The following is a 101,544-nucleotide window of genomic DNA, read 5'->3' on the forward strand; positions in this document are numbered from 1 at the left end:
AGAGACAATGTTTGACCAGCCCCATATAAAAGGGATTTAAAAACGGTGTTTTTTTTGTTTTTTTTTTGCTGATTATTGAGATAGCAAAGAAATAGAAATACCATTAAAATAAGAACTTCGTTCTGAATCCATATAACATTTATTCCCGTCAGAAATTTACTAACCTCCATCCCCCAATGTTCAAACATACACTGCAATAAATTCAAATACATGCAATGAATTTAACACCGTTTAGATAAACCATTAAATCAATCATAGGCACCGCTGACTATGAGTAAAGAGCGAAGTAAGGTCTATGTATTTTTTTTCACCAGGGCACCTGGTGTCAAAGGAATTGTAGGTACTTCGGAGGGGGAGCCTTAGATTGTAATTCAAAAGTTCCAGTGCTCTTTTTAAGTTAAAAGTGATTGGAGGGCTAACAGCCCCCCCCCCCCATGCACCTTATTCCTCCAAAGACATCCAACAAAACATTGAGATAGCCTTTTTACTCAACATAGTTGAAAGGTCCAATCACTACACCTCTGGGGATGACATCCCCCAAACAGAACTTGTAGGAAGGACTGTAAGGTATGCACTTCACCATTATTTACACATAGTATTTGTTGGGAAACAGGGTCATGTTTGACCCTTGGTGTCCAGAAAGGCTAAGGGTATCAAGGCAAAGCCTTCAGGGAATGTTGGTCTAAATCAAAACACACTATGTGCATGCAGGTTGCCAAAAGAGCTTATCTCAGGAACAGCGCCGGGTATAAGTCGGAACTTTCAGAGAATGATGAGGGGGAACATCAATTGATCGAAAGGTAATGTGTGCATGCTGCTGCCACTACTACTGCAACTGCTACGTCTACTACGCCAAATCCTAAGGCTAAGGGTACTAAGGTGAAAATATCGGGAATTGATGAGGGAGACATTAAACTAAATCAATACACACTATATGCATACAGGTTGTCAAAACGACGTATCAGCAATACCTTAAGAACGGCTTAGAGCATTAAGTTTAAACTTTTAGGGCATGATGAGGGGAATGTTCAACTAACCAAAAGGCGACATATGTATACTACTACCACTGTTACTGTTTTCAAGTAATCCTGGTTATGGTGGTGTATTTTTTTAGACACATTTATCTTAATAAAGATTGTTTTCAGTAATGTAAAAATTAACTTCTAGTCTTCAGTACAGAAGGCCTTATTTCTACTCCTCTTTGTAGTAGTTTCTGCTCATTTTAAATTTAACTTGGTTATTTTTTGTAATTTCCGTTCGTTTTTTTTTCATTTATTTAATGATACTGATTAATGGTAGTTATACACCTGAAAAACTATTTGATTTTATTTCATCTCATCTTTGGTTTAGTGTAGCTCTTTAATTTTCTTTGATCTTTTATAGAACAGGTTTTTAAAATTAATTTGAAGAAAAGATTGATGGATGGAAAATTCAGTTCCTATATAATTCAAGGTATATATTTGACGTCTCTCCTTTCTCCTTTTCCTCTTCTCACTTTCAATAGTTGTCGATAAGCTTTTGGTAGAAGCAGTGCTATGAATATCGGAAATAGTACCATCTTTGTCTGAATGTTTTGCAAGGATTTTGCATCAACAACCTTCTATTATACTAACTGAACTTCTTTTCTTTTTACCAAAGAGTTGAGACTGGATTGACAAGTTCCTGACTCCAAGTTCCAGGGTACTTGGATAATTTCCGTTCGTTTTATGTTTCAATTATTTAATGATACTGATTAATGGTAGTTATACGCTTGAAAAACCATTTTATTTCATCTCATCTTTGGTTTAGTGTACTTTAATTTTCCTTGATCTTCTATAGAACAGGTTCTTAAATTAATTTGAAGAAAAGGGTGGTATATATTTGACCATTATGAGAGAGGGAAGGTGAAGTAAATTCTTGACGGAAGTAAATGTCATATTTGACCATTGTGACCATTTGTATATTTGACCACTATAAGAGAGGGAAGGTGAAGTAAATCTGTGACGGAAATAAATGTCATATTTGACTGTTGTGACCATTATTCATATTTGACAATGTATATTTGACCATTATAAGAGAGGGAAGGTGAAGTAATTTGTGAAGGAAATAAATGTCATATTTGACCATTATGACCATTATCCATATTTGACAAAGTATATTTGACCATTATGACCGTGATCCATATCTGACAATATATAGTTGACCATTATGAGAGAGGGAAGGTGAAGTAAATTTGTGACGGAAATAAATGCCATATTTGACCACTATGAGCATTATTCATATTTGATAATGTATATTTGACCAACATGAGACAGGGAAGGTGAAGTTAATTTGTGAGGGAAATAAATGTTATATGGATTCAGGATGAAATTCTCATTCAAAAAATATTTCTATTTATCAGTTACCTCAATAATCAGTGAATAAACAAAAAAAAAAAATACCCTAAAAACCCTATTTCCTCTATAATCATAATTAAAGATTTCCTCTGTAATCGAAAAATATGTTTTAAAAATATATTTGCTCAACTTTAACTTCAGCCGAATTTGATTTGGTTCTAGAGTCACATAACTTTTTGCGTTCTATTATGCTTGTTGCGTTCTTTTACTTATCTATTTATTATTATTATTATTATTAATTTGATGGGGTTTTTTTCTCGGTATTTGTTTTCCTCTTGTTGTCCCATTACTGGTAGAAAAAAATAATAATAATAATTTCTTTTATTGTCGAGTGGGATGTCTGCTGTAGCGTGGTGAGTAATAAATATAATGTCATTTTTTTCTCTTTCTTCTTACCTTGATTGATTATCCATATATTTCGTTATTTACTACTTAAGTTGTTTTATCTGTGCAAAACGAGCTTGCCTCTCTACCAGATAACGGTATACTTAATATGTATATATGACTGAAAAATAGATGAACATAAGCCTTAATATTAATTTTTTTTTTTTTTTAGTTAAGCAGATTTTCAGAGCCTGGTTTCAGGCAGAACACTGTTTGCAGCCATCATACCTCCAAAGAGTAAGGAACGAAAAACCTCCCCTATTATTTGTCCAAAAGACCAACCACACAAAAACTTTAATTTAGGTTGAAATATTTCTGTATTCGAATTCAGACCAACCCCTTCCCTGTAGAAATCATCTGAACCCACCTTTCATCATTTTTTTAAAGCCAAAATAAACAACAGCTGTATAAATTACTCTTAGATGGAGTTTCAACCGTTTGATACAAACCAAATGCCAAAAAGTGGGTATATAACTAGTTGATGATGACAGGTAAGCAGTTATTTAATCTGAATTCAGAAATTCCTCTGAATATAGATGAGCATATTGTATGCTTGTCTGGAACATTAAAACCTATTGGCCTTGCTGTTTCTTTTTCTTTTTTTTTTTGGCCAATTAGCGAAAATTATATATAGTAGCCAAAAGTTACTTAAAGAGATCTCCCAATGGTCTCGTGACTGGTTCCATCCTTGCGCTTCCCTGCTGTTTGTTGGTGTGGGAGATTCGCTGTTTGCTGAGGAAACTGACGGGCTACGTTTGCCCTGACTGCTACTATCGTCTGCCTAAAACAAAAGCAATATTAATATTAACACAAGCAATACCTAAAAAAGGAAGGAGAGAAGGGATTCAACCAGAAAAATTTTGAAAAATACATACATTTTGAAAAATATAAAAATATACTTTTTTTACCTTTTGAAAAAAATTGAAAAATACATTTTTTATGTATCTAAAAAAAAAAATCAAAAAATAATAATAATAAAAAAAAACTAATTACGTTTGCCTGTATAGCTATAATCTTACATTGATGAACGCAGACCCGTGAAAAAAACAACCAAAGCTGAGAAAACATTCTTAAAACTTTAGCTAAAACGTCGACGGTAGGAATACTGCTTTTTCTTTTTCTCAAGCTTAATGAAAAATGTTCAACAACATATGAATGCTTCACAGCTGCATATATGTTATCTTCTTTTCATCAATATGGAGAGATATGCAGCACCGGAAGATATTCGAAAAGTCAAAACAAATGCAAAAAAAAACACAAACTCCGCGAGAACTTGAAAAATGCAATCTATGGAGTGACTCCAATTGCATAATAGAGTAATACTCGCTTCAGCTATTCATTGTAAAGCGTCAAGCAATTATTTCCAGATTATGATTGGCTGGGAGTTACTAATGTTTTCAATTATATAGGTAGATATACAAATATTGTAATATTTATGTGACAGAAATAAGTACCTTTTAAATGAATATACATATGGGTTTTCCAGAGGTAGAATTTAGAAAAATTAAGGATTTTCCAGAGGAAATTCTTAAACCAGGAGAGGAGGGGGGATTTTCTGGCATGATTTGAAAAACAGTCAGAAACTAAATTAAAAAAACAAACATTTTTTCCAACTGAAAGTAGGAAGCAATATTAAAACTTAAAAAGGAACAAGATTATTCTATGTATGAAGGGGACTGTCCCTTCCTCGTCCCTCGCTTTGTATGCTGAAGTCTGACTTTTTGCCACAATTTTATAAGAAATACTGCTCAATACAATGTCCATAAAATTTGAATAGGAATTATTCTTAAAGAATTGTGACAAAAAGTCAAACTTTAGCTTAAAGAGTGGGGGGTTGAGGAAGGGGAAGCTCTCCTCTTATACAGAATAATTTCTGTTTGTTCTAAGCTTTAATTTTCCTCCTTACTTTCTGTTGAGAAAAAATAACTGTTTTGTCTTTTAATTTCTATACTAAAGGCTGCAAGTTAGACAGTTCTAATATTTGACTGGTATCATTAGATAGCATTGATTGTTTTTTGATGTCTCAAAATCAACTTGAGTTTTCACGAGCTTCCCATACTCTTCACAAGAGACACTTCTTTGAAGAAGGGGCAGAAGGGTTTCCAATAGCAATAAGCTACGAAACTTTACACAGTAAAAATGCGCCCGTTTCTGGTCTACACCCGTAATAGAAAAGAAATAACTTAACAAAAAGCAAAAAAAAAAAAAAAAATGTAACATGAGTTAGAACTTTTGTTACACTTTCGAGGCAACGGAAAAAAATTAGCAAAAGTGAATTTTTGACTGTAACATGGACAGAATTAACAATAATGATAAAATAATATAATAATAAAATTAAAATAAAATAAAAAATAATATACTAAAAAAAAATACTAGCAGCATCTATCTATCATAAAGTGTAGTGTTTCCCATCAGATTAGAAAAAATCGGATTTTCATAGTAAAGGCTGCAGCTTAGACAGTTTTAATATTTTGCTAGCATCATTGCATGGGATAAACAGTTTTTTTTTTTTCAATTTAAGTGTTCACTCTATATAGTTTCCTAATATTTCGAAAGGGACTAAAGAATCAAGCACCTGCAGTGTTCACTGTTTCCTAACACTTTGGAAGGGATTATCAAGTCAAACTAAATTTTCCATACACATCTATGGAAGCATGAATCCACCAATATGAGGAAATAGCAAGAGCCCCCTAGTTCTAAAGACCCCTTGCCCTAAGAAGATTTTTGAAGAACATAAGAAAAATACATGACAATCAATGAAAATCTGGGCACTAGAGTTTAAATATACAATATATTTTGAAATATCATGTGGTTTGAAAAGCCTTGAGTTTATCTCCCCCATTTTGAGATGCGTGCAGCTATGCTGGGTTTTATTGTAATAGAAGACAAAAGCTTATTGACAATATAGGTCTAGAAAAAAGAACAAGAGCAGAAAAGGAAATAGAAAGAACAGAACAATCTAGACACTGGACAAACTTAAAAAAAAGAAGGGAAAAAACAAGAGCAGAAAAGAAAATAGAAAGAATAGAACAATCTAGACACTTGACAAACTTAAGAAACAAAAAAAAAACAAGAAGGAAGGGAAAAAACAAGAGCAGAAAAGAAAATAGAAAGAACAGAACAAACTAGACAGTTGACAAACTTAACAAAAAAAGAAAAAACAAAGAAAAAAACAAGAGAGGAAAAGGGATCTCGAAGCTAGAAAAATGCAGATTAAAACCACAGTTACATGAGACTCTTCTCCTACTTCATTGGTGTCAGATAACTGGATCAAATCTGTGGTTGCTTTCAGTGCATTTTCTTCATCAAACCATGTTTCATCCTCTGAAACAAAAGAAAGAAGCCTTTATACAAAAAAAATTAATCATCAACTTTTAAAAGATGCTAAAACTATATTTAGGAATACATTCACAAAAGATTGTCATAAGCCAAGATATGCCATACAAGTCTAACTAACTACAGGTGTGATTTCTTAAAATAATTTAAGATAGACTGTTTAGAATAGTATATCTTGTGATAGACTAATTCCCTATTTTGTGAGGTTGATAGTGAGAATGTATATTTCCGTGAGTGTAATTATACAAGTTGCTAAGAGGGTTTCTAGGCTCTTTAATGTTAAGCTGAGAGTAAAACAGGGCAGCAGTCTTTCTCCTAAATTGTCTATTAATTTTTATAAATGACATTGTTGATTTTTTAAAAGAATAGACCGGCTATTCAAGAGTTATTCGAGAGGCCCAAAAACTATCCATTTTATTATTTGCAGATGAAAAAAAAATTAAGGCTGAATGTTGAAAAGTGAAGTCGTTATTTTTAAAAAAGGAAAGTAAGTGGGGAAGAAAATTACAGATTTTAATTTAGTAAGAAGGAACTAAGTGTAAGAAAAAGAAGAAGATATTTGGGATCTGTTTTATCAAGAAATAGAACTTTAAAAAGTCATACTGATGTAATAATTAAACTGTAAAGTGACCATGTCTGAAATTTTTAAAAACCCAACATTAATGGGAATTAAAAGCCTAAAAATGTATAAAAGAATATTTAATACAAAAGTTTTACTAGTGATAGAAGATAGAGCAGAGATTTCGGGTGAAGAGGCAGCTCAGCAGTTTGAGTCCCTCAGCAGCTGAGCAGTATTATCAAAAAGCATTTGGACTACACCAGATGACACATTCACAGATTCTGAAAGTAGATATGGGCCTCTTTTCTTTAAAGCTACAAAAGTTTATTTTGATGATAAGATTTTGGTGGAGGTTAATGAAGACAAATGAAGATAGACTAGCAAGAGCAGTATATGATCAGATGTTGAATAATGATTTTAAAACTTTGCAACCATCCCAAATTAAGACATTACTAGAAAGAGTGGGAATGCCTAGCTTATAACATTTATGTGGTTTATGTGTCTTGTAGTTTATCTGGATCATATGTCTTTGTGTGGTTGCTTTGAAGATTTTTCAAAATGTTAATTATGGAGCCAGAAAGCAAGAGGCTTGCCAATTTAACGCTCAAAATAACCCATTCGGCAGCTACTTTTTGCTGTGAAGGTAAATTATAAAGTTTTCTATTCTGTTGTTGATACCAAAATAGATTGTAATGAACGTTGTGGTGTTGATTTCGAAACTGTATTTTTATGGCCTTATTACCTTTTGGCATGATGTTTTTTAGCTTTTCTTGAGCTTTCAAGATTTTTTGGTGCTCGAGTTTTATGAATTAGCTATATTTTAAGCTTTCAATTATTTCCCGGAATCCAACACCCTGAATTCAAACATTGTGTCACCTTCTTTGTGTCTTCTCTAGTTATGGCCCATCTATCTTTTTATTGGTAGCAAATAGAAAAAAATTCTCCATCAAAATTAAAGAGTAAATCAAACAATTAAAACGGACATGAATTAGCTGACTTAAGATTTCAAACAAAGAGCAAGTAGAATATGCATAGAAAAAGATTTAGGCTGCTAGGACAATGCAAAGATACTGCAACTTCTGGTCAATATTTCCAACAAGAAGTGTTCCGGGGCGATACTTTGATTTTGTTTCTTTGCCATCGTTAAAATGCCGGAGTTTTCAACCCCCTCAAAATGTAAAAAAAATGCGAGTCCAATAATGGCTTTTAATACAAAAAAGTGTAGCATGATCACAAAAAAGTTTTGCGTCATCACGTCCATTGTAGCAGCCACGGCTTCTGTTGATCTTAGCACAGCTATTTTCTTTATTAGTCCTTAATAAAAGTTCAATCACTTTTATGCTGCAAAGCTAAAACTGATTTGCACAAATTCCAAGCCATCTGAGACCAAGAAGAAAATGTTTACGTCATAGCAAAACTATGACAATTTGGATTGTATGCACCTAGATAGCACCTAGATATGTACCTAAATCAAACAACACATATTCACATTTAACACCATTTAGAAACTAACCCATTCCTTAGATTGTAACTTATTAACACTCTCTGCTAGACTGACTAATTACCTTAAATCGCAACTTGGAGTGAATCTAAGGATTTTCCGTCCTTGTAATGCTCTGTTATGACTTCTGTAGGTTGTTTGATGCAGTTGCTTGCTACATTTGGGTTGAGGCCTCAACAGCTTCCCAGTTGTACAGGAGTTGATTCCAAGTTTGTTACTAGCTGGCTCAAGAAATGGCTACTTTCTCGGATAAAGGAGCGTTTCTTGAAGATTTCCTTGAAATGCCTTCAAGTCATAGAACATTCTGGGGGGGGGGGGGAGAAGATCAGGGACAAGATTTTTGGAAATAATTTTGTGGGTCATAATCATGTTGCCACGTTTCCTCCAGTATGCGAGAGCACAAAGCTTCAAGTGGCATAAACGCTCTTCATATGGCATTTGTTTGACCCCTTCGACCATTTTGGCTGATCTTTGTTGTACCCTTTCTTGTATTTCTTTATCCTTCTTGAAAAAGGGTGACGCCAGGGACATTACAATCTCTAGGCGCGGGCGAACTAGTGCCTTTTAGAGCTTCATAAACACACTTGAGCGTCTGCTAAAGATAGTTCTTTTGATCATTCCGAGAGATTGGAGGAGAGACGACGATACAGATTTTGCATGGGTGCTGAACTTAAGTTGACACTCAACAATGGCTCCAAGATCTCTTTCTTCAGAGACTACAAAAAGGGGGCTACCTTGGAGATGGTACTTCAGATGTGTATTTTGATTGCCAAAGTGGATTGCATGGCATTTTGTCAGTATTGAAAGACAGGAGCCATATATCAGCCCAAGTCCCAAGAATGTCAAGGTCCTTTTGGATAGATTGCAGGTCATAGGGTGTGGCTGCTTAAGCAACATGTTTTGAATCGTCGACATAAAGAGTGAGGAGGTTAGAGAGAAGATTTGGTGCATCATTTATATATAAGCTGAAGAGACTTGGCCCAAGAATGGTGTCCTGTGGAACACTGCTTAAAACAGTTGTAGATAAGGAGAAATGAGAGACAACTTGAGAGTCGTGAACTCTTACAACTTGTTTTCTTTCTGAAAGGAAACTCTGCATACACTGGACAATAACATCATTAATAGCTGCAGCTATTAGTCTGGTGATAAGAAATTCATGACAAAACCTTTTGCCTGTATTAGATTAATCAATGGATATTATAAATCTGAAGCCATGTTGAGTGGATGTGAGAATGCAGTGAATTTCCAAGTGCTGAATTAGGGCTCTGTTGACAAATATCTCAAGCACCTTCACAACTGCAGATGAGATGCTGATAGGATGGTAGTTTTCTAATAAGAAGTTTTTTATTAGCGTATTCAAGATAAAAACGTACGAAAGCTAAGATAAGTGGAAGATATGCACAGCATAAAGCAAGATTAACACACACTGGAAATATATGAAGATAGCACCCCTACATATGTAACTCCATGGCAAACGGATACATTCCAGAAAATCAGACCTCTTGATTTCAATCTTAATTAAGAATATTTTAAATCATTTTCTCAGAAAAAGCTTTTTCAGACAGCAGCAAATATCAGATTAAGACATTACTAGAAAGAGGAGGAATGCCTTGCTTATGCAATGATGGTCTTGGTCCTCACAGTTACTAACACATGTACAAATCCAGGTATGATTTATTTTAGAGGGCTAAGAAATTCAGTATTAGGAAAGACTACTTCTAAATTATACAACACTGAAACATCATAATCTGGCTAAACCTAGTTTTGGAGAGGAAGATCATTTTAAATTTAATTTACCAGCTATAGTTTCATGTCAATGGATTCAGCTTAGGGCAGCTTGCATTCCAATCCAGAGCAGACAAAGGGTGTTTGATAAAAAGAGTAGTTCCTGAAGGGCAGTATACTTGTCCCCTTTGTAAAGATGACAATGAAGATTAAGACGATTTTCTCTGGAAGTGCCCAGTGCTGTTTGATTTAAGGGAGAAATATTTACATAGGATTGATTTGCTGCTTCCTGGTATTCTACAAGGTAGCAATCCAACCACAATAACTCAAGTTAGTGTGTTTATAGATAAATGTTTAGAAAGAAAAAAACAAGTTTTAATGATTGAATTATCTGGTTTGCAGATTAGGTATTTATCGTTTTGTAGTTTGTTTTGTTAGTGATCTTGTTTTGTATGATTTTTTTTTTTTATTGTATATATAACCCTTTCTGGTTTTGCCTTTCTGGCAAGGCTATATTACTGTACAAACTAGAGTAGGTTGTAGCTTAGAGGCACTCAAGATCAAGGAGGCTAATGAATTCTTTTTTTTTATTGCATGCATGTTTAAAAAAATAAGGAACATTTGAAAATGTTGCTCTATTGAATGCTTTCTTACTGACAACTGAGACCAGTAGATGCATCAGCTTAGAGGTGCTCAAGATGGAGAGGCTTAATGATATATACTTTTTTACTGCAACAATTGAGAGGTATTCCATAATAAGATTTTTTTTTAAATTATACAATACTGAACAACCCACTTTTTTTGTAATAGAAATTGTACTTTAAGCAAGGAAACCCAGTAATACAAAAATCAAACGAAAAATAGCTTTAAATGTGATCCCAAATTTGAGATCTGTGGTTAAAGATAATGATCACCAATATTAACCAATATTCAGCATGGCTTATTTCAATTAATTATTATAGCTTAATGAATACTGTGTAATTACTTCACTCTGTTGAACATTAAAACAAATTTCTCACAGAAAAACAACAACAAAAATGTCAACCTCTAAACTCTTTGAAATTAACCAAAAATGTTGTAAGCTTTTATTAATATCATTACTATATTCCAATTCTATTATTCAGAGAATTTTCCATCTGCGAAAGGACAAATTGAGCTCTGAAGCATGATAAGCAAATATTTCATCATAAAAGGTTTCAATAAGTGCATTTGAAAGCAATTAAATAATTACAATTGCCTATTGAATGCCAAAAAATTAACTGCAGTAAGCTTATTGAATGTGGGGTAAATTTTAGGTCAGGGGTCTTAATTCAGAATTCCGCCAATATCATTCGCCTAGAGCCTCTGGTTGGTAAGGCCTGAAGCCCAACCCTTACTGCTGGTCATGTCTTAATCAAGCTAAAACCAGATGGAATTGACTTAAGTCAATTCCATTGACTTAAAGTATCAAACATTTTGATATTTTGAGATAACAAACTGAATACAGATATATCAAAAAATTTAACTTTTATTTTGATTCCAAATGTATGATTCATTTTGTGCATTCTTACCCATCAAAAACTAAAAAAACCTGAGAAAATTTGCCTGATTTGTAAAAGAAAAAGGGGGAGGGGGGTCTCTCAAAAGTCCATCAATCTTAATGAAAAATTACACCAGCAGATTCAGCCTATCAGAGAGCCCTACTGCAGAGGTTTAAACTTTATATCTTTAAAAATGTGGAATTTTGTATTTATTGGCAGAATTTTGGATGCATGATCTTTGTTTGTTTTTGTTTTTTCTGGTTTTTCCCAGGGGTGGTTATTTCAAATCAATGGTTCTGGAAGATTGGAAAAGGGGTCATTTAAATAGAAATCAAAAGTCCTAGTGCCCTTTTTAGATGACCGAAAAGATTGGAGGGCAACCAGTCCTCTCCCCTACCCAATCTTTCCCCAAAGACCACCAATAAAAATTTTAAGATAGCCATTTGATTTAGTATAGTGAAAAGGTCAAATAACTATGTATGAAACCAAGAAAGTAAAGGATATAATAAATGAAAAATAAAATCAAATAGGTGAGAAAACGTAGATTTTCTCAGCCAGTAGCAAAATATGAAGACAAAAACAAGCAAATATTTCGACAAGGAGCTCTGCCAAGTCGTCCTCAGTGCTAAAAAAAAATCTAACCTTTTGAAGTGAATTTGACAAGAGCCACTCGGGTATAATAGGTAACCATAAGGCAGATGAAGTAACAAAAATGCTTTAAATATTGACCAGCCAAGTGGGAGACTAATCCCCAATCGAGATACTTGCTGCTGGGGACTTACAGAGGTACTGATAAATAATAAGAATCTAACCCTATCACCTTTCCAAGATTTATCACATAATTCGGTCAGGTTTAATTGTGCAAAATTTTCAGGTGTTTTCATATCAGCTTCCTAATTCAAGTGGTGAAGTTCCCTCTTCCCCCCTTTGCAGGTCACGTAATCTTAAAAATGAAACAATAGATCATTGCCTATTTGAATGTAATATGCTGACGTCTGCACAGTATTCCCTGCAATTTAAAATGTTAGAATGCTTCAAACACCACAAAATTCCACTAACAGCCAAGAGTCTTGCTGACCATACTTGCACACAGAGCACAGAACTCAATATATATTCTCTTATAACTCAACTGCTAGTATCAAAAGATATACTGCAAAAAATCTGAGCAGATACAAGATAAGTAAGACAAACCAGCTTCATAGCCCTGTCCATCTCACAGAGCGAGTCAAAAGGAAAAGGGCTGAATAGTCTCGACTGAAAAGACCCTGCCTGCTGAAAAAGAAGAAGAAGACAAGAGGAGAAAAGATATTGAATCAAAAAACCAGTTAGAAATCAATGAAAGAGAATTCACCAATTAGATAGAACAGTTATTCTTCGCCTTGCAATACATTTTGCTTGTCTACAATTTCAGGTTTCATTAGATATGCTGACTGGTTGTCTTAATAAATTATACTGGGCAAAAACATTGATAGAGTCTTCTAATATTAAGTTGTTATAAATTTGGCATAAGGAAATATCTCATGTGTCTCTATTTATAGCCAAATTTCTGTTTATGTATTTTATTTTATCTCAATTACAATCTTTAAAAGATTGCGATAGACCATTTACAGTAGATATTAAAGTTGTTTCTTCAAAAAGGACTAATGTTCAGGATTTTCGAAAATACGCGGGGCCAGAGCTGAATCAAAGTTGTCATTTTTATTTTCAAATCTTAGGAACTTATCCATTGATATTTTATATTTATACAATCATTGCCCTAGTTGTTGATGGGTCCTACCTATGTAAAATTTCCCACATGAACATGGGACTCGGTAGACACCACTACCCAGTACAGGGTCAGTTTTATCATTTCCCATGTTGAAAAAACATTCAACTTTTTGTTCAGTTTTGAAAGAAACAGAGAGATTATGTTTTTTTTTGTTATTTCCAGGTTTGTCGCTGAGTTTCGAGACATATGGTAAACTTCTAAAAACTCAAGTGTTTTCAGATGTTTACAAATTCACTTCAAAAGGTAAGATTTTGTAGTTATTTTTTTTTCTTCTTTTTGAGCACTGAGGACGACTTGGCAGAGGTCCTTGTCGAAATATTTGCTTGTTTTGTTGTCAATTCTTTTCCTAGTGGTCCTAATTGCCTTTGTCTTTATTGCAGAAAACTTTTAAGTCAGCTTCTTTGGACCATTTTTCTGAATTTTGCAATGACCTGGGTCATTAGGGTCTTCATTGGGTAGGTGCCACATGCCATGAATCCATACAACATTGTCATCTGCAGAAATAGCTCCTCCATCATCCTTCATGTTGATAGAAATATCATATGATCCTATGTTGTATATGTCAGGGCCTGATGCTGATCCTTGAGGGATTCCTCTTTCAGGAAACACTGTTATATTTGAAATTATTCCATCAACTTGCACTTTAACTTTTCTTTTTTTTTTCAAATAATCATTTGAAAATGCTAACATTTGGCCTTTTATGTCAGCTGTTACTAGGCCTCCAACAATTTTTCTATGAAGCAGATTATCAAAAGCACCTTCAATGTCAATTAAAATTGCTGCTAAAATCCACCCATTTCGCAAAGCATATAATGCCTCCTGTTTGAGGCACATAAGACTGTCTTCTGAACTTCTACTTTTTTCTGAAAGTGCACTGAGTGTCTTTCAAAATTTTCTTCTGTTGTATCAAAGCTTCCAGTCTCTTCTTCACCATCCTTTCCATAACTTTCCCCATAACAGGGAGAAGGGTAGTGCATCTGTAGTTTTCAATCTTTGATAGGTCTTTTCCAGGCTTTGGTAGCATTACTGCTTCACCACACTTCAAAACATCAGGAAATTTTCCATCCCTCCATACACTATTAATTAATTCAAGCTGTTCTTTAATCCACAAGTTGGGGAGCCTGAAGCAAAATTTCAACTGGTCCAGGAGATGTATCAGGAAGCTTGCTAATTATATTCATTAAATGCAATTCATTAATGAATAGTCTATTGTATGCAGAAGATCAGTCTTCTTCTGCATATCCAGATCATCCTGGCCAATCACAGAGCTCATGAATTTGGCAGTTGCATCAGGTTTTTGATCATCAGTCACAGGAAGTTTTTTATCAGATGCAATAGGAGGGTTGCTTCTGCCTGAAGTTGCTCTGTTGTTGGCTTCAAGTACTGTTTTTCAAAATATAGCATAAGCTCTGTTCTTTTCAATAAGGCTATGAAAGTTTCTCACCGGATTATATATTCTCTTTTTTCTAAGGAATTCTCTTTTGGCTTTGAACAATCTTCATTCTGCCAATACAACCTTGGTGATGGCTGATTTCCCTATGTGATAGAAAAGTTTTGGCTATTTCTATACTTTTCTCTTGAAATATTTCAACTTTCCTAGATAATTCCACTTCTTCCTCTGTTAGTGATTTCACATCAAACTCATCTAGTGCTTCTCTGAACATAAACCAGTTAAAATTTTTAACTTTGAATCTCTTTCTCTTATTGCCCTTTGGCAGGATCTCTTCATTAACTGTTCATTAATATTTCTACACTTGCGCCAAGATTTACTATGTGCATTTATATCACCTAATATTATCATTTCCTTTGCAACTGGTATCATTTTAATGATTTGAACATCTATTCTTTCTCCCAACAGTCCATTACTTCCAGATGGGTTATATACACATATAACATTCATTTTCTTGTCATTTTTAAAAAATTATTTAGTTCTGACTACTTTCACTTCATTATCAATTGATTGCTGGGTTGTTAGGTCCATTTTCTCATAATGAGTATGACTTCTTATTCCAATCATAATCCCACCCTTTCTTCCTGTTATTCCATCATTTTTCTCAAATGTTGAAACCTTTGCATGCGCTCATGATGTTTGGTTTTAGCCAAGTTTCTTGGATAAGAAAAGTATCAATATCTTTTCTGTCACAATATTGAAGCAGTAATTCCCTTTTCTCTCTCATGATTACTTACTTACTTCAATTGTTTTAGGAAACAAGCTCTTCAGCTCTCCTTGGTGCTATGATCTGGCAGATGGTTGAGTGCCAAGTGGCTTGGTTGTGTGTGTATGGTGCACATATTTCAAGCCACTGCTTTTCCCATCTTGAACATGCATGACTGAAATCATGAATGAACATAATGTTGTGAGCTACATTAGGGGCTTGCTCTGTTTTCCAAGCTGCTACCTGTTTCACAAACCAATTTTACATCATTATAGTCAAGTTTTCTAAACTTCATTTGCTCAACCAATTCACACAGTTTATCTACCTTTTCATTCAAAGGCAACTCTTCAATATTCAGCATCCTGGGGTTATAAGCATTCTAATAACTAACTTCTTTGTAGTCATTTGTTGCAACTCTGTTGTAGTGTTACTTATTACTTGTTTTGTCATAGTTGATTGAATTCATGGGCACAGATGCTGAAACAAGAGACACGCTGGAACAATGTATAAAGAACATACAGTTTGGGCTATATAATAATACACTAACGGGAAGGGGGTGTATGCATAGTATAGATGTATAGAAGAGCTTGGGTCAAGATGTGTTAACTGCAATTATTCTGCATATTAGGAAGTAAGAATTGTTTTTTTTTAACATATTTTCCTTATCAATAGCACCTAATCTAGACCATTACCAATGTTGTATCTTTGCTGTTAATCTATTTGAAGAAACGTGTGCTGTATAGAAAAAATATAGGCCTAATTTGGGATATAGCCTGTACTTGCACATTAAAGGGGGAGGCTAAAGTGAAGTATTTTCAGGAATGACATACTGTAAGTAAGTATTTTAGAGTCTTTGAAGTTGTTTTCAGAATTTGTAGTGTTTCTTATTGAGGATTAGGCTGATTGTAAACTGAGAGCATATTTTTAATTTGCTTAAAATAGGCCAAGGCTAGTATTTTTTTAACCAACATTCAGCCCAACTGCTCAGGCTAATTGGATATCTCTGATCTATACACCATAACTGGCTTTTATAATGAATCAATCATTAGAAAAACCAACAAACAATTAAATAATCAAGGCTATATAGGATTATGTGTTCATCAGGACAGTGGGGCACAATTGTCTGGGCAGTGACTATTATGTTGAAAGGACCATTAATTAAGGATTCATTTTTATTTTATGCTAGCTTTGTATACAGGCTAACCTAGGGCTATTTAGGCAGATGGATGGGATAGGTAGCTATAGGCAGATGGATGGGATAGGTAGCTATAGGCAGATGGATGGGATAGGTAGCTATAGGCAGATGGATGTGATAGGTAGAACTACCACAAATGCAACTTTAATCATAAATAAAATCATGAAATTAGCTCTTGAAAAATGCCTATTTTTGTTCTAATAGCCTATGTCTCCATCTGGAGAGCTGCTACTCTACAAACTTGCCACAAAGTGACTGTCCTACTTTGCTCAAGGGATAATTTTAGCTAACAGGCATACAATATATTATTATTAGGTTAATCCTTCTAGGTTACTCATATATGTTAATCACTAATCACCTGGACTATTAGGGTAACAATTTGGAAAAGGCAATTGTCTCAACTGAGGTACAGCATTCTGCATAATTTGCTTCAATTCTTTTGATCTTGTTGGTTTGATTGTACGTCCTCTCTTGACGAAGAACCTAAAACGGTTCAATAATCTTTAAATAGATTCCCAATTTTTAAATTAATTGTTTCGATTACATACAGTTATTTCAAGCTATTCAAAACTATAGAATTTAATTTTACTATTTAAGAAATTTAATGAAAGATTTTGATACTAATAAATTTATTTTTCTAATATAAATGCATTAGAATGATATGTTCAACACTAAATTCGTACAATATACTCTGGCATTACTTAGGTGCCTCTGCATGCTCTTCTTTTTATCAAGCGTCTTCATTGATCTTGACATGAAGGAATACAGTTCTATACAATTCATACGTTTTCATAAAATCTAATGAAAGATACTTTCATTACTTCCATATTTGGGAAACTTTTTATCTGAAGGAGGGATTTCGTGCATATCTTTTTCAACTGAAAACGAGGAAAATTTTCAAGGCGGAATTATTCCCAGGAAATTATCGGGGGAAAATTTCCACCGAGGATTGAATTGTCCTGGGGAATTTTCTGGGGTAGGGGGAGGAACTTCTGTTTTGGAATTCTATAGAGAGGGAGAGAGAGAGAGAAAGAGAGAGAGAGAGAGAGAGCACAAACATAACAAACTCACACTTACGCATACATCTAGATGACATTCCCCTATCCGCCCACGATTTGGGTGGTTTGGATATTTCAGAAGGTATATGCAATAGAACATGCATGGTTGCTACTGAAATAATATAGCTGCTACTGTAATTAACCCAAAGCTTTAAGAGAGTCTTTTTTGTATCTCTGAGGTTCTGCGAGAATATTCAAGAGGATGAATGAATTTGAATGGCCAAAGCAAAAAGCATTGGAAAATGTTTGAGGTAATGACGGAAGAAAAAGAAACAGAAACTTAAAGTATCTCGGCTATAACAAGAAGGACAATTCCTATGCTTGAACAACAAGGGAAATCACTTGCATGGGAAGCACTTTAATAACTCATTCAAAAGGAAACTGGTAAATCTAGTTCCTTTTTGAAATTAACAAAACTTAATATATCAAATGGAATTTTGACGAACATTGTTGTTAACAGGATGTTAACAATATTGGCTGCTACAGTTCTATAGAAAAATGGAATTTTTGGTAAAAAATGATTTATTTTAAAAACTATTTTGTTTTTAATGACAAAAGGCACCAGATGCAGCTATTTCCTTTAAAACGAGCCATTAAACAACTCTCTACGATGGTCCAGTGCCAATCTAGCTGCGAAAAAAGATACCATATATGAAGAATATCGTGATTACAGCCATTTTTTTGATTTTCAAGCCAATAAATTTCCCTTATTGTTCAAGCCAAGGGACGGTAAGTTTCCTATATAGGGGTTTTGGACAAGACAGTTCTAATAGTGTACTTTTGATCTATCTGATTCTAATTTGATTCTCTGTCTGATTCTAATTTTGGGAGTTATGGACTATTTCATTTTTTTATTATGGGGCGTGATTGTCTCTTACTAGGTTGCTAGCTACCGGTGTAACCCGGATAAAACCCGATCGATCCTGTATGTTTTTCCCATTACGGAGTTTTTTCAAAATCATTTTTCACTTCTGATTACTATGGGCTACGGTTCACTTTTTACAAGGTTGTAGCTGCTACTGTAACAATAATTTAGAGTTTGTTTTTTACTTTTATGTCATTAAATCATATTTCAGTTACTATTGCCTTAATATCGTTCTTTATCATAATTTTGTAATTACCAAAGGCACTAGATGTAGAAATTTCTATTAAAATGAGCCATTAACCAGCTCTCTACGATGTTCCCGTGCCATACTAGCTACTGAAAAGAAAAAAATGAAAAAAAATGCCGCATATGATTAACATCGTGGTCACAGCCCCTTTTCTTGATTTTCAAGCCAATATATATTTCCATTGCTGTTCAAGCCAAGAGATGGTAAGTTTCCTACACAGGGGTTTCAGACAAGGTGGTTCTAATAGTGTACTTTGTTTTTTTTCATCTGATTCTAGTTTTTGGAGCTAAGGAATATTTTATTTTTTACTATGGGGTGTTGTCGTCTCTTACTAGGCTGCTAGCTATCGTTGCAGCGTGCATTACAAACAGGCGAAAGCCTACGGTTTTTTTTTCGTTTTTGGAGTAGTAAGAGACGAACCTCAAAAAATAAGGTAACTAACTATGTCCAATTTATGCAATAGTTTGTTCCTCTAATGTTCTTCTTCTAATATAATTCTAAATACCGTTTATCGTAAAAATATATTTCACAATAAAAATTATTTTTGTTAATTACAAAAGGTTTCTATATGCAACAATTTATTCTAAAATGAGCCATTAAACAGCTTTCTATTATAATGATTGAATAGCTACAATTATGACGTCATTCATCAATCTTGAACATGAAAAGGGAGTTTTTTCGTAAAAAAATGATATCATATTAGAAGTATTTTTTTTAAAATTAGGAATGGCTTTTAACCCCATCTATATCTTTTAAGATAAGCCATTAAACATGTCTCTACGAAATTCAAGTGTCCCGCTATCTGAGGAAAGGAAGAAGAAAAAAAGGTACCGTATATGCAGAATATCGTGGTTTCAGCTACTTCTGGTTTCAATCCAGTATCTTTCCCTTGTTGTTCAAACCAAGGGACTATAAGTTTTCTATACAGGGATTCCGGACAAAGCGGCTCTAATAGTGTGCTTCGTATTTTTCTGATTCTGGTTTTAGGATTTATGAACTATTTTGTTTTTTTACCATGGGACGCGATTGTCTCTTACTCGGTTGATAGCTACCACTGCAACCCGGATTAGTATATCAATTTAGACCGCAATACTCAGCCGATATATTAGCAGCGTGCAACTGATGAAAGATGTGCTGACGCGGAGAAAAAAATTGATGCCGTACCAACGGTCTATCTTTATTTAGCTTTTTGTTTTTGTAGTAGTTTGCTAATTTCGGTGCGCTAAGTATGTTGAGGTTCTAAGTAACTTTGAAAAAGGTCTATCGATATTAAGTTTTATCCCGGAAATTGGAATCAGACCTTACATGCAGAGTAGGCTGTGGTGTATTTAAGGGCCTCTGAGATATTACTTACAACACTTGTCCCCGGGTTTAGGGCAGGTTTTATTTACCCTTGAGTTTTTGCTATCCGACCTTTGAACTATTTTGAACAAAATGGCTGTCTCAAAACATTGATTGGATATATTTGGGGGAAAGAGGGTGCAAGGGGGGCTCTGGTTGTCCTCCGATCACTTTTGACTCTTATAAATGGAACTAGAACTTTCAAATTTCAATCAAAAGAGCCCCCTCAAAGTTTACACAGCCACTCCCTCCACAAAACCCTATGTACCCCCGGGTTATAATTTTAACATATGCCCTAAGGCTCTTGGGGCTCTTGTTGACCCCTTAGTTTTTATAATCTGATCTTTGGACTGTTTTGAGCGAATGACTATGAAATTTTGGTTGGATGCATGTTCTAAAAAAGGGCATGAGGGGGGTGGGGAGGCTAATTGCCCTTCGATCACATTTCACTCTTAGCCAGGGGCATTATAACTTTCAATATCCAATCAAATAAGCCTCCTCTAAAGTTTATACGACCACTCCTTCCATATCTTTCCTTAGAAAATACCTTGCTTACGATTCCACCAGAAAAATACTCCTTAGCATGCTCTTATTTGAAGAAAGACTTCTTTTATTTAATTTATTGTACCCCCATGTGTGAAAGGTGTTTCCTGGAGCCCTCCCCAAAAAGGAAAGTTCCTCCTGTAGAAAATTTCCCCATGGAAAATTTCTCCTAGCAATAATTCCCCCATTGAGAATTTCTCTCATATGAAATCCTCTCCCACGTAAAAATCCCCCCAGAGAATTCCAACTCCAATGACAAATTAGTCTCAGACAATTCACCCGAAGTATCTCCGCGTGTAAAATCGAATTGCAAAAGAAAGACAAACAATAGGAATTTCGCAGACTAATTCTGGCAAATTGCTCAACATTTTGATCAGACGACGTTTGGGGAAAAAGGGTGTGGAAGGGGGTCTAGTTGCCCTCAAATTGTTTGGTCACTTAATAAGCAGACTAGAACATTTAATTTCCTTTCGAATGAGCCTTCTTGTGATATTGTAGGACCATTGGCTCGACAATGTTATCCCTGAAAAAACAACTAATAAACATGCATCCGTGATCTTTCTTCTGGCAAAAAAACAACAAAACTTCACAATTTTGCAGATGGGAGCTTGGAACTTCTACAATATTTTTCTATCATACGTTTAATCCCATAGTTTGATTTTCTGTGACTTTTAGCCCCCCCCCCCTTTTCGAAAATTTGAAAAAAAATCAGACTCGCAGCCTTTGATTGGTAGTAATAGAATCTGATAGGTAACGATTATTACATACTTGGAATCAGCATAATTATACATTTTTTAATATATCTATTAATATAAAAATTCCGTTTTAGAGTTTTGGTTACTATTGATCCGCGTCACTCCTTACTTACAGTTCACCACCACCAACTGTCTGATGATAGTTAGAACAGGCTGGTAAAACTGGTAAAGTTACTTTACTTATTGTAAACAAATGTTATTAAAAATTAAAAAAAAACATATTTATTTATTCCTATAGTTATGTTTTATATTATTATAATTTAATGTGTTATCATTGCAAAATATTACTTAGTGTTTTCTATTATTAATAAAATAGTTTTTTATATAGTTTATTTTACTAGACCAACACCACCACCAACTGTCTGATGATAGTTAGAACAGGCTGGTAAAACTGGTAAAGTTACTTTACTTATTGTAAACAAAAGTTAATAAAATTAAAAAAAAAACTAATTTATTTATTCCTATAGTTACGTTTTATATAATTATAATTTAATGTGTTATCATTGCAAAATATTACTTAGTGTTTTCTATTATTAATAAAATAGTTTTTTTTATATATAGTTTATTTTACTAGAGACAGTAGCCTACTTACTGTATACTGATATAAACTTTATTGTTTTGAATTCAGAGGAAGTCGAGAAAGTTTTGCACCATGATTTAAGGACAAAAATAAGTTTTTATGGAAAATGAATATGCCAGAATATTAGAATATTAAGAGTCCAAGACTGAATTAAGGTTTACAGACTATTAAAGATGCTCTCATAGTTCAATGGTGCTGTTGGGCCCCCTTGGTCCTAAAGGAAATGTGCATTTCACCATGCTTTTAGCTATTAGTACTGCATTGAAAATAAGTTGTATTTAAGATCCTGCGCTCTAATATTATCACTAAGAAGGGAATTTGGTGGTGGGAAGGGGGCGTTGCCCAAGATTAATCACGGGGGAATATATCAGGGACCCTTAATGTGAGGGAAGACCCCAGGCAAATACCTGAAAAATAGTAACTAAAAATTATTTATTCTAGGTTGAAAATTTTCCGAAGAAGGGATTTGAGGGTCCTTATATTAATATCCTTTTTCAGCAAAATAAAGGGCGCCTGGCCTGTTAGGCTTTGAGGGTCCTTAGATTAGTATCCTTTTCACTGCTTAAAATCATAACTACTTAAAAGAGAATTACTTTTTTATTCTTTTCTTCTGTTCATGTGTTGATAAACTTCTTCAGACCAGCACCAATGGACACAACCTACCCCTCAGTAAGTATTTTAACACTCTTTAAAACATTATAATACCTGAAACGTAAAGGGGGAACGAGCTAATTTTTGGTCCTAAAGTTATAACTGGTACTGTGGCGGGCTAGGGTCCCGAAGGGTCCATCTATGGCTATTAAAGTCTTAACTGGTAGTGTGGTGGTCTATAAGCCCGAAGGATACAAGTATGGTCATTACACCTTTAGGTGGTAGTATGGTATAAATTCATCCAAAGGGTCACTCTTAACTATAATATAAATTATTTCACAGGATGAAGTGATTCAATGAGCTAATATGCTCTTATTATTTTTTTGTTTATTATTCAGAAGAAAACTTGTTAGTATTTGAAAAAATGCGTTAGCATTATGAAAACTATGTTACTATTCTGAAAAAAAACTTGTTACTATTAGAAAAAATTGTTAGTAGTAAGAAAAACATGATACTATTAAGAGACAAAATTGTTACTATTAAGAAAATAATTGTTACTATTATGAAATTTTTTTTAGTTTTACGAAAAAACTTTTTTGCTAATAATAAAAATGTTTTTATCAAGAACAAAATTTTATCATTACTCGTTACTATTAGAAAGAATTTTTTTTAGTATTTAGAAAAATTTGTTACTATTACTGGTTGCTATAGAAATATTTTGTTAGTATTGAGAAAAGCTTGTTATTATTCAGAAAAAGTTGATTCTTTTAAGAAAATTTTTTAGTATTAAGAAAAACCTGCTACCATTAAGAAAAAACTTGTTGCTAATAAGAAAAATGTTCTTATCAAGAAAAACAAATGTTATTATTACTCAAAAAATTTTTTAGTATTAAGAAAAACTTGTTACTGTTACTTGTTATTATTAGTAAAATTTTGTTAGTATTAAGAAAACTTGTACTATTAATAAACTTGATGCTATTACGTAAACTTTGTTAGTATTAGGATAAGTACGTTACTGTTCAGAAAAAACTTGTTGCTATTAAGAAAAATGCTCTTGTCAAGGACAAAATGTAATTATTACTCGTTACTATTTTAATTAAAATTGTTAGTATTATGAAAAACTTGTTACTATTTGAAGAAATTTGTTGGTATTATGAAAAACTTGTTACTATTAGAAAAAAATTGTTAGTATTAAGAAAAACATGGTATTATTAAGAGACAAAATTGTTACTATTAAGAAAAAAACTTATTACTATTACGAAAAATATTGTTAGTTTTAAGAAAGAACATGTTACTATCAAGAAAAATGTTCTTATCAAGAACAAAATGTTATTATTATTTGTTACTATTAGAAAGAATTGCTAGTATTAAGAGAAACATGTTACTATTAAGAAAAACATGTCGCTATAAAGAAAAAAAAATATTATTTTTATTATAAAAAATTTGTTAGTTTTAAGAAAAAGCTTGTTATTATTATGAAAAAATTTGGAAGTATTAAGAACAAAAATGTTAGTATGAAGAAAAACTTGTCACAATTTAGAAAAAACTTGTTACTGTTGGTTGTTTCTGTTAAGAAAAATGTTTTTATAAAGAACAAAATGTTATTATTACTCGTTAATATTTGAAGTAAATGTTAGTGTTAAGAAAAACATGTTAGTACTGAGAAAACGCTTGTTACTATTTAAAAAAAAACTGTAAGTATTATGAAAAACTCGTTACTATTCCGAAGAAAACTTGCTAATATTATAAAAAAAAATTTTAGTATTAAGAAAAACACAATATTATTACGAGAAAAAATTTTTACTATTAAAAAAAAACACTTATTGCTATTATGAAAAAATTATTAGTCTTTAGAAAAAACTTAAAACTATTTATAAAAATATTTGTATCAAGAACAAAATACTATTGTTGCTCGTTACTATTAGAAAAAATTTTGTTCGTATTAAGAAAAACTTTTTACTATTTAGAAAAAACTTGTTACAATTAGAAAAAATTTGTTAGCATTATCAAAATTTTGTTATTACTCGCTACAATTTCGGGGAAAATGTTAGTATTAAGAAAAACATGTTACTACTAAAAAAAACGTGTTGTTATAAAAAAAAATTTATAAAGAATAAAATGTTTTTATCAGGAACAAGAACAAAAGAAACTGACTGAGGAAGATGAAAATCTTCTAAGTGAAGGAGTGACGTCAAACATGATGTTTAGAAAGGATTGTTTGAGATATTTCGTGTTGCCTTGTAAATGGCCGTCTAGAGAGTGGTTAAAAGCAAATCCACAATATTACTTTCTTATGTTTTCAATTAAAATATCAGTAAATTGAGTAAATGCATCCGGAACACGATATAAAAGTTTCATGCAATAGTCCAACGATGGAGACTCATTTTATCGCTAAGCACTCTCTGAGAAAATATTTTCATTTGAAGAGGTACCTCTAGGAAATCATCATTTAAAAATAAACCATTTTTCCGAAGTCACTACGTTCCATATGTTTTCTGTTTCTCAAATCCACTCATTTTTCATCCTGGCACTCTCCCTATCGATTATAGGCTAACAATAGATCTCGCTAGTAACAAACTTTCTTCTTTTTTACAGGCTGATTTAGATTGTTGTCTTCACTATATTTCACTTATGCGTTTAATCCGTCTTGTAATCTTTGTATATGAATTGTATTCACTTTGGCTGCAAAGCATAACTGTTTTTCCGGTTTGAATTTACTTAATGATATAACATTTCTTGCAAACATCTCGTCCAATTCTAGGGTTAGCCACAATCCCCTTGCAACTTCTACTGCAGCATTAAGCACTATATGATTCTTTTCGCCATTAAATAACAAAACAAATTCTTAACTGCAAGCAAGGAGCGACATTAAAACTTAAAACGAACATAAACTACTCCGTATGTGAAAGGGGTTGTCCCCTCCTCAACGCCTCACTCTTTACGACAAAGTTTGACTCTTTCTTACAATTTTACTTTTTAAAACAATTAAAAACCTTAGCGTAAAGAGCGAGGCATTGAGGAGAGGACAACCCCCTTTCATATACGAAATAATTTCTGTTCATTTTAAGTTTTAATGTCGCTCCTTACTTGCAGTTAAAAAAACTTGTTTTTGATGTAGTTTCTGAACATTTTTTATTTTGGCTTACCTCAAATGAATGATTAAAACGAAATTTGCATATTAATTTTTTTTGCTAAATGGTTTTGATTGGACGAGTCTAAAAAATAGGGTGGGCGAGGAGGCCTAGTCGTCCTCCACTTCTTAGTTACTCAAAAGTGCAACTAGATTTTTTTTTACAAAAGTTTTTTTAGTAGTAAACATACGCACCTTACAGATTAAATTATATAACGAACTTCTATATTTGTGTATTTTTATTACGTATATGAGAGGTTTCGCCCCCTCGTCAACACCTCGCTCCTTATATTAAAGCTTGAATTTTGTCCCAAATCCTTAGAATGACCCCTGAATCACATAAGCCGTAGAATAAATAGCTGAAACTACTAAAAGTGCTTTAGTGTAAAGAGCAAGGTATTGTGGAGGAGACAAACCCCCTTATATACGTAATATTTTATGTTCGTTTTAAGTTTTGATACTGCTCATTACTTACAGTTGAAAAAAAATTATTTATTTTTTCATTGTTTTTTCTTAAATAATGCTAGAAAATCCTGCACCACTTTTATGAATATTCTCTTCCCTCATGATAAATTCCTCCATGGAAAGATGCTCCTACGTAACCCCTCCCCCTAACCCACACCCACCCCAATGCGAAAAAGCCTCCCTGAAAACGTCTTTACTCTTCACAATAACCATTACTATACGTCAAAGCTTGTAACTTGCAGCCCATCCCCCGGGGATTGTGGGGGATTAAGTCGCCTCTAAAGAAATGATTATTAAGTTTTCAACTTCGTTGAACAGAATGTCTATCTCAAAATTTTGAAAAAATGTGCTTGGGAGGGGGCCAAGGTGCCCTCCGATTTTTTGGTCACTTAATAAGTGCACTAGAAGTTTTAATTTTAGTTAGAATGAGCCCTCTCGCGAAATTCTAGGACCACTGGGTCGATACGATCACCCGTGGGAAAAACAAACAAACAAACAATCCGTGATCTATCTTCTGGCAAAAAATACTAAATTCCACATTTTATATGACTCTTATTGGGTGTTTCCCCCTGTTTTCTAAAATAAGGCAACGCTTAAAAACAAAAAAGAACAAATATAAAACTAAACTTGATGAAAATTATATATTGAAAATCAGCATTAAAATGCGATTCTTTTGATGTAAATATTGGTATCAAAATTCCGTACAGTTCGTTACTACGAACTGTTTGATTTTTAGCGCCTTCAGTATCCAATAGAGTAAAAGCATTCACTAAAGAATAATATCCTTGATGTTGACACACTGAATTCTTTTTCAATTTTACGCAAAGTCATGCACAATTGCATCACACTCGCCTGTAAATATTGAACCACGATATTTTTTTTACAACCTGGGCTTCCCCGCTTGACTAACAAGCTGTAACAAATCACATTACATAGCAACCAAGGAAATCCTTATGTATTTTTTTTCTTTTTTTTAAAGAAACTATTTGGAAAAATCCTTAGAAATCCTAGGATAAAGAAGCCCCCTGAGACTTTTAAACATAACACCCAAGGAAATCTTGGGGGTAAAGAAGTCCCTGATGGCTTTCCAAAGGACAATCTTAGAAATCCTGAAGTAAAGACGTCCTGAGAATTTCCCCTACACTCTTAGGATTTTTAAGCATAAGAACAATAGAAAAAACATTCCCTATGACGTAACAAGCTCCTACGTCTCTTATTTCTCTATGACGCGCACCTGCGTATTGAGAGGGTCGAAAGGGATACTTGGCCATTTGTACTGACGCCCTGGGGGTAGTGGCCATTTGTATTCCGGGGGTACTGGCCGTTTAGAACCATCTTGGCATTACTGCTCATTAACTCTATTTGAGTCTGCTCTGACACATTACAGCTGGTATGAATTCGCAAAATTTGTGCTTAATGTCCTTACGGAGCCCGACGTTTAGACTAGAAGCTTGTGAAATATTTCTCGGAATAAGAAGTTTCAGTTCCCTTTAGCTGTGTTTCTAGAAAATTGATTATTTCTTTTTTTGTCCTTTCCTTTTATTTTCTTTCTACTTGTAGTTTTCTTACGGGGGAACAAATGCTTTCTCTAATTCAATAAAAAAAAAATTCCGTTTGAAATTTTTATAACATAAGAAAAATATTAATAGCAAAGTTTATAATGCAAAAGAAATTCCTTAAATATCACTTTGTAAAAAGTCCATTCTTACATTTACACTTTTTCCAGTGCTAACTTCAATAGCCGAGGCTTTAACTTCTGTATCACCAAATTCCAGAGCCACCTGTAGTTCCCTTGTCCTCTTACCAGAGTGCTTCCCCTGTGTTAGCTCCATACGCATAGTGGCTAACCGCCTTACGTTAGGTTCTGTAATGTATTTTTGTTCGTCAGAGTCGGAACAATAAACGTTCAGTACCACAACTTGCTGATTAGCTGCAGCTGGAGTATAGCTTCTAACAACTCGGTCACCCAGAGCAACTGACTGATCGGCAATCACAAACTTATCGAAGACATCGGAGCACCATGACTGATTGTCTCGTTTAATTAGTTTTTCTGTAAAAGAAACTAGTTAATATATGGGTTGAAAATAAGTTATCTCAACTTTAGCTACTTTTGAGTCGAGAAATTAGCAGGCTGCTACCATGGGTTATATCTAAAAAATCCCCAGCCTGGGTACTAAATTTTAATAATTTGTCGTCGAAAGATTGTTTTTCTTTCAATTCTCAGTTTATATTTTCTGCTGAGGAAAATAAAACTACCGCTTCAAGTAACAGCTCATTCAATATCAAGCTACCTATATCAACTCCTGTACCCTAATCTATTTAAAGCTTCACTTGTTCAGTCCCTCTCATAATATTTCTATTTCTTTTAGACCCTTTCTTATGAACTCTTACTCCGTTCACAGACATCCTGCTTTTTATCGGACCTCAGGAGGGTTGGTAAAAGTTCTTTTTTGGTAACCAATCACGGTTCTTCCGCTAAACAAAAGCTAACCGTCTTAACATGTTTTCATTATAGCCCTAGAAAGTGCAATCAAATGATTTAACTTGAATAAATTCAATAAGCGTTTACTCGCTATTTCAATTCAATGCAGTTGTTGCTATAGTAGCGTTCATGTGCGTGTTTAGCTAAAATCCCGTGTCTATACACGTGTCTGGCCAGAAATCAAAGTCTTGGCAAATACCGCTCATAAATAAATTGAGTGCTTATCTTAAACTACAAATTTGGTTTCAAATGGATTATAGTCGTCATTTCTTACCAATGAAGAGAAATTATAAAGGCAAAACTTTCAAAACTGTAATTCCTGTTTTTAGTGTCACTAAGATATTGGATGAGACCAGCCAAACAATTGCTTTAGCGTGCTTCACTATTATGTCTGATGTTGCAAATTTGCTTATAAGGAAAAAGAAATATTAATTGAGAAACAAATAATGAATCTCAATCTAAAAATGTAAATAGTGGAACTTGACACATTCTGATTGGCTGTAGTCGAATCCTAGACTCGAAATTCTAGAGTCTAGAAGTGAATGCTTAGCTGTAGCTTGTCTAGCAAAGCAAGAAATTTTACTTGTGAACGGTAGTCGCCAAGACATTGATTTCTTGCCAGACACGTTTCTAGAAATGGGATTCTAGCTAGACACGCATGTGAACACTGCTTAAGGAACTTAGCCAGGAATGCTGTTCAATTAAGACCATAGAATAACATGTCACACTGGATGCTTATTAACAGAATGAATTCCCTGGATTATTTGATTTAAGATAATAGCTCCCATTGCTAGTTGGGACCTTCTTCTTTCTAATATTTGAGTAGTGGCGCTATAATACATCTGATGACACTGATAGAGGGTGCACTATTGGAGCTACTATCCCCTCAAGACGTTATTACGTACATCAAGGTCTTATGTAATACTATAGTTACACCTATATTTAATTATATAAATAAAATAAATTATGTTAGTTACCATAGGTTCTTAGAGGTCAGGACCCATGGGAAACACCCACTTGTAACTTAGGAAGGACAAGCATTTCGATGTTACGTAATAACGGCGCTCACGTGGGATGTTATGTAACGGCAGTGCAAACGTTGATGTTACATCATGGCAGCGCACACGTGACTGTTGTGCAATGACGATGCACACGTGGAATGATACGCAATGACGATGCACACATTGGATGTTATGTAATGACTATGTAAACGTGGGATGCTCCGTAATATTTTACTATTTCATTTTCTTTCGAGGTATTTTTTTCGCAGGGAACTTTTATAATCCCAAAACTTTTGTCCAAAATCGAAAGAGATATTCCCTCAACGGAATGGAGTGCTAGAAACATAGACCAAGCTAGACACATAGACCAAGAAGTCCTTCCTAATATTTTGATTTGGGGAAAACATTCTACGTGACCAGCTGTTTCCTCCACCCAGAGAATTCCCTGCATGCTTTCTTGAACGATTAAATGAATCGAGTGTTTCCAAGTACCCCATTACTATTGGTCTGTTAAGCACACCTGCATGTTATAATGTATTAATTTAAATCTTGGTATTAGCAAAACATATTTTGAATGGATCTTACGTATTACGCTTTATGCAGCAGAAGCCTTATTACTTACAATAGTAATAATAAAAAATGTCAACTTCGCAATAAGTTTTTTTGCTTGTAAATGGGTCACACAAAGGAAGAAAAAAGATACACTTTTTCGCATTCGGGTATTTCTGAGAGGTTTTAATGAAAATGCCTCGTTTCTTTTAGCCAACACTATGCATATTCACACCATCGTGACAATATGCGACTTGTCCGTAACATCCCTGTGATATATATTTTTATTCTTAAGGCATTTTCCGATATTTTTATGACAAAAATCATGTTTTACATCCATCGGTTTGTGTTTTCTGGATCTACCCAACTTGATACACCATGTCACTACTGGCTGATAAAATCCTCGTTTTTTCACCTATTTGTTTTTCCTCTTTTCATTTTTTGTTTCCTTTCTTTGTTTTCGTACGTCAAGCATAGCCAATTTGGTCTCAGAACGTATTCACTATCATGGCAATATATGGCTGGTCCCTGACATTCCTCTGATATATATCATAACATTTTCAGACATTTTTATAGATAGAATTGTGTATTAAATCCATAAGTTCGTTTTTCTCAAGCCACCCCCAACGTGATGCCTCCAAATCGCAATTCGCACCACCGTGGCAAGCCATGGATGGCAAACAGCACCCTCTGGCACCCTCATCATTCTTATGGCATTTTCAGATAAGAATATTGCTTTAAATCCGTCAGTTTGTGTTTTCTCAAGCCAGCTGTGTGTTCTCAAGTCACTGGACTGTGTGTTTGTCTGTCTTTGCTTGTGTCTGAGTGTGTTTTTGCCTGTCTCTGTATTTTTCTTTGTGTTTTTGAGTGTTCGCCTGTCTCTGTGTGTGTCTGAGTGTGTGTTTACCTCTTTCTGTATTTGTCTCTATGTTTATGTGTGTCTGCTTCTATGTGTGTTTTTTGTCTCTCTCACCGTGTCTGTGCGTCTGACTGTATGTTTGCCTCTCTCTGTGTGTTTGAGTGTTTGTTTGCCTTTCTCTGTGTTTGTCTTGTTTGTCAAGGCCAGGGGGTGTCATTGAAGGTAGGGGGTACATTGCGCCACTCCGGCGTCAGCTGCCACGAGCTATCAGAAAAAATACCATAGAGAATTTTTCTCTAAGTTTAAACGATCGTTTCCAGTATAAACGAATATTTTTGCATGAAAATGCCTGAAAAATGTCTTTTGTATGATAATCCACCTCAGAGGGAGCAGTGTGCCAGGCACTGAGTGTCAGAAAGTTGCCACTGATCAGCCATAGTTTGCCACAGTGGTTTGAATAGACATGGTGTATCACGATGGGGTGGCTTGATAAAACATGAATCGATGGATTTAAACCATGATTTTTATGACGAAATTATCCGTAAATGCCCTAGGAATGATGGGAGTGCCAGAGGGAGCCATGTGCCACCTATAGTTTGCCACTCTGGTGCCAACTGCCACGATTCATGAAAAATGACATTGGGTGTTTTCCTCTAAGTTTTAACGGTCAACCGTAGTGTAAACAGACATTTTTGCCCGAAAATGCCCGAAAATGCCTTAAGTGTGATAGTACATACCAGAAGGTGCCGTGTGCCAGACATTGAATGTCAAAGGGACACCAAGGGCCAGCCTCAGTGTGCCATGATGATGTGAATTGACATGGCGTATCACAAGGAGGTAGCTTGACAAAACACAAACCAATGGATTTAAAAAAATGATTTTTATCATGAAAATATCTGAAAATGCCATAGGAATGATGAGGGTGCCAGAGGTGCCGTTTGCCGTATATAGTTTACCTCAGTGGTGTGAATTTCTATGGAAGGCATCAAGTTTGGGGCGGCTAGAGAAAACACGAACCGATGGACTTAAAGCATTATTTTCATCATGAAAATATCTCAGAATATCATAGGAATGATAAATGTATCGTAGCAATGTCAGGGACCAGCGATATAATACCACGATGGCGTGAACTGACATGGTGTATCAGGGGGGGGCCTTGAGGAAACACGAACCGATGGATGCAAAGTATGATTTTTATCATGAAAATGTTTGAAAATGCATTAGGAATGATAATATGTGTCACGGGGATGTCACGGACCAGCCGCATATTGTCTCGGTAATTTGAATAGGCATAGTCTTGGCTCCAAGAAATGTTGAATTTTCATTAAAACCTTTCAGAAAAAATCGAAAGAAAAAAAGTGTCTCTTTATTCTCTGTTCGCGTGTTTCATTTACTTGCGAGAAAACGTACTGTGAAGTTGATATTGTTTCTTATTATTACTATTGTAAGTAATGAGGCTTCTGCTGCATAGAGCATAATACCTAAGACCCACTCAAAAAATATTTTTTGCTAATACCAGTATTTAAATTAATACATGGTAACTTGCAAATGTGCTTAACAGACCAATAGTCAATTGCATTGCGATGCTTCGAAACACGCAATCCATTTAATCGTTCTAGAAAGCATGCAGGGAATTCTCTTGGTGGAGAAAACAGCTTGTCACATAGAATTTATTCCCCGAATCAGAATATTAGGATGGCTTTCTTTGTCCAGCTGTCTAGCGCTCGATTCTGTTAGGGGGAATCAATTTCGATTCGTAAAATAGACAAAATTTCTGGATTACAAAGGTTTCCTGAGGAAATAAAACAACTTGAAGGAAAATGAAATATCTTAGAGTATTACGTAATATCTCACGTTTGCGTCGTCTTTACATAACAGTCATTTGGGCGCTGCCATTACGTAGCACCCACTTGTGTGCCGCCATTACGTAACATCCACATGTGTGCTGCCATTATGTAACACCCATATGTGCGGAGTCATTACGTAACACCGACGTGTTTGTCATGCTCAGTTACAAGCGGGGTTATTACACGTGTAATACAGTATTCCGTAAGACCCAGGTGTGCGTAATAACGTCTGGAGGGGTTAGTAGCTCCAAAAGCATACCCCCTATCTGTTGGTTTAAAAGTCTTATAGTGTCACTACTTATTTGTAATTAATTTATTTTTATCCTTATATAGATAGAAATTATGCTAACAATCCATTTTTCAATTGAAGTTCATTTCTATGAACTAAAAGTATCCGTTATATGCCATTATGAGTATTCGATGTACCAAGGACATCAAAATAAAAGCATTTTTGCCTACTTGATCTGTCTTTGCCAATTGGGTTTATTCATGCTTGAAAACCACATTTATTTTGGTTGATTCAAAATTACAAAGCTATTACACTAACAACACACTTTCAGCGGTGTTGCCAAGCTGAACCAAGAAAAAATAAGAAAAAATAATAATTTCAATTGAACAACGCTTTTCTTCCACGAAAACTCGAATATGAACGGTATGTTGATTCCTAATGACGGGCAAACCTTCAAAGAAAAGATACACCTTCTTAAGCTGTCTAATAACAAATGTTTTCAGGTTTTTTGTAGCTGGTTTTTCACTCACGTGTCTTCGTTGTGAAATTGGCACTTACTACAACCAACAAATTTATAACTGCATAAGGACGTATTTTTTATAAAAAATGTTCTGGATTTTTCAGCTATTTTTAAAGATCTATCTAGTCATTCAAGTTTTCTCTTAATCAATCCCAAGTAGGCTATCATAATTCATTTTCATTGTCCTTGGTTCTTTGTATATGTCTTTTTTTTGCACAAATGCTTCTTTGGATATATTTTATTTGACTTTCCTACAAAGAAAAATAATTCGGCTTAATTCAGTCAGCTATTTCCATTTATTTTCATTAATTCTAATGAGTGCTAATGGGCTTGTTGAACTAAGGACATGAAGCAAAATATAATTGTAGATTCTCACCAACGGGATGGATTCCTGGAATGTATTTGTTTAGGACACCAACTCCAATTGTTAATCGGGATCTTCTGATAGCAACAATACCAGGGTTTAATCCAAAGTACACAGCACCCCGAAGTGTTACCAAACTTGCATACTATAAAAAAACTTTTCTAAAAAAACTTCTAGAAAGAAAAGTTTTTTTCTAAAAAAAAACTTTTCTAACTAAATTTCTGCTGAAAAAAACAAGAAAAAAAAGTGACAACTGACCATGCTCGACTAACGGTATATGATATTTTGGGGAAAAAAAAGAAAAGAAAAGAATAAAAAATAAAGAGGATTAAAAAGCAAATAGGCGTGACAACAAAGACAGAAAAACTGGCTCACAGTTAAAGTTTAAAAGCACAAATGGCTAGGTAAAATATATGATTTTGTTTCCAAAAAAAAACATGAACGTCCAATGCAAAATCGTTGGTAGTGCAGTAGTGCTACGTAAGTAAAAAGCGAAGTAGCTCTTTGCATTTTTATAATTATTATAATATTTTTTTTCCCGTCCACTTTGTATGGAAGGAATTATCGTTCACATATTGAAAGCGGCTTATTTGAGTGGAAATGGAAAGCTCCAATGTGCTTTTTAAGAGTTTGAACTGATTGGAGGGCATCCAACTCCTCACCCTCCATGCCGTTTTAGCTGCTTTTCCCCTAAGGAATCTGATAAATGTTTTAAGATCGCCATTTTGTTGAAAGTCGTCGAAAGGCCAAACGAACACGAAACTGGTTATGAAACAACCCCTCGTAGCTCCTTGGGCAAGGGCTCTAAATTATGCAAGTTGTCAATGTTTATCCCAGGGGTTTTAAGCTGAAACTTTCAGTGCATATCGAGGGTGGTGTTGGACTAAATTAAAAGGCAATTTATGCTATGTCCATTCAGTCGGAACTTTCAGGGTATGTTGACGGTATATTGAACTAAATAAAAAGAAACTATATGCATGCAGTTTGTACATAAGAAGTATCTGCAATATGAGTGTAGCTGCTAAGCGCACAAAACTGAAACTTTTAGGACATGTTGAGCCGAACCGAAAAACACAGGGGCATTTATATTGTCATATTGCATTATCTATATATATATATATATCTATCTATCTATCTATATAAAAATAAGTTGTCTGTCTGTGGATGGATGGATGGATGTGTCAGGTGACGTCACCTGAAAAAACTGGATTAGGTGACGTCAAAACTGAAAAAACTAAAAAAAGGCAAAAACTACAAAAAAAACTAAAAACTAATAAAAAAATAAAAAAGCTAAAAAACTAAAAAAACTATAAAGGTAAAAACCAATAAAAAACTAAAAAAAAAACTGAAAAAACTAAAAAAAGGCAAAAACTACAAAAAAAAACTAAAAACTAATAAAAAAAGTAAAAAAGCTAAAAAACTAAAAAAACTAAAAAAAACTAAAAAAAGGTAAAAAACTAAAAAAAATAAAAAATAAAAAAAAAACTAAAAAAAAGGAAAAAACTGAAAAATAAGCTAAAATAAAGGTAAAAACCAATAAAAAACTAAAAAGAAAAAAAGGAAAAAACTAATAAATGACGACACTCAAAGAGAAAGCGACCAGGACAAAAGGAATGTTCGATTAGCAATCAACAAAGCACCGGGACACAGGGAGTATAAATGACGACCAGGACATAAGTAAAAAAAAAAAAACTATCTATATATATAAAAATAAGTTGTCAAACTAAAAAAAGGCAAAAACTACAAAAAAAACTAAAAACTAATAAAAAAGCTAAAAAACTAAAAAAACTAAAAAAAAGGCAAAAACTACAAAAAAAACTAAAAACTAATAAAAAAAATAAAAAAGCTAAAAAACTAAAAAAACTAAAAAAACTAAAAAAAGGTAAAAAACTAAAAAAACTAAAAACTAAAAAAAAATAAAAAAAAGGAAAAAACTGAAAAATAAGCTAAAATAAAGGTAAAAACCAATAAAAAACTAAAAAAAAACTGAAAAAACTAAAAAAAGGCAAAAACTACAAAAAAACTAAAAACTAATAAAAAAAGGAAAAAACTGAAAAATAAGCTAACATAAAGGTAAAAACCAATAAAAAACTAAAAAGAAAAAAAGGAAAAAACTAAAAAAAATTTTCATCTAAAAAACTAAAAAAAACTAAAAAAGGTAAAAACTAAAAGAACTAAAAAAGAAAAAAATAAATGACGACACTCAAAGAGAAAGCGACCAGGACAAAAGGAATGTTCGATTAGCAATCAACAAAGCACCGGGACATAGGGAGTATAAATGACGACCAGGACATAAGTAAAAAAAAAAATTAACAAAACTAAAAAGAAGGTAAAAACTACAAAAAAACTAAAAAGAAAAAAAAACTAAAAACTAATAAAAAAACTAAAAAATCTAAAAATCTAAATAAACTAAAAAAGAAAAAAAAAGGAAAAAAATAAAGGAGAAAAACAAAACTAAAAAACGAATGTATATACAGACCGGTACACCGGGATACAAATGACGACCGGGACAGAGGGAATATAAATGACGACCGGGACACAGGGACACAACTACAACGGGGACACCGGAGGAAACAGGGGGATGTAAATGACGACCGGGACACCGGGACAGGGAATGGTCGATTAGCAATCACCATCAACAAAGCTCAAGGGCAATCATTAGAATCATGAGGTATAGATCTGAATACAGATTGTTTTCCCATGGACCATTATATGTTGCATGTTCAAGAGTCGGTAAACCTGACAATCTATTTATATGCAAAGACAATGGGACAGCAAAGAATGTTGTATATTCGCAAGTTTTACGTAGTTAAAACCATATATATATATATCTATCTATATTCACAGGTGGGACATAGGGACACAACTACAATGGCGCGTAACTATTATGGCGCGTAACGACTTACGCGCGCGGGGGGGCTTGGGGGGGGCGCGAAGCGCCCCCACCAACTAGGTGTTGGGGTGGCGCGAAGCGCCACCCCAACAGCTAGTATATATATATATATATATATATATATATATATATATATATATATATATATATATATATATATATATATAACATTAATTCGATGTTGAACTACATCAATATGCGCTACGGGCAGGCAGGTTGACAAAATGGTGGATATGCAATGTCTCAAGAGCATATAAGGGTATTGAGATGAAACTTTCAGAGGTTTTTGAACTAAATCAAAATAAACAATATGCATCCAGGTTTTCAAAAGGGCGTATCTGCAATGTCTCATGAAAAACCAGTTTTATTAGGTCTAATTTTTCCTAGGTATGTATAGAACTAAGTAGAAAGACCCTGTACGCATCCAGGTTGTCAATGAGGCATATTTGGGAAATGGAGGCACTTAAAACTGCGTGTTTGGTCATTTACTACAATTTTTGGGACCTTTCTGATCTTGCAAAGCTAATATAATATTAAGTAAAAACTTGAAGATAGTGAGATATTCGCCCTCCCAATAAAACTGAGAGGGGTCTCATTTAATAGGCATAGCCCAGATTTCATATACCTGCACTAATCTCTTATCAACGCCACAAATATTCTATGATTAACAGGGCTGCGTTTTATCCCTCTGCTCTTTTATAGTTTCCTATTATCCCATACATTCTGTCATCATTTTGCTTTTGAATCATCCTATTAGAAAGAGATAAAAGAGCTCTCCATTCTTGTTATTATAAGCAGAGTAATAATATTCTTAGTTTCCGATCTTGGCCCCAAAATTGATAAATGTGAAACAACTGATCTTACCATTGCTGTTTTCCTCACGCGTATTCTGTCAGTTGTGACTCGTTTTGTTTCAGCTGTTGTGCTGGATGTGTTCTTTTCTTTCTTGTTCTTCGTGCACATTAGGCTAAATTCTACTCTGCTAATACTTTTTTTTGCCTTAGTTTATTATTAATCTCTTCGTTAGCTTTATGTTAAAAAATAGGATATCAATTTCATTCATTCATTCTTGAGGGGCTGTATCCAGCCCTGGGAAGCTAATGCTGTATCCAGGGGGCTTGAGTCTGAACCCTCCCCTCTAAATGTTTGCGTGACTCAAAGACGTAACAAAAATCAATATAGACCAATTTTTGAGGAAATTCCCCCTCCATAAAAAATCCTGTATACGTCCCTGTTTTAAGCACCAAAAATGCTGCAAGTATTTTATATGGTGTGTCACCTGGTTCTCAAGAAACTTAGAGTTTACAATTACTATGCAATTTTTATGCTGAATTGCCAAAAGGTCATCATCTCTGTGAAATTTCATTTCGCAATATTATTTCCTTGTGTAGTTTATTGAATGCTTCAGCCAGAGCTACAGTGAAATGAAAAAGAATACCTGAGGAATAACCACTCTTAATCTGTCGTTGAAAACTTCTCTCACTTTATGCTGTAGAAGAGCAGATTCAGCAAAACCTCCAACAAGGAAGAGGTTACTTATACCCTCACATGACGGATCCCTCAAAACGCTGTCGATGTGTTCTATGATGGAAGTTAAAGTAGGCTCAAATAAACGGCGCATTGCTTCTTGGTCAAGCCTGGGAAATAATTATTTTAAGATTGGTCTTCGATAGGTTGCAGTTATACACAACCGCAAAAAAAAAGTTGAAAAATATAACACAAACTCTTCAGGAAAGCCACTGACTTGAAAATTGACATAAAAGGGAACAAAAATGAAAAAAAAAAAACACAATCACATTTGAATTCTTTTGACATAAAAAAAAGTTACTTCACAGAAAGGTAAGACGAAGATATATTTAAATGGCCAACTTTTCTTATTTTTACATTTTAACACATTTTATTTATTTTCTTCGGTAGAGTTTTTCAGTTAATTTTTATTTGCCTTGAAATAGTAGCAGTATAGTAGCATATTAGACCCAAAAACTGCTGGGTCACGGCCACAACAAAAGATTGTATGTCGCCAGATTGTATATCAGGCAAACACTAAAATACCCTTGATACACCATTATGCCATTAACGTACCATACCTTTAATATACCACAATATACCCTTATGAATATCAAGCAATGACAAGCACAAACATGAACCGTCGATATTCCACGTACTTAAAAAATAGGAAAAAGGTGTAAAATCTAAATGCTAAAAGAGCCAAAATGGAATCAATGTGTTCCGATTCCATAAATTTAATAGATACTTGAACATTGATATAGAAGGCAAAGCAAAAAAGAACAAAAAACATAATCACAGTTCCAAGTATTTCGACAAAAAAAAAGTCAATTTCGAAAAAGGTAAGGCAAAGACATGTTTTAATTTTAGTTTTGTGTTTTTAGTAAGTTGATAAGGAAGGTTTAAGTGAAAGGTTTGAATTATCAGGTTGGAATAGGTTTCTATTCTGGCTAAAGGCAGTCACTCAAAGTCTGTGCTTTTCTAAAACGAAGTGATAGACATAATTACGCCCAATTCTTATTCTATTAAAGTGATTATTAGGCAGAAACAATTTTCGTTTCGGCTTCCGCACCTCTGTGGTCCTATTACTGTCTTAAGACTCTCTCAGAACTACATTCTTCTGCCTATCTTTATGGTACGCACTGTGAACTTCAAATAGGCACTTCGTGTATGACATTTTAGTCACAGTTTAGTTTACTTTTTATTTCATATTAAAATTTTCAAGCTGGGATAAACGGGACAGGTCAAAAAGATCTATTTACCGAACACAGTCTTGAATCTGTTGTTTAGTGAAACCTAGGAGATGTTATAAGATGTTGCGTCAAATTCCTTACAGATTGTTTGTTTATTTCCATTAGATTTTAAATTCGTCTTTCCATCGAAAAATACACTTTCCCAATATTTAACTTATATTCATGGTCAATACAAACGTTTCGAAATTGCTGTCTTCTTCCCGTGAAATTTGATATTTTTCTACATACGTGATGCATACCCGAGGACCTTGACATTAAAATCATCATTTGAACACCTTATGAGCAGAAAAAAAATCACCAACTTTCCAAAGCGAGAAAATAATTATTTGGCTCTTTTTTGTTGGACAGGAGAATTTAATTTATTGTTAGCCTGTTTCTAGACAGTTTGCGTTTTGCTGGATAGGACCATCAAATGGGCGAAAGAAGTCAAATCAGGCTGTAGAAGGAGGAAAAATAAATCAAAATCGTAGGGAATGTAATAGGAAAGTACAAAAGTTTGTTATCAAGGCAAACAAATGCTAAATATGCAACAAGTTTGGTCTTGCCATAAACTTTAGGGTCTGGGTTCAAGTCTTTTATTTTATATTTTAACATCCTTCAAATGTATGAATGATATTTAAATTAACTGCTGTATAGACCTATTTTTTAGCTTAATTCCAACTTGCTGGAAGAAAAAAATCTATTCTATAGAGTAGATATTGAATCTTTCATTGGCATTATCCATTTTATAAACGAAATAAGAACTAATTGAGCTTGTTCAATATTATTTCATTAGATGCTAAGAAACAAATTTTGAATCGTGTTCTAATAAGATTACGAATAAGATCTTTTCTTATTTTATGATCGGATCTTTCTCCCAATTTCTCCTGCTTTTTGTTTGAGCCTCTAGTTTATCATTATAATCCGTTTGGCACAGTAAATGAATAATAATAATAATAAACAACAACAACAAAAAATACGGATAGTCAGCAATTTGAAATCCACACATATTCCCTAACCAAGAGCATACTACCAGGGTAGAAGGTAGGCATCGAGAAGTCACCCACTTTACTCCATCTAGTCTACATATTGGAACGTACACGTGACAGAATTTCACCACGCGTGGTATATTCACTATAACCTTTGGTACAGCTCTGCACGATAAGAAGTCACCATTCGGTGTACATAATTCATGAATGTTGGTAACCCCTCAGTTTCTGAAATTTTTAGCAACGATGAAAGTTTTCTCCTTTTCAAAGCTTATAAATTTGATGCAATTACAACTTCACTCTAAAAAACAATTCATTTACACCAAATATCGTGGAGTACTATTAATCTTGGTGTAGTGACTTAGCAAAACACCACTCTCTTTCAAATGCAAATATATATATTATCGCCAACACAATCCTATGAAATGCGAATCGTCCTAATATATACATTAAACAAAATAAACTGAACACATTTCATCAAACTCAAGAGCAGGAGATAACTGCTTCTAAGAATTTTGAGCTTCTTCATTTAAAGACTGTCCAGACATAGCATTTGGAAACATCATGAAAAACGCCAGACATTTACACTGTTATAACAACGTACATGCACGAATAACAAGCTATTTTTTCTCAAAAAAGGCAGCACTTCTGGACAATTATTTTGAATTTGTCAAGCATGAACTCTCAAGGACAAAAATTAGCAAACCTGTTAAAACTTTAAAGTTCCCTTATTGCTAAAGAAATCAAAGTTTATCCTTTGCTCCTTTCTAAGTGAAGACGTTAGAAACTTGGCCTACGGCAAAAAAGTCAACTTTTGAGCTAACGCAGACAGATTTTTTTTCGACGTCGATATCTCTTGATGAGCTGATCAAAGTATATGTCATCCATTTTTTGGTAGGAAAATTCTTTCATGAGAAATATCAGTTTGAAAGCTTAAAGGGGCTGACAACTTCAGTAGTAAGATATACACTGAAACCAAAAATAGGCCGATACCAATTGTGAGACATACAGGGAAGTTTTAAGCAGCACTCAGCTGCTAATCATTTTCGGCAATGAGGGATTCGTAACTTTTGCTAATTGGTGTACCTGTTATTTGTTTCCGGTGTATTTGATGGTAAGACCAATGTGGTTCCAGTGGTAAGACATGCAGGCGAATTGTAAGTAGTAATCGACTGTTAGGTTACAATCACCTTCAGGGATGAGGGGTTTCCAACTTTTCGAGTTAGTGTACCTAGTATTTATTTTATGATCCTTACAGATTAACAACTTCAGCGTTTAATCGAAACGAGGAAACAAAACCAAAGTGTTGCTCTTGCATCACTTTACTCGGTGAAGCCAAACAAAGGTTGCCGGAACACCTAACGTTGTCAATGCAACGTAGATCTATTTTTTTAAAGAAGTAGTTAAGGAGCAATACAGCTAAATATTTCAAGGCACATCACTTACTCTGACAGTATCTTGTTTTCCAATTAATTTCAAATAAATATAACGCTCCTGAGCTCGAGTAGAATGATATAAAATAAAATAATTTTTAAGTATCGACAAAACGGATAACGTTTACCTTAACAGTTTTTGACATACTTGTTTGTATTGACGTTTGAAGTTTTATGTTTCTAATGGGCTAGCATCATCAATAGAGTTCTTACTGTTGATCGTAAGATGGTTATACATTTATCACCAACGTCTTACGCTTGATTTTATTGATATAATACTATCTCTGCCATCTTTGATACAGGTGAAAAGACTCAAAAGAATAAAGTTTGGTTCATAATAAGAATGTCAATATTTCAAACAATAAGCACGAATTATCTTTGTTTACAATGTGTCTTGAGGCACTGGTTGGGACCTAAGCCTCTTTCGTTAGTTCTATCCAAACTTTCTTGGTTCTGTAAAACTATAAATGTTGAAACATATAAATGCACTTTTAATAGACTCTAGGTTTTTATTAGAGTACCAAATCCCCCATCTTTATTGCAAATAAACTTGATGTGCCAGAAATAATACTAAAAAACCATTATTCCGTGAAAAATTTTGTTCAAAATTATTCCTTGTCGAGGTGTTTGGACTTCTGAATGATAGATTTGGTCTTAATTTTGGTTTGGATTTCGCTCTAGATTGGTTTAGATTGGACTCTGAAACGGCTCTGCTCTTTCTTTGCTTTTTCTTCTTCTTCTTGTTTTTTTTTACCTTTCAGTGCTTGTTTTCTTAATTTGTCATACTTTAGTCTGATGACATTGGTGCTACATTGTATTTCTCTTCAGTTTCACATTCATTAAGGTTCAAACAGCTTAATTACGCAACAGAGCTTTCAGTTACACGTTACAGATCGAGCTCTGCTCTCTGTTAGCAGAAGTTGAAATTTTGTTGTAACCATTTGTATGGATGTTATAAAATGTCGCAAAATAGTGGTGCACCTTAATAGTGGTGGTGTAATATTTAAGAGAGAGGAAACAAACTGAAAAGAGGAGTCTTCCACATACCTTAGCATGCCTTGTGACGACCATCTGATATGTGGATCGTTATGCTTCTGAATGGCAGCCTCTACTTCCTTACCACGATACTTTCTAAATGCATCAATGAATGAAAAAGGTAAGGAAATATTTAGTGGAGTGCATTTGAATGGGCTCGCACTTCGTTTTCTTGCTTCAAATGCAATTAAAAGATCAACATAAGAAGCTGGTCGTCGCATCTTAAAATGACCTAAAAAATCTTCACCAAATATCCTTCCAAGGAGCTTCTCAAAAGAGGTGTCAACTCCTAAAAAGAAAAAAAGGCAGATCAGACTGGAAAAAGAACAAAAGCTTCAAATATTCACACTGCAGAGTCTCTTTTGAAAGCACAGACAAAAACTTAGCGTTTCCAAGACCCTTATTATTTCAATAGTAAGATTAATGGCAGCATCAAAGATTTGATGACTTAGTATGAACTTAGTATGATATTAAATAAAAAAAAACTAATATTTTTAGCTGAAAATAAGGAGTGACATTAAAACTTAAAACGAACAGAAATTAATCCGTATATGAAATGGGTTGTCCTCTCCGCATTCCCTCGCTCTTTACGCTGAAGCTTTTAATTGTTTTAAAAATAGAATTGTGGCAAAGAGTCAAACTTTAGCGTAAAGAGCGAGGGATTGCGGAGGGGACAACCCCCGTTTACGTTAAGCCGTTTACGTTTTAAACAAGCCGTTTACGATAAGTTTCATGAAATGCATCGACTCTCCATAATTTTGAAGAATGAAGATACGAGGTGTTTAGAGTTAGATGATTGACAGCTACACTATTAGACTGTATCTGTTCAAGAAAATAATTCTGAAGAGAGATCGTTGTTGTACAGGATAGTGATCATCAAAGCACCTTGGGTGTATCCTGAGCAGAAATTGTAATAGACATGCATTGACCTTCTGACGGCTTGTTCACTCAAGCTCTGTCACCATTCCTTTTGTAGCTATTCAAATGCTTTTTATGAAAAATTTAATATATTCAACCTTATTGTTTTTATCAAATTGAGTAACCAGCTTATTGCCCTGTTCATTCAATTTTTTGTAACAGCTTTTTGGTAAAACATAATTACGACAGCCAATAAATTCAGACTTTGCTAAACTTTTAATCAAATCTAGTTGTTAACAAAACTGAGGCAAGTATGGTCCAAAAATTGGCTGAAATTGGACCTTGGCACTAGAAAGGAATCAGACTTTAAAATGAACAAAAACAAATACTTTGAAAGCCTTGTCTGATCTTTTTAATAAAGATGAGCATGACCCCCCTCCCACCCAGATGCGAAGGATCTTAGTGGAAAAATTCGCTTATTGGCAGTGAAAATATAGCATATAAATAATTTTTTTACATTTCATGCTCCTCTATTTTGGATTAAATTCCCTGATACCCCTCATAAGCTTTCGAACATATACTAATGTGTCTTATTGATGAAAAAAATGTTACTTTCGCTGCTCAGAAGCTGCATTTTCATTACAAGGGTGTATTTTCTTTAATTCTTCCGTTATGCTTTTACAAAACTTAATCAATGATTCAAAAGGACTACATATTTACTTAGGAAAGCATCACAGAAGCAAAAGTCGAGAGATTTTCCACTCTGGCTGATAAATATTCTTCGTCAATATATCAAAATAAGGGAGCAACGCCAAGTAAGGGTCTGTAATCTTCATGATTTTTCTGTCGTATCTAAGCCCAAGAAAAAAAAACTAATGCACAAAATGTCCAAAACGTAACTTTGGTATCCTAATCATCTGTAAGATTTTGAAAATGGAAGGTATACACCTTAGTTTTTGGGCAAAAACATATAAAGAAATAGCGACTGGCAACTTGAAAAGGAAACATGCCAATAAAATTCTAGACACATAGGTTTCCAGACATAGGTTCTTTGTTAAAACGGTGTTTTTTTTTTGTCTCGGCTCGATTTTCGTCAAAGAGTGATCGGAATATCGTAACTTGAAACGATTTCAAAATCTGGATAACGATGAAAGGAAACATGATAAACTGATTAATTGAAAAATAATGTATATCATTAAATAAGAATATCATTACTTTAATGCTTTCCTTTATTTTTCTAATTATTCCTAAATATATAGATATTTTATCTTGGACCACCAGGGAGGGTAATGCAGCCTGCATTGTCAAAAAAGTGATGGTAATATTTGGAAATAAGGAGTCAACGAGTGTTACTTTTATTTTATTCGTATATTTTCCTTAAAACATGCCAACCCGTAACTAATACTAGATGGATCTCTGAAATTTTAGAAGAAATGGCTAGTTTGAAAAGAGTATAATGTCAGAGATTTAAGATTATTCGAAATCAGTATTTCATATTTTTATCGTACCTACGGCACCATTTGGTCCCCCAGTTGCTCTATGAAGTTCTTTCAATAAACCACTTTCTGAAGCCAATTGATGAACTGTAATATCCACAGTTCCACCACCACAATCCACCACCATGTATCTTACTCCCACTTCATTCTCCATGGCAGGCAGTGAGCAGAGCGATATAACATCAGATTCTTTCTTAGCTTGCCAGGGCTTGAGTGCTTTACCGTTCTGAGGGGTTAAATGAAAAATCAAAGGTTTGTCGGGTACAAGTTCATTAAGCTTGAGCTGACGGCAGTAAATGGAAGCGGCCTCTGGTTCTAATGCAATCAAGATACGGTCTGGGTGGTTTGGTGAAGACAAACCGGCCTATAAAATAATTAAAATTAAAAATTTCAAAAGAATCATTAGAAACAGGCAAAATTTTTGCATTCATTCAACACATAATAATAAACAAATCATACTCAATATTTGACAAGATTTTAGAGATGTTCTTAGCAGAAAAAATGGCTATTCCTTACCTTTTTATGAAATAATATGAAAAAAACTTCGTTTTCTTAAAGAGTTAAAGAGGCTGCGTCCCAAAGTCGAACCTTAAAACGTACAGGAATTAGAAGAGGCAGTTGGGGGGCTGCCGCCCCCCAAACCCCCAGCTTTTAAAGACTCTTTTGTACAGGTTTTTTTTTGGGGGGGACTTCATTGTTACTAATTACTAGTTTCGGCGCAATGGTTCTCCTGTCCTCTTGTGTTTAATATTTTTCGAAGTTATTCCATTATTCATTCATTTCAATTTTTTGTTAATTAAAAGAGGGCCTTTCCGAAGCCAAGAGCTGGGGGTTAGCAAAAAAACAAAAAACCTGTACAAAAGAGTCTTTAAAAGCTGGGGGTTTGGGGGGCGGCAGCCCCCCAACTGCCTCTTCTAATTCCTGTACGTTTTAAGGTTCGACTTTGGGACGCAGCCTCTTTAACTCTTTAAGAAAACGAAGTTTTTTTCATATTATTTCTGTACGTTTTTCTACAATCCATGGTGGATGTAATTTAATAATTCCTGTACTCCTCGTACAGGAATTAGGAGAGGAACTTGGGTGGCTGCCGCCCCCCCCCCCCGCTTTTAAATCATTGTATAAAATAGAAAAAAAATAGATAGAATGACCGAAATGTTTCTTTTGCTCATAAGAAGCTAATATTCTGTTATCTCTCAAATGATAAGCTGTCCAGGTGTTATCAAAAATTTTTCTGGAATGGAGCTGGATTTTTATGATGCTTGCAGTCATTCTCGCCGTGCCGAGCTGATTATTTTGATGTACTTGAATGTTGATATTCGTAACTTTTAAGAATTTCAAAAATTAACATGGGACTATTAGACTATTAGGACTATAAGAAGACTATTAGGAGAGGCAAACCCCCCGCTTTTAAAGACTCTTTTGTACAGGTTTAATTTTTTTTCATATTAATTCTGTACGTTTTTCTACAATCCATGGTGGATGTAATTTAATAGTTCCTGTACTCCTCGTACAGGAATTAGGAGAGGAACCCACCCCCGCTTTTAAATCATTGTATAAAATAGAAAAAAAATAGATAGAATGACCGAAATGTTTCTTTTGCTCATAAGAAGCTAATATTCTGTTATCTCTCAAATGATAAGCTGTCCAGGTGTTATCAAAATTTTTTTGATGTTGTGAAAAAAAATCGCCCGTAAGGGACTTGAACCCTTGACCAGAGGATTAAAAGTCTCACGCTCTACCAACTGAGCTAATAACTTGCATGTGTGTTAATATAACTTCTCAATAGCTTTTAAAAATTTCAAATTAACATGGGCTCTTATGGAGAGAAATCCGTTAATTTAAATAGCTAATGGGTGGTTTCTGGAAAACAGGGAAGGAGTTATCGGATCAAGCTGAAATTTTGCGGATAAGCTCCTGGGTCGTAGGGGACCTTAACTTGTGAATTTCAGCCCGATCGGACAACGTTAAAAGGGGTGGGGGGTTGGAGGGTCGAAACTTTCGGGGGGTTAAGATTTTCCTACGAAACTTTCATGGGCACTTACTCGGAGAATTCCGTATCGAATGAGTCTTCGTACACCCAGATCCGATGTCGGATGTGACCTGTAGGCGTGGCGAAAAAGAAAGTAAATGAATTTTAAGTGGCTATGCGTGGTTTCTGGAAAACAGGGAAGGAGTTATCGGATCAAGCTGAAATTTCGCGGATAAGCTCCTGGGCCCTAGGGGACCTTAACTTGTGAATTTCAGCCCGATCGGACAACGTTAAAGGGGGGCTTGGGTTGACAGGTCGAAACTTTCGGCCAGATTTTCCCCATGAAGAAAAAGTTGGAGGGGGATGAAATTTTGCAGGTTTCTTAGTTGGAGCTCGGGCTACGAAATGCATCCCTCCCCATCCGTCTGCGACCACTGGAACCGAAGATCGCTTAACATTGTCGTGTGTCGCCTCTTTATAGAGGCACGAGTGTGCCTCCTTGACTGGCTAAAATCTACCGTAAAATCATCTGAAAGTCACTTGCCCTGCTGTTACTCTACCCGTTATTTTTATGATGCTTTATCCTGTTTCGATTGCTGAACTACCGCAGTTGGAGTAAATCCCCATGGTACCCCTATAGTTTAAATCCCCCAAACTTCTTATAATTAAATACTATAGTAGCATAGAATTAAATCTTGTTTCATTGAATTTAGGAAAAATTGGTGAAAGGGCAAAGAGACAGAGATCAGCACGGCCGGTGTGTATTGTCATGTCTGATAACACATAATGAATCAAATTGCCATGGTACCCGTGTAGTTTACTCCCTTTTCAGAATTAAATAATATAGTAACGAAATTTTTACTTCATTACATTCATAAGAATTTAACTGAAGGACCATTAGACAGAAATCAGCACTGCCGGTATACACTGTCAATTCTGATACCATATCCTTAATGAGATTACCGTGGTACCAGTATAGTCTATCCCCCTTCTCAAAATTAAAGAGCACAATAGCAAAATTTATTACTTCATTACACTAGAAATCACGGGTATCAGCTCTAAAATGTATTGCTGTACCCTTCCTCGTCCTTTTTTATTTATAAGATTTTCAACAATCGCTTCCAGTTTACTTTAAAAAAGTGAAAAAAAGGCCTTGACAATTTTACTAGGAGCAGTAATTGATTTCCAATGATTTGAATCTCTCCTTGCGGAGGGATTGTAAGGAAGAAGCATTTTGAAGTATCGGTTATGTTTCGATTGATCGATTATGAGGTTATGAAGGTTACTTTTCATTAACAATCCTGTAATCAGATGATTATATGGACTCCCATATCGTTACCACACAAAAGAACATTGTTTCAGTTAAGTACACTGTGCTTCATTCAGAACATTTTTTAATCGTCGAGTCCAAATTTGACAAATTCGTAATATTCTCGAACTCGTAGAAATTTAACAAAATTTTAAGCTTTCTATGGCTTACAATTTGGACTCAACATACTTTTTTTGATAAAATTTGGAAGTTTTGAAGTTTGAAGTTTTTTCATACCTGGAGGTTAAACAGCGGATGATGGCCAAGATAGGAACGGGTTCAGAAAAAGTAAGTGGCAGACGAAAAGGGTAATAGGGGACAGGAAACAGCCTTGGAGAACACCTACTGACGTCTGCAACTCTTCTGTCAATCCCCAAGGGGGCTGAAGCTGACTACTGAAATTCTAATACATATCGTTGAAAATGGTTACCATGCTTTTGATGACCCCATGATACAAAATGTATGTGCCAAAACCCGTTGTACCTATGTTAGGTTATGAATAAGTCCATGGTGTTGCCTACTCTTATCTGGGATTCATGCCAGAAACAACTTTATTCTACAGTAGTAAAGGAATATCCGGCCAAAATTAGTTTTTTCATAGTACAAAATAAACAGGGTATCTTATATTTGTCTATTTGCTGCTTTTCTATACCACTGTCTTAAGTACAAAGTTGTAAAATTCATTTTTCGTTTTATTTCACCGCTTGCATTCTTTGGAAAAGTGGACTGAACACTATTAAAGAATCCATAATGTGTGAATATCCCTTGAAAGCGATAAAGTCGAGAGTCATTACACTCACGTTACCAAGAAAGAAAATTATATATACTCCTAATACGGACTCCCAATAAAGTATCGTTAATAAATTATAGAAGATTAAAATAAGCAAAATATAGGAAATTTTGTTTTTATAAAATTATACAAATATAAAATATAAACTTTGTGAGGTTGGATTCTTGGCTAACAGCCAATAAGGCAAAGTTGCTAAATCTTAGAGGTAAAAAATAAGCAAAATCATTGGAAACTTTGTTTCTATAAAATTGTATAGATAGAAAATGAAAACTTTGTGTGATTGACTTCTTGGTTAATGACCAATAATGCAACGTTACTAAATTATAGAGGTATAAAATAAGCAAAACTATAGGAAATTTTGTTTTTGTAAAATTGCACATATATAAAATAAAAACTATGTTAGGTTGGCTTATTGGCTAACGGCCAATAATGCAACGTTAACATATTATAGGTGTGTAAAATAAGCAAAATTATAGGAAATTTGGTTTCTATAAAATTGCAAAAATATTAAATAAAACTTTGCGAGGCTAGCTTCGTGGCTAACGGGCAATAATGCAACGTTACTGAACCATAGAGGTATAAAATAAGCAAAATTGTAGGATATATTGTTTCTATAAAATTGTACAAATATTACATAAAAACTTCGTGAGGTTGGCTTCTTGGCTAACAGCCAATAATGTAACGTTAATAAATCATAGCGGTATAAAATGAGGAAAATTATAGGAGCTTTGTTTCTACAAAATTGCACAGATATAAAATAAAAACTTTACAGCAGTAATTACTAATACAGCAGTAATTAATCACATGAGCTGTTTTTGGTGTACTGGAATAAAACATAAAGACAAACTGTTGCCTTAGTGCCCCAAGAAGTGGCTACTCTCCCTAAAGTGGAATCCCGTCAGATTAAGACGATCGATGCATCGATAATTGATAAGATGACGAAATATGTCAATATTTAAGCCATGATATTTCAGTGGATCCTTTAATTTTTAGCAATCAGTGAATCAAAGTTTGACATAACCTAACTGAAACTCAGCGTGCATTTTCATGACAAATTAAAATAGCGAATAAATTAGGTTTATGAATGTTTTTCTTTTTGCTATCATCATGAAAATCATTTGTTGAATTTCTGAATCCATCTTAATCATTTTCTGTTGTAAAAATATGCCTTTAAATTTGTATTGAAAAAATTGGACCTTTTAAGAAGTTATTGATATTGCTATTCCACAGGGTATCAACACAGGGAAAATATTCAATATCAATTATTGTCCCTGACTAGTAATCCCCTTCTATCCATATTAATTCATTCAACTACCTGGTACGCAGCTTCCCTCATAAATTGTTTTGCTTGTGGACGCCATATTGCTGGCACGGTAACAACCCAACGAATATCCTCATCAAGAAGCTTAGTCCCAGAGTGATCAGATATTTCCCTAACAGCATGATCACGGAAATATCTTAAGGCATGGGCAAATACAGTAAGTGCAGGCATTGTGTGACCATTGGTAGCTACAACGGTGGTTTCTCTCGTTAAGACCTGGGAATAATTACGATAGAGTAAATGTACATAATGTCAATATGAACAACTATATATTTCCATTTATCAATGTTTGATTCATAATACGTTTTTAATACAAAAATTTACTTTTTTCATATGATGTGAATGTTAACATTTTTTTAATAGCTATACATTAGCATATTTAGTAGTTATTATCTGAACATATAACACAAGTGGGATTAATATATAATATTGGTAATAATGAGACTTTTAAGATGATTTTAGAAACAAATTTATATTTTGAAAGCAAAATAAAAGTTGAAAGCGAAATATGTTGAACGCAAAAAGGAATACATTCAGTATATTAATAACGGTTTATGACAGAAATTGTAGAAAAAAGGCGTTGCCTTAGATTTTTGAAATTTGGTTCGAAATTACATTGCTTAGGAAATTGATAAATAATATACAAAATCACCAAGAAAAGACTAATTCAAAACTATAATTATAACTTTTACGGCGCAGAATATTCAATAGAGGAAAAGAAGAAATATTAACGGTTACTGACTGCTGAAATTTTCTTCGTATACTTTTATTTAAGGTACAACAATTGGCTTTTATCCTGGGTTAATTTATCATAAAAAATATATAGATGGCTTTTAATGATGGTAATTTTTAAGAAAGACTACCATTTTTCAACTGATATATATATATATATATATATATATATATATATATATATATATATATATATATATATATATATATATATATATATATATATATATATATATATATATATATATATATGTTTTTAACTACGTAAAACTTGCGAATATACAACATTCTTTGCTGTCCCATTGTCTGTGCATATAAATAGATTTTCAGGTTTACCGACTCTTGAACATGCAACATATAATGGTCCATGGGAAAACAATCCGTATTCAGATCTATACCTCATGATTCTAATGATTGCCCTTGAGCTTTGTTGATGGTGATTGCTAATCGACCATTCCCTGAGTCGCCATCGTCATTTATATATCCCCCTGTGCACCCCGGCGTCATTGTATTAGATTTTATGAATTCTATATATATATATATATATATATATATATATATATATATATATATATATATATATATATATATATATGTTTTTAACTACGTAAAACTTGCGAATATACAACATTCTTTGCTGTCCCATTGTCTGTGCATATAAATAGATTGTCAGATTTACCGACTCTTGAACATGCAACATATAATGGTCCATGGGAAAACAATCCGTATTCAGATCTATACCTCATGATTCTAATGATTGCCCTTGGTCCCGGTGTCCCGGTCGTCATTTATATCCCGGTCGTCATTTATTACTCCTTATGTGAAAGGGGTTTTTTCTCCTCGACGCCCCGCTCTTTACGCTAAAGTTTTTTATTGTTTTAAAAAGTAGAGTTGCGAGAAAGAATCAAACTTTAGCGCAAGGAGCGGGGCGTCGAGGAGAAAAAACCCCTTTCACATAAGGAGTAATTTCTGTTCGTTTTAAGTTTTAATGTCGCTCCTTACTTTCATTTCAAAAAACTTGTTTTTTTTTATTTTTTGTAACAAATTCGACGTAGATAACTTCGAAGGCCACACTGCCTTTCATGACGCAAGTAAAGCAGTTCAAAATAGGGATGATACCTTTTTATTGATAGTGAATATATATAAAATTATTTAACAGGATATTTCGAACACATATACAGTGTTCATCATCAGTAGCAAAACTGAGTTTTACTACTGATGATGAACACTGTATATGTGTTCGAAATATCCAGTTAAATAATTTTATGTCTATTCACTGTCAATAAAAAGGTACCATCCTTATTTGTAACTGTTTTATTTTTGTGACAAATTCTGTTTTTTCGAAGTTTTGGTCACTGCTTTGCTACAACTAAGTGTTTGACTCTATTCATTTATTTGAGCGTATTTTGACCAAGTAATTTTCGCCTCGTTGGTTGTCCTTTTTTACTCAAATATTGTTTATTTTTCTGAATTTCCTTTTTCTGATATTTTTCTCTTTTTCCTTTTTGTATGTGATCGTTTCGTTGTTGCTAGGGTTTTTTACCAATAATAATAATAAAAAAAAAACAATGAAAAAGGAAAAGAGTATCTCTTAAGGCTTCCTCGGATTGATTTAGTCCACCATCCCGCTTCACCCTAAAAAAAATTAAAAGTCTATGAATTAATTTAAATTACTATGTTTGCTCTCTTCATTTGCAAAGTTATAAGTGTCTACCCCATTTAGAAAGATTAGAACTTTACACGTATTCTTCACATTAAACTACGGTAATTCAAATCGCACTATGTAGAATGCTTTCTGAACCTAATATTTATATTCATTCGCTTAAATGAAATCCTTCTCAATAACACACGGTACTTACTATCTGTACTGAAAACTAATCAATTTTTGCTTAATTGCAACTTTTTTGTTTAATTGTAATCCGCCCCCCCCACTCCCTATCCCCTGAAATATTTATCTTACTCACTAACAAAAATGGATACAAACAATTTTTTATGCGTTCTTTTTATTTTGTTTATAAAACTCCCCAAGAAAAAATCCCTTTGTAACCCCTCCTCCCCCCCTCAAAAAAGGTTGAGTATATAGCTATTGGTATATATTCCTCTAAAACCGACGGATGATAATTGTAGTGACTCCAAAGAAAAATAGATAGGATCCATGAACACATAGAAAAATAGGATATGGCTGCTTCATGAAAAATAGATAGGATCCCTAGGTAGAAACATAATTATTTTATAAGGTGATTTTAATGCTCGGATTCTTAGAAAGAAGAAATGACAATATCCTAGCGCAAAATATTCGATAGAGGAAAAAAAGAAATATTAACGGTTATTGACTGTTGCAATTTTCTTCGTATACTTTTATTTAAAGTACAACGATTGGCTTTTATTCTGGGTTAATTTATCAGAAAAAATGTATATATGGCTTTTAATGACTGTAATTTTTAAGAAAGACTACCATTTTTCAACTGAAAGTTTAAACTTTATCCTTTTATGAAACACATACGATGATTTGAGAAGTTAGCACATTATTTTACAACGTAATCAAAACATAAGTTTAGAAGTTCTTTATTTTGCATTCTATTTTATGAATTCTATATATATATATATATATATATATATATATATATATATATATATATATATATATATATATATATATATATATATATATATATATATATATATATATATATATATATATATATATATATATATATATATATATATATATATATATATATATATATATATATGTTTTTAACTACGTAAAACTTGCGAATATACAACATTCTTTGCTGTCCCATTGTCTGTGCATATAAATAGATTGTCAGATTTACCGACTCTTGAACATGCAACATATAATGGTCCATGGGAAAACAATCCGTATTCAGATCTATACCTCATGATTCTAATGATTGCCCTTGAGCTTTGTTGATGGTGATTGCTAATCGACCATTCCCTGAGTCCCCTTTGTAGTTATGTCCCTGTGTCCCGGTCGTCATTTATATTCCCTGTGTCCCGGTCGTGATTTGTGTCCGGGTGTCCCAGTCTGTAATTTCTCTTTCAGTGTCCCGGGCGTCTTCTATATTCCTTGTGTCCCGGTGTCCCGGTCGTCATTTATATCCCCCTGTGCCCCCCGGCGTCCTTTTCTCTTATTTTTCAGTTTTTTCCTTTTTTTTTAGTTTTTTCTTTTGTAGTTTTTAGTTTTTTTTGTTTTTTACCTTTTTTTAGTTTTTTTTTTTTTAGTTTTTTAGCTTTTTTCGTCATATGCGGACAAACATGACGTCACCTGATCCATCCACAGATCCACACACAGACAACTTATTTTTATATATATATATATATATACTAGCTGTTGGGGTGGCGCTTCGCGCCACCCCAACACCTAGTTGGTGGGGGCGCTTCGCGCCCCCCCCAAGCCCCCCCGCGCGCGTAAGTCGTTACGCGCCATAATAGTTACGCGCCATTGTAGTTGTGTCCCTATGTCCCACCTGTGAATATAGATAGATATATATATATGGTTTTAACTACGTAAAACTTGCGAATATACAACATTCTTTGCTGTCCCATTGTCTTTGCATATAAATAGATTGTCAGGTTTACCGACTCTTGAACATGCAACATATAATGGTCCATGGGAAAACAATCTGTATTCAGATCTATACCTCATGATTCTAATGATTGCCCTTGAGCTTTGTTGATGGTGATTGCTAATCGACCATTCCCTGTCCCGGTGTCCCGGTCGTCATTTACATCCCCCTGTTTCCCCCGGTGTCCCCGTTGTAGTTGTGTCCCTGTGTCCCGGTCGTCATTTATATTCCCTGTGTCCCGGGTCCCGGTCGTCATTTGTATCCCGGTGTCCCGGTCTGTATATACATTCGTTTTTTAGTTTATTTTTTCTCCTTTATTTTTTTCCTTTTTTTTTCTTTTTTAGCTTATTTAGATTTTTAGATTTTTTAGTTTTTTTATTAGTTTTTAGTTTTTTTTTCTTTTTAGTTTTTTTGTCCCGGTCGTCATTTATATCCCCCTGTTTCCCCCGGTGTCCCCGTTGTAGTTGTGTCCCTGTGTCCCGGTCGTCATTTATATTCCCTGTGTCCCGGTCGTCATTTGTATCCCGGTGTACCGGTCTGTATATACATTCGTTTTTTAGTTTTGTTTTTCTCCTTTATTTTTTTCCTTTTTTTTTCTTTTTTAGTTTATTTAGATTTTTTTTTTAGCTTTTTTATTAGTTTTTAGTTTTTTTTGTAGTTTTTGCCTTTTTTTAGTTTTTTTAGTTTTTTAGCTTTTTTATTTTTTTTATTAGTTTTTAGTTTTTTTGTAGTTTTTGCCTTTTTTTAGTTTTTTCAGTTTTGACGTCACCTGATCCAGTTTTTTCAGGTGACGTCACCTGATCCACGATCCACAGATCCACAGACAACTTATTTTTATATATATAGATAGTTTTTTTTTTTTTTACTTATGTCCTGGTCGTCATTTATACTCCCTGTGTCCCGGTGCTTTGTTGATTGCTAATCGAACATTCCTTTTGTCCTGGTCGCTTTCTCTTTGAGTGTCGTCATTTATTAGTTTTTTCCTTTTTTTTTTTAGTTTTTTATTGGTTTTTACCTTTATTTTAGCTTATTTTTCAGTTTTTTCCTTTTTTTTAGTTTTTTTTTTATTTTTTATTTTTTTTAGTTTTTTACCTTTTTTTAGTTTTTTTAGTTTTTTTAGTTTTTTAGCTTTTTTACTTTTTTTTATTAGTTTTTAGTTTTTTTTTGTAGTTTTTTGCCTTTTTTTAGTTTTTTCAGTTTTTTTTTTAGTTTTTTATTGGTTTTTACCTTTATAGTTTTTTTAGTTTTTTAGCTTTTTTATTTTTTTTATTAGTTTTTAGTTTTTTTTGTAGTTTTTGCCTTTTTTTAGTTTTTTCAGTTTTGACGTCACCTGATCCAGTTTTTTCAGGTGACGTCACCTGACACATCCATCCATCCATCCACAGACAGACAACTTATTTTTATATATATAGAAGAAGATAGATATAGATAGATAGATTTAAAGGTGATGCAATGTCTGAAAGTGACGTCATTAGTACTTTACACACCAGATGACGTCAGCATATCTATGTGTATCATTGCAGGTCATGCAATGTCTGAAAGTGACGTCATTAATACTTCACACTAAATGACGTCAGCATATCTATATAAGAATATGTAGTTGAAGTTTATCATTTAGTTGATTACAAGCATTACACCCAAGATGTATCCCGAAGGATTTAGACATTTGTATGCGCGGAAAAAAGTCCAAAAGGGCCGTGTATGGAGAATGATCCAGCAACTCCAAAACTCTCATGTGAAACAGAAATGCTTCAATGAAAGTGACCAAAAATGGGGATCAGTTGAAAAATTGAAACACATTTTTGACAAAAAAGAAGCAGCAAATCCATCAGTTGATGCAGCAGCACCGGATCAAAAGTTTGAGGGTAGAAAAAATAGAACAGGAGCGCCTGCTCAGAACAAAATGAGAAACTCCACCCAAATGACCAAGAATTGCAGCACCGACAACGTAATTGAAGCACTACCAGGTGGCAAAATATTGCAGACATTTGAGAAGAACGCACGAGGAAAAACAAATCCTGAAACAAAGCTAATAAACCGAGAAAAAATGAACCGTTCCATCAAAGCAGAAAAAAAAATTGGCTGTTATAATACTTACGAGGAGGAAGCAACAATTGACGAAATATCTAAAACGCTGACCCGAAAGTTTGAGGAAATAGAAGGAAGAAAAAGAAATGCTGAAACAAACGTGCCAGATCCAGAAAAAACTGATTGCACAATCAACGTGAAACATAAGATGATTCAGAAACTCCAAAACTCACGTATGAAACAGAAATGCTTCAATGAAAGTGACCGAAAATGGGCATCGGTTGAAAAATTGAAACACATTTTTGACAACAAAGAAGCAGCAAATCCATCAGTTGATGCAGCAGCACCGGATCAAAAGTTTGAGGGTAGAGAAAATGGAACAGGAGCACCTGTTCAAAACAAAATAAGAAACTCCACCCAAATGACCAAGAATTGCATCACCGGCAACGTAATTGAAGCACTACCAGGTGGCAAAATATTGCAGACATTTGAGAAGAACGCACGAGGAAAAACAAATCCTGAAACAAAGCTAATAAACCGAGAAAAAATGAACCGTTCCATCAAAGCAGAAAAAAAAATTGGCTGTTATAATACATACGAGGAGAAAGCAACAATTGACGAAATATCTGAAGGTAAATGCAGCAATGAAGAAAAAAATAAAGATAAAGACAGGAGTAAGATGTGCCAACAGAAATTAGAAACATTTGATATGCAAGATGATTGTTGTGAAATATACAAGATACAACAACAAATATGTCATTATCTATCAAAACATAATATTTCGAAACGAAATCAATTAGATATTGCTCAAATACTAGAAACTCTTTCCAGTGAGCTGGATGTAATTGATAGAGACAAAATTATCGCTATTGACAACATCCTTGAGACAATTCAGTTGCAGATATCCCGTTTGGCTGGCCTATATTTGTTGGAGAATGATCCAATCTGCTTAGAACGTTTGAAAATGCTATATCATTTAGACCAACAAATAAGACAAGAAAAATCAGAATTATCTGAGAAAAGTTCACTCAAAGATAGATTAAGGTCTCTAATACCTAAAAAGCGTATTAGCAATTTCCAATTGTGGTCACCTTTTAGTGTTGTTAAAGCTCAGACAGACAAGGATCTTGATATACAAAATATGCAAGAAGTGTGGAGTTACCGTTGGAGTCGTGAAAGTTTGAAAGAAAGCACATTTGAAAAAATTTGGAATCTCGAAAAAACACTGGAAAATATTTCAAATAAACTAGACAAGATCGAGAGTATAAAAGAAAATGCAATTGAGACGTTCCTCAAATCGATAATGATAAGAGAATTGCGTCTGGCTGCCATATATGTGATTAATCGAGACAAAAATTACTTGCAAGAAATACACCGGCTGTTAAACTTGGATAAGAAAATTTCCCAATTGAGGGAAAACACAAAATGCCAGAGAAAGTGGGACAACGGTGCTCTTGAGAAAGTGGTTACATCCTTGACAAATAGCTTGGCAATTTAGTTTTATTTTATCTGTGTTTATTTGTTTTATATAAAATTTATTTAGCAATAAAAATTTTCCAAAGCTTACCTTGTTAGTAGTCGAAGCTCCACCATGAAGACTCATTTTTACAGAATGAGATGTCATATGTCATTCTAGATTAGGTTTGTCTTTGAAGTGGTTAGATTTTATTTCCTGGCTATAAATGCGAAAATCTTATCAGTGCAAATAAATAGTTTCTTAGACCATGAGACCTCCCTGTATTCTGAAAAATACTTTCCCTCCCAGGGACTTACATGGTATTTTGTCAAAGGAGTCGGGGTTACAAATAACTTTTAAATTTGTTTAAAAAAAAATTAGCTGTTGGGGTGGCACTTCGCGCCCTCTAAGCCCCCCCCCCGCGCGCGTAAGTCGTTTCGCGCCATATTAGTTACGCACCATTGTAGTTGTGTCCCTGTGTCCCACCTGTGAATAGATATATATATATATATATATAATATATATATATATATATATATATATATATATATATATATATATATATATATATATATATATATATATATATATATATATATATATATATATATATATATATATATATATATGTTTTTAACTACGTAAAACATGCGAATATACAACATTCTTCGCTGTCCCATTGTCTGTGCATATAAATAGATTGTCAGGTTTACTGACTCTTGAACATGCAACATATAATTGTCCATGGGAAAAACAATCCGTATTCATATCTATACCTCATTATTCTAATGATGTGCCCCTGTGTCCCGGTCGTCATTTATATTCCCCGTGTCCCGGTCGTCATTTGTGTCCCGGTGTCCCAGTTTGTAATTTCTCTTTGAGTTCCCGGTCGTCATTTATATTCCCTGTGTCCCGGTTGTCATTTGTGTCCCGGTGTCCCGGTCTGTAATTTCTATTCGAACAATCCCTGAGTCCCGATCGTCATTTATATATCCCGCCTGTGCCCCTGGCGTCCCCGTTGTAGTTGTGTCCCTGTGTCCCGGTCGTCATTTATATTCCCTGTGTCCCGGTCGTGATTTGTGTCCGGGTGTCCCAGTCTGTAATTTCTCTTTGAGTGCCCGGTCATCATTTATATTCCTTGTGTCCCGGTCGTCATTTGTGTCCCGGTGTCCCGGTTTGTAATTTCTATTCGAACAATCCCTGTGTCCCGATCGTCATTTATATATCCCGCCTGTGCCCCCGGCGTCCCCGTTGCAGTTGTGTCCCTGTGTCCCGGTCGTCATTTATATTCCCTTTGTCCCGGTCGTCATTTGTGTCCCGGTATGTAATTTCATCAGTTGACAAACATGACGTCAGTCGACAAACAACTTCATGACGCATACAGCTCAATCCTTATAATGACGTCAGTCGACAAACATGACATCAGTCGACACACAAACATGACGTCACTCGACAGACACAAACAGACAACTTATCTATCTATACATATAAAATAAGTTGTCTGTGTGTGTGTGTGTGTGTTTGTGTGTGTGTGTGTGTGTGTGTGTGTGTGTGTGTGTGTGTGTGTGTGTGTATGTGTGTGTGTGTGTGTGTGTGTGTGTGTGTGTGTGTGTGTGTGTGTGTGTGTGTGTGTGTGTGTGTGTGTGTGTGTGTGTGTGTGTGTGTGTGTGTGTGTGTGTGTGTGTGTGTGTGTGTGTGTGTGTGTGTGTGTGTGTGTGTGTGTCTGTCGAGTGACGTCATGTTCGTGTGTCGACTGACGTCATGTTTTCGACTGACGAAATTACAGACCGGGACATCGGGACACAAATGACGACCGGGACACCGGGACATAGGGAATATAAATGACGACCGAGACACTCAAAGAGAAAGCGACCGGGACACAAGGAATGTTCGATTAGCAATCACCATCAACAAAGCACCGGGACACAAATGACGACCGGGACACAGGGAGTATAAATGACGACCAGGACATAAGTAAAACAAAAAACTAAAAAAATAAAAAAAAGGTAAAAACTACAAAAAATAAAAAGAAAAAAAAACTAAAAACTATTAAAAAAGCTAAAAAAATAAAAAAATAAAAAAGAAAAAAAAAGAAAAAAGGAAAAAAACTGAAAAATAAAGGAGAAAACCAAAACAAAAAAAATAAAATAAAAAAACTAAAATGGTAAAAACTACAAAAAAAAAAATAAAAAGAAGAAAGAAGAAAAACTAAAAAACTAAAAAAAGTAAAAACCAAAATAAAACTAAAAAAACTAAAAAAAAAGTAAAAACCAAAAAAAAACTAAAAAGAAAAAAAGGGGAAAAACACAAAAATTATTTTACCGACTATAAATAAATATTTTGGAAATTTCAAAAAAGATTAAAAGACTTGGTTCATTAATGTGAAGAGGTTGAATATACCTGTAGGTATATTTCAACAATTAGAGTTTCTCATTCGCAATTAAGACAATCCAATTTATGGCGATAGATTTTAGTAAAATGCTATATTTGTATAAATAATACTTACTTAACTTGGTAGTCCTTAAGTATGAAGGAGATAGTTCAAGGGCGCATAGAAAGGTACATAGAAAGCACTGTCTCCTTTGACTACCCCCAAGGAAGGTAACTCAACAGCATACTTTTTGTGACTGCGGAAAATCTTGGGGGACTGCGCTCGGGCAGACGCCTGTCCACACATTGGAAAGTATCTTCTTTCGGGCTCTTTCATGTATCATACATAAGGCAGTTTAAAGCAAAAACCATATTATTTTTGTTGTTTTGAAAATAATGCGACAAGTAAAATTGATCATCGGGCCCTATTGAATAGGATTATGTTTTTTATGAACACATATATTTGAAATATTATGGAAGAATTGTGCTTAAAATCCTAAGCATATGAGAGAGCTGAGTGTATAATCTATAGAAAATGGTTCTGGAATTTTAAATATATTTTTTTTCGTTTTCCTTCGTCTTGCGTTAAATAAAATGATAGTCTCAATGTTCAGTCACCATAATTAGAATACATTGCCTCAGCTGATTGAATTCCTGATGCATTTTGTACTTTCAATTATGTACAAATAAATTTACGTTTCTACAGAAATTATTTTTACTCAAAAATTCTTACATGTATGTCGTAAGTGTTTATACGCTTACGACAGCTAAAATTCAATGAAGAGAACAAAATCTTATAGGCGACATCTTTCCTATTGAGGTAAGAAAGAACGCAAAAAGGTTTCAAAGAGGGGAGGGGGTTCCGTTGGAACATACCGTTGTCTCCAAAAAGAGTAGTGACATCAATTGGGGGAAAGATATATATATCTAAAATCAGTACTTCCGTAATAATAATAGCTAAACGGTATATAATAAAAATCTAGTCAAACTTTTTCTTTTTATAGAACAATAACCAAGAGGAAAATAGGAAAGCAGAGAAAAAATTACTTTCTCATGATGTAGTGTCATCTTAAACTTGTCAAAGTAGAGCCATCTTTTTGCATCTCTGGGTTCCAAATCGTGATAGAAATCTCTGGCTGTATAACCAAAGGAGTGAAATTCTTCGTCTGGGGTAAGCAAAAGAACCGTTGGTGTTTTGTTATTAGATAATCCTGGATCTCCACCTGAAAGAAACTATCTTAATAGTACGTTTTCACTCAGAGATCATTTATTCAATAAAGAAAGAGTTCATTTTCACTTAGATATTATTTAATCAATAAAAAATTTTCAAACTTCATTCCCAAAAGAAGGCTCTATAGCCACCATATACCAGAAAGAGAGAGGGAAAGAAAACACTAAGAGAGAAAAGACATGTGAAATGTCATCCACTAATCCTCAACTGGTATAAATCAAACCAGTGCTTGGTACCGTATGCAATAAAATCACCAATAAATATTCCCAATATATCCCAGGGACATTTACCCCAGGGGTCATACAAAATGAACCAAAATAACAAGGAACAATAAAAAGAAACAGGAAGAAAAAGTAATTATTAATTTTTTTAAGGTAACAAACAGTGACACTCTTTAGCTGACTCAAATATTATAGGCAGCGTTACAGGTAATCAGGGATTGGCATAAAATATGACTGACGGGGTGAATTGAATAAAAATGCTGCCTAAATTACTCATTATGATAATATATGTCAGAGACAAAAGATGGACTAGTTCTGAGGGCTATGGGATCATTGCCGTAGAGCTGAAACAGTTAGTTAAAACTAAATGAAGATGTACTTGGAATATAACTTTTTAAGTTCTTACTTACTATTTGAGCTAATCTTTGTATGTTTTACCTGCAGCTAGATGGAGATCTTAAATTGAATTTTCTACTTTGCTGATATGTTGTCTAAGCATTTAAAAGATAAATATTTGAAAGAATGAAAAAAAAAATTGAATCAGTCTAAGAAACCAAAAGTGAATTTTACAAATATACTGATAATAAGTTCCAAGATGGTTTAGAAGCACTTGCTATAATATCTTATAATAAAAAAGCCTTCTTTCGTTAATTAAGTAGGGTTTTAATTCATTTAAACTTTATTAGCCACAGTTTACTAAATAAAATACCGTTAAAAGTATGTTGACCAAAAGTTCCTGAAATTTTCATATGCATTTAGTTTTTCACGGTTATGATATAAAAAAAAAAAAAAAAAAAAAAAAAAAAAATCCGTTGAGAACATATTTCATTATCAGCAAAGGGCGACCGACACTCTAGCTTATTGGAGAATTTTGTGGGGGAGTAGTTTGTCGTAATTTCCGTATGTTTCAGTTTAGGTTACGTTTTGCTGATTGGCATTTCTGTTCGTTGCTGGTTGATTCTCCATTCATAGTCATTTATATTTTATGAATGTTTTAATAGTAGTTTCGGCAAACCACACCAATTAATAATAGCCATTAATCTCAACATTTCATTGGTTTAGACTATTCTCCAGCCAATCCTAAGAAATTATCAGTTATATGAGGTAGGCTACAGCAGTTATATGTACAAAAAGAAGTTTTTTACGGGGACGATTCATGGGAGTCCAATGGACCCACTTGTCGCCTTCCAATTAAACAGACTGAAATTTCTTTGCTAAATTTCAACAAGATGTCTTTGGTCAAGATTTCAACCGCAATTGCCTATAAAACCACTGTTTTAATGGGCTATTTGTAAAATTTACGGCTCTTATTTCTGGGACTACACCGACTATGTCATACTTGCAGACACATTTTTTAAACTCTCAGTTGTTTTGATTAAAATAAATTTTTGAAATGTTTATCCAGTGACACATTGAACTAATGGGGCAAAAATAGCGTTGAAAGATCAGCCGATTTTCTTATGATCAGTTTTGGTCTTAAAAAGGGTGCTGTAGCCTTTAAATTGTAACCAGTGTTTTTTTTTAAGAAGAGTATTGTAAGGAACAGTAGTTAGGGCTCTGCACCACTGTGATATTTTTTTAGTCGCAAAATAGTTATTGAAAGAAAAAAACCCTAAAAAAAATGTAAAATTGGGACCTTCCGCAGTCCCTGTCCTATTTATTAATTAATTTATTACAAAGTGTGTAAGCCCACTTTCTATTATTTATCATACTTACCTTTCGTTAGATTATTGTCTATGTTTTTCTCTTCTTTTTGTCCATTTTAGTATTATACTTACTATGTATTTTGCAACACTGAACGTATTGCTTGACACCGTCCGTCTAGACAAATCATACAGTATAGAAGTAGCTTTCTTTTTGGTATATTTAACTTTATCTCTGTTGTCTGCATTTTTATGTGAGTTAGAGATTTTCATTAAAATTTATTACGAATTTTCCTTTTCTCGACTTACTTTGCGGGCAGAAGTAATTGCACAAGAATGACATTTTATGTGTCAATTTTTTAAGGCTATAAATAAAAGAACAAGTTTTTTTTTAACTGCAAGAAAGGAGCTTCATTAAAACTTGAAACAAACAGAAATTATTCGCATATGAAAGGGGTTGTCCCCTCCTCAACGCCTTGCTCTTTACGCTAAAGTTTGACTCTTTCTCACTACTCTACTTTTTAAAACAATAAAAACTTTAGCGTTTTAACTTTTAATGTCGCTCCTTACTTGCAGTCAAAAAAACTTTTTTTGTTTAATTTCTGAAAGTTTTTGAATTACTGCATGTTTTGATTTTGGTTTACCACACATGAATAATTAAAACGAAATTTGCATTTTTTTTTTTGCTAAATGGCTTTCGCCTAGTTTTGATTGGACGATTGTGAGACAAAAAGAGAGTGGTGGAGTAGGTCTAGTTACCCTCCAATTTTTTGGTTACTTACAAAGGCAACTAGAACTTTTTAATTCTACGAACGTTTTTATTAGTAAAAATATGCGTAACTTACGAATTAACTTACGTAATGAACTTCTAAATTCTTATGTTTTTATTACGTATATGAGGGGGGTCGCCCCCTCTTCAATACCCAGCTCTTTACACTAAAGCTTAAATTTGTCCCCATTCCTTAAATATGATCCTTGAATCACAAAGACCGTAGAATAAATAGTTGAAATTGATAAAATTACTTTAGCGTAAAGAGCGAGGTATTAGGAGTTGAACCCCTCATATGCGAAATAATTTCTGTTCGTTTTAAGTTTTAATGCTGCTCCTTACTTTCAGATGAAGAAAATTTTTCATATTTATTTTTTCATTGCTCTTTAAAAAAAATCCTAAAAAATCCTGCGCCCCCTTCATGGAAATTCTCTTCCCCATGACGAATTTCCTCCATGGAAAGTCCATGGAGAGTTCCTCCATGGAAAGTCCATGGAGAGTTCCTCCATGGAAATTCCCTCCGCATAAACCCCTCCCCTAACCCCCCCCAACCAAAAATATCCCTTTGAAAGTGTTTGTGCACTTCCCAATAACCATTTTGACATTGGTAAAAAATTAGCGTGGGAGGGGGCCTAGGTGCTCTCCAATTTTTTGGACTCTTAAAAAGGGCACTAGGACTTTTAATTTCCGTTAGAATGAGCCTTCTTGCGACATTCTAGAGCCACTGGGTCGATACGATCAGCCCTGGGAAAAAAACAAAAAAATAAATTAACACGCATCCGTGATCTGTCTTGTGGCAAGAAAAAAAAATCCACATTTTTATAGATAAGAGCTTGAAACTTCTAATGTAGGCTTCTCTGATGCGCCGAATCTGATGGTGTGATTTTCGTTAAGGTTATATGACTTTTAAGGAGTGTTTCCCCCTATTTTCTAAAAAAGACAAATTTTCTCAGGCTCGTAACTTTTGATGGGTAAGACTATACTTGATGAAACTTATATATTTCAAATCAGCATTAAAATGCAATTCTTTTGATGTAAATATTGATATCAAAATTTCGTTTTTAGAGTTTCGGTTACTATTGAGCCGGATCACTCCTTACTACAGTTCGTTACCAAGAACTGTTTGATATAGTTAGTATGACCGAAAGATGAGAAGTACAAAATAGTTATTTCTCAGTGAAAAAGTCAGTTTTGATCACTTTTTTCGCATATCTCTTTTTTAGGCGAATCATACTTTCCACTTTAATGGAAATTATATAGTAATTTCATACACAAGTATAAAAAGGTATAAAATATGCAACTTTAGAGGAAATGTGATAATAACAGGTTTTCTTAGCTGCTAATCAAAGGCAACACAAGCGCTGACTTTGTAAAGTGTCTTTCACGCATGCTTTTTCTTTTCACCCTCCCGTGGCCCTATTATGTAGAATAAATGATTGACAAAATCTGGCAGATGACTCACTCAATGAGAAATTCAGTTACATAGTTCGTCATTTAAGCAAAAAAACTGGTCGTATAGCACTAAAGCCACTTCTCATTACCCCCAGCACCCCCAAAAACGCAATACAGCATAAAATAAATATTTCAAGATGGCAATTTCAAACACAAAGATAATAAGGTATAAAATATGTAGCTTTAGTAGCAACATCATAATAGCTCACGCTACTAATGCCCCAAATTGTGTAAATGGTCCATTTTAAAGAGAAAGTCCAGAGATAAAGTGCAGTAGAACAGTAGAGATGTTTTACTCCATTTAAAACTCTCATTTGTAGCTCTTTGAGTTCGTTATGGTTCAGTGATCATTTAGGGAGTGATCTTAAATTATGGCAAATCAAAAGACGGCAACTAAAAGGTGGTAGGCCACGCATAATATTTCTCATCCTTCAAAGCCAATCTTTTGTCGTTTATGAAGTCAGTAATAGCTAATATGGGCTTAAAATTAGCGTCGTAGCCGAATGCTTATCCGCTGTTTTCAGGAAAAGGGCCCCAATTCAATCAAACCACCCATTTTCAAATTAATGTTTCCTAGAAAAGTTTAACAGGATGCTGTTGAACCAACTTGCTGAAATTAGGAGTAAACACACGTTTTGATCGAACACAAATCGAGCACCAATAAGGAACGAGTGCAGACTTATAATAGCAAGGCCTTGGATTCCTGGTCCATTGATCTCTTCCTGATTCGAAAGTATAGCTTACCTTATATCTTATAATTATATCTTATCTTATAACTCTGATATACATTTTTCGACCCTTTGTGATCCAAGGATCATTTTAGAATAGGTTTTAAAAGATCAAATGACTATCCTATCGCAAAACACTGTAAGTACAAATTTCACTTTCGGTACCATAACATGATTTTTTTTTTTTTTTTAAGCCTCAGCGGTAGCTGGATTGTATCAAAGGCAGAAGGTCCATTTGCGAATTCTCCCAAGGGACTACTTTTCATTGATACAGGGATATCAATATAGTGAGGAAGCAAGGGTTTCGTTCTATTCTCTGCAGGAAGATGCGAAAAGGTATTTTTCAAAATTTCAAGGGTAGTTTTCGCTTGAAAAAAAAAACAAAAAAACAAAACAAAACCATCACGCCAAACTTAGAGTATTTTTCTACATCTGGGGAGTATTTTCACCTCATTCCTGTAGGTGTACCTGCAAAGAACTTGGCAAAGAAACAAAATAGCTATTGATTACGTTGATAAAAAGTATTATAATTTTACTTCTTTTTTGTTGACTTAATGATTATCTAAAATAATCTAGCGATTTATGTGCTGATTTAGTGATTTTTTCATGACTCAAGTGATTCGTTTTACACCAGGCGGCAACCCTGTTTAGTACTGTAAGAGCCACAGCTTGTCTCAAAAGTCCAAGAAGACGTAGGCAAAGAGCATAAAAGAGCTGAACATAATGAAGATTTTGCCATCATAGGCAAATTGCATTTCAGCCTTAGCTAATTCTGTATGGCTCAATTATTTTTTTATTCTAAAGGTAATCTAAAATATATTATTATAATTACTAAAACTCATTCATTGGAAAAGGGGAAAATTATTTGAATATCTTACCTGTCCTCTTAAGCGACCATAAGGGGACAGTTTTACCTATTACATATTGAAGGACCAAAAAGGTTTAAATAGTGATTTTTTTTTGAAATTCTTGAGATTTCAAGCGTTGACGATGACTAAGACTAAAATTTAAAAAAAAGGAAAAAAACAGATCAAACTGTTCGTGATAACGAACGGCTGTAAGTTATGAACTGTGCCCATTGTTTACATAAAGAATTGGTTATTAGGAAGTATACAGACGTTTTAAGGGGGATTTTTTCTAGTGTGGGTCGGGAGGAGAAGGTTACACGAGAGGATCTTTCCACGGAGGAATTTTTAATGGAGGAAGAGAATTTTCCATGAAGGGGGTGCCGGATCTCCCAGCATTGCTTAAAAACGACAAAAAATTAAATTTAAAAAAACAAGTTTTTTTTGCTGAAAGTAAGGAGCATCATCAAAAATTAAAACGAACAGAAATTATTATGTATATGAGGAGATTCACCCCATCGTCATTACCTTGCTCTTTACGCTACGGTACTTCCGTGAGGGCTATTATTCTAATTAAACCCTTTGTTATTCAGGGGTCATTCTTGAAGAATTGGAAGAAAATTCAAACTTTAGGGTAAAGAGTGAGTATTGACAAGGGGGCGACCCCCGTCATTTGCGTAATAATTTCTGTTAGTTTTAGTTTTAATATGGCTCCTTACTTTCAGTTGAAAAAACTTGTTTTCTTTTTTTAATGAAAACGACGAATCGTGTACGAGTAATGAAAAGTTTCCAAAACCAAGTACCTTATTTTCATAGTATTCTTATTGTTTCTATCTTTGTTATTGTTATTGTTTCTATCTTGGTTCTTCTTTGCATTTTTAGATAGCTGTAAGTGATGATGCAAAAACTGAAAAAGCACGATTTAGGACTTTTTTGGGATCTAAAGTCTAGACATTATTTTTGCAACAAATAGTGTCAATGTCGTGTTTTACATTTATTGAGATACGAAATTGCCTGGCAGCGTAGATTCAAAGAAGAAAATTGAAGGAAAGTAATGAAATAAGGACACAAAAAAAAACACTGGCATCATTTCATAAGAATCTAGAGGAGGCACGAAATATATTTTTCAATACATAAGGGAGGAGACAAATTTGTCGTTTTTTCAATGAAAATACCAAAAACAGGCATATTTAAATGAAAATACCCTAAAAAGACGTTTTTTACAAATCAGAGGGGGGGCCATCGGCTCCCCTCTCCCAATTCACGTCGAAATACAAGACAATGAATCCTTAGAATATTTGGTGCCTCAGACTGTGTGAACATGGCTTGTTATTCTCTGAGATTTTTAAGTACTGGATTCTCCGTCGCCCACCAACAAATTTAACTTCCGGCGTTAATCTTGCATGCAATCTTGAATGTTATTAATTTAATAGGAACTTCTGTTTTTAGGTACAGGCATACTGGAGTTCATGGACATTATAAAACCGCAATATGTAATTTTATGTATTTCACACTTTTGCGACAGAAGTTTTACACCTTTTGTCTACATAATGAAACGCTAACCATTGAATCTAGTATTTGGATTAAATTACAATAGCCACAATAAAAACACTTCACAATCATTTTTTACCTAATTAAAGAAAAAAATTAGGTGACCATTAGAATAATCGAAGTTAAGACATTTTTGATGAGCTTTGACCACTAGTGTCTGGAGCATCGTGCATAAATTTAACTTAAAAGTAAATTAAATATTCCTTGGCTCCAGTTTTTGTAGGCCCGTCCTTGCAACTAAAATCATTTTTTTTTGTGCATAAGGGTTCCGTTGACCCAAAAAACCTAGGGGTGTAGATTTCAACGTTTTCCAAAAAACGGGTTTTTCACCCTTTCAGGGAATTCATGTTTTGTGTTTTTTTTCTCTTTTGAAGTGGTGCTCTCCTGACCATAAGACGTAATGGTACGGCCTAAGAAGCAATTCTTTAAAAAACTTGAGCCCATCAGGAAAAAGTTTGAACTAATTTCGGGCTGTAAATTTGGGGATTTTCGGCCATGTAAAAAAAATGACCCTTTGCTGTTCCCTGTTTCCGGGGGAAAATTCCTTTCAATTTTTTCTTTGACATTGGAGTACCCATGACCCAAGGACTTAGATAAGATTTTAATCCCGCCAAAAAGGGCTCCCATGAAAACATCCACTTTTTTAAGGATCTGTTTTCCGTTTTCACTAAAGCGCTAGTTTTTCTAATTGTATAGGTATTTGAAAATATCACCAGTTAGTTTATTTGAGCTACTTTTGCAAATATACTTTGCGTAATCCAGGATGCAGTAAGTTTTGTTTGTCTTAAATTTCAACTTCACTCTTTACATCTGTAAGAACAGCTTTGTTTTTCTCAGTTTTTTTTTATCAATGCTAAAATAAACATTATTACAACACATAAACTTCAGTTGGTTCTCCAAAACCCGGGTGAGGGTTCTTGTTTCTGAAGTTAAAATAGCATCAGAAATATTTAGGATATCAAATAACAGGGGTACTGATTGCTGGAGAAATTTGTTAAGTAGCCTAACATAGAGAATATTATACAACCTCCTCGTATAAAAGACACTAGTGGAATCATTACTTGCTAAAATGTTTACGTAGGAAAACAGAAATGAATACCATATAAAGAAAAATACAGGACATTTCTGGGTTTATATATTACCCTCAAACAACCAAAAGAATTGAGCTTTCTTTTATAGAAAGTATTGATAATTTTCTTACCTTACATACTTGAATGTACTATCATGTAATCTATTTTATTTATGGTTCTAGGGCATCAGGATTACCAAAATGCTATCAAACTTTTGATGGCTATGGGTCCTGATGCCAGCCATCTAATACACCTAATTTAGATCCAGAGGACCAACGCCCGACACTGGCGTAATTCCCTCATAATCCTGGGGGGAGGGTGTTGGAGCTGATTTTCCCAAGTCACGCAAAATTGACAGTGAATAATGAAAAATGAGTCAGATAGTACCACAAAGGCAAAGGTGTACTAAAGAAAACTGATCTGTTTCTGTGAATGCTTGAATCATGTATGTCTATCTTAGTTTGAAAAGATTTTTCAAGCCGCAAAATTTCAGCTATGGGGGACTGGAGTCTGGGTGGACAGTTGCTCCCCCTGTCCAATAACAAATCCCACCACTGATGCTGTGGTACTAAGATCAGGCTTTAGTGAGAACCACACTACAAATATTGCTCTCGATAAATATTTACAGAAATTTAATTCAGAGTAACTTACCCTCCCATTTTCTCATTAGATGAATGTTACTGGGATCTTTGACAAAAGCGAAAGCATAACCACTGAAAGTTGTACCAAAGTCAATCGCAACAATCACAAAATGTCGGGAACACCCTTCTGCTGGCATACTTATTGGCAAGTCTAAATCTTCCGGTTGCTGAACAACAGCCGTAGAAAAATCAAGTTGTGTATCCTCATCAGCACATGAAGATGCTCCCGTGAGTTCCTCGATTCTTGCAGTACTTGTCTGTGAATCCCTTCTGTAAATGGCGGTGTTGCCTTCAAACGCAATGGAAATTGGTCTTGGTCTTTCTATTTCTAAAGATTTAAGTTCGCTTGGGCTTATAGCACAAGTTTTTCTTCGCTCTGCATTTTTCTTCTTCCGATCACGTGGCTTTGTTGGATTACTTGGAAATGTAGAAAATCTAACTGATTTAGGTGTTCCGTTAATCTGCGGCTCATCGACTACAAAATATAAAAAACTGGTATTTTAAAAGGAATATTTTTTTTACAACAACTTTGTCATTGAATAGTAGGGTAGTCGTCTGTTGAGTTTTTCTTCCCAAGCCAATGAAATTGTTGCGGAACCCAAATTTTGTTGAAAATGACATGGAAACTCTGAACAACATGAAAATAAAATAATTGTTAAAGAACAAATAAATAGCATAAGAAAAGAAGGAATTCAAGAGGTTCAATCAAAGTGTTTATTTTTTATTAGTTAGTTGGAACAAATTATTTAAGTTTTATGTAGTTGCTCATGCAACTACATAATACACGTTCCTTTCCAAACACCTCGCTCTTTACGCTAAAGTTTTTTATTGTTTTAAAAAGTAGAACTATTACGAAGAGTCAAACTTAAGCACAAAGAGCGAGACGTTGAGGAGGGGACAACCCGTTTCATATATGGAATAATTTCTGTTCGTATTAAGTTTTAATGTCGCTCCTTACTTGCAGTTAAAAAAACATATTTTCCTTAAATTTAATTTCTGAACATTTTAAAATTAATGCATGCATTGATTTTGGCTCGCCGCACATGGATAGTTAAAACAAAATTTGCTTATTAATTTTTTTTACTAAATGGCTTTCTCATATTTTTGTTCAGACGATTTTGATAAATAAAAGGGGTGAGGGAGGAGGCCTAGTTGCCCTCCAATTTTTGGTTACTTATAAAGGCAACTAGAACTTTTTAGTTTTCTTTTTACGAACGTTTTTATTAGTGATAAATATAAGTAAATTACGAATTAACTTTCGTAACGAGCTTGTATATTTATATATTTATAGTACGTATATGAGGGCGTTCGTTCTCTCGTCAATACATCGCTCTTTGCCATAAAGCTTGAATTTTGTCCCAATTCTTTAAGAATGACCCCTTAATCACAAAGGCTGTAGAATAAATAGTTGATATTACTAAAAATACTTTAGAGTAAAGAGCGAGGTATTGTGAAGGAGACGAACCCCCTTATATACGTAATACTTTCTGTTCGTCTTAGGTTTTGATGCTGCTCCTCACTTCCAGCAGAAAAAAACTTTTTTTATATTTTATTTTCTCATTGTTTTTTTTTTAAATAATGCTAGAAAATCCTGCGCCCCCTTCATGGAATTTCTCTTCCCCCATGACAAGCTCCTCCATGGAAAGATCCTTCCATGTAGTTCCCTCCCCTCAACCCTCCCCCAAAACAAAAAAAATCCCCTGAAAACATCAGCACACTTCCCAATTGTAAACACTGGTCAAGGTTTGTAACTTGCAGCCCCTCCCCCGGAGACTATGGGGGAGTAAGTCATCCTTAAAGACATAGTTATCATGTTTTTCGACTATGCTGAACAAAATGGCCGTCTCAAAATTTTGATCCGTTGACTTTGCGAAAAAAGAGCGTGGGAGGGGGCCTAGGTGCACTCTGATATTTTTGGTCACTTAAAAAGGGCACTGGAACTTTTAATTTCTGTTAGAATGAGTCCTCTGGAGACATTCTAGAGCCACTTGGTCGATACAATAACCCCTGGGGAAAAGAAAAAAAGCAAATAAACACGCACCCGTGATCGGTCTTCTGGCAAAAAATACGAAGTTCCACATTTTGTAGACAGGAGCTTGAGACTTCTGTAGCAGGGTTTTCTGATACGCTGAATGTGATGGTGTGATTTTCGTTACGTTTTTTATGTCTTTTAGGGGGTTTTCCCCCTATTTTCCAAAATAAGGCACATTTTGTGCCTTATTTAACTTGTATATTTAAAATCAGCATAAAAATCCGATTCTTTTGATGTCTCTATTATTATCAAAATTCCGTTTTTTTTAGACTTTCGCTCACTATTGAGCCGGGTCGTTCCTTACTACAGTTGGTTACCACAAACTGTTTGGTTATATTAAACATCCTTCGTGTATAAGAAGCAACGTTATAGCGTTGCATATAGTAAAGGTCATAAGGCTTAATGTTTTATTATTATTTATGTATTATCTTTTTCCCAGAGATCCTTCATATGAAGAAAAGGCGGCTGTATAAGCCTCGGAGGGGCTCATTCGACTGGTAATGGGAAGTTCTAGTGCCATTTTTAAGAGTAAAAAACAACCGAAGGGCAACAATCCCCCCCGTCCTATTTTACCCAAATACATCCGATCAGAATTTCGAGATAGCCATTTTATGCGAAAGAGTCCAAAGGTCAAATAACTATGCCCCTGGGATTGACAGAACTCCCCACAGCCCCCAAGGCAAGGGCTGTAAGCTATACACGTTGCTAATTGTTGACATGTAAGGTTTTTATGGAAGGTGTGGTTGTATAAACTTCAGAGGAGGTTCATTCGATTTAAAATCGAAAGTTCTAGTTTCCTTTCACAAGTCAAAAGTGATCAGAGGGCAACCAGCCCCTCTTCCTCACCCATTCTTCCCCAAATGCTTCCAATCAAAATTTTGAGATAGCCATTTTTTTTCAGAATAGTCTGAAAGTCAAATAGCTATGGTTCCAAGTTTGATACCTCTCCCACCCAATCCTCGGGGAAACGAATATGAGCTATGCTCATTGCCCATAGTTAACATAGAATGTTTTTATGGAAGGTAGTGATTTTTGTTCATTTTAAATTTGATTTGATTATTCAATTTAAGTTTTACTCACTTTAAGATTTATATATTCATTTAAATTAGTATCTTTTGTATGTTTGTTGGCTATGATTGTTTTTTTTTTTAATTTCTGTTGGTTTTGGGTTTCATTTATTATTAAATAGTAATTTCTGGTCGTTTTGAGTTTGAATTATTAAAGGACTAATTTCTGCTAGTCTTAAGTTTAATATGGTTCTGTACATTTCTTTGAAAAACTTTTTTTTTCATAATTTTTTTTTGAATTAATATACAGAAAAAAATTGAACAATTCCATTCTATCCTTGTATTCGAAGGCAGTAAAAAAGTCGGAGAAGATATTTCTTTTTGACAACACAAGAACACAAATCATTGCACATTAAAATACAATCGTGGTTAAGAATAAATATTTGTCCGATATCCACATCTCAGTCAAAAATTCTGTCAAATTTTCAAATTTTCAATTTTCAACAATTTGATAGAAGAAAATCTTTCACACTTCAACATGGGAATACTCGGAATTAAGATTGCTAGCGCAAATTAAAAATGCAATGTCATTAAGGAAAGATAGAAATAAAGAGTTCGTAGCAACAAACTGTAAGTAAAAACCGACTCGGATCAATAATAACCGAAACCCTAAAAACAGAATTTGATATCGATTGATACGTCAAAAGAATCAGGTTCATTTCCAATTATATAAGATTCATCAAAATTGGTTTTACTCATCAAAAGCTACGAGCCTGGAGATGTTGCCTGATTTTCGAAATAGGAGGAACCCACCTCCCCTAAAATTCAAGAAATCTTGATGAAAATCACACCATCAGATGCAGCGTACCTGTGATTCCTACTGCGGAATTTTCAAGCTCCTATATACAAAAATGTTGAATTCGGCTTTTTTTGCTAGAAGAGGAATCATCTCAGGGATGACGGTTTTATTTCTCAGGGAAGATCGTATTGGAATAGTGGTCCTAGAAGATCGGGGGAGGGCGCATTCGAAGGGAAAATAAAAGTGGGGAAAATAAAAGATCTAGTGCCCTTTTTATGTGATGCAAATGGTTGGAGGGCAACTAGACCCTATGCCACGTCCATTTAATTTCCAAAGTTATCTGATCAAAATTTTGAGATAGCCATTTTGTTCAGTATAGTTGAAAGATCAAATAACTATGATGTTAGGGGTAAAATGACCCCCAACAGTCCATGGGAAGAGGCTTGTAAGTTACGAAATTTGCCCATTGTTTAAGTATAATGTTTGTTATCGGGAAGTATACAGACATTTTTTTTTGGGGGGGGGAGATTTTGTGCGTTGGGTGGATTTTCATTGGGAGAATCTTCGTTGAGGAGGAAAACTTTGGGGGGAGGGGAATTTTCCAGGGAAAATTTTAAACTGAGGGTGTTTGACAGAATTCCTGTACGAAATTATTTTTAGTCGCTTTACATTTTCTTTGCCAACTCAATTTTGCATTTGGAGATTTTCCGGAGGAAATATCCGGGGGCTATTTTCCACATGTTTTGATTTCAGGCTGAATCGTCCGGATGAAATTTTACAGGGAGGGGAAATTTTCAGAGAGGGTGGAAGAGAACTTCACGGGGGGGGGGGGTAACGAACAGAAACTAAATAAAAAGCAGGTTTTTTAACTGAAAGTAAGGAGCAAAATTAAAACTCAAAACGAACAGAGGTTATTCTGTACATGAAGGATTATACCCTCCTCAGTAGCTTGCTCTTTACGCTAAATTTTGACTGTCTGTCCCAATTTTTTAAAACGGCTACTGAAACACAGGGGTCGTTTAATTAGAATAGGAAGCTCTTTTAAAACAGGTAACAGCTTTAGCGTAAAGACCAAGGTATTGAGGAGGAAGCAACACTTCATGCACGGAATATTTGCTGATCGTTTTGAGTGTTAAAGTTGCTCCGTACTTTCAGTTAAAAATGAACTTGTTTTTTATTCAATTTTAAAATGAGGTGAAACATAAGGTGAAAAATTTAAATTGTGATTTCAGTGAAATTTAAAAAATAAAAGGAAAAGGCAGACAAACAAATTAAAGGAAGATCAAACCTAAAAAGTGAAAAGTAATAGTACAACAAAAAATAAAGAAAAAAGCAACATAAATAGCATTAAATTTAGTTCTTATAATTATAACTACTGGGTAACACAAGATGGAGCTGGCTGTTGGATGGAGTTAGCTAGATGATATTTTCACTGAGAAGATCTTGAATTTTGTCTCTTTTCAGTTTCTCATACGTTTCGGCAGAAGTTCCAATTACAAGGCTCAAATCTCTTTAACTTATTTGATTTTACCCAGAGACAGCGGTTTTTTTTTCAAAACCGTTTTGTTGTCATTGTTATACATTTTGACAGACTTAAAAAATAAATGGGTGATTTCCACCATGATGAGGAGCATATTAGACCATAAAAAATATAGAGAAGATCATCGGAAAGTCTTGAGGATTCAGAAGGACCGGGAAGGGGCTCACAGACTCCCCATACAAACGTGTCAGAAAAACGCTAATACTTTGTTCACAAGCAAGGTTTTTTTTTTTCGTAAAACAAACCTCTGCCTTATTGAAAACGCAACTCATGCAAGTGTTTCCTTCGCTAGGCATTTTCCCACTTTTAATACAACTGTAAAAATATGGTTTCGATGGGTTTTTCAAACCCAATTTTAAAATTTCATAACTTAGAAAAACAGTTCTTAAAATACGATATGAGTATAAAAGGTTCTAATAGATATCAAAACTAGAAAGACCTGTTCATCAAAGGTTGTCAAATGATATTTTTTTAGTAAAAATAAAATAATACATCTAATTCACAGAGGCAGTAATCATATCATATAGAAGGTCAATCCTCACCTTTTGTCATCAGTCCTGGCTATGGACTCAGTTTTTTAAATCTCCACCAATGATTTCTGGTGTATTTAGAAAATAAGAAAATAAATCCTTGAGGCTTGTAAAATGCAAAATAGAATACAATAAAACACTCCTCAAGCGGTCTCTATCTTGATTTGTTAATCATGCGGTCTGAACACAGTCTATAATATATCCTCTTTTGGGTGTGTAGCTGTAACTTGAAAACCAACATTTAATAAAAACATTCATAAGGAATTCAAGTTAAGACTGACATCCTATAGAGAGTTTAACTTTGAGTCATATCTCAACCACAAAAGTTTGAATGTAAGGGCAGATTGAGGACAAAGGTTAATTGTTACTAATTGGCAGAAATTGAAATTTTGGTTTAAACTGCTATTCCCTTAATATTCTGATTGCAAAAATGATTATGCGTTATTAAGGCAATACGGCCAGGGGCGAGGGGCCTATAAACCCACACAGTATTAAAATGCAAAAAAGTATGCGGAAACAGGAGCTTAAAAGACAAAAAAAATGTTGAGCTTTGATTTTTTAAAAGAAAAAGAAAAATAGTATATTACGAAATGTTTCTTGGATAAAAGTGCCTCTTGAATAATACTAGCCAAATGGTTAGTGTACTAGACACGTGATCCTGTTTTCATAAGGGCAGGAGTTCGAGCACTGGTGTCGCTAATTATTTGGTTCGAAAAGGGGGTAAGCGGTATGTTTCTGTAAGCTCAGGCAGAGTCTAGCCAGCTCAAAAAGGGTATACGAAAAAACGAAGGAAGCGCTGAATGTTTTGCCCTCCACCATGCATTGCACTCCCGGCAAAAGGTAGAGAATCAGGAGACCAGTACCTGCGCTGTGCGGATTATTGTCAACATGTGAAAAAGTTTTTTTTTTCTTCAATGTTAGTATGTGGGCAAAATTTTGGGGACTTGGGAACAAAGACTTTTCATAAGGGATACAACTACTGGTTGTAGGAGCGGTGCTCCATTGAAACAGAACTTTTTGATGTAGGTCCCTTTTTAAAAAGCAAAAGAGATCTTCGCAAAGCAAACAGTCCTTTTCCGCTCTTAGATGCCACAAGATATCCTTTTTTGTCCAGACAGGACCGAGTTGGCATCGAAAAAATAATTGCGAGACATCCCATCTATTCAAGTGTCAAAACGGAACACTTGTAATCTCAGAATTGTGTCATCTCTCAATGACTAAAAAGTCACATGCTGGGGATTTTGTCCTAAGCGTAAAACTGGAATTTCTTTGATAAATTAAATATTTTAAAGTATAATATTGGTTTCTGGACCCTTGGTAAAAACATTGTATGACCGTACTTATACAAAAGTAGCAAGAACAGGGAGTATTTAAGCACTCCCACCAAACAATATGTTCAAAAGTTTCTCTTGGAATACTTGAATGTTCTTGGCCAATATTTAAATATTTATGAAAATAATAATTTTTTTAGACCAGTCAGTAGCGGTACACAAGGCAATAAGACCACACAAACCAATTATAGATCAGGACAATATAGCCCGTTGAAATCTTCATGTGATAAATTTCAGGTTTTTAAAAGGAAAATTTAGAGATATAGAGTTAAACTAAAACATAATACCCTATTTTAGCAACAACTCACGATGACTTCTTTAGTTTATTTGTCTAAGTTGGACATTTTATTCACGAGTTTTGTTGTTGGTATTTGTAAGACCTAATAAATGCACAAAAATTAATTTTTAAAGAACAAATTTTTCTGATAAAAGCAAAGAGCAAAGTTATACCTTAAAAAGAAAAATTGCTTCTTTGCAGTTTAAATGATGTATTTTTGAAAAATCGTTTAAGATAAACCGGCTTGTGATATTTCTCCATATATATAGAACTCTGAAAAGCTAGCGCTTTACTAAAACCCATGAAACCAACGCAACACAGCAGGATTAGAAGCAGAAAAATCGTTAAGTGGCCTGCTGAAAATAAAAGAATAATTCGCAAAGCTCTCAGCATTCCTTTGCCGGTCATGAAATCAATCAATTCTAAAAAACTATTAACCCTCAAAATACTAGAGAGTTTTCAGCAAAGTGCTAGCTTTCCTGGGTTCTATAAATATTGGAAAATTCCAAGAGCCAGTTTATTTGAAACGGTTTCTGAAAAATACACCATATAAACTGCAAAGCAGTAATTTCTATTCGTTTTAAGTTTCAACTTTACTTTTTACTTTCGTCAGTAAAAATTTGCTTTAAAAAAGAAAATATTTATAGATTCTATCCGGAAAAAATAGTGTTAAGTGGATAAATCAGACAAAGGATACTAGGATGCACTATTTATGTCCCGAAATGAGAAATCTAGTATCCCAGGTATAGATCCAAAGGAACACCAGCCTGCTTACTGAAAACTCAATGTGAGTGAGCTCCGGTTTAAATAAGATATAATTAATTAGTAAATTATATCCTATCATATTTTGTGGGTAGAGAGTGTAAGGTGGATAAGAGCCTCCCTCTTTAACTTGTAATTTTAGTTATTATGTTTTAATCGCACTCGACTTGCATGATTTAATAAAACATAAGTAGTTTTTCCAGATACAAATAGCGATATTTAGACTTAAGACAAATGAATATTACCCAACATATGACGAAAAAGGAAATGAGCCCCTCGCCTGAGGTAACTCTCCGTCCTATAGGCTAAGGTTTGAATAGTGCTTTACATCAAACAGTTCGTGGTAACGAACTGTAGTAAGGAGCGACCCGGCTCAATAGTAACCAAAACTCTAAAAAAAATTGAATTTTGATACCAATATCTACATCAAAAGAATAGCATTTTAACGATGATTTTAAACATACAAGTTTCATCAAGTTTAGTCTTACCCATCAAAATTTACGAGCCTGAGAAAGTTTACCTTATTCTAGAAAATAGGGAGAAACACCCCTTAAAGGTCATACAATCTTAACGAAAATCATACCATCAGATTTAGCGTATCAGAGAACCCTATTGTAGAAGTTTCAAGCTCCTATCTACAAAAATGTGGAATTTTGTATTTTTTGCCAGAAGGCAGATCACGGATGCGTGTTTATTTGTTTTTGTTTTTTTTTCCCAGGAGTGATCGTATCGACCCAGTGGTCCTAGAATATTGCAAGAGGGCTCATTCTAACGGAAATGAAAAGTTCTAGTGCCCTTTCTAAGTCACCAAAAAAATTGGAGGGCACCTAGGCCCCCTCCCACACTATTTATTTTCCCAAAGTCAACGGATCAAAATTCTGAGATAGCCATTTTTTTCAGCGTAGTCGAAAAATCTTATATGTCTTTGGCGACGAATTACTCCCCCACAGTCCCCGTGGGAGGGGCTACAAGTTACAAACTTTGACCAGTGCATACATATAGTAATGGGTATTGGGAAGTGTACAGACGTTTTCAAGGGGATTTTTTGGGTGGGGGAGGGGTTGAGAAGAGGGGGATATGCTGGGGGAAATTTTTATCGAGGAATTCGTCATGGGGGAAGAAAATTTCCATGAAGGGAGCGCAGGATTTTCTATCATTATATAAAAAAAACAATGAAAAAATAAATATGAAAAAAACATTTTCAACTGGAAATAAGTAGCTGCATTAAAACGAACAGAAATTATTATGCTTATGAGGGGCTCGCCTCCTCCTAATACCTCGCTCTTTACGCTAAAGTATTTTTAGTAATTTCAACTATTTATTCTTCGGCTTTTGTAATTCAGGGGTCATTTTTAATGAGCTGGGACACAATTTAAGCTTTAGTGTAAAGAGCGAGGTACTGACGAGGGGGTGAACCCCCTCATGTATGTAATAAAAACATGAGAATACAAAAGTTCGTTGCGTAAGCTAATTTATAAGTTACGTATATCTTTTACTAATAAAAACATTCGTAAAAAATTAAAAGTTCTAGTTGCCTTTTTAAGTAACCAAAAAATCGGAGGGCAACTAGGCTCCCCCCCCCCCTCCCGCCCCTTTTTTTTAAAATCGTTCGATCAAAACTATGAGAAAGCTATTTAGCCAAAAAAATAAATATGCAAATTTCGTTTTAGTTAATCCTCTGCAGAGCTAAAATCAAAACATGCATTGATTCAAAAACGTTCAGAAATTAAATAAAAAAAAAACAAGTTTTTTTTTTAACTGAAAGTAAGGAGCGACATTAAAACTTAAAATGAACAGAAATTACTTCGAATATGAAAGAGGCTACTTCCTCATCAACGCCCCGCTCTTTACGCTAAAGTTTTTTACTGTTTTAAAAAGTAGAGTTAAGAGAAAGAGTCAAACTTTAGTGTAAAGAGCGGGGCGTTGATGAGGAAGCACACCCTTTCATATACGAAGTAATTTCTGTTCGTTTTAAGTTTTAATGTCGCTCCTTACTTTCAGTTAAAAAAACTTGTTTTTTTTTATTTAATAATATTAAGAATTCAAAATATAGCCAGATAGAAATTACAAGCTTTTAATTGCTGAATACCTTTGAAATATCTGAAGTAATAATTCTATTTATTATAACAAATAAAAATAAAAGACCACTTTCATTCTTGGAGCATTGTGATAAAAATTTCCATTTTTATCCTGTTGCTATTGTCAACAATTCATACTTGAAGCATTGACATGAAAAAAATTAATAATCATCCTTTAGCTTCAAAAACAATGAGTTCCGGGGAAATATATATTTCGTTTTAATTTATAAATATATTTCAGGAAATTATATTACTTAGAACTATAATTATATTACATTATAAAATTAATATACATTATAATATATAAAGTATATTATAAAATTATATTATACTATATGTTATAAAATTAATATACTATAAATAAATTTTTTTTTTAGAAATATATTAAGGAATACCAGGAAGTAAATTTCCCTCTCTATATTCATGTGAAGCACTGTTTAAGAAAAGTTCGGAAGCTATGGTATAACTAACGTTTCTTAAAGGTCCCTTCCCACAAAAGATCTACCAACATTCCTCGTAAAAGTTGATCCACCACTGTGAAATGCCGCATATACAGTCAATCAGTAACCGTTTTTTTCCTTGTTTAGTATGGACCACACAGTTATTCAGGAAGATATTTGCCACTCTACGGCGGTATGACCTCTATTAGCTTTTTGATAGTTACGAAATATGGGTTATCACAAAATTTTCCGTCTCAGTGCTAGAACTCAACGTTTTCAAACGAGCCCTCCTCAACTCGTCTATGATTACTGGTTGTACGCAATCACCCAGATGGACAAAAAAAAGGAAAAAGGTAAAATAAAGAGAAACATTCAAAACCATCGTTAGGAATCATATTAGGAATAAAGCGAAAATTTTATTGTTGTAGATGTATTTCACATATTCGCAGTAGGTTTCTCAGACAGTCATCAAACTTTTCATAAAAATTATCACATTTTGTTTCAGAAATTTTCTTAGAAAACAATTGAGTCAAATTTTTTTTAAATTAAAAAGTTACGGGTAATACTGCCTGGACTTAAAACCAAGAAATAAGAAACATTGTTAAACGTAGCCTACAATGAACTATAATTAGCTTTATCAATGGGTGTCACCTGCAATAAATGGAATTAAAATCCTGGTTTCTACGGAATTACAAAAGTTAATGCTCAGGAGAGGGATGCAAAATTTATTTTTTTATTATTTCGGGGAGGGGCAAATCCGTTTTTCTTCAATTTCTTCCAGCAAATATACCCAAAACGGATTCTTTCATGAAACAACCCCGACAATATTTTCGGATTCCAAGGAAAGAGGGAGGGGGGGGGGGAACATAGAGAGGTATAGACATCCTGATATCTAGCTCCCCCCGTAACCCAAATAATACTATTGATGACAGTTAAGTCCTGGGAAAATTTTCTTTAGGAACAAAAGAGAGAACTAGACGAAGAAAGACACAATTTTTTGAAAGCAAGTTTAAATAAAAATATTAAAGAATGGGGCAAATGCAGCCACTATTGAATGATGGAAAAAGGAAAGGGGGAAAAAGAAATGAGGGAAAAAGAAAAGAAGGAAAGCGAACCTTGTACAGATCCGGAGAGGAGTCTCGCTTCTTCATCTTTTGAGTAATCGAAGTACTTAAGAAGCCTCACTCCATTTTCTTCAATTGTTCCGCAATTGATCGTGACAACACTTTCAGTTCTTTTGACATGTGGCATGTCATTCGAATTTCTCGCAGGTTTTGGAGGGGGAGGAAGGCTATAAAACCTCTTCTTATCGTAGAGCTGGCAACTTTTCAAATATTCTTGCACGCTTCTTTGGGCTTCACAACTAATGCACTCACATTTCTTCCCTATTGACGGAATTTGAACTGAAAGCTCTTCAACAAGTTTATTCTCTTCATGGGCGTTATCGAAGTATTCAGTTACATTTTCATGACTGTGCCTTTCAATTAGCTTTGGCCGAGGTATTTGGTATCCATTTAAGTCAGTCAAAATATCACTGTACATTTTTAATTCAAACAAGTCACCAAGTGAGTGAGATAATGGAGGAGGTGGAGGCGGCTCAAACATTGGTGGACGGCTATATTTAAAACTGAAACTTTTTTCCTCTTTCATATCAGTTAGATTAGTGGTTGATTCTGTAATAGTTGCATCACTTGATTCACCTTGTTCGATATCATTCAGAGTTTTATCAAGCTGATAGACAGCTTCAGCTGATTCACTTTTTTTAATTGCTTTCTGATTTGGAGAAAAAGACCGACTTGGTGATGGGCTCGAATCACTAGCAGTTGACTCTGACCCAGTAATTCCTGAGTCAACAGAATAGTCATTGGAAGATGTTTTTCGAATAGACTTTCTTTCGCATGATTCTGGACTCGACTGACCAAATGTTCCAGTAGGTGAACTTGTCTCTAACATTGTCTCACAGAACCCTATAAAAGATGCACGAACAGATGTTGACGTGAAGCTGCTCAATCCTAAAAAAAGAGAATGTAATCAGCACTTCTTTAATACTTTTTTTCGAAATACAATATTTATACGCAGAACTAAAGAAAACATTGACGGAAGTGGAACAGAAGGACGAGTAACTAATACAAGAAACTGTTGAACTTTAATAATAATTATTTTTCACCCACTAACATGACCGTAAAGTGGAGTAACAAAAACAACAAAAAACACATTAAAATTAAACTTTCAAAGTGAAGTTTTCAACAATGGATAAATAGTCTATATTATAAATAGTGAAAGTTTTTTGGTGCATATCCTTCGATCCATAACAAGAAGTTTCCATAAATTACAAAAACCTGCCGTAAGGATAAACTAAGCTTTTTGAAATAAATGTAAACCAAAATGAGGGCCCGGGCTCTGAATTTTTATATGAATCACCTATATCCACTTTTACCCCTTTTATACTTTCTTCTTGCCTACTTGTACGGCTAATAACATTCTATAAAATAGACTAAGTCCTAACTTGCAAAATCAAAGAATTGAAATCATATTTTTGTCAAAATCCAGCTCAGATTCTGGGAAGTATAGGGTCAAAACCCACAGAAGGCAAACGCTAAAAGAAGCAAACTATAAGGCTCAACTAAATTATTCAAACAGTTCGTGGTAATGAACTTTAGTAAGGAGTGACCCGGCTCAATAGTAACCAAAACTCTAAAAAACGGAATTTGATACCAATAATTACATGAAAAGAATCCTATTTTTATGTTGATTTAACCACATAAGTTTCATCAAGTTTAGTCTTACCCATCAAAAGTTAAAAGCCTGAGAAAATTCTCCCTATTTTAGAAAATAGAGAGAAACACCCCATAAGAGCCATAGAATCATAACGAAAATCATACCATTAGATTTAGTGTATCAGAGAACACTGCTGTAATGATTTCAAGCTTCTATCTACAAAAATGTAGAATTTTGTATTTTTTGCCAGAAGACAAATCACGGGTGCGTGTTTGTTTGTTTTTGTTTTGTTTTTTTTTCCCAGGGGTCATCGTATCGACCAAGTGGTCCCAGAATGTCGCAAGAGGGCTCATTCTAACGGAAATTAAAAGTTCTAGTACCCTTTTTAAGTGAACAAGAAAATCGGAGGGTATCTAGGCCCCCTCCCTATAAAATGTAGCGTTTACACTACACTACAAAAATGTAGAATTTTGTATTTTTGCCAGAAGACAGATCCCGACTGCATGTTTATTCTTTTTTTTTGTTGTTTTTTTTTTTTCCCAGGGGTGATCGTATCAACCCAATGGTCCTAGAATGTCGCGATAGGGCTAATTCTTACGGAATTTAAAGTTGTAGTGCCATTTTTAAGTGACAAAACATTGGAGGGCACCTATGCATCCTCCCCCGCTACTTTTTTCGCAAAGTCACTGGATCAAAATTTTTAGATAGTCAATTTCAGCATAGTCGAAAAACCTTAGAACTATGTCTTTGGCGACAACTTAATCCCCCACAGTCCCGGGGGGAGGGGCTGCAAGTTACAAACTTTGACTTTTGTTAACATATAGTAATAGTTATTGAGAAGTGTACAGACGTTTTCCGGGGGACTTTTCACGTTGGGGGGGGGGTGGTTTGGGGGAGGGGGCTACATAAGGGGGGATCTTTCCATTGAAGAATTTATGATGGGGGAAGAGAATTTCCATGAAGGGGCTTAAGATTTTCTAGCATTACTTAAAAAAAAAACAATGAGAAAATAAATAAATAAAAAGCTTTTACAACTGGAAGGAAGGAGCTGCATTAAAACTTAAACCGAACAGAAATTATTACGTAAGTAAAGGAGTTCGTCTCCTCCTCAATACCTCGCTCTTTACGCTAATGTATTTTTAGTAATTTCAACTATCTTTTCTACGGTCTTTGCGATCCAAGGGTCATTCTTAAAGAATTGGGACGAAATATTGAAGAGGGGGCGAACCCGCTGATATACGCAATAAGAAAAAATACAAATATAGTAGTTCGTTACGTAAGTCAATTCATAAGCTACGTATATTTATAACCAATAAAAACATTCGTGAAAAATGAAAGGTTCTAGTTGCCTTTTTAAGTAAACAAAAATCGGAGGTCAGCTAGGCCTCCTCACCACCCCTTGTTTTTTTTTTTTATCAAAATTGTCCAATCAAAACTATGAGAAAGCCATTTAGCCAAAAAAAAATAATATGGAAATTTCGTTTTAACTATTTATATGCCGTAAGCCAAAATCAAAACATGCATTAATTCAAAAACGTTCAAAACTTGAATAAAAAAAATAAGTTTTTCAACTGAAAGTAAGGAGCGACATAAAAATTTAAAACGAACAGAAATGATTCCGTATATGAAAGAGATTGTCCCCTCCTCAACGCCCCACTCTTTATTCTAAAGTTTTTTATTGTTTTATAAAGCAGAATTAAGAAAAAGAGTCAAACTTTAGCGTAAAGAGCGGGTTGTTGAGGAGGGAACAACCCCTTTCATATAAGAAATAATGTCTCCTCATTTGAAGTTTTAATGTTGCTCCTTTCTTTCAGTTGAAAATACTTTTTTATTTATTCTATTCAGCATCCAGTCATGTCTCTTCGAATGGTTTTTCCGCAGTAATTCAGCTGCAGCCTGGTAAAGAACGAACCCAAATTCATGGTAACTAAAATTTTTAAAATGCGTTTAAAAATTTGTCTATCACAAAAAAATTGCCGTTTGTAGTTGATTCAGGAGTGATAACTATTCATTCTATTAATCTAAATGGTAAACAGCTGTTTTGAAAACGAATTCAGATGAATTTTGAAAAATAGCCTGAAAATCCCCAAAAATGTGATTTGATCGAAACCAAAAGCATACCATTGGAATTGCCTTTGTCAAAAAGGCCGTAGAAAAAACTCACAGGTCACCTTTCTTAACTCCTAACAGGGTTAGGAAACATCATAGCGAGTTGGTAAAGGGCTCATTTGAAAAGAAATAGCTATACCTGGCGGGATTTTTTTTACGAATATTAAATACATAATATTACAATAACGTGCAATTTTGTACAGAAACTGCATCTTCATATACAACATGATGATGTAACCCACGTATCTTTTGTCAAGATTGTATCCAAAGATGCAGTTTTTTTGTCAAAAGTGTGATTTTACATTAGATATCATGTTTTTTTAATTATAAAATTTACAAACCCCTTGGGAAGAGGCAATGATACAAATTAGGAAATGTTTTTTCGTGTGGCAGTTAAGGCTAGATGCATTCGTAAAACGTCCCATTTACCAAGCTCAATAAGTAAGAGAAAATTGAAGAAAGTAAGAGAAAAGTAAGAGAAAAGAGAAAAATCAGTAAGAGAAAAATTGATTTTCCAGATCGGCAGTTTCCTCCATTTTCAAAATAAAACGGCGGTAAAAAAAAATAATAAAGGGTTTTTCTCAATGATGGAGATCCAAATATGCATGTTAGTTTCATATATCAAATATCCTGAGTAATGGAACACAGTCAATAAAATATCCCAAGGAGTCTCAAATACCCTGAGTAATAGAACACAGTCAATAACATAATTTTTAAGACACTTTCAGTAGGACGACCGAGTTTAAAAGTACTTTTTTTTTTAATTATAAAAGTAAGCAGCTAGAGAGTTATAACCAGAAATTTTGAACCCTTAAAACAAAAATACTGATAATCTTCTTAATACTAAATCTGTATCTATATAATTATAAATTATAATTATAATTAATATAATTATATAATTATATATAATTATATAATTATATATAATATATAATTATATAATTATAATATAATTATATAAATTATTATATAATTATATAAATTATATAATTATAATTATATATAATTATATAATTAATATTGTATATGATTATAAATATAAATATATTATATATAAATCTATCTGTATCTATGTTCATATATTATCAACAGGTGCGAAGGCAAGAACTTATCTCAGGGAAGGAATAACATTTTGGGAAGGGAGGGGTTCATAAAAAAGTAAGATGTAAAATAAATTATAGGTATATGTATACTTTGGGATTAGATTTGCCGGGCTCGAAGGACCCCACCATCCATGTGAACTTGGCTGGTTCATATTTATTTGAGATTATTCGTATTTTACGGAACGGTTTACATTTGAATGAATGCAGGTATGTGTGTAAATCTTATTAAAAAGGCAAAAACCAGAAGTAACCACAAATTGCATGAACCTGGTTTATAAAGAACCCAATAATTATCTTATAATATAAAAGCTTTTTTTTTAATTAGCTAGCCTTTTCAGTAATTGTAATTATAGAATTTGGTCAGTGACCGCGTAGGGAATATCTCGGGGCATGTTAGTTTTTGGTGAATGACACTTATTAATTTGAAAAATTCGCATTGAAATTAGAAAATCTGAAAAGCGGATCGTCATGTTTTAGATGGTAAACTAACAAATTAGATAGGATTTTATTTAGTGTTCGGGGATTTTATATGAGTTAGTATATATAGGTTGATTGACAAAACGAGCAAACAAAACGCAGCTTTTTTTTGCCATTTTGTGGATAACGAGAATGCGAAGACTGATACCTTCCAGACGATACTCGCTTGCAAAATAATGAAATATACGAAATAGAAATTGGCTTCAAGTGGATTATTGCAGATTTTGTTCGGGGAGAATTTTTTCAACGGTAACAAAAAGCGCATCGAAAATTTGTACATATGCATTTTTATTGCGTTTGATCGAAGCGGACAAAAAGTTCAATCTGTGAGGGGGGGGGGGTTTGTCCCGTGCTCCCTGGATACGGTCATGGGTAGATGATAGTTGCAATGACTATAAGCCCGAGTCGTTTCTTAGCAGTGACTTGTTATAACCTAGTCTATCATCTTACATATAATCGACTTGTCTTGGTTTCGATCTTAGCAAAGTATATATATTTTAGACAGCTACGCAAGAGGGATATGGATGAGTTGTTCAGGTTGTTAAGCAATTTAGCATTAAATATCGGACCGAAAAAGAATTGTATTTGAGCCTCTGAAATCGTCAAAAGTGTGGCATCAAAATCTTGTCTATTTGGATATTGTTTGACCCTACGTTGTATAACAAACTCATCTGAATATTTTGTTTATTCATATTTTGAAGTTAGGGTGTATCCGTGGTTTTTGTTTGGGGGAGTGGTATTTTTTACACAAAAACTTAAAAAATTCATTAAAAATTTATGTGTATGCAATTTACTTTTTGCAAATCAGGAAAAGATTTGGGTGGGAGTTCAAAGCCGGTAACCCCCCTCCCTTGGACATGACCTTTTTCTAAAGAGTTTCTTTGCAGAAATTTCGTTATTGCACGAATAAAAACTAAATATTTAGTCCTAATAGCTAAAATAAAACTTTGATACACTTCCTTGCCATGTTAAGACACGTAAGTATTTTTTTTTAGGGAGAGGGGCTCTAGTTCGAGAAAACAAAATCGTAAACTTTTTCTGTAAAAGTTGTAAGGGAGCCTGTTTTTTAATTAGCAAAAAGTTTTGGGAAGTTCTAACAATGGGTAGGGACATGTAAGAAAACTCTACATTTCTATGCTTATGCCTAAATGCTTTGAGTTTTGATTTGTATTTTCTTCTAAAGAAAAAACGAGTTCAATTCTTCCTAAGCCGAGCCGTGTGTTTTCGCTCAGAAATACATTCTACTGCAAAAAAAAAAAAAAAAAAAAAAAAAAAAAAAAAAAAAAAAAAAAAAAAAAAAAAAAAATAACCTAACATGACAGGATTCTCTTTAGCTTATTATATATATCCGAAAACTATTTATGTGCCAGGGTGAAACTAAAATCAAATTATACTAATTATAACCTAATAAAACTAATTTTATCTAATAAGGAAGCGAAAAATGGAATTTGTGTATGTTTTTCTTTTATTCGCTCTCTACTTTAATTAAGCAAACTTTCGTGCAAACCATTTTCGATAACAGTCGTGCAAACCAGGTCCTACTCTTCTTATCTAAAAACTGGGAAAGTCACACGTGAATGTTCCTATTTTGTACAGACAATGACTTCTTCTAAATAAGTTATGTGCTTTTAAAATGAAATTATGACTTTTTACATTTTTTTCCATACCTAGAATTCAAAGAAGTGGGATAAAAATTAGCTAATTGCAGTTTATAATATATTTCTATTAAAATCTCCCAAAATCTAACAGAGAGACTTCAACTATCTACTGTAGCTTATATTCAGAGAACTTTTATGTGTGAAAACGAGCAAAGATTATGCATTTCACAATTGCGAAAGTCTTAGCAATAAAGTGAAAATCAATTACAGCTACTGTCGAGTTCTGACTAAGCTCGGGTGTTAAGAGAATTTGATAGCTTAAAAATAATTCTGAGAGACTCAACGTCAGCTGACCATCACAAAGACAAAGGGTCAATTTGCGAATTTTCATACGGACTAGTTATCATTAAAAGCTACGGAGAATTTGCGGCTTCAATATAAAATTTGATTAAAAAGATTGCGTAATGACATCAGCAAGGTTTTCAATTAAAGCGAGTCGCACCATGAAAAACTCCCGAAGCTGCCAAATGGATCAAATAGCGCTTTTCTTCAAGTGATTTTTGGCGCTTTTCTAACAGATATGCTAGAAAACTTTTAAGAACTGACCTTTCCTTCCCTTGAAAAAGGTTTTACTTAGTTTAATAAAAAAAAGTTATAAAACTGTATTTCTCCAGTAGAAAACTAGAGAATTAAGTGGTTTTTCTAAGATTTCCTTGGTTTTTCTAAGATTGGGTGAATCTTTAAGGTGTCAAATCCCCAGGTAGTTACCCAGGTAGATCTTTCTTTTTGTCTAAACTCATGGTAGCACCTTGATAATTTTGGGTACCAGAGTCTTCTTAAGTCGGGATAGCACATTGCTAGATTTGGCACCTTTTGTGAATTGAAAAATAAAAAAGATGATATCATAATACCTCCTCATGGATAAGACAACACAGATATCAACAATTCCTATCAAGAATAGATATTCAATGATTATGAATTTGTAATTGTATATTTATATAATTGTATATATATATATATATATATATATATATATATATATATATATATATATATATATATATATATATATATATATATATATATATATATATATATATGTTGCTGACTTCTATTTTCATTGCGTGACGGTTTGAGCAAAAAAAGATGCAATTGACTACGTGTATGCATTGAAGCACTACTCTTGTCATGTACATTACTTCTTCGATTTTCTTGACCACAGAAATTAGTATTTGGCGTCCCTGTTTGTAGATGCCTTTATATCATGGTACCAAAATACACGACCTGCTTCTCCGACTTCAGATCGAAAAACGCCTGACCCGAGATGCCCCGGCGTTAGATCTTAAGAGAACATGTCTCGGGAACTTCTACTTTTACCGAATTTATTGTGAATATTAACTTCTATGATAGTTATATTTTTGATATTATATAAAAATGAATTGTTAAATGTAAACTGCCAGTTTTCCATAATAAATCGCCTACGATTCCAGACTACTCCATCAACCTTCGCATTTATATTCCAAAAACTTCTTTTAGGAAATACAAACAAGTTTGTTTCTGATTAAAAGAAGAAATCAGCAATGAAATTTCTAATTTTGAGGTAACACTGATGTTTTTTTTTTATTTTATAATGATTTCTATACTTTTCTAATGCATTCTACTTTTTTATTGCTTACATAAATAAAAGGAGAAGAAAATACAACTAAGAAAGAAACAAGAATCTTACCTTTTTCAGAACTGAATTGTTTCCTGGCTCCACTACGACTGATCTTGAGCGGCGTTAAATTATCACAACCCTTCGTGGGCATAAAATATTCACTAGAAATTTCATTAGAACGTATTGTCTCAGATTTCTCCGTGGGAAAATCAGAATTGCTAATGAATTTACGCAGAGAACCGCCCTCAGAGCTGTCATAAAACCCATCGTCTGTTTCTGACCCTTCGTTAAATTTGAATGCTGTGTCCAAACTGTACTTTTTATAAAATTTACGCGCTTTAGAGTCGCTTTTGATGAACTTTGATGATCTTCTGAGTTTACTTTTTAACGAGGTCAGATTAAGGCTGGTATTGTCCTTATTTTCAGAGACTGACACAGAATCTGTGCCCTTATTTTTTGGCAGAACATATGTGTAATTCAATATCTCTTTGGTTTGTTTTTCCGGTTGAGCAGTCACAACATTTTCAGTTGATTTGTTACGGATTCTTGGTAATTTTATTGATTTCCCCACAACTGCAGCTGTTTCATCTTTTGAGTTATTTTTTTCTGTTAATCTGTTCTGGCAATTAAAGGAATTAATTTGCCGGATTTCTATGCAACTTTTGTATGGATAGGCTAAGCTTGAGTAAGCCCACGCTATATCCGAAGTTTCCTCTTCAGTGTTTGGCACATCTATTACAAAATCTGTACAGAATATTGGTTTTTTTCTAATCAAAGATTCGGATGAAACAGAATTATTAATGTCCAATGAAACATTCAAGCCAAGTCTGAAATCCAAATTCCTCTTGAGGAATTCCGAATCCTGACCGTGTGCTTGCATTTCTTCCTCGATAATTGCATCGTCAGTCTGCTCAGAGCGATAATTCATTCCTTTGACAGGGGCATAGCAATCAACTAAAGTAGAGTTTTCTCCATCTGACACATTTCTTCTGGTGTTAAATGGTTCGTAACGTATTTTACTCTTTTCAAAATCACCGCGTTTAAGGATGGATGGATTTGAGCTAGTTTTCTTTTGACCTTCATTGTTTTCATTAGTTTTGCCCTTTTTATCTTTTAGTAATTCATGTTTGAAATCTTTTTCATGCTTACTTGCCTGTATAACTACTTTGTCTATTAAATTGTTGCAGAAGTCTGAGTGTTCATGATTCGGTGGATCATCAATAAAAGACGTCCTGCATTCAGCTTCAATTATATGTTTATGATCCGAAAGAAATCCTTCTCTGCCGTCACAAATTTCTACATTTCTAGTACTTAAGACATTCTTTGATTCAACTATTGTAGGCACGTTTAAGTTGTCACATTGTTGGCAATTTTTAACAGTGGTTTGTTCTTTTGCATACATCATATTTTCTTGAGTGAAAAAACTTGTGGTGTTCTCGCAGCACTGATGTGTTATAAGATGATTTGGACCACCCACACACACCATTTCATCTGATTCCCTTTGTCCCACAGCTGGTAAATCTGTTACAGCGCATTCTGGACCCTCAACACGCTCCACAACCAATCCATCATACTTAGTGAGCTCCAGCGCCTCGATATGCTTCCGAATCGGTATGTCACATATAATGAGCTCTGATGTCTCACTAGGACTACCCCCAACTGCTTCAGGAGTATTCAATCCCTTAAATGAATCAAGAGAAGTTACTCCAGATGATACTGTCGTATCTGATTCATCTTTTTCACACCTAACAACTATGCCATTTTCTCCTACAGTAGAGGATGTGTCGGACAGATTTGTTGCTTGATCTTTTACTTTAGAACTACAAGTTATACCGGGAACAAAAATGAGTGACTTTTCAGAGAAATTCATTTCAGAATGTGAAATTTCATTTTCATTCCAATATGCTGCGTCAAAATCCTTAAATTCTTCTTTTTGAATCTCATTTAAATTAATTGTAGCTATGTCCAAAATAAAGGTGTCACTGGAGGAAGTTACGGTAGAACTAATATTTAAACATTCAATATCCCGTTGAATATTTGTAGATGGTGCACATATTTCTATATTACCTGATTCTAGCTCTTCTGAAATTTCGGGGTAACTACTAAAAAGAACATGTTCCTTCGCATGGGAAGCCAGCTTGCATCTTGTGGCAGGGTCATATGAGTTTTCACAAATATTTTCACTTTTCAAATCTAAAGTTGCATCATAACTATCGATAAGCCCCTGTTTAGATACCTTCTTGGCTCGTTTTTCTGTCACGTATGAAGTAGAAGAATAAGGATAGGTATACACAGCTGCACGAGGATTAATTGTCCCTTCAAGATCGTTTCTTTCACTGCTCTTTTTGAAATTTTCAAAAGGTGCTCCATGAGAGTTTTCAGCACATGCTTCTATAGGGACTCCCTCCAAAGCAAAACTTTGATTAGAACTCGACTCATGAATTTCACCACTTGGATTAGGTTCAACAGTCTCACAAACTGGAACAACTTCCGTTTCTGGATCAACTAACGATTCAGGTAAAAAATTCAATAAATTATTCAAATCATATGCACTCATTTTTGACAAAGTAACATTAATCTTGTTTTAATAACAAACCACTTATAATTTAACTGTACTCAAAGTAATGCACGAAATTACCGCCGTGAACAAATATTCATATATAACTGATCATATTCTACGGATCATTTAATCTAATACTTCTTCAGAAAGATATTTATATGACAGTTGTTTTCAGTTGTTTTTATAATTCCGTTACCTGTGACTTCAATTCCTTCAAAAGCGATACATCGTAGATTAAAATTAGGTGATACAAGGGAAAAACTAAAACTTAACATTAATAAAAAAAAATAACAGGCCGAGTTTAAGATTTCAATTATCCAAGTCACATATTTGTCAAAAGGGAATGGAGAAGTTGAGTTACTGATTTTATCAAACCAATTTTGTAGTTCAAACCTTTTTATAATGGTGTAACCTATAGTTCGTCTAGGTTACCAATCACTTAATCCTGCACATCACAAAAATAATTTTAGGAAAAAAAAACACTTGGTTAATCCTGATATAATATTTACAAACACAGAATTCTTTGTCACTACTAGCGTTGTGTGCGAGCTAGTGAGTCATCTAAAATATTCACACTTTTAGTTGTCACGCTTTGGTCACAATTACTGATCACTGAATTTTTATCTTAGCGAAATGGAAAATTGGGGCTATTACACGAAAAATGTCCTATTGTCAAGCCGGTTTGATCAAAACTGCTCGCCCATATGCAGCTATCTGAAAACAAGCTGCAATTTTGAAATATCCAATACCACAAAAAAAAATACCATGTGTTAGCCAAACAAAATGACAGGAAATCTAGCCAAATCATAAATACGAATGTTATTAAATAAGTAATTTAAAAAAGGATATAGTTTATAAGAGACACAAGGAATATGACGACGCACCTGACAACGGATCTCAGATAATCAAGAGGTGGAGCAGGTCAAATTCTTTTATCAAACAGTTTGTGGTAATGAACTGTAAGTAAGAAGCAAATCGGCCCGATAGTGACCAACATTCTAAAACAAAGAATTTGCGTAGATTTTGGGGATTGCCCCCTCCTGAGCATGTCGCTCTTTATGCTAAAGCTTGACTTTTTGTCAAAATTCTTTAAGAACGACTCCTAAAATGCAAGGCCCTTTAACTAGAATAATAATCCTTTTAAGACGTTATAAAAAGACTGTTGCGTAAAGAGTGATATATCGAGAAGGGGCATCCCTCCTCATATAGGCTACGTAATAATTTATGTTTGTTTTAAGTTTTGATATTTTTCCTTATTTTTAGATGAAAAAAATTTCTTTTTTTAAAATTTCTGATCGCTTTTAAACATTACCGGGAATCCTAGCTCCTTCTCCATGGCAAATTCCTTTGCTACCGGAAAATACCTCCATGGAAAGTTTTTACCACGTAAAATATTCCCCCCCCCCCAGAAAAAGTCACCTCAGACAATTCCACTCTAGGAGGAAATTTTTTTATTAGAGCACTTTAATTTGAAAAAACCCCACTGTAGAAAATTCTTCCTGAAAACACCCCCACGTCCCTAGGTAGAAGGCTGCTTCTTCAGGAAGCTCCATCTGGAGAATTTGTTTCATGGAAAACTCCATGAACAAATTCTACCATTCCTACCCCATTCCTACGGAGAGATACTCTAGACTATTCCAAACCATTAAAGACCCCCCGGGCAATTCCATTAAATACTCTCCACATGTAAAACTGAGTCGGCAGAGAGAAAGTAAGACAAATAAAAATTATTTTGTGTAGGAATTATGGCAAATTTCTAAAGTACGAAATTTCTCTTGGAAATTTCACCCTCCACTCCTTGAAACTCCACACCCAAGAAAAATTATCCACGTGGAAAATCCTCCCAGCAGAAAATTCTTCTCCCAGAAAAATGTCTGTATACTTCCCAATAATAAATACTATATACAATGGGAATATTTCATGATTTACAGACCTTTCTCCAGGAGCTGTGGGGGTCATGTCATCCCCAATGACATAGTTACTGGGCTTTTCAACTAATCTGGAAAAAAACGGCAATCTAACAATTTTGATCAAATGACTCTGAGGATAAAAGGGGGTGAGAGGGGGGCTAGTTGCCCACCAATCTTTTTCGTCACTTTAAAAGGGCATTTCCTGATATTCTAGTTTTATTGGTTTGACCTGATCACCGAGGCGAAGAAAAAGACTAGAAACAAATAAACACACATCCGTGACCTTTCTTCCGGCAAAAAATTAAAAATTTCACATTTTTGCAAATGGGAGCTTGAAACTTCTACAATAAGGTTCTCGCATAAGCTAAATCTGATGGTATGATTTTCTTATCTTTAATCTTATCTATTGCTTAACTTTAAGGGGGTGTTTCTCCCCCCGCCTTTCGAAGATCAGGCAAATCTTCTTAGACTCGTAGCTTTTGATGGGTACCGCCAAAATCAATGAAGATTATATATTTTTAATCAGAATAATATGCCAATTTTGCTATGTCTATTGATATCAAAATTCTAATTTTTGTTCGTTTTAAGTTTTAATGTCGCTCCTTACTTCCCGTTAAAAAAACTTGTTTTTTTATTTAATTTCTGAACGTTTTTGAATCAATGCATGTTTTGATTTTGGCTCTCCGCAGAGGAATAATTGAAACGAAATTTGCATTTTTCTTTTGTGCTAAATGGCTTTCTCATAATTTTGATCGAATGATTTTGAGAAAAAAAGAGCGGGGAGGAAGCCTAGTTGCCCCCCGGTTTTTTGGTTACTTAAAAAGGCAACTAGAACTTATAATTTTTTACGAATCTTTTTATTAGTTCCTATCTGCAAAAAAAGGGAATTTTGTATTTTTTGCCAGACGAAAGATCACGGATGTGTGTTTATTTGTATTTTTTATTTTTTTTTTTCGAGGGTAACCAAAATTACCTGAAAGGATCTTTCCATGGAGGAATTTATCACGAGGGAAGATAATTTTCATGAAGGGAGCGCTTGATTTTCCAGCATTATTTAAAAAACAATGAGAAATTAAATAAAAACAGTTTTCTGAAAGTAAAAGTTAGTTACTTAGTTACTAAGAAAAGTTACTTTCAACTGAAAGTAAGGAGCAACATTAAAACTTAAGATGAATAGAAATTATTACGTACTTGAGGGGGTTATTCCCCTATTCAATACCTCGAAATACCTCGCTCTTAGCACTACCGTAATTTTAGTAATTTCAAAGTGGCTATTTATTCTAATTAAACGGCCTTTGTGATTCAGGGGTCATTCTTAAAGAATTGGACCAAAATTCGAACTTTAGTGTAAAGAGCGAGGTATTGACGAGAGGGTGAGCCCCCTCATGTACTAATAAAAATGTACGAATATAGAAGTTTGTTAAGTAAGTTATTTTGTACGTTACGTATATTTATTACTAATAAAAAACGTTCGTAAAGGAAATTAAAAGTTCTAGTGGCTCTTCAAGTAACCAAAAAATTGGAGGGCAACTAGGTCCCCTTCCCCGCCCTTTTTTTTTATCAAAATCGTCCGGTAAAGACTTTGAGAAGGTCATTCAGCCAAAAAAGCTCAAATTAATCCTGAAATTTCATTTTAATTATTCATGTACGGTGATCCAAATTCAAAAGCTGCATTAATTCAAAAACGTTCAGAATTTAAATTTAAGAAAAAACAAGTTTTTTTCAAGTGAAGGTAAGAAGAAACATTAAAACTTGAAACGAACAGAAATTATTATATATATAAGAGGGTTCGTCCCCTTCTCAATACCCCACTCTTTATGCTAGAGTATTTTTAATAATTTCAAAAGAGCTATTCATTCTAATTAAACGACCTTTGTGATTCAGGGGTTATTCTTAAAAAATTGGAACAAAATTCGAACTTTAATAAAGAGTAAAGTATTGACGAGGAGGCGGACACATACGTAAAAAAAAAACAAATATAGAAGTTCGTTGCGCAAGTTAATGTGTAAGTTATGTGTGTTTATTACTAATAAAAAACGTTCGTAAATAAAATTAAAAGTTCGAATGGCCTTTTCTTAACCAAAAAAAGTTGGGGAGGCCCCCTCCCCCCACCTCCTTTTTTAAATCTTCCAATCAAAACTTTGAGAAAGCCATTTAGCCAAAAAAATAAAATTAATATGCAACATGACTTTTAATTATTCATGTACGGTGAGCCACAATCAAAACCTGCATTAATTCAAAAACATTCAGAAATTAAATAAAAAGACAATTTCTGTTCATTTAAGAATTGGAACAAAATTCGAAATTCAGTGTAAAGAGCAAAGAAAAAGCAAGGAGGCAAATATATACGTAAAAGGAATAAATAAAAGAATATAGAAGTTCGTTACGTAAGTTAATTTGTATGTTATGTGTATTTATCACTAACAAAACGTTCCTAAATAAAATTAAAAGTTCTAATGGCCTTTTTAAGTAACCCAATAAAAATTGGAAGGCAACGAGGCCAGCACCTTCACCCCCTTTTCTAAATATTCCAATCAAAACTTCGAGAAAGCGATTTAGCCTAAAAAAAAAATTTTAAGGCCATTTAGCCTTAAAATCAATATGCAACATTTTTTTTAATTATTCATGTATGGTGAACCATAATTAAAACCTGCATTAATTCAAAACGTTCAGAAATTAAATAAAAAAAAACAATTTCGGTTCGTTTTAAGTTTTAATGTCACTCCTTACTTTTTGTTAAAAACAAACTTGTTTTTATTTAATATTTACAACAATGAAAAACAAGAATAAAAATTACAGTGAAATAATATCTTGAATAGCTGAGTTTGGAAAAATTATAATTCTCAAATATTAAATATTCAGTTTGTTTTCATTAGATCTTTTTAGTCGTTTTGATTGTTACTGGGATTAATTTTTAATTTGTTGCCCTTGTTTCGACAAATAAAAGCACATGGTTCAAGATACATTTAGTTTTCAATAAAACACAAATGGCAGAATAGGCTTTAAAACTTTACAGTCAGGGGAGAGGGAAGGGGGTAGAATCTAAACACCTGTTTGTAGTAATTTTTGTTTGTTTTAAGTTCGACTTAACTATTCATTTTAATCTTCACTCATCTTATTTTTTTTTTATTCATTTGTATTTTTTTTATTATTTCTTTGTCCATTTGTATGTCTGAATTTGTGTATTTGTATGTGTTTTTGTCTCTCTCACTCGCTATACCTGTGTGTCTTGGCAGTTGTTTGCTTTTCCCAGTGTCTGTATTTGTCTGTTTGTATTTATGTATCTGCGTGTTTATATTTTTTTGTGTCTCTTTCAATTCCTGTGCCTGAGTATCTTAGTAGATGTTTGCTTGTTCCAGTGTCTGTCTTGTCTGTTTGTATTCTGATTCTGTGTGTATGTATTTGTTTTTTTCTGTCTCACTCTCTGTGCCTGTGTGTCTAGGGCGGGTGTTTGCTTGTTCCAGTTTCGGTCTTTGTCTGTTTATATGTCTAAATCTGTGTGTTTGTATGTGTTTTTGCTTCTTTCACTCTCTGTGCCTGTGTGTCAGATCGGGTGTTTGCTTGTCCCCAGTGTCTTTCTTTGTCTGTTTGTATGTCCGGATCTTTGTGTTTTTGTCTCTTTCGCTCTCAGTGCCTGTGTGTCTAGGTGGGTGTTTGCTTGTCCCGGTGCCTGTCTGTATATCTGAATCTGCGTGTTTGTATATTTTTTTGTCTCTCTCACTTTCTGTGCCCGTGTGTCTGGGCGGGTGTTTGCTAGTCTCAGTGTATGGCTTTGTCCTTTTGTATGTTTGTATTTTTTTTCCTCTCCCTTTTTCTGTGTGTCTGGGCGGGTGTTTGCTTGTCCACGTGTATGGCTTTGTCTGTTTTTGTGTTTGAATCTGTGTGTTTGTATGTGTTTTTTGTCTCCGTCACTTTCTGACCTGTGTGTCTGTTCCAAATGTTCCAAATTTTTTACTTACCGACTTAGTGTCAAAAATTTAATGAAAACACTTTTGAGTACAACAAACTTAGCTAGTTAATATATTGTGAGTGTTTTAGTTGCTGACCGAGTAACAAAAATTAAATGAAAGCACTTTTAAGTGCAAAAAAATCGCCTAATGGAAAAATGCCGTATGTTTTACTTGCTGGCTGAGTACCGAAAATGTAGTAAATTCAGTTTTGACTACAACAAGCTCAGCTTGTTCTTTATTCGTGGGAGCATGGTGACGAATCTCTGGAGTCTTTCCTTGGTTTCCTAAGCTCATAGGATCCAAAACTTAAATTGGCTCAGGAACTAGAGGTAGAAAGCCTCTTCCTTTCTTAGACGTCCTGGTTCACGGAAATGATACATGCTTTGAGTTTGGAGTCTATAGAAAACCCACACATAGTGACCGATACTTAAATTATTCTCTAACAATTCTCCTGCAGCAAAAAGAAGAGTAGTTTTTTCTCTAGTTGGCAGAGCATTGCAAGTATGTTCTCCACATTTCCTGTATTCAGAGCTTGACCACCTTAGAGATATTTTATTTAGGAATCAGTATCCAATTAGTTTAATACATTCTGCAATTGGAAAACATTTAAAAAAAATTATCAGATAGTAACACAGTAAACGCAAGTCAAAAGAAAAATTCAGTTTATCTTGATCTCCCGTATGTTAAAAGGGTATCAGACCACATTTCCGAATATCTAGGGAAAAATAATATTTTAATTTAATACAGACCCCAAAAAACTATCAGTTCCCAAATCTACCAAGGTAAAGACACTATCCCAGTGAAAATTCTGGTGTCTACAGAATTCCTTGCTCTTGTGGTCTTTGGTACATCGGAAGAATTGATCAACGACTTACGGATTGATTAATTGACTTACAGTAAACGCAAGTCAAAAGAAAAATTCAGTTTATCTTGATCTCCCGTATGTTAAAAGGGTATCAGACCACATTTCCGAATATCTAGGGAAAAATAATATTTTAACTTAATACAGACCCCAAAAAACTATCAGTTCCCAAATCTACCAAGGTAAAGACACTATCCCAGGGAAAATTCTGGTGTCTACAGAATTCCTTGCTCTTGTGGTCTTTGGTACATCGGAAGAATTGATCAATGACTTACGGAAAGATTAACTCAGTACCCTGTCTCAAGTAATAACACCCTTAAAAAGCGGAAAAAAGCAGAAAATTTTGACTCTAACCTCTCAAAACACATATTTGATAATCCAGACCATACGGTTTTATTTAAACAAGCTAGCCTAATTTCGCATGACAAAAGTATTGTCCAGTACTACAGAAAAGCTGTTGAAATTCATAAATACCATCATTTAGGTCTAGCTTTGAACAGAGATTCAGGTGATTTAAGAGTAAATGAGTCGTATTTTGGTTTTCTCACAAGATAAGCCGATACTTCAGTAATCCCTGAAATAAACGTTGAACCACATCCCCAATCGCATAATCCAATACATCATTAGCCCATTACGCCTCAAAAGGTATCTGCAAGAAATGCAATGGCTAAAATCAGAAATCAGGTGACCTAGCTCTCCAA

At 34.1% G+C, this 101,544-nt stretch overlaps 2 protein-coding genes across 2 annotated transcripts in view; both read right to left on the bottom strand.

Moving 5' to 3' along the window:
• Window positions 1-17,070, bottom strand: part of LOC136027424 (ralBP1-associated Eps domain-containing protein 2-like) — a 205,828-nt gene extending 188,758 nt beyond the window's left edge. Inside the window, exons 1-3 of the mRNA XM_065704683.1 lie at window positions 16,878-17,070; window positions 5,989-6,083; window positions 3,408-3,540 (exon numbers count right to left, since the gene is read on the bottom strand). Coding sequence (XP_065560755.1) covers window positions 3,408-3,540; window positions 5,989-6,083; window positions 16,878-16,941 — 292 coding nt within the window. The 5' untranslated portion in view covers window positions 16,942-17,070. The remainder of the gene's footprint in view (window positions 1-3,407; window positions 3,541-5,988; window positions 6,084-16,877) is intronic.
• Window positions 17,071-27,683: 10,613 nt separating this feature from the next.
• LOC136027423 (uncharacterized) lies at window positions 27,684-94,815 on the bottom strand. Its single transcript, XM_065704681.1, has 10 exons — window positions 91,631-94,815; window positions 83,015-83,911; window positions 71,114-71,578; window positions 62,000-62,175; window positions 50,771-50,992; window positions 45,400-45,751; window positions 43,046-43,322; window positions 38,277-38,475; window positions 33,958-34,090; window positions 27,684-28,144 (listed from the first exon to the last, which is right to left on the bottom strand). Exons 1-10 carry the CDS (start codon window positions 94,116-94,118, stop codon window positions 27,771-27,773), a joined length of 5,583 nt encoding a protein of 1,860 aa, XP_065560753.1. The 5' UTR covers window positions 94,119-94,815; the 3' UTR covers window positions 27,684-27,770.
• Window positions 94,816-101,544: the final 6,729 nt, after the last annotated feature.

Source organism: Artemia franciscana, chromosome 5, assembly GCF_032884065.1.
Source record: "Artemia franciscana chromosome 5, ASM3288406v1, whole genome shotgun sequence".
Taxonomy (NCBI): domain Eukaryota; kingdom Metazoa; phylum Arthropoda; class Branchiopoda; order Anostraca; family Artemiidae; genus Artemia; species Artemia franciscana.

Excerpts from the sequence above, each read along its gene's own strand:
- LOC136027423 (XM_065704681.1), bottom strand. The coding sequence starts at position 94,118 with ATGAGTGCATATGATTTGAATAATTTATTGAATTTTTTACCTGAATCG. Across the intron at positions 45,752-50,770 it reads TGAGGGAAGCTGCGTACCAG|GCCGGTTTGTCTTCACCAAA; the intron begins GTAGTTGAATGA and ends ATTATTTTATAG. Across the intron at positions 28,145-33,957 it reads TCCAGGAATCCATCCCGTTG|AAAAACTAATTAAACGAGAC; the intron begins GTGAGAATCTAC and ends TTTCTTTTACAG.